The sequence below is a fragment of the Rattus norvegicus genome, chromosome 1 (genome assembly GCF_036323735.1).
Source record: "Rattus norvegicus strain BN/NHsdMcwi chromosome 1, GRCr8, whole genome shotgun sequence".
Classification (NCBI taxonomy): Eukaryota; Metazoa; Chordata; class Mammalia; order Rodentia; family Muridae; genus Rattus; species Rattus norvegicus.
The window spans coordinates 177122602-177227601 of NC_086019.1; the positions used below are offsets into that span (position 1 = coordinate 177122602).

Genomic DNA, 105000 nt, shown 5'->3' on the forward strand with positions numbered 1-105000 from the left:
AAATAAAAGTTAGGTATTTGCCAGTTGTAGTATCTCAGGATTGGAGTAACCCCAGAAATTTTGTGTATATTGAATAGCTTAGAATGTTTCTAACTATATATTCACTATTGAAATAAGGGGGAGTATTTAATAGAACAACTTACAGAACAAACACTTCAGGTTTTCTAGAATGATTTGCAAAAAATAGTTTTGCTATATTGGCATTTTTTATGGCTAAAAATCAGATAAGTTAATGATTCGCTAATGCATATTTATATTAGTAAAGTTGTTATAATTAGGGCAGAAAAGACAATATTGGTTCTAATACATAAAATAGATTTAATACCTTATAGTACCTTACAGAGAAAATGGATTAATTTCTATTAATTAAAAGTTAATTCATTTTTATTAATTCTTTGAGAATTTTTGCACATTAATTAATATATTTTGATCATATTCACCCAAGATCTTTCTGTACCCACCTTTATATTGCTTTTGGGGGGGAAGGAAGGGGTGTTAGGACTTTTTTGAGACAGGGTTTCCCTGTGTAACAGTCCTGACTGTCCTGGAAATCGCTTTTTAGACCAGGCTGGCGTTGAACTCAGGTTTGCTTGCCTCTGCTTCCCAAGAGCTAGGATTAAAGGCATGTGCCACTGCCACCTGGTTTATATTATTTAAATAACCCATTGAGTACAATTTATGTTGTCTTACTTTTACTATAGATGTGGGGCAGTCCACTGGAATATGTTGGATCTACCCAGGGCCACATGCATGAAGAAAACTGATTCTCCCTTCACTGACAGCTGTCAACTATCAATTGACCTGCTTAGCTAGGGGTGGGAACACATGAAACTCTCCCTCTTCTTTTTAGATGTTAACTGGCTTTATCTTGTTCAGTTCTAGTGAAGGCAGCCATGGCTGGGAGCTCAGTAAACTTAAAAATATTTATAATAAAAAGAACAAAAAAGAAAACCCTAGTTACTAAGAGTATAGAAATGATATTGCTATATAGCAAGTCATCTGAGATTTAGTGATTAAAACAGTCATTTCATTCTTTCTCTTTTACTAATCTTGGGATCAGGAGTTTGCAGAGGAATTGGCATGTATGGTTTTAGTTTAAGACTTTTCATGTGAGCAAATGGAGCTGAAAGAGCTGAAGTCTGAAGGGAGGATGGGGTATTTGATCAGCCAGAGGCCAGGTATTATCACTGCCTTATGAGGATCGCTTTTTGTAGGATCTTTTAAGGCCTAGTGGTTGCCTTTCAGAATTAACTTTTGCACAGCAGCTAAAGTTGTTGAGCAAGCAACATGGAAGCTAGAAAATACTGCATTATCACTTTTGCCTTGTTTGTTCTTTGAGACAGGATCTCATTAGCCCAGGCTGGCCTCAGATTGAGAGCCAGAATCATAACCAAATGCCACCATGTCTGACTCACCTTGCCTCTTATTTTTCTCTTCTCCTCTCCCCTCCTCCCCTCCCCTCCCCTCTCCTCCCCTCCCCTCCCCTCCCTCCCTCCCTCCCTCCCTCCCTCCCTCCCTCCCTCCCTCCCTCTCTCCCTTGTCACAAGCAAATCCTTTTAGGTGTAAGGAAAGTGAGTGTTCTGGAGAGCAGTCAGATATCCTGGAAATGAGCAAGTGAGAAGGATGGCTTTCAGCCATTTTTGGAAAGTATAATCTGTAACAGTTAACCTTCTGGCCCACAGAGGTTATGTTCTTCTGCCTGAACAATGAAGTTAATTTTTTCTTCTACAAACCCCTATGGTATCAGCTGGATGTCAGGGTTTTACCACATAAACCTGATCCAGTCAAAGATATAGTTATTGTAGATGATACTCCTCATATGAAAACCTATGAAACCAAGTTAGCAGCTGTGAAAGCAAGTTACAGCTCCCCATATATTCTACATATGTTGAGAGAAGCATAAGATAATGGCTTCAGACAGTGTCTTTAAAACAAGAAAAATGGAAGGTACACAGCAAATACTGTTCTATAAACAGTTTTCAATTGAAGTCCAGGTTTATGTTGACAGCTGGACTCTTTCCTACTCTCTGAACTTTCTCGAACCTTCTCCCCCGACCCCTCATTAAAAAAGGGCCCATGTAAGACTGAAGAGACTACTAATTCTGCTTCCTGCCCATAAAAAGTTAGAGTCCAGGAAAGGGGTCAGTACACTTTTTGTAAACATTTAGACTTTGTAAGCACATAGTTCTGTTGCTGCCTCTCTGCTTTGGTGTTAAAGAAGGAAAGCAATCAGACAGTTTATAAATAATGAACATGATTGCTTCAATAAAACTTTATTCACAAGACAGTAATAGAGTGGACTGGGTATGTGTCCTCTTACTTGCTGACTTATGTTACAGAGACATTTTTATTGGTATACGTTCCCTTTTTATATAAATTCATGTGGCTTTAAAAAGTGTCCACTGTGTCTACTCTAAAGATAATCAGATAGACTAGAGCCCATTCACACATCTCTTTGAGACAAGCCTTTGGGTCTCATTAGGAGGCTGTGGAGCAGTGCCTATAGATGTTAAATCTTTTCTCCTTAAAACCTGTCATCCAAACAGTAGAGAATGTGATAATGTCTTTACAATCTGGAGAAGTTTGTTTGTTTGTTTTGTTTATTTGTTTTTCTCTGTCTGAAAGATATAGTTTTTTTTTTTTTTTAATTCTTTTTTTTGGAGCTGGGGACCGAACCCAGGGCCTTGCGGTTGCTAGGCAAGCACTCTACCACTGAGCTAAATCCCCAACCCCTGAAAGATGTAGTCTTAATCTTACATCTCTACCCTGAATTTGATTTATGTTCAGAAACTGCTCTTTTCCCTTTTCTTTTTATTTATCAAATAATTGATGTGATATAAGCTAGAATTTCTGGACTGCAGGTATAAAATTGTACTCTTCAAACGTTTAACCTGACACTACTCATAGACTTGGTAATAGTCTGACAGCAGGTTACCATCTGTCCTGTCCTGTCCTGTCCAGGCTATGGCTGCTTTTCACTGTCCTAAGGGGTGACCTGCTGTATTGTTTTTCATACATTCTTAGCAAACTGGTTAACTTTTAAGTGAAAGGGTGGTATCACTGGAGTGGTCCATTCAGCTTTCAGTGTAAGACTAAGGAATTTCTAGCTTTCCCACACATATGTTTATCTTGGCCTATGTGTGCAGCAAGCGGTCTGTGCAGTGAAATATGTATGCTGCATGCTTTTCAACTCCCAAGGCTATACAGCTGTTTCCTTTACCTAGACTGTCCTGCCATCTAAGCCTACAGGGCAGGACTTACACATTAGCCATACTAATATACGTGTGCACAAGTGAGAGAGATCCGCTGCAGTAAGAAGTTACTTTTTAAAGAATTCCTGAGTAGCCTTTTACATTTTCTCCAAATTTCATTCAGACAGTTCACTTTCTAAGTTCAGCTTTGTTTTCATTCAAGAAATCTTGGCTAGATTAAACTTTAAGAATATAGGGTCTAACTTTTATTATCTTCCATGTTATATAGCTTCAAGTTCTGTAAAGTTACCTCTGATTTTCTTTTCATGGCCCTTTCAGATTTCAGTAAATGAACTCAAAGGTCATAATAGAATCTTCTACTTAATTCTAAAATGCCACAAACTTTAGTTTGTTTGTTTGTTTTTTAAATTATTATTGCCAGTTCTCCCCAGTATTATGATGTATTTTTCTGCTGCAGGACAAGTCACTACAATCATAATGCCTTAAAACAAGTTATTTTTTTAAATGTGTTAAAATTTCTGTGAGTAAGGAATTCTAGAAAGATTGGTCTAAGTGGCTTTGGCTAAAGGTCTTTAAGCTTGGTTAGATGGATTAAGACATGAACACTAGAGAGAGTTGTTGAGGGAGAGGAAGGGTACAAAGTAGCTAAGCAGCTTTCTCTCTTCATGTAGAATTAGTCTCTACATGTGTAGTCTGCACATGGTCTGGTTTGAGCTTCCTTGCAGAATGACAACCTCAGGGGTCATTGGACAGCATGCAAGGTGACCGAAGTCTTCCGGGTGAGTGTGACAGTGAGCAAGGAAGACTACTCTTAGTACCTCCTTACCTGGCCTGTGTGTGGGGTCACCACCTCATTCCGATGCCTAACAGGTATCCCCTTGTGCTGGGACATTAGTCTAGGCAGCAGTGACCCTACAGGATGGTGATGTATCAGAGCAGGGATAACCCCAGACCTCGGCAGGAATATAGCACAAAAGCAACAAAGAGGAGGGTATGGTGCTGCACACTGTAATTTGGGCACTCAGGAAGCTGAAGCAGAAGGATTTACATGAGTTTGAGGCCAGTCTGGACAGCAAGGTTCCAGGTCAGCATAGAATAATTAAAACCCTGTCTCAAAAAACAAAACAAAACAAAACAAAAAAACTAAAATTAAGTAAATAAAAGCATCAAGAGATATAAAAGTTTACTTAGGCTATATACACATGTTAACTAATGTCTCAGTTTATTCTTTGGATGTTCACTTAGTCAAGTAAATGTTACAACTTATCTAACCTTAATATAATTCCTCATTCAACATTAAATTAATGTAATTCACGGCATCCAGTTTATTCATTTACATGATTTTGAGTGTAAGCTAAATAAAAATCTGACTTGCTGTATACTTTGAAATATCTATTTCATAATATATGGACTCTTACTTTAGAGAGACCAGAGTACATATCTAGAATCATCAAGTTATTCTTCAGTTAACATTACATCATTGTTACAAACAGCATCTTTTGATAGTTGCTTCACGTTGTCGTTGTTTAGTTTAGCATTTCTGAACATCCGTACAATTCTCAGCCTGAGGGCATTTGACGGTATTTGGAGATCATCATCATAATGGGGAAGGGTGTGCTTCCCTTCAACCCCCAGTGTGCTAAGGCCATGGATGGTGCCAAGTATCTTAGAACATAGATGTTTTTAGATAATTATTAAGATCTGGCCTTGCTGTTAACTGTGATTATACTTTAGAAGTTATCGTAGTAAAGAATAAATACATCCTCAGCAGGTACAAGACAGTGCAGTCATAAGCATTTGCTCTGTGGTGTGTTGAACCAGAGCGAAGGTGCAGTTTTAAGTGTACTTTGGTTTCCTGTTAATATTGTCTGCAAGTTTCTCACGTGTATGAATTTTCAAATCTTCCATCCCTTTCCCTCTCTTCTTTTGGAGACAGGGTTGAATTGTAAACCAGGCTATCTCCACATTCATGGCAGTTCTCTGGCCTCACCCTCTCAAGTGTGGGATTATAAGCATGCATGAGTTCCCATGCCTGGGTCCTCGCATTTTTTTTAATAAGTATTTTTGAGTGAATCAAGGCTTGATTTTAGGACAACTACATCACTTGAATGAGTCTACACATGAAAATAGGCAAAACCTGACATTTAAGGAATCAGGGAGAAAAATGTTTCAGTAGACTACTCATTGGAAAAATTATGTGAACTGTGTATGTTTGGGATGAAACTAATGTATATTATACTACCTGTGAGTCTATATTGATTGTTACAGATTTGTTACATCTGTAAAGAAAATTTTATAGAAAAGTCTTGTTTATTAAAGCAACTTTCCCTAATCTATATGGTTTATTTCTAAATAATAGCTTTGGGTATTAGATAATTCTTTTCAGGTTTAATGGAGAATTTGTTTTGGAATTCTTTAGTGAATGAAATAGTTTTTCTGCACATTGTCTGTCTTGCCTCATTTTCTTTAAAAATTTTGGTTTTGGAGTTTCTTTATAAATGTATTGAATGTTTTACCACAGTTTCTTGGTTAATGATGATGCTTTTATTTTCTTCATTATTTTTTGTATTCTAATTTTCTCCCATGTCCCCTATTGTAAAGCCCTTAATTTGGGGTCTTTCTAAACTTCATATACTTTAAGCTAATTCTTGTGGGAATGTAAATGGAATTCTTATATTTCTTGATTATTTTTCTGGTGTTTTGGTGTATATTTGATTCAGAAAGCTCTTAATTACTACTTGGATTAGCGCTTTGATATCAATGACTTGTGGCAAGTGATAATAAATAAAATGTCAGATAAGATTAAGGTTCCTTCCCTTAAAAAGAAACAAAGTAGTATTTTACTAATTTGTTTCTCTAAGGAAGAACATAGGTGAGGCCTGAGGAGAAGAATATTTCTGAAAGTCCTCAGCATTAGTCATTGATTTCATAGCACATCCAGATAATCAGGAGTGGTGCCAATCACAGTTGGAGAGAAAGTTCTTGTATTTTTCTAATAGAGTTGACTAAAAAGCAAAAGAATATTTCTGTATATCTATGTGCTTCAGTGATGCTGAAGCACTGAGATGATAACATAGCTGTAGAAATCCATGTTGTGGATTCTCACTAAGTACAGGGTAGCAAAAAAGCAAAGGGAGACTAAATGGAATCCTTCATGTAGTGTGATATATAGAAAATTTGAATTTAAACTTTAGTGTTGGATATCATTTGAGAATTCTGTGTCAGCAGAACTTTGTGAGGGCAGTATAAAATTTTAAATTCCCTTTGCTGCTGCTTCTAATTTGTTTTTCCATTTTGGAACTATAAATTATTCTCCCATGATGCAGAAATATTCTGATTCTATGCTGGTTTGGTACACTTACTGAATTACAGTTGGGAGTATATTGTTGGGACCTCTGTGGTAATGGGATTTTACCCATTCTATATACTATATGAATCTCTTGATTTTTCTTGAAACACAGGATGATGAAAACAATCACTCGTCTTCACAAAGCCATGGTATTCCTTGAATATTTTACAAGTAACTCTTGGGTTTGGAATACTGATAATGTCAATATGTTAATGAACCAGCTAAACCCTGAAGATAAAAAGGCAAGTATTTTCTATTTTGGAGTTAGAAAATATGACTAGTAGGCACCCTGAAACCTAGGCATTTCTAATAACCATCACATAGGAAAGTCATAGATCTCATTGTATTTCCCAGTGTTTAAATCTTAATTTTTATAAGGAGATAAAATTGGCTTTGTCTTAAAATTGCTACAAAATATTTGAGAATAACAAAGGCTTTTCAGATTAAGTTGTTATTCCTTCCTGTATGGTTGGGTTCAAAGAGAACTTTAACATCTTTATGGGTTTTATGTAAAGAATATCTTGTTTTCTCTAAATTTGGGGAAGGGGTCTAGGGGGAGATGGACTACAATTTCTTTTTTTATATTTCATGCTTTTTGTCATTTCGTTTTGCTTGTTTGAAAGTTAAACTGTGTTCCTTCTGAAGTTAACTCAGATTTTGTTTTGTTTTGTTTTGTTTTGTTTTGTTGAGATACTGTCTTGATATAGCTAAGGCTGTCCTGGAACTCACTATGTAGACTAGGCTGGCTTCAAATTCTCAAAGATCCATCTGTCTCTGCCTCCTGAGTGCTGAATCACAGGCTTGTGCTACTATGACCCAGCTACTTCATATATTTTAGCATATGTATCTGTCTTAAACATTCAGTTACTTTCTTTTAGGGATATAGAAGTACTAGGGACTGAACCTAGAGCCTCATTCTCTTATATTTTTGGTTGTGAGCCTAGCCTTTAACAGCGGAGCCATCTCTCCAGCCCTAGAGCCTCATTCTCAATAGTTTCTTCCTTATGGTAATTGTGGTTTTGTTATTATAATACCTCAAGCCCTCCAGTCATGTGTGGGTACATCTAACTGTAGTTCTCCAGTTTAAGCCCCACCATTATTAGGAGACATTTGCTTGTCTATTTCCATTCGTGGAGCTTCTCTTTATTATCATTTTCTTTCTGTCTGACATGTATTTAGAATACCAGGGTATGGCTAAGTTAGGAGACTGATCATAGTGAACTTTGAGCTTTTGTTGTCTGTCAGCCTTTAGTTGACCTTAGCGTTTTTTGGTTTTGTTTTGTCCTTAACACTAGTGTAGCATATTGAAGATTGTTCTGTGTTCTGTCTTTTTTGTTGCAGGTGAAAAGTCAGTTCTCTGCTTTGCTGTGTCTAGGTTTCCACACTTGGTGTTCTGAAACTCTCTTTGGACTTTGTGAACCTGTAGATGGGTGTTTCTCAGCAGTTTGGGAGTGTCTTAAGCATTTGTTTCTTCTAATGTTGCTACTCCTCTACCGTCTCACAGAATTGTTATATGGTAGACCATGCTGCCCTTAGGTCTATGACTGCAATTAAATATTTTGCTTTTGGACTAAAGTGTAAATAATTTAACTTCTTCAACAGCAAGTTAGCTGGGTTGAAACATGCCATTGAGTTTGTATGCTTTCATTTTCAGAAGGTTCAACTTAGGGGTTGGGGATTTAGCTCAGCCCTGGGTTCGGTCCTCAGTTCTGAAAAAAAGAAAAAAGGCTTAAAAAAAAAAGTTCAACTTAATCTTAGATATTTCTTCATAATTTCTGTAAATTCTTTCTCTCATAGTTCACGTTTAAATGATAGACAGTATCAGATTCTGCTGCTTGAGCCCAGTCTAAATCAGGGGTGCCTTGTTCCCAAGTTGTTGTTTTGCTAATCATTATTTGTTTTTCTTCAATTCTTATTCTTTGAGGATTCCTTTGAATTTCAGGGACATAGATTAAAATTGAAGCTTTATGTAAGAATTTGCTATCAAGGAGGCTGCCATAGGACAGGGCCTCTAAAACATGTGCTGAGGATTTTACCTTTGTGGAGGTGAATGATGCAGTCTATGTAGATCAGAAGACTGGGTCAGGGTTAGTTTTCCAGAAAGACTTTGTTTTTCATCCTGCATTAATTTTTGTAAGTATTTGATTTAACCTGATCTATCAAAAATACTTTGAATATATCAAAACTTTAAAGTAATTTAGACCATTTTGGTTAACTTTCCTATTTTGCATTTGAACCTCAGTGCACCTTTTGCATCCTAGCGTATCAATGTGGATTAAGCCATAGTCAGTACATGTGGCTGGTGAATTCCATACTGAAAGTTGAGAGCCAACCCATTTCACTAGCTTGGTAAATAAGAGGTTTCAATCTAGATGTTTTATTTGATTTTTTTTTACCCTTGCTCTGAAGGTATAGCTCTTTTATTTTACTTAGTTTGTATGTGTGTCTCTGTGTGTATGTGTGTTTGTATCTTGATATCAGCATCTGTTTCCTTCTACAATGCTTATGTAGAAATAGTGGTGTCAGTATTCACTGAATCATTGAATACTGAGACTGAAAAGATGAGCAATTTACAGAAAATGATTTGTAACTATTTAAAAACATTTGTAAGAATGAATGGAAGTCAAAAGTAGACTGAATTTTAAATGTTATTTACCAGATTTTTAAATATGCAGGCTTTGACAGCATACTCTAGTGAGGCCTTGGCCAGCTTCATTTATTACTAGTGGTAATGTCTGTCTTCAACTTTATGTTCAGTTGGTCTGCATTCTTATCTTTTAGTCATTTCTCTTGTAAACAACACAGTTGTTCTTGTTTTTACAGCCTGATAGTTGTTGACCCTTTCTGGAGAGTGTAGCCTGTATATAACCTGTGATTTTGGAGTTAGATGTTTGTTCTAAGACAGACCCTTGTATATGGTGAGTGAGCGAGCAACATCCCAAGCTCAGTTTTAGGGTTAGGTTTAGCGCTTCAGTTTGCTGCACCTATTTTAATTGTCCTTTTCTGCCCTCTTTTTGTCCAGCTTTTAGTTTCTTGGATACAGTCAAAGTAAGACACAAGCTGGCCTTGAGCTTAAACTTCCCGCTTTCTCCAGGCTGAGGTTGTAAGCGTTCTCTGTACACCTGGCCCTTGAGGTTGTTTGTTGTTTTTCACAATTTTAATTCCCCATTTCCTTTAGTTGTATCAAAATGCATTATTTCTCAGTTGTTTTAGTAGCTTACTTTAGAAAACACAGGTATTAGGTGGTAGTATTCAAGACAGGATTTCCCTGGAACTCTCTGTAAACCAGGTTGACCTCGAACTCCCAGAGATCCACCTGCCTCTGTCTCTCAGTGCTGGGATTAAAGGCATAAGCTCACACCACCAGTTTACAGTATCTTTCCTTAAGCCTAACATAAATGGATACTCTGACCTTTTTTGGATTGTGAAAAACCAATGCCTCTATTTTGCTGTTTACAGGTCATTTGTTATTAAGAGTTTCTTAGTCTGTTTTATGCTGGTAAAGGAGAATAGCAAATGGGTAATTTCCATTGGATAGAAGTTAGTTCACAGTTTCTAACTGCTAAGCAGGGACTGACATCTGATAAATGCCTCCTCCTGTGTCATCTCATGGTAAAAGTGCAAGAGAGACTAGGGGATTGTACTCACAACCTTATGTCTTTTAATTGGCATTCATTCATTCATGAGGGTAGACTTCTTATGACATAATCAGTTCCTATTAGTCCCCCTCATTTTCTTCTACCTTCAGACATCCACAGAGACTTCTGTGGACAGTCTGGAACCTGGAGTCATTCTATTTCAGCCCTAAAGAATAGCGTGATTCTTCATTGTGGATGATACCAGTCACTCCAGTTCTTACTCTCCTGGAAATATCTTTATTTCATCTTAATTTTTCAAATATCTTTACATTGGTGTGGATTCTTACATCTGTTACATTAGTTACATCTGTTGAACACTTGGAAAACGTGGTCTTTTGGCTTCTATTGTATCTATTGAAAATAGTTAATGGTCTGGTAGTTGTTTTGTAGGTAATCTATCTGGACTTCTTCCCAGATGCATGGGTGTATACATGGTGGGTATGGTTTTTAAATTAGTGTTTGGTATTTCATCATTTTTGCAGAAAACATGCTCTTAGGTACTGCTTCTGCTTCTTTTTTCTCTTGTGGAACTCCAGTCAATTGTGTACATGCATATATAACTTCTTATAATGGTTCTTTTGTGAAGTCAGGTCTGCATCCATGTTGGTGCCATGATACTATCTTTTCATTTTAGTATAATATTTTCCCCTCTAGAACTTGTTATTTTTGGATGATGGCTTATAGTGAATAATTTCCTTGTCATTTCACAAAAATACCCAACTGCCTGTTTGCTCAAGAGTACTGAACAACTATAACTCTCTTATTTCTCCATAGAGTAGCATTTCTATAATTTCTGCTTTTCAAGATATATCTATACTTTTTATCAAGTTACACAATAACTGTTACTAAAATCCTAAGCCAGAATTTATTCTAGGTTTCGCTTTTTATTGTTTCTTCTGAGAGAGAGAGAGAGAGAGACAGAGACAGAGACAGAGACAGAGACAGAGACAGACAGACAGAGAGACAGACAGAGAGACAGAGAGAAACAGAGACAGACTGTGTGTTGGTGTGCTGCTTGGTTGAGACAGGGCCTCATTGTGTAGCACATTGTCTTAGTCACTGTGAAGAGACACCATGGCCAAGGCAACTCTTTTTTAAAAAGCATTTAATCAAGGTCTTGCTTACATTCTCAGAGTCCATTGTCATCGCGCAGAAGCTCTGAAATAGTTGCTGATTCTTAGGCAGAGAGGTAGAGAGCCTAGGCCTGGTATGACTTTTTGAACCTCAAAGGCCACCCCAGGGACTCTTCATCTAACAAAGCCACACTTTCTAATCCTTTCAAAGAGTTACACTCCCTGGTGACTAAGCATTCAAATAGATGAGCCTGTGTGGCTGATTCTTATTCAAACACCACATAGAGACTGACTTCAACCTGGTGACCCCTGCGTACTGTGCGTTCCTATAATAGTGTTTACCACCGTGCTCTGCTTGGTTTCTCTTAATGTAAAAATTTTTCTCTAGGAAAATTAACCTTTATCCTATAGAAAATATATAAGAAGGGGAGGTTGCAGAGGGAAAGTAACTTGAAATGTATATCAGTTCATATGTAAGTAGTGAGGAAGAACATAGATATGTTGACATTAGAAAAAGTAATACTGAACGTGATTGTTGGGGGGAGGGTGGCAATGGGGGGAGGATGGGGAGGGGAACACCCATAAAGAAGGGGAGGGGTGGGGGAGGGGTTAGGGGGGATGTTGGCCCGTAAACCGGGAAAGGGAATTAACACTCGAAATGTAAATAAGAAATACTCAAGTCAATAAAAAAATATATATATATAAAAGAAAAAATAATACTACATTGAAGTTTAATCTTTCATTTGGGATTATAGTTCAGAAAAATAATTTTTGGCAAATTCTAAAGAATATTAAGAAAGTAATAATTTTTTTCTTACCATAGACCTTTAATATTGATGTACGACAGTTACATTGGGCAGAATATATAGAGAACTACTGCATGGGGACTAAAAAATATGTATTGAATGAAGAGATGTCGGGCCTCCCTGCAGCTAGAAAGCATCTGAACAAGTAAGTGTGGCATAGGCTTGATGAACATTTTCCCTCCTTATGAAATATTACACAGCTTGCTTTGGAGAAGTAATATTCAGAATAAAAATAATGTATTATATTTAAGAAAATGCTTATCCTTGGGTTTGTAACAATGTGGTCTCTATCTAATTTAAGATTATTAAAAGACTGGAGGGGTGACTTAGTGGTTAAGAGCACTGTTCTAAGGGACCGGAGTTTGATTCCCAGTTTGCATGGTGGATCACAACTACCTGTAACTCTAGTTCTAGAGGATCTCACAGCATCTTAATTTTTCAAATATCTTTACATTGGTGTGGATTCTTACAATTGTTACATTAGTTATATCTGTCGAACACTTGGAAAACGTGGTCTTTTGGCTTCTACTGTATCTATTGAAAATAGTTAATGGTCTGGTCGTTGTTTTGTAGGTAATCTATCTGGACTTCTTCCCAGATGCATGTGTTCTGGCTTCTCCAGGCACCAAAACCACATGTGGTGTACAGACACACATGCAGGCAAAAGCCCATATACATTAAATAAATAAAGATTATTAAAACTTTATTTTTATTAAATATTTATTATTTTTATTTATTATTTATTTTTATTAAATATTAAGTATATTTTATTAAAACTATATCTATTAATGTATGTTTATTGCTGGCTATGAACTTTGGGTAGAACTTAGTTTTTGAAATTCACTATTTGGGGTTGGGGATTTAGCTCAGTGGTAGAGCGCTTGCCTAGGAAGCCCAAGGCCCTCGGTTCGGTCCCCAGCTCCGAAAAAAAAGAACCAAAAAAAAAAAAAAAAAAAAAAAGAAATTCACTATTTGTTTCTAATAAAGCTCTATTGAAAAAGTAAAAGTATTAGCAGAAAATGAAAATATTTTTGAACCAGAAGTTACTTATGTAGTCTTTTTTTAACATACAGCACAGAATGATGATTCCTTAGTGTCTTAGTAGAAGTAGTACTTGCTGATTTAAATCAGAATAAACTCAGAAAACGGAGTAAGATGAGCTGTAGTAAGTCATTCAAAGACTGTAGTACTATTGAGGGTTATCTCATTGTAATAGTTCTTATGACTTCTAATATCTATACTATTCACTTGCTGAGGCCACAGCACTATGGAGCTAGTAAAATGCCAGGTTTATTGTTGAGGAAACTGAGGTTTGCAAGACTGCATTTTACTAACTGGAAAGGAAACTTGAATATAAATGTTTTGACTGCTTATTTAAAGCCATAGTGTCTACTTCTGCACCTTCATTTCTCTACCACAGTCCTTCCTGTCTTGGACTGCAATATTAAGTTCCTGGAATTCATAATGTACCTTAACCTGAAGGGTTAAAGTTTTTTCAGACAAACATAAAAATTGTTTAGAAATATGCACATTGTAACATGCTTGCTGATCTTTGAGAGCAGAAAGGTCTTTTAAAATAGAGCTAATGCTGTATTATTCTTAGATGAGGATTTTTCAGTTGGCTCTTGAGTTGGGGACTATTAGATACCAGCAGCTCTTTTAGATTAGATAGAAGCTCCAGAAATTCAAGACATATGAGTGACTGTTTTACTTCATTTGTTTACTTGCTTGCTCACTCTCTTCCTTCTTTCCTCCTTTTCTTCCTCTCCAGATTTCCCCCATTCTTCTTTATTTCTGATAGGATCTCATTCTGTAACCTAGTCTGACCTCAGACTTGGGATCTTCCTGTCTAGATTTAGCCTCCCAAATACTAGGATCACAGGAATGAGGCGACCATGCTTGGCTTAGCCTGTAGTTTGTTGATGTCTACCATAAAATGGATACACAGGATGCTCAGTGAAATTGTTGCTTACTAAGTCTATAGTTCAGGTACACTGATAATACACTTGTACTCCTTGTTGCTAGAGTAATGCATTGATGTGCTACTGTCCAGTTACAGGCAGGTATATTTACATTGTGCTAACTTGAACTTAATAACTTTAATTTCGTTTTTAAATGTTGAAAGTTAAAAAATGATGTAGAATTTTGATTAAATTTATAGCTATTAATTTGCTCCTATCCAAAAATAATTTTAGTCTAGAAAATATTTAGTATATCTTTTGATTTGCTTTTCAGGTTGCGGAATATCCGTTATGGTTTCAATACAATCCTTGTGATACTTATCTGGCGCATTTTTATTGCAAGATCACAAATGGCAAGAAACATCTGGTACTTTGTGGTTAGTCTGTGTTACAAATTTCTGTCATACTTCCGAGCATCCAGCACTATGAGATACTGAAGACCAAGAATTTAGCATTAGAACATCTATGCATATGATGATCTAAATGCATAAAATGTAAAATGTACTTAAGTCATCTCACCTTTCGTTAAGACATTAAACCATCTTAAATTGGAGCGTGGAGTAAATTATGGTCCATTTTATGTAACATTTTAATGTTTATGCTCAAAACCTAGTGAACACACTGTGGTATGCCAGCTCAGATCTGCAATAGTCACTTAAACTATGATTCAACATTTTAATCCTTGGAATGCAAAGGATAGGAAGAGGGAAGAAGTGGGGCTATGGGAATATTGACCAGTATAACTGTGCAGTTCTGGAACATACTAATTAAAATATGCCTTAACATGCAGTCCTAATATTCAGTGCAATGGAAAATTGCAGACAGAAGGCCTAGATAAATTAGTTAAGTATTTGATTTGATTCTTCAATGTTGATTTCTTTTTTTTTTTTTTTTGAAATCCTTTAAGAGGTGGGGTTTAGTTTTGCTAAAGACCACAGCCATGTATTTTTTTTTTCTTATAAGTTACAGGTGTTATCCTATTCAAAGACTTGTTCTAATTTTCTTTCTGAATAAATGTGTGTTGTATATCATTTTCCTATAAGTAATTAGTCGCTCTTATTATCAGAAGGCCAAATATTATTCTAAAGACACTAATAGATCTGAATGGATTTAAGATTCTGTATCAATGTATATACTCTGTGCATTTGAAGCAAAGTGAAAACATGCACAGTAAAACTGTGTTCATATCAAACGAATTGGAAACCATTTTTTCTAGTCCACATTTCGATCAAATGGAACTCTGGTGAGATGTGTTTTCATTTTGAAGAGGATTTCTTGAGACTTGATTAAAGGTGGGATTGGGGAAGGATTCATTATACTTACTCTCCCTTAAAAATTTTCTCATAGGACTTGCCCCATATGAACATGCATTATTATGAAGGAACGTAGTTGCAGCTTTTAACATTAAGAAAATGCCCTCACGTGTTTACCAACACGTACTAATTTTGACCTTGAAAGCTGAATTCCTTTAAAAATGAATAATGCATAAGTATGTGTGTAAAATTAAATAAAAAGTTTTTACCATGTAAAGTAGCAAACTGTTCAATGAGTTTCAAGTCATCATTTCTTTGCATGTTGTTTTAGCTTTAGAAAGACATGCGTTATAGAAACAAGTAATAGCAAGAAACTGATGTATATTTATTAATACATTATAATTCCCTTTAAATCTTACTAGTTTGTTACTATTTTATCATATTTTAATGGCTTGTTCAGCATAACACAGTTATAATTAAGCTGATCAAGTTGTACTACATTTTAAATCATCAGCAGTGTATCTTGAAAGTGCTTAAAAGGTTAGTAAATAGTACAAGAAATAAAATGTAACTTTACATTTTAATTTTTTGTCAATTAAAATATAATGTAGAAGAAGTTTATTTTACTATTGTGGAAAACAAAATGTAAAGGAAACCACCTTTTTCCATACTGGTGTATAATCTTGAAAAGAAAAAAAAAAATGCTTCTGTGTTGAAGCCAAACTTTGTGTAGTAAAACTTTTAAACATTATTTTAAAAGAAATATGTATGTAAATATCTGTGTATTCTTTGGAATGACCCTGAAGTCTCTGGTCTAGGACCATGCCTGTGTAAGGTGTGAGAGACCATGATGGTGTGTGAAAATGGAATAAATGATGCCTTTGATTTAAGGTGGCCCATATAATATACATTGAGTACTCCATGTCTCCAAATGTATTTCCATGATGTAATGAAGACACACTAACCTTTTTATGCTTTTTATACATCTGCCAAAATATACTGCGAATCTGATAAATTGTCTTTGGGTCTCTGAAAAGAATCAAGTGCAATGTGGGCAGGCCTGTAAAGTGAACTGGATGTGTGTCTTCTGTGTTACTGATCTGTGATCTAGTTTAATGAACTGCTAACTCAGGCTGTGCTGAGGTCAAATTAATTGTATGTGTTTAGAATTCTGTTGTCAAAGGGAAGGTAATGAATAAATGATGCTCATCCTGGAATTTGTATTTGAAATTAGTATGGGGTCAAATGTGAGATTGTTGATCTTTATCAGCTAGACTTCGGATTCATATTTAAAGAGTCATGTTTAAAGAGTCTGGAGATGTATTCTGTTTATAATTTGCTAGACAATGTTTTTAGTTCTCATTATATTTTCCATATAGAGTATTCAATAGGACAAGTCTATAAAATTATTTCATTCACCTCATTTATCAAAACTGTATTCTGAACCATTTAGGGTTTTCCCCTTATCTTTCCTTCTCTGAACTCTGGCATACATATTTGTACACTGTTATGTCATTGTAACTATTTAATTGCCTTGGCAATGCTTAATGTATCTTAACACTTAGTTCAGAAAAGCATGACCAGGTCATATGTTGTTTGACTTAAGGATGACATAGAATAAGTTTCTCCAGTCTGCCAGATAAAGCTCAGTAGTGGGAGGGGACTCAGACCTCTCCCCTTTGTGTTTGTCTGTAGAAACTGATAAGAAAACTTTTGTGGGGTTTTTGTTTGTTTGTTTGTTTAAGTGTAAACTGATAATCTTTTATAAGAAGTAAATAGAAACATTATTGGGTGCCTTTGTTTGTAAACCAAAAAGTAATAAATGAATCCCTATATTTCTATTATAGCATCTATTGTATTTTTACATTGTAGAAACCGTCCGTGAGTTAAAATGGCTACAATGACAGGAAGTAGTCCTTGAATCTTTTTTTTCTTAGGTGTCCTCATCTATTCTCACCATCTTTTTATTTATGTCTTGAGTTGTTCACACAGCACTTTAGGGGGAAGCATATAGGCAGAATGAACATTTATTTTAAAGTATTTTTATATAGTAATTAATAATGAGGCAGATTTCTGTTTTGTTTTTTAATGTAAATAGAGCCCGGAGACCACCAGTGTGTTCCTAAGATGAATGGCATTGTGTTAGTTTATAGGTTCTTCGCCAGTAATTGATCTGACTTCATTTAAAGGGTTATTCATTCTCATAGAGATTCAGTGAAGCACTTGGGGGAGTGTGGCAGGATGGGGTTGGAGTGTAATTGGCTTTGTAAGCATTCCTTTCTAGGCTGACTTCCAGCTCTGCCTTGAAACCGTTTGCACTGACTTGCTCTGCTTTAAGAAAAACATTCTAACTTTGCATGAGAAGCTTAGAGAAAAGGATATGTGCTGCGTAACTTATTACAAAAATGAGTTCATCAGTCTGTTTATATATGAAATATTTTCTTAATAAAGAAAATTTGAGCAACATTAAGTTTGACGTACTCCTTTTGAAATTGATGAGTCTAAAATGCATTTACTCGGGAAGGCTGCAAGTGGTCTAAGGAGTTTAATACCTTTTCCATTGGTGTGAGCTGAGGAAGAAAGCTCTCTTCATTCTGTGTGTATTCGTGCTGGGCTGGAAATCATGGACTGTTTGTCAAATTCATTAAAGTATAGAAACATTCCTTTGAAATATTCTCAATATCTTATGATAAATATGCTAATGACTTTGACATGGTAAAATTTTGTATGAATAAACCCTTTAGAAAAGGAAACATGCATGTATACAGACAAATGAGGATAGTTTTATTTGAAATTGTTGTCCAGGGAGATGATGTATTTTGTTTTGTCAGTATTTAGTTTGATATTTAGTACTCAGTTTCCTGCTTTATGTCACATCTTTCTCAGGTTATCTTTTCTTTCAACTTGGTTCTCTGCGTCATGAGGCAAGTTCAGCCTGCACCCTGGATGTTGTGAAGACACCAGCTAACACTTGTTGAGTGCTTCCTGTTTGTTAGGCACAGCTATAAGCACTTCCATGTGTTGTTCTGGTTTTGCTTTACTCTTGTCCTGGTTTTAGAAGTGCGATAACCAGGGCATATGACATAGTACTATCTTGCAGAGCCAGGACTTCTAGCTTTGAAGCCTACAGTCTTGTCCAATAACTATAGCTGATCCTCCATATCCATGTCTGTGAATTTAAGCAGCCATGACTGGAAAATAGTTTTTTAATTACTTACAAACTTTTGTTCTATAAACAATATAGTATAGTTTTAGTCTTATGTCCTTAATTACCTGGGTGTATTTCTCAGGTTATTTTGTTGTGTCAACCAATATGTACTTAAACCTAGATGGTTTTTCTGTTCTATACTTAGGGCGTGTAGTATATACTGTTCCACATGTGGACTGTCATTTGAAATGTTCTGTGCTGTATGACTATTTACATAGTGTTTATATTATTAGGTATAAGTATTTCAGAAGTATTTTTTTGTGTGTATATACAGGTCAGTGTGCACACACTAGACAACTTCGGTAAAGGACTTAGGCATCCAAAGATTTTGGATTTGAAACCGATTACTGTTCAGAAAAGTTCCTTGTCAGGGTTCATTTTTCACTTTTAAAACTCAGCATTCATTCCTTCAACAAATACTGAATTCCTATTATGCTTAGGAATTGTTTTATATCACAAATGTCTAAATGATAAGCTTTAAAGTAATCCATTCTTTGAATGTTACACACATTTGATAAAAGCAAGTTAATATACACCAAGAATAAGGACAAAATACAGTTGAGAGGAGGGAGTGCTTACTAGTTTAAGTAAATCGCATACAAGCATAAGATATTTGGGTTGTGATTTGAAAACCTAGCAGGAGGAGGGTGTGAAGAGATTTCTAGGCTTTAGGAAGTGTGTCTGCAAAGACAAGAATGTGGTGAACCACAAGATTTTGGGGGAGGAGGGTGCTAAAAGACAAGGTAGTCAGGGAAACTTGAAGCTGAGAAGGGAGGAGAAAATTAGGGTCTTTGAACTCATTGTTGTGAACTGCCTATCAAAAATTCAAAATACCACAAGATTTTCCTGGACTGCACATACCTATTAAATATGAATAGATTTAAATAAAACTGTCCAAGAGAGAAAAGCATTGATTTAATGTCACTATATTTTTGAGAGTATAAACCACATCTGTGTTTAAATAAACTTTTGCTTTCAGTTTTCTCTGATTCTTACTCTTCGGGTAGCAGGTATCTCGTAGGAACCCAGAAATGCACATTTGAGTCAGGAGCCCTGGGTTCAGCAGTCTGTTTTTAAGATGCTCCCCATGTAATGCTGATGTTCACCAAAGCTGTTGAGAATTATTGGTTGAGTCAGTCCTGGTGAGGTACAGTGTTCTAGGTAGCCCACTGGGGTTTTGAGAGAAGGTCAAGAAAAATAAAGATGATGGAATATGGACATACATAAAGGTCTAAAATGGCCTGAACTGAAATGAGGCCAAAATACTAGATGCTACTGCCTGTGGGGAGATGGGGTAAGCTAGCTTTTGTTCTACCCTTTCTTATTATGTTCTTTGTTCAACCATGAGCATGAGTTGTTTTTAAACCAAAACAAAATTTTCTGTTTTAAGTTCCAGTTAAGTGCATAACATAATGGGGAGAAACAAACAAACAAAAACCAGTAAAGGTTAAAATGTGGTTTTGCTCCATTAAAGGGCCAGGGTCTGTTCATTTTATAGAGTGTTGGCTTGAGGAAGAATGTCTGGCTCACAGACGAGAATGATTTACAGCAGCTTGTCTGGGTCTTCTGTTTTAGTTTTTCCCAAGTATTCTCGTACTTAACCAGGTTGTGACTCAGCCTGTCTGTGGTTATCTTGTCAGCTAGTAGTCCCTGCCTACAGCTAGTCACAGACAGCTAGTCACAGCTAGCTTTGTTTTCCAATGATAACGCCATGCTGGCATTCTCATTTATAAATCCCTAGACCTTGAATTTATAGAATGGACTAGCCCAGAGGTGGGTGTGGGCTGAGAAGGGATTTCTGGTCCTTAAAGCTGAGTTCTAGAGTCCTGTGTCATGGTAGCCTCTTACCACCAGAGCATGACACAGTCAGTTGAAAATATTGATAATATTAGTTCTAGTTGAGGAAATTGATTTTTTTCTTACCATCTAAGAAAAACAACAATTTCTTACATACCCCCTTAATGGAAAATACCTGTTCATGTTTCCTCTATTCCATCTGTGAGCTATCTTAGCAGGTAGACTTTACTTTGTAAGATAGCTGTCTTAGAAGATACTACTAATTTTAACTTAATTGGTGAAATAAGGGTATGTATGAGGTTTTGCAAGAGACTAATTCAAGTTCATCTTAATAACCTTTGTTGTTTTTTTTTTAATCTAGACAAGTTAATAATACAAGTGGCCCAAATTAGAAACTCTACAGTTGTAGTTCCATTCTTTGTTGTAATAAAACACTCTGACCAAAGCAATTTAGGGGAGAAAAGGATATATCTGGCTTGTACTTTCCAGTCGTAATCCATCACTGAGGGAAGTCAAGGCAGGATTTTGAAGCAGAAACCATGGAGGAACACTGTACTTTACTCATAGGCTCATTCTTAGCCAGCTTTGTTATATAGCCTGTTTAGGGAATGGTGCTGCCCATAGTGGGCTGGGTTTGCCTACATCAATGAACAATCAAGGCACATTCCTATAGACCAACTAGATATAAGCAATTAATTCCTCAACCCAAGCTTACACTTAGAGAAGATTCCAGGTTGTGTCAAGTGACAAACTTAACAGTTGACAGGCTCCATTGAATAAACACTGATAGGCTATTTATTATTCACTAATTTAGAAGCTCTCTTCTCTTACATCATAAAAGCATGGACTTTTTATTTTGTCCTTTTTGGTGGTGGTGTTCTTGTGACATTTCGCCAAAGAAATTTAGTTGTATAGATTAAGGACCCATCTGATTCTTGCTTGACTCAATAATGCCAAGCTGTTTGGGAAGGCACACTGACAGCACAGTAGGGTAGTCTGCCCTCAGCATTAACCTGCCCTCACGTATGTCTTCTCTACATTACCAGAATGCATCTCTAGGCCTGGGCCAGTTGTACTATAAAACACTATTCATCTGCTTAGATGTCCACCCAACATCACACCTCAGTTTTCTCTTCCCCTTATTGTAGGATTATTTGAATCCTACTATGTTAGGGATTACCTCTTAACCTTGAATGTCAGAGACATTCCCTATAAGCAACTTATATCCATATTGGTTATTTTAAGTCTTGTCAGTTCTAGGTCATCATAGAACACATAAGATGGTTTCATGCACCACTAGTTGTTTCTGGGATACTTGTGTGGCACTGAGATATGTTAGCATGGTTTCATAAAGGCATCTTTAAAACCACCCCTTAAAAAGAAAAATGGAGAAGTTTCTTGGGCCAGAAAAGAAATCAGTACTCTTTTCTCAACAACAAGCACAAGGGAGAAATGTGGCCGAGGAGGCTTTTGAAAGCTCCACAAGCCCAGGCATGAGTATACCTAACTGCGTCTCTGAGGGCTGTGTGTTGTCTATCAGCCCTGGTCCCATTGCTGCTCTGCTGCTTGCTACATATTTCTTGGTTAAACCTCCCTCTATCTGGTTTGTGTTCCCAGCTCTCACTTGACTAAGCATCAGACTTCCATTTCCCCATCCATTGGGTAACAGACAAGATAAAGAACAGATTTAAGGTTTGGGACATCGTCACAAGGTTAGATCGGGGTTGACCATTTCTAGCTTGTTGACTTGATTCTACTTGTCAGCCAGTGGGTTCTTTTCTTTTTATTAGGTAACTGAGCAAGTAAGAGTTGTAATCAGAGAAAAGATTTTTTTCACATATGCTTATTTAATTCCTTTTAAGTTGGTTTCTCTGACCCTATACTCTTCACCGCATTTCTAAGGTTCTTGAACAATTGGGTCACAGAAACTCCCAAGTTAAAATGCCTTTCCTCCCTGAGTAAGGCAGCCTGTACACCACACCATTTTTCCTTGCTAATCCTGCAAACCAAAGCCCCACAGCTGACCAGTGACCAAAATAACCAGGATAACACTCCAAACCTGGATGCTCTCCAGACACGCCCTATAGCTTTTAGTTAGTGCTAGAGAGGTTCAGGAGCCTGAATGCTTTACTCTTCTGGTGATTCTGATGGTGAGCCATTTTACCTTTGCATGCCCTGATCTCATCAGCAAGAGCATGCTTTAAAGAAGGCCTCAGCCCGACCTAGGGAACTGTCGTTAGTATTTCTAAAAAGGCTGTGCCTGGGGAGACCAAGAAAGGCTCACATCTTTTTGAAGAGTTGCCTTTAGTACTCCCACAGTGGGGAGAGATCCATCATTTATTTCCCAAATGCAGACCACAGCAATGTGCAAAATTACCATTGTTTAGCATTTCCCAGGAAATCTCATTGACCCTATTCAGTAAAGAGTGTGCAGTTGTTTGTAAATGAACATGGTGCTGTTGTGTTTCTTGGTGACTAAAGAGCAGAAGTTCCCAGTCACTTCTTTTAAAAAAAAAAAAAAAAAGCAAACCCTGTTTTGCATGGACAGAAGCCAACAGACATCTGTACAGAATACAGAAAGTGTTCATAACTTTTCCCTCAGAATCACCCGATTTTTCCTGAACTTGTTATAACCTAATTTATATTCTCTACTGTATACCATGGTTTTCCATTTCTAGTGTTTTCTTTCACAATTCCTCACTTTTAAGGAATACACACTTTTAACATTTTGAGAAAAAAAATTAAAATTCAGTTCTCTTCTAATGTTCATAGCAGTTTGGTTCACTTTTCTGCAACCAACAGCCCTTGCCTGGGAGAGAGTTCTTTCAAAACAACCCCACCCAAGACAGTGTTTCCACTGGCCTCACCCTCACCCAAAGGCAGAGGGATTAACCCATTTCAAAACCAGCTTTCCCCATGAATTCTATTAGGCACACCTTGAGACAACACACCCTGTGTTCTAGTTCCTGTTGTTTGTAGCCTAACCATTGTTTGACAAATAAGTAGGTCTTTCCTTTCTTAAGGGGGACAAGAGTTTGTAGCTGGTGACCTGGGTTCCATTTGTGTGCCAAGAATGTTTTGGAGAATTTCCCTCCTCATGCTTGCCTTTAAAAGACAGAAAGCTAAAATGTGAAATTTCCCCCCTGAGTGTGCACTTGACTCTTCTAACAGAACTTTACATGCCATTAGCCTGATCATCTTGATGCTGAAAGCATGGTACAAACTGTGCCCTGTAATTAGTAAGAACTTCAGACTCGAAAAGCTAACTCGGAGCTAGTCAAAAGGGAGGGGAAGTTATCTTACCCACACAATAAGGAGAGAAAATGTGTTTATTTGGAAGAAGGAAGAGGGAGAAGAGGAAAACATTTCCAATTTGAACTGCACTGCTTTCTCAGAACCCGAGATGTTCCATTTACAACTTTCAAAACTGCTAGATCCCGGCCTTGTTCTGCATTTGGCTCTGGCTACTCTGTGCTCTCCACACAGTGTTTTCATTTATTTTAAAGAATGGGCATAAGTTTGTAGGCTTTCTGTTGTTTCTTCAACAAGTCCAGCATTAATCCATGGTGGTCTGATAAGATCCAGGGGGTTATTTCAGGTTCTTTTTGTCTGTCGAGACTTGCTTTGTGACTAAGTATATGGTCAGTTTTGGAAAATGTTCCATGAGGTGCTGAGAAGGTATATTCCTTTGTGTTTTGGTGAAAAGTAGATGTGTTAGGTCCATTTGAATCATAACGACTGTTAGTTCATTAGTTCTCTTTTTATTTTTTGTCTGCATGGCCTATCCATTGGTAAGAGAAGGGTTGAAGTCTCCCATTGTTAATATGGGGGTTTGATGTGTGATTTAAGCATTAGTAATATTTCTTCAACTTTGTATTTTGAGCATAGATAGTCAGAATTGAAACCTCATCTTGGTGGATTTTTTTTTCCTTTGATAGGTATTAAGTGTCCTTCCCCATCTTTTTTGATTAATTTTAGTTGAAAGTCTGTTAGATATTAGAAGGGCTACACCAGTTCACTTCTTGGATCCATTTGCTTAAAACCTTTTTCCAGCCCTTTACTCCGATGTACTCTGATGTAATATCTGTCTTTGTTGCTGAGGTTTCTTAATTGCAGCATTATGATGGAAACTGTTTTCACATCCATTCCATTATTCTGTGTCTTTTTATTGTAGAATTGAGTCCATTGATGTTGAGAGATATTAATGACTAATGATTATTAATTCCTGATATTTATGTGTGTTTTTTCTTTCAGTTTTGATGGTGTGAAGTTATTTATTTCCTGTGTTTTCTTGGGTGTACTTAACATCCGTGGGTTAGAGTTTTCTTTCTAGTATCTTCTGTAGGGCTGGATTTGTGGATAGATACTGTTTAAGTTTGGTTTTATCATGAAATACCTTGTTTTCTCCAACTACGATCATTGGCAGTTTTGCTGGGTATAGTAGACTGAGCTGGCATCTGTGATCTCTTAGAGTCTAGTTTAGGCCTTTCTGGATTTTAGAGTCTCTGTTGAGAAGTCAGTTGTAATTCTAATAGGTCAGCCTTCTATGTTACTTGGCCCTTTTCCCTTGCAACTTTTTTTTTTTGTTTGTTTGTTTCTTTTTTTGGAGCTGGGGACCGAACCCAGGGCCTTGCGCTTCCTAGGCAAGCGCTCTACCACTGAGCTAAATCCCCAACCCCCCCTTGCAACTTTTAATATTCTTTATTTGTTCTGTGCATTTAATGTTTTGATTACTATTTGCTAAGTAGTTTTCTGATCCAAACTATTTGGTGTTCTGTAAGCTTGGTGTATATTTATAGGCATCTCTTTCTTTAGGTTAGGGACATTTTCTTCTGTGATTCTGTCAAAAATATTTTCTGGTCCTTTGAGGGGGAATCTTCTTTTGTTCTTCTGGATGTTTTGTGTCAGAAATTCTTTAGATTTAACAGTTTCTTTGACTGATGTATCAATGTCATCTATTGTATATTCTGGGCTTAAAATTCTCTATCCATTTCTTGTATTCTCTTGCTGATGCTTAAGTGTGTAGTTCTGTTTGCTTACCTAGATTTTCCATCCCCAGGATTCCCTCAGTTTGTGTTTTCTCTATTGCCTCTACTTCCATTTTCAGGTCCTGACTAGTTTTATTTATTTCCTTTACCTGTTTGTATTTTCCTGGATTTCTTTAAAGGATTTATTAATTTCCTTTTAAAGGCTTGCCTGTATTATCTTCATAAGATTGGATTGGTCAGTTTCATGTGCTTGAGCTGTGTTGGAATGTGCAGTACGTGCTGTAGTAGGACAGCTGGGCTCTGGTGACATCATATGCTCTGACTCTTATTGATTGTGTTTTTACTCTGGATTTAGCCATCTGGGTTTGGGGTTATTATAGGTTTAGGTGCTGATTTCTGAGTTTATCTTTTTTAGATTTCCTCCCCACTACTCCCAGTTTCTGTGTTTTTTCTCTGGTTTTCTGGCCTGAGTGGTTCTGGTGACTGATGAGTCTTCAGAAGACAAATAGGGTGTCTTCACTGGGGCTTTTGTGGTCTGGGTGACCTCTAGGGTTTGGGGTGCCAATGCTACCTCTGGGGTTCCTAGAAATGACATGAACTCCAAGAAAGCAGAAGTCTTCTGCCGAAGTTTTGGGGCAGAATATGGAGCCTAGTGGGTGGGTGCTCCTTAAGACTGTTGGGTATGCTTTAAAGGGGAGTTGGTCGGCAGAGCAAGTAGTACTTACCTGGGCTCTTTGGTGCTTCTGTGGCCTTCCGGAAAGCAACTGGAGTTATGGGCCAGAATTTGGAACCCAAGGGATGGGGTGCAGTTTGTTGAGTTTGCTTTAAGTGGAGTTGGTGGGCAGAGTACGGTGCTTTATCTGGGGTTCCTGGTGCTGGTGTGCCCCTCCTCCCCCAGAAAGCAGCTGGGGCCCAGGAGATAGGGTATAGTTTGGGGCTGTTGGGTGTGCTTTAGGAGGCGACTACCCCATTCTCAGTCCCCTCCACCCCCTTCCCTGAGTGTTTCCTAAGAGTTAAATCCTGATTTGTCCCAGTCTCTTTAGTTAGCTCTGCTGTTTGAGTACTCTTTTATGTTGGTGACTGCAGAGTTCTCCACTCTACGCTCTCCCCTGGGCTCTGGCAACACCTCACCCATAAGCACCCATTCCTCCCTCACCCATAAGCACCCATTCCTCCCTCATGATCTTGAGTTTATATCCTTGGATGGGACACCTCTGAGCTTGGGCTCCGTGTTTTTTTAGGTCTGCTTGCACCTCATAAATATGAACCTTAAAGACTTTCAAAGAAGGACTTGTCACTTTTGTACTCTTCCTTCTGCTGTGATATCTTGGTCAGAGGTCTCTGTATATTGTTAGCCAAGACAGTTTAGGGGTAGTCTCCACCCTGAAACTGAAGTTGCCTCCATCTTCCTGCTCCTCATCCTCACCCTACTTCATTACCATAACCAGCTGAGGTTGGACCTGCTCACCCTGTCACTGAAACTGTATCCCTAGTGGATCTGCCTCCTCTTCTCTGCTACTTCCCAAATTCATTCTGACTGGAGACCTTTCCAAAGCACCCAATTGGTCATTTTCCCAATTAAGCATCATAATTAACAATCCACCCCACCCCAATCATCTTAGAGTAATGTACTATTTGACTCCAACATACTCTATAAACCACCTTCATCCCTGACCTCCATAGTCTCTCTCACTGGGCATTTATACTCCAGCTATGCTGAGCTGATGCCTCTGCATGTGTTAGTGCTGTTCCTTCAGGCTGGCATGTTCTCTTTGTGAATTCTCTTAACTGTCCCTTTATATTAGGCTCAATTCTGCCCTCTCTCCAAACAGCATCAGATTTACATGCAACTGATCACTTTGGTCACCATTGCATTGTAGTTTCTTAAGCAAAAGAATGTTCTAGCTATGGCCTGAATGCATCAGATTTTGGACTTGGAACCCTCTTGGAATCCATTACAGGAGCTAATGTGCATAAAGGTGTTTCTGAGGGAAGTAATAAGAGTTTGGAAGAGTGAGAAAAAGAAGATAGGAGAAAATGACGTTATAGGTGTTTGTTCTGGACAAGCAGGTCACAATCACAGGTGTTGTGAAAATGGGTTTGATATCCCTCTTTGGGGTTTGCAGGTGACCAAGTCCAGAGCAGATGTGAGGAGAAGCCATTATATTATCTTTGCATGGACCACAATGTCACTGTACCAACCTGAGACCTAGAGGCTGGGAAAGTGTCCCCTGAACCCAGTAGTGCCATGAAATATAATTTCAGATTCTGACCTGCATACTGGCACTGGAAAAGGAGTTGGGAATGGGGCTTGTGTCCACAAAAGCAGGATGGTTTTGTCTAGAGTACTTTGGAATCTGTCAGCAGGCACATTTGTCATTTCTGGCTATGCGTGGATCCTCTATGCAGCCATGAGCACAGAAGTCATTGGCCAGGTAAGAAGACCAAAGTGATGCAGAGAGTGAGGACCAAGTATGGGTTAAAAATACAATAGGGGTTGGTTCATAATCATCGTTACATACATATTCCTTGGTAACTAAGTATTTGAGAGCCATAGTACAGGGAATTAAAAGGCTCTGAGGGATTTGATGAGTAGGCCCCACGGGTGTTACAAACTGGGGAACCTGGGTTTTATTTTGTGTCTCCACAACTACTCTCCAAGGTTTGAAGACTGAGACCCTTCATATTTATGTTTTACCACATGGCTGTGAACAGCATCTGCATACTATAGATTAAAAAAAAAAAGGATAGGTAGATGGGTGAAAAGATGCCATGCCTGGAATCAAGGTGGTGAAAGGGGTGGACACAGCAACCCTACACAAACCAGTCCTACAGCCTTTGGTCTCGCAGTTCTTTATGCAGGATTATAGCCCTCCAATACTAAGAGACCCAGTTCTCATCCGGGAAGCTGCTAAGAAAAACAACCACTGTTGAATTTGCCCTGTGCCAGCTGACTGTGAGCTGCTCCTTTGTGGAAGCTCATGTGGGAGGAGTTGCCCTGGGGAAGCACAGTGCCTAAGTGTCATCCCCCCCCCCCCATGGGCAGAGCCACTCTGCCTTTGAAAAAGCCTGTTATCAGTTCACTTCTGTGTAGCCAAAGTATAAGCCCCGAGCAGTCAAGCAGCAGAGACCAGTTTGTTTTTCCTAGAAGGGAACGACATCCTATCAACTCTGTTCTCTGACTACTTCCATAGGCTGCAGTCCCCAACACCAGCTTTCAGGGAACCCATCACAGTCTTCTGTACATCAGAGCCTGCGGTGGGAGCTGGATTAGGGTGACTATTTTCATCATCTGGTGGTGACCTAGGCTTGAGTCTTTTTCCTCACTTCAGGAGACCAAGATTCTCCTATGTGCCAGTCAGCTTTGTTTACCACTGTGACCAAATGCTATCGATGTAAGTGGCTACTTACAAGGAGGAATGTTTATTTAGCTCATGGCTTCAGATAATTTAGTCTGTGGTTTGTTGGTTTTGTTGACTTGGGACTAATGGCAACACACTTCATCATAGTGAAGGTGTATTGTAATAAGTGAAAGTGTTCATCTTATGGTGTCTGGAAAGGGCTAGAATCTCAATAGCCCTTCAAGGGTACACCACCTAATTAGGCTCTACTTCTTAAATGCTCTGTTGTCTTTCAGGAAGACCAGAGGCTGACAGCCAAAGCCCATCCTTTCAACATACTGGGCTTTGGAGCACACTAGACAAACCTTATAGCATGCCATGCCAAAGACAGGTTAAGAAAGGACAAAAGTCTTACAATCAGACAACTCTGCAGTCAAGGGCTGGCTTCGCAACTCACTTCTCTGAACCTGTTTGCTCTCTATGTAAGTTGTCATGAGGATGAAGTGTGATCATGTGTGTAAAGAAGCTAGGACACCGCCTGACTCAAAGTTAATAAATGCCAGCTCTTAGAGTAATTGGCAAGCCTAGCCCAGCAGGTTCTCGGATACTCCTGGAATGAAGACCCTGGCATAGGCTCAGATATTCAGACAATCCAGTGGTACCAACTTCACTGGATGTTAAGAGATGAGCAACACAGCAAGAGCTTGCTTTCTCTGAAGTGATGGTGTGAGTTTGTAGTTAATCCAACTGAGCTAATACTTAACTATCTTCATTTATCTTAGTCAGGAAGCTTAAAGGGGAGAGCCTGTGGGGCCAGGCTATGGGGAAATCTAGGAACCTGTCTGCTAGAGCCCTGGAAATAAAACTAAGCAGGGTGTTACATCCACAAGCCTCCTTCCAGAATTCCTCAGAGAATGCCTGTTGGATTTCTCTACAGACGAGAAGGAATCCGGTAGCCTGAATCACCTGCAGGAGCACCCAAGTTCTACAGTCTCATGGCTTCCTGCTCTACTTGGTTTAGTTTGCCTTCTGTGTTGTCAGGGTTCTCTAAAGGAAGAGGATTGGTGGAATGCACATAACATTAAAAAGGGATTTGTTACATTACATAATGTGGTCCTGGGAGTCCCAACAATGACCTCCTCACACTGGGGAGGCTGGGAATCTTGTACTAGTTCTATGAAGCTGGATGTCTCAGCATTCCTAATCTGGTGCTGAAGTCCTAGAAGATTCCTGGAGCTACTGGTCTGTGTTGGAAGCCCAAAGCTGTTGCTAATATTGGCAAAAGAATGTTGTAGCAACAGGATAGATAAATTTGCCAGATGGAGTGAGGGCAGCAAGCAAAAAGGGAAGTTTCCTCCTTCTGTGACTTTTTATCTGGCTGCACACAGAAGGTGCCATCCACACTTACTTGACCAAGACAAGTCGCTCACAAGAGTGCCAGGGGGCTGGCTTGCATTTTAGTTCACTTCAGATTCAGTCAGGCTACCAACCAAGACGCTATCCCACCTTCCCACCTCCATCCACTCTTTCGTGTCTGTACATTGGTTTCTCGGCAGGCATACCCGGGCAGGACGTGTCTCCACTGTGCAAGCCTGTCTTTCCACACCCACCTCTTGCTGTTCCTTCACCAATGACAGCACCCTTTCACTGGTGTCCCCGGTGTCCTTTTGCACTTGCTCTTCCTGGAATGCTCTTTGCCTTCTCCACCAAGAGAAGACTTCCTTCATGAAAACCCAGCTCAGATGTCACATGTCAGATGTCACAGAAGCTCTTCCCATTTCCCCTGCAGGCCTCTCAAGATGCCCACAGCTGCCACCCTTCCCTCTGACATAGCAGAGAGTTCCTCTCCTAGATTGGGGGTAGGGGAGTGTGTGTTTGCTTGTTTGTTTCTTTTTGAGGAAGAGCAGACTCCTTTCTTCCAGTTCTCAAAAGATAAAATTACAACACATTTCATCTAAATATCAATGACTTTTCCTCAAGGTTGGTGAATCAGGGCTATAAAAATGAACAAAAGCTCTCACCTTTGTTAGACAGCAGCTGACAAAGTTAGAACAGTGGGCTTTGCAGGATGAGACAAAGTAACTGAAGAGGGGAAGTAGGCTGAGGGTTTAGTGTAAAGTTACATCTCTGAGGAAAGAGTGAAAACAGAATGAACTTCCTTTTATTGACTTACATGGACTGGAATCTGTCTCTGGAAAGCTAGTATGTTTTAGGGCTGATTTACTTATATTTCTGGTTGTGAGCCCAGCCTCCAACAACTAAGCCATCTCTCCAGCCCTGATCTTCACATTTACATTTTCTGTTTATGTGGTATTTAGCTCTAATGACTCCATTTTGATTTGGTCTGATCTGTTGGGGCCTGACCAAGAGTTCAGTTCCAAACTGTGATCTCCTGTAGTTGTTGCTTAACACACCAATGCTCCTGAAGAGCTGTTGTGTGGCGTAGAAGCTTTCTGTGTTCTTCACAGTGCCTGGCATCAAACTTGAGATGTGAGAGGCTTTTAACTCAAGGAGTCCTCATGAGGCAAGGGAGGTCCCTCAGGGACATTGCACATTTTCCAGTGCAAGGCAGGCTGTGCTGCTGGGACCCACGCAGAACTTAAGTACAGCCACCTTTCCTGACTGCAGTGCAGTGCAGCACTTTACTGCCACCTAGTGTCAGACTCTGTGTTAGGTTTTGATGTGATTAAATGTAAGAAATGGCTGCTGGGCCTAGGGCCAGGCCATCAGAGTAGTTCTGTTAACCAGTTGCAACATTGCATGCCAAAATGTGAGCGTTGTCTTTATGAATATTAATACCAGGACAACCACTATTTATATAGCGATTTACAGTTTAAGGAGACTTCACTCAAACCATGTTGCAACCTGTGAGGTCAGCAGAATAGCAATGGATTTTATTTACATAGGGTTTAACGGAGATGAGTAATATCAGTAGCATCGCCTGCTACTACTTCTGCTGCTGCTGCTGCTGCTGCTGCTGCTGCTGCTGCTGCTGCTACTACTACTACTACTACTACTACTACTACTACAAAACCAAACAAAGAAATCCAACCCAAGTCCAAAAACTAAAAGCAAAACAAACAGAAAACCCCTCTTCTCTCATTTCTTCCCCCTCATACTGCCCTGTGTTTAGAATGTGCCAGACAGGGGACTGTGAGATCTACAAATACCATGTAGCAGGCCCTTGAACTGGACTTGTCATATGTTGGAGTTTTAGTTCAGGTAAGTCTTTTTTTTTTTAAAGAAATGAAAATATTTAATGAGATTTAAGGAATAAAGTTAAAAGTAACACAAAATAATGAAGCTTAATGAACTGAAACGAAGAACTGATGCTGAAAGGAGATAATGAAAATCGACTAAAGAACGAGATGGGCAATGCTGTAGCCACAAAACATATTTTGGGGTGTAGGGTAAACAGCTCTTGTAGATGAAAACCCATAACTTTTCTTCCAAAGTCCATCCTAAGCTCAAGAATTGTTACAATAGGTAGGTAAGGACACAATAAAGAGTTTAAACGTGTCTGCAAAAGCTTATGGAAGCTAAAACTCACCGACCTGCTGCTGGATCATTTATCAGGAGAGTGAAGACCAGTTTCTAGTGCTGGCCAGGCTCCCCCGTGGGAAACTGGGGCTTTACTGCATTTGATGCTGTTTCTGTTTAAGCCCCATCTTTGCAGCAGCTTTCTTTTTAAAGCTCATTGTCTTATTAAAATAGTGGAATAACTGCCCTGCTGGGTGCTGAGCAGCCAAGCTGGTGAACCTGGGAGGCCGTGAGGAGTGGGGCTGGAGAAGAGGCAACTCTTGTAGACTCTTGGTGGGAATGTAAACCACTCTGGCCTCTATGGAGGAAAAGATGGATGATCCTAAAAAAATAAAAAAAATTAAAAATAAAAAAAACCAACAATAATAACAACAACAACAAAAACCCTTTCATGGGTTCCAGCCTTACCAGTCCTTGGTATTTACCTCAAAACTTCAAGTTCAAGTCAACATGCTCTAAAGAAACTTGCACATCAGTGTTCCTTGCAGTCTGGTCCACAGTGGACTCCTGGTGGCAGCTGCATGGTTTTCTTGGGTGCCTTCTTAGTTTTGTCTCAAGAGTTCAGTCAGGTTCCCTGTGATGCCATTATCTATTGACAGGGTGTGGTAGGATCATTGCTTCCCTGCATTGAGGTCCCTCGATTTTACCAGGTTTCCTTTAGATATGTAGGGATTCCTGTGCATCAGGGCACTCCAGGTACAGGAGTAAAACAAGCTTAAGCCAGACAGGAAATGGTTTAGATGACAGGTTCTGTCCAGCACTTCCTGACTGTGATTCCACAGGACTTAAAATTGATCCATGACCAGTCAGGTATCAATCATATGCAAATAGCTTCTGAGATTGTGGGTTTATAACCCAGCTCTCTGCAATGTAATGGTTGGGAGAAGCCAAGAAGTTGGAGTATAATGTTAAGGTCTAGGTAAAATGTTAAGGCCTAGGCAACTGTCACCTGTTTAGAGTTCCATTTTGTTCTGTTACTAATTTTTTTCCTCCATCTTCATTAAATTGGATATTTATTATTTACATTTCAATTGTTATTACCTTTCCCAGTTTCCAGGCAAACATCTCCCCTCCCCTTCTGTATGGGTGTTCCCCTCCCCATCCTCCTCCCATTACTACCCTCCCCGCAACAGTCCTGTTCACTGGGGGTTCAGTCTTGGCAGGACCAAGGGCTTCCCCTTCCACTGATGATCTTACTAGGCTATTCAATGCTACCTTTGAGGTTGGAGCCCAGGGTCAGTCCATGTATAGTCTTTGGGTAGTGGCTTAGTCCCTGGAAGCTCTGGTTGCTTGGCATTGTTGTTCATATGGGGTCTCGAGACCCTTCAAGCTCTTCCAGTCTTTTCTCTGATTCCTTCAGCGGGGGGGACCCGTTCTCAGTTCAGTGGTTTGCTGCTGGCATTCGCCTATCTGTATTTGCCATAATCTGGCTGTGTCTCTCAGAAGAGATCTACATCCGGTTCCTGTCTGCCTGCACTTCTTTGCTTCATCCATCTTGTCTAATTGGGTGGCTGTATATGTATGGGCCACATGTGGGGCAGGCTCTGAATGGGCGTTCCTTCTGCCTCTGTTTTAATCTTTGCCTCCCTATTCCCTGCCAAGGGTATTCTTGTTCCCCTTTTAAAGAAGGAGTGAAGCATTCGCATTTTGGTCATCCTTCTTGAGTCGCATGTTCATACATTTAAAAGCAGTGCTGTCTAGTAGGGATCTAATACAAGCTGTTTATATGGTTTAACTTTTTCTAATAGCCAGATTTTTTTAAAAAGGAAAGAAATGGGATCAATTGCAATGAACCGTATGTATTGTTAACCCAACATGTTACACGTAGTCCTGCAGCTAGTCATTATAAAGATAATAATGAGATGTTTTATACTGGTTTATTTTTACTAAGTTTATAAAAGATGGTAATGGTTACACACTCAGGGCTATTGCAATTTAGATGGCAACTCTTCAAGTTTTCATTGGCCATCTGTGGCGTGTGGTTGTTGTGTCTGATGGTGCTACTCCAATGGAGAGAGGGTGGCCTTGCATCTAGACTGGCCTCACTGTCTAGAAGTCTGCAGTCAGATTGGGAGCCTCAGCCCCTGTTCAGCCGTTTGTATGAGGTAGTGGGGCTTGAGGATAGCGTCTGAGAGGAATTCCTTTGAGATAGATCTGAGCAGCTTGTGGTTTCCTGAGGAAGGTAGTGGCTTTCATCTCAAGTAAGAGAGCACCAGAGGTTTTCATAGTGCAGACATGGGTACCCGACTTCACATCTGAGAAGATGTGGACGAGACCAGGTGCAGGTGATCATGTCAGGAGAAAGGAACCCAGAAGGAGCAAACTTGGTTATGCTAAAGGCAGAGTAAGGGACATATTCTTGGGATATTGGCAATCTCGAAGAATCCAACCCAGAATTCATGAACAGGGCTAATGGAGTCATATGATTAGCTGGTCAGAGGTTGCTTCAGCAACAGAAGAAGATGGTGTGGTATGAGATTCCCAGGGAAGATGGTTTCTGAGAAGGTTCCAACAGAACTCCATGATAGCTAGAACCAGTGCTCTGTACCTGCTTCCTGGAGCTGAATTCTAGGAACTAATATCTGTGAAAGCCTTGCCTGTTTTCACAAGCCTCCTGTTGCTCTCTCTGTTTGACTTGGGAGAAGACCCCAAATGGCAATTTCTGTGAGAAGGCAGTGACCTTCCCTTCCTTTTGACACATCTGCAGCAGCTGACATTTTACCAAGGACTGAGACAACAAGAACTGATATCTGGAGATGGGTGCAGGGCTGTATCACCTCCACAGGGCCTCATTGCATTTTGAAACAATAATTGTTGTCAGTGCTGTGACAGATATGGGGTAGGGGCAGTTGAAAGAAGGGCAGATTCGTCAGGACTCACTGTTGCATAGGGTTGTGTCAAATGACAGCTACATCCATTTTTTCAGCCTTAAGAAGGGCAGGACATCATGGTGGTAGGAACATGTGGAAGAGGAAGCTGCTCATGTCAGGGAAGCCAGGAAGGAGAGAGAGAAATGGAAGGAGCCAGGATGAGACACTCCTCAGAGGTTATCTCATCTTCTACTATGTCCTCCCTCCTACTGTCTCCTGATGCAGTACCAAGTTGTGAACTTGGCAGTGGATTAATGCTTATTATGTCTACTCACTTGTCTAAGATTGGATCCACCATTTGGAGACCAAGCCTATAACACATAAGCATTGGAGGGAAATTGCACAACTAATGATACTGTTTTACCTCACTAACATTATTGAGGACCCAACAACAGTGGCTGCTATTGTCAGGATGCTAGTGATTTGCACTAAAGCCTATGAAAATCATTGATGTTGGTAGATCCATAATATAGACAGGTTAATTGAATATCCCTACTAGAAGCAGAGGAAATCCTGCTCAAATTGGGAAAAGTAAAACACGGCAATAGAGTGGCTCAGATAAGGAAGAAACATGGATGTCATCAACATGCTTCAGGAACAGGTCAGCTCAGAAACCCATGCAATGTTATTGAGAACATTTATTTTTTCTTTGTCTTTAGATGTTTTCTGATATCTATGAAACATTCTGTTTTCATGAGAACCTCAAATTTTCTTCTTATAAATAATGCTGAACCGGGGATGGTGACTGTCATTGGTTCAGACTTGTACCTTCCCAGCACTGTAATCCAAAGGTAAAAATAGCATCAATGGCTGGGTCCATTGGGGTTGATCCTGGGTCTTTATTTGACCTAGGGAGTTAAGCAGGATGCACATGATGCTATTGAGCACATCCAACACCCAAGGATCTGTGGCGGAGTCTTGGAAATCATGATGGTGTTATTGCCGGAAGAGAGAAGGAGCCTGCCGAAGAGAGAAAACTACTCTACCATCATGCACTGCGTGGTAACTGCAGAAGGCAGCAAGAACACAGGCAAGGGCACGATCGATAGCACTTTCTTAATTTACCAAATTAGAGTCTCTCTCTCTCTCTCTCTCTCTCTCTCTCTCTCTCTCTCTCTCTCTCTCTCCCTCCCTCCCTCCCTCCCTCCCTCCCTCCCTCCGTGTGTGTGTGTGTGTGTGTGTGTGTGTGTGTCTAGCAAGCAAGCAAGCAGTTGGGCACAGTGTGACTCAGTAGCCAGTGTTGGTTCAAATTTCAGTCTCTCCCTGAGTTGCCTATTTCAGATGTATTTAAACGCAACACAATTTGGTGAAAACTATTCTTGTGGTGATTGACTCAATCCTGTGTGCACAACTAAGCATACCTAAGTCTCTCTGAGGAACAAAGTAAGTTAAATACCAATTTGACACCTTCCATAAAGATGGGTCTTATAGAGTGACTGAGAAAAACAGTTTAAAAGGAGGATCTGGTCCAAGAAAGTCTTCAACCACACACATTTTCCAAAGTTCACCAGTCTAGTCTGCCCCAGCCTTCTGGGTGGAAAACTGGTTTTGCATTCCTTCCCTTGAAGGAACAACCCTGTGTTCTTAACAGTCCACCTCCCCCTAGTGCATGTCTGTGAGCACAGAGACCTCAGTGCCCCTTACTATTACATAATAACAAAAACAAGCATGAGAATCCAAATCTGTGCTTTCCTCAAGTCAGCCTGTTGTAAAAGTTTCCACTGATGGATCCCATCAATGACATGTGCTTTGTTTAACCAGCTATGAATCTATCTACTGTTTGTTTCTTTGGCTTTTTCTCATAAAATGATTTCTCTCTCTATTCTACTTCCCCAAAGAACCTCACGACGTAGCCCTACCTGGCCTGGAATTTGCTGTCCATGCTAGGCTGGCCATGACCTCACCGAGGCCTGCCTTCCTCTGGCTCCAGAGTGCTGTGATTAGAGGTATGTGCCTTCATGCCTGTCCCTCAAGCAATCCCTCTGGGCTCTCATTAGTTCCGTACTCATGGGAGCTGGAGAGAAGACTCAACAGTTAAGAGCATCTGTGGCTCTGACAGGGGATCTGGATCCAGTTCTCAGCAACGACTTGATGGTTCACAACTGTAACTCCAGTTCCAGGGGAACAGATGCCTTCTTCTGGCCTCCATAGGAACTAGGTATATCCATTGTGCACTTAAATACAAATAGGTAAAATATTTGTGCATATAAAATAAAATAATCTTTAAAAATACTGCACTTAGGGCTTAAAAACATCTTGAGTCTTTCATTTCCCCTGGGGTCTTCAACTGGCTGTCTTCAATTTGTCCCCTAGATTTAGCGTCCCCACCCTCTGTGTGTCCCTGGAGATTGACAGTTCCTACCACAGCAATGGTTCTTTCACTCTGTAGTTGAATTTCCAGTTGCCTTTGGCTAAGAGGACAAGCAATTGGAAGAAGACAGACTAGCTGGTTGATGTGCTTATCCTCTGGGCTCTCCTGGTACAAGGTCACTTGAGTTTTACACCCACACCTAGCAGCCTCACTGTTACTAATCCAGCATACTGTCCCACTGACCCTCTGCGGTTTCCTTCCTCCCTGCTCAGCTTTGTGCTTAGATCCATTGCAAAAGTCTCCTTGGAAGGTAACCTGACTGAACACACCACCTGTCACCGGCCAAGAGCCCAACATAAAACATGTCCACAAAGTGAGCAAAAATTAGTTAACTGTGACTGTCACTGGGGAACACATCAATTTCTTCCCATGGCTGCCTTCTTTTTCAGGGGCTCAGGGGCCATTCTTTTTACCTCATTTCCTCTGTGCTCCTGTAATCTCACGGCCCTTAGTTTATGAGCATCTTTTGTTATAAATCCCACGGATCTCCTCAGCATTTGCTGGGCTTCGTTCTTCAGGATTCTCTAAAGTGCCCTAGAGGTTAGACCATTCACCCTTTAAGGACTTTCAGGCAAAATAGACCAAATTATGCTGTGATAGGGAACATGTGCCAACATGTTTTGCTCTGGGTGGTGTGGGGCACCGGATTTCTCTGTGTAGCCCAGGCTGGTCTTGATGTCAGAATCCTACCTCTGCCTCTGGAATGGTGAGGTTACCATTATGCACTCCTTTACTTATTACTCATCCTCACCACAGATCCATCATGGCTTGGCAAGAGATTCAAATCACCGTGAGGGACCCAAATGGCAGACCTGCCTCGGCTGAAATGATGTCAACCAGAGTACTAGAGGGAAAGAGAGATCTGAAAGATCCTTCATGGGCAGTTAGATGCTTGGTCCCCAGATGGCACCACTGGTCCTGTGGTCCCTTCACATCTCATGTGGCCAGGAAGGACATTTTCAGGGTGCCTAGGAGGGGTCAGTCCCTTTGGGCAGTATTGTTGTTTCCTGTGCATGCCTTAATGTCCTACTTGCCTTATAAGGTCTCTTGAGGCAGAGACTTTTTGCTCTGTTCCTCTCTGCATTTAGGGGGTGCCTTGTTCAGCTACAGGTTACTTTTTTTCATTTATTTTTAAAAAGTTATTTTATTATATTATTATTATCATTATTACTATTAGTGGTGGTAGTAGTAGTAGTAGTTGTAGTAGTAGTAGTAGTAGTAGTAGTAGTAGTAGTAGTAGTAATAGTTGAAGTAGTATTCGTAGTATTGAGCTAGAGTTACAGGAAGTTGTGAACCGCCTTATGTGAGTGCTAAGCAGGGAACTCCAGTCCTCTGCAAACAGTATATACTGGGCCGTCTCCAGCTTCAGTTACAGTTGTAGAAATGAATAGTGTAGGGAAGCAGGAGAGCATCCTGTGTGATGGTCATCGGAGCCAGAAGTTGCTAAGGTACCAGTGACTGTGTTAAATTTTAGTGTCCATTGCAAATACCAGTTTTTTTCCCCCACAGTAGAATCTCCAGCAAGAGGCAAAAAGATTAACCCAGAAGGAAATATGCCTCTTCCAGATGCACTATTGTTTATTCTGAAATAGCTAAGCAGTTTGTGTTGGAATCACCACAATCAGCTTTTCCTTTGTGGCGAGGCAGCAGCGAACATGTGTTTGCTTTATGCATCGTGTAATATGAAGGTAAGAGGGGGCTGTGTGCAAAGATAATGTGAGGGAGAAATCTTACTAACACAAAAGCAATGGATCCAGACCAGGAGTGGGATGTGGGGCTCATATAGCCCACAGCCACTATTCGCTGCTGATCTCCTCCTCTCTTTCCTCTTTTTCAGTCTCCCTGTATACTCGTGGCTTGCCTTAGGCTCACAGAAATCTTACTGCTTTAGCCTCCTTAGTGCTGGGATTACAGGTGGGTGGCACCACTCTCCTCTTGCCTGGCAACCTTTTGACTAAATTATATACCCTCAAATCTACCCCTTCCCCAACTTTGCTAACCTGAGAGTGTAAGATACAAATGAGGTAACCCAGAGTCTCCTCTCTGGGAGCTGAGAGTACCATCTGTTCACAAGGAGCAGCAGGCACTCTCAAAGTCACCCCATCCCTTCTGCACACCTGCTCTCAGATGTGAGCCTGTCCGTACTTTCCATTCCTCCATGTTGGCTAGCGCCTGCAGCACCCCACCTCGGCTAATAACGCCATGTGTTGTAGTTCACTTTACCACACACAGCTGTGTGGCCTGTGTAGGAAACTCCCAGCTCTCACTGAGGCTCAGTATGGTATACAGATTCTTTAGCTCGATGACTCACCTGGCTCCCGCAATAGCACACAGGACTGCACTGGCGGAGTCCTCAGCTTCTGACACCTTCCCAAACCTCTTCCACCCTTACCCCTCCCAAACTCAAACTCTATTCCGGGCTTCCACTTCAACCATATTCTCCCCTTACTCCCTACCCAATTGGAATGGCTCAAAGGTAGCTCTCAAATGAGTCAGGGCTTGGCGAGCCTTTCCTTTTCCAGCTTTGGTCTTGGTGGTGCTTTGAATGAGAATATTTCCCACAGGCTCTGACATTTGAATTCTTGCACCCCAGTCAGTGGTACCATCTGGAAAGGGTTAGGGGGGTTGATCTTACTGGAGGAAATAGGTTACTGAGAGGTGGGCTTTGAGGTTTCAACGCCTCAGGCCATTCCCGGTTTGCTCTCTCTGTTTTGTTCTTGAGGTTGGAGAGGTGAGCTGTCAGGGTCTGTATCTGCCACCTGTCACCACGGTTCCTGTCATGATGAACTCCTATCCCTCTAGAGCCATATGTCCCCAAACTCGTTCTTCTATGAGCTGTGTTGGTCTTGGTGTTTCATTACAGCTATAGAAAGATAACTGGTACAGTCTGCCTCTCCTTTTATTGCCCTATCAGGGGCCCAAGCACTCCGTCCATACTTCACGTCCTCCCAGGATTCTTCACTACAGCAAATGGATGTTTGAGAACATGTGCAGATGTCACTAGTAGTCCCAGGTCCTGCCAAACCAATACCATTTGCTTTCAATGTCCTACTTAACACTGTAAACGAACTAAGTAGAGTTGATACCGAGAGGGCACTAGTGTTGTCCATGGTCAAACAAGCAGCTGATGGTAGATCCAGGCTCGAAATCTTTACCTGCCTTTGCCCTTTCTGCTTATAGCATGCACCTCTGTTGCAAGGAACAACTGGCCCCTTTGAGATAAGTGTTAGGTACAGACAGACACTGGCTGTTTCAAATCAAGATCTTTTATTCTCCTCTCTCCTCACATCTGTCCCTCCATGTGTCTTCCTTATCTCTGTAAATGCTTCTATCCCCTGCTCAGCTGCCTCATGCCAGAAATGTAAATCATTTCCACCCTCAGCCCTCAGGAGGGCCTCTCTGTTCTACTTAGCACAACTAGCTCAGGTCCGTCCAAGCCCTCTTCAACACCATTCTCCCACCCACGTGTAAACCAAGGTCATGACTCTCCTGGTCTACTGTTAGTGCCTCTGACTGTCTCCATACTTCTAAGCTTAGGACGTTCCCCTTAGTTCTCCATAAACAAACCTGCTATTTTTGTGTTACATATACCATGCCATCCTCCCCCATGTATCTTGATCAAACTGCAGAATATTTATGAGCCTGCCTCTCCCAATCCAGTCTGGGCTTGATGATGTCCTTTGCTGGACTGTGCAGGCTCCAGTTAGCTGGACATCCCCATTGAGGAACTGGACTGGAAACTGCAGATACTCAGTTGTGAGGAGAAAATGTTTCTGGACTATGTAAAGGATAAGACAACAAGTGGAAGCTTGCAGAGTGACTGTTTTTTTGTTTGTTTGTTTGTTTGGTTGGTTGGTTGGTTGGTTTTTTTTTTTTTCTTCAAAAGATTAGGTAAAAAGAGCCAAGTCTTGCCTTGGGAAAAAGAAGTAGTGACAGACAGGAAACCTGTCAATCACTATGAATCCCTCCTCCCAGCCTATGCCCCTACCCCATGCTATTACTTTCAGAATTCGGGGGTGGAGCTGGGGTGGGGTAGTGGTGGTGGTGGTGGTGGTGGTGGTGGTGGTGGTGGTGGTGGAAGTGTGGGATGCCTTCAGGAATTCAGGGGACAGGGAATTCTGTCTAAGGATGGGTTGGCTGGGACTGACTAGTGATTGTTACTGAGGTGGGACAATAGTGAAACAGCCTGGTCACTTCTGCTGGCCTTGACTCACTATGGTGTCAGGCATATGGTAGTTATACATATATTTACTCAATGAGTGAATTGTATGGTCGGTTTTTTTTTTTTGCATTGTATTTTGTATATATATATATATATATATATAATATTACGTATTTATACACATATGCAAATAAGCTTACATAATGCTTAAGTATGTATATTTCTAAGGTTCCTTTTTAATTAGAAGGAATTATGTGTATGGGTGGAGGCCAGAAGAGGGCATTGGATCACCTGGGTCATCTGGAACCAGAGTTATAGATGGCTGTGAGTTGCCACGTGGGTGCTGGGAATCAAACCTGGATTCTCTGGAAGAGCGACCAGTGCTCTAAACCACAGAGCCATTTCCTAGACCCCTGAGGGTTTTTTCCCTTTAAGATTTATTTTTGTCTGTGTGTCTGTTTGGGGGTACGTCCATGTGAGTTCGGTTGCCTGTGGAAGGCAGAAGAGCATCAGATTCTCCCAGAGCTGCTGTTACAGGTACTTGAAAACCACAACAGGGTTCTGGGATCGGACTCAGTCCTCTGCAAGAGCAGTATGTGCTTTGCTGAGTCATCTCTCCAGCCCTTAAGTACACATATTTAAAACATGTGCAACCCATGTATACATACGTATGCATATTTACATGTATGTATTGCTCTGCAGAAAGTTGATTCACTGTTAAAGAGATAATCAGCGATTTGTGTTAAACCACCGGAAGGTAGATTTATTCACAACCTACTAGATAGCTGGAAGGGCCTGTATGATGAGCTTCGCAATGAGGGAAGGAAAGCTGGTCCAGTTCTGAAGCAGTGTGTGTGTGTGTGTGTGGTAGGGTGGGCGATGAATGTTAAAATATCACCATCCTGAGGCCTAGGGATTCCTGCTGAACCAATCTGACGGCATTCTGGCTGGAGCCTCGCCGTGTGAGCAGACATCACCAAGGGCTGGTAGAGGATGAGGAACTTGGTCTGTGAGAACAGCGCTCAGATGCTTATCAGAACATGGGGTTCTGGGGGTCAGGTCTGAATAAGCTGAATTAACAAGAGTGCATTCCACAGGCAGTTTGCATGTGGCCTAGGAGGAGCGTGAAGCTTGACTGAAGTTTGGCCAAGCGAAAGTTCTTTGTCATCACACTCAGTGAGTCACTCGAATGCTAGTGAGTAAGGAGAGAAAGACGTTTTAAAGCTGGCAGACCTGTGAAGCAGCTGGAAGACGTTCTCCCTCCTTTCCTCTGGCCTGGTCAGGAGGGGATTCGAATCAGTGACACACACACTCCCTACCTCCTCTGTGTGTGTGTGTGTGTGTGTGTGTGTGTGTGTGTGTGTGTGTATGTGTGTGTGTGTGTACCCGTGTGTGGTGAGTAAAATAAAAATAACATTTATTTGATTTACTTTTTTAAACAAGATAACTATATTTTTATTTTAAAAAGGGTGTGGGAGGAAATTTTTCTATTTAGCAAAAGAGGATGGGATTAAATTGTTGAGAACCACCACTCTTCTAAAGAAATCAGCAGGTGCCAGGAGGAAAGGCCTACCTTACACATATTGTTATTAAGAGGCTTTCTCCCCAGGGACAGTGTTGGCCAGGAGGCAAATTCTTTCTTTTTCTTTTTTATTTTATTTTTCTTTTAACTTGAGTATTTCTTATTTACATTTCAAGTGTTATTCCCTTTCCCGGTTTACAGGCCAACATCCCCCTCCCCTTCCTTATGGGTGTTCCCCTCCCCATCCTACCCCCATTGCCGCCCTCCCCCCAACAATCACGTTCACTGGGGGTTCAGTCTTAGCAGGACCCAGGGCTTCCCCTTCCACTGGTGCTCTTACTAGGATATTCAATGCTACCTATGAGGTCAGAGTCCAGGGTCAGTCCATGTATAGCTTTAGGTAGTGGCTTAGTCCCTGGAAGCTCTGGTAGCTTGGAATTGCTATACATATGGGGTCTCGAGCCCCTTCAAGCTCTTCAGTTCTTTCTCTGATTCCTTCAACCGGGGTCCTGTTCTCAGTTCAGTGGTTTGCTGCTGGCATTCGCCTCTGTATTTGCTGTATTCTGGCTGTGTCTCTCAGGAGAGATCTAAATCCGGCTCCTGTCTGCCTGCACTTCTTTGCTTCATCCCTCTTGTCTAGTTGGGTGGCTGTATATGTATGGACCACATGTCAGGCAGGCTCTGAATGGGTGTTCCTTCTGTCTCTGTTTTAATCTTTGCCTCTCTATTCCCTACCAAGGGTATTCTTGTTCCCCTTTTAAAGAAGGAGTGAAGCATTCACATTTTGATCATCTGTCTTGAGTTTCATTTGTTCTAGGCATCTAGGGTAATTCAAGCATTTGGGCTATTAGCCACTTATCAATGAGTGCATACCATGTGTGTTTCTCTGTGATTGGGTTACCTCACTCAGGATGATATTTTCCAGTTCCAACCATTTGCCTACGAATTTCATAAACTCGTTGTTTTTGATAGCTGAGTAATATTCCATTGTGTAGATGTACCACATTTTCTGTATCCATTCCTCTGTTGAAGGGCATCTGGGTTCTTTCCAGTTTCTGGCTATTATGAATAAGGCTGCGATGAACATAGTGGAGCACGTGTCTTTTTTATATGTTGGGGCATCTTTTGGGTATATGCCCAAGAGAGGTATAGCTGGATCCTCAGGCAGTTCAATGTCCAATTTTCTGAGGAACCTCCAGACTGATTTCCAGAATGGTTGTACCAGTCTGCAATCCCATCAACAATGGAGAAGTGTTCCTCTTTCTCCACATCCTCGCCAGCATGTGCTGTCACCTGAGTTTTTGATCTTAGCCATTCTCACTGGTGTGAGGTGAAATCTCAGGGTTGTTTTGATTTGCATTTCCCTTATGACTAAAGATGTTGAACATTTCTTTAGGTGTTTCTCAGCCATTCGGCATTCCTCAGCTGTGAATTCTTTGTTTAGCTCTGAACCCCATTTTTTAATAGGGTTATTTGTCTCCCTGCGGTCTAACTTCTTGAGTTCTTTGTATATTTTGGATATAAGGCCTCTATCTGTTGTAGGATTGGTAAAGATCTTTTCCCAATCTGTTGGTTGCTGTTTTGTCCTAACCACAGTGTCCTTTGCCTTACAGAAGCTTTGCAGTTTTATGAGATCCCATTTGTCGATTCTTGATCTTAGAGCATAAGCCATTGGTGTTTTGTTCAGGAAATTTTTTCCAGTGCCCATGTGTTCCAGATGCTTCCCTAGTTTTTCTTCTATTAGTTTGAGTGTATCTGGTTTGATGTGGAGGTCCTTGATCCACTTGGACTTAAGCTTTGTACAGGGTGATAAGCATGGATCGATCTGCATTCTTCTACATGTTGCCCTCCAGTTGAACCAGCACCATTTGCTGAAAATGCTATCTTTTTTCCATTTGATGGTTTTGGCTCCTTTGTCAAAAACCAAGTGCCCATAGGTGTGTGGGTTCGTTTCTAGGTCTTCAATTCTGTTCCATTGGTCTATCTATCTGTCTCTGTACCAATACCATGCAGTTTTTATCACTATTGCTCTGTAATACTGCTTGAGTTCAGGGATAGTGATTCTCCCTGAAGTCCTTTTATTGTTCAGGATAGTTTTAGCTATCCTGGGTTTTTTGTTATTCCAGATGAATTTGCAAATTATTCTGTCTAACTCTTTGAAGAAATGGATTGGTATTTTGATGGGGATTGCATTGAATCTGTAGATTGCTTTTGGTAAAATGGCCATTTTTACTATATTAATCCTGCCAATCCATGAGCATGGGAGATCTTTCCATCTTCTGAGGTCTTCTTCAATTTCTTTCTTCAGAGTCTTGAAGTTCTTATTGTACAGATCTTTTTACTTGCTTGGTTAAAGTCACACCGAGGTACTTTTTATTATTTGGGTCTATTATGAAGGGTGTCGTTTCCCTAATTTCTTTCTCGGCTTGTTTCTCTTTTGTGTAGAGGAAGGCTACTGATTTATTTGAGTTAATTTTATACCCAGCCACTTTGCTGAAGTTGTCTATCAGCTTTAGTAGTTCTCTGGTGGAACTTTTGGTATCACTTAAATATACTATCTATCATCTGCAAAAAGTGATATTTTGACTTCTTCTTTTCCGATCTGTATCCCCTTGACCTCCTTTTGTCTAGTCCCTGATTTTAGTGGGATTGCTTCAAGTTTCTCTCCATTTAGTTTAATGTTAGCAACTGGTTTGCTGTATATGGCTTTTACTATGTTTAAGTATGGGCCTTGAATTCCTATTCTTTCCAGGACTTTTATCATGAAGGGGTGTTGAATTTTGTCAAATGCTTTCTCAGCATCTAAGGAAATGATCATGTGGTTTTATTCTTTCAGTTTGTTTATATAATGGATCACGTTGATGGTTTTCCGTATATTAAACTATCCCTGCATGCCTGGGATGAAGCCTACTTGATCATGGTGGATGATTGTTTTGATGTGCTCTTGGATTCGGTTTTCCAGAATTTTATTGAGTATTTTTGCATCGATATTCATAAGGAAATTGGTCTGAAGTTCCCTTTCTTTGTTGTGTCTTTGTGTGGTTTAGGTATAAGAGTAATTGTGGCTTCGTAGAAGGTATTCGGTAGTGATCCATCTGTTTCAATTTTGTGGAATAGTTTGGATAATATTGGTACGAGGTCTTCTATGAAGGTCTGATAGAATTCTGCACTAAACCCGTCTGGACCTGAGCTCTTTTTGGTTGGGAGACCTTTAATGACTGCTTCTATTTCCTTAGGAGTTATGGGGTTGTTTAACTGGTTTATCTGTCCCTGATTTAACTTCGGTACCTGGTATCTGTCTAGGAAATTGTCCATTTCCTGTAGATTTTCAAGTTTTGTTGAATATAGGCTTTTATAGTAAGATCTGATGATTTTTTGAATTTCCTCTGAATCTGTAGTTATGTCTCCCTTTTCATTTCTGATTTTGTTAATTTGGATACACTCTCTGTGTCCTCTCGTCAGTCTGGCTAAGGATTTATCTATCTTGTTGATTTTCTCAAAGAACCAACTTTTGTTTCTGTTGATTCTTTCTATGGTCCTTTTTGTTTCTACTTGGTTGATTTCAGCTCTGAGTTTGATTATTCCCTGCCTTCTACTCCTCCTGGGTGTATTTGCTTCTTTTTGTTCTAGAGCTTTTAGGTGTGCTGTCAAGCTGGTGACATATGGTCTTTCCTGTTTCTTTCTGCAGGCACTCAGAGCTATGAGTTTTCCTCTTAGCACAGCTTTCATTGTGTCCCATAAGTTTGGGTATGTTGTACCTTCATTTTCATTAAATTCTAAAAAGTCTTTAATTTCTTTCTTTATTTCTTCCTTGACCAGGTTATCATTGAGTAGAGCATTGTTCAATTTCCACGTATATGTGGGCATTCTTCCCTTATTGTTATTGAAGACCAGCTTTAGGCCGTGGTGGTCTGATAGCATGCATGGGATTATTTCTATCTTTCTGTACCTGTTGAGGCCCGTTTTTTGACCAATTATATGGTCAATTTTGGAGAAAGTACCATGAGGAGCTGAGAAGAAGGTATATCCTTTTGCTTTAGGATAAAATGTTCTATAACTATCTGTTAAGTCCATTTGGCTCATGACTTCTCTTAGTCTTTCTACGTCTCTGTTTAATTTCTGTTTCCATGATCTGTCCATTGATGAGAGTGGGGTGTTGAAATCTCCTACTATTATTGTGTGAGGTGCAATGTGTGTTTTGAGCTTTAGTAAGGTTTCTTTTACGTATGTAGGTGCCCTTGTATTTGGGGCACAGATATTTAGGATTGAGAGTTCATCTTGGTGGATTTTTCCTTTGATGAATATGAAGTGTCCTTCCTTATCTTTTTTGATGACTTTTAGTTGGAAATTGATTTTATTTGATATTAGAATGGCTACTCCAGCTTGCTTCTTCTGACCATTTGCTTGGAAAGTTGTTTTCCAGCCTTTCACTCTGAGGTAGTGTCTGTCTTTGTCTCTGAGGTGTGTTTCCTGTAGGCAGCAGAATGCAGGGTCCTCGTTGCGTATCCAGTTTGTTAATCTATGTCTTTTTATTGGGGAGTTGAGGCCATTGATGTTGAGAGATATTAAGGATAGTGATTATTGCTTCCTGTTATATTCATATTTGGATATGAGGTTATGTTTGTGTGCTTTTCTTCTCTTTGTTTTGTTGCCAAGACGATTAGTTTCTTGCTTCTTCTAGGGTGTAGCTTGCCTCCTTATGTTGGGCTTTACCATTTATTATCCTTTGTAGTGCTGGATTTGTAGAAAGATATTGTGTAAATTTGGTTTTGTCATGGAATATCTTGGTTTCTCCATCTACGTTAATTGAGAGTTTTGCAGGATACAGTAACCTGGGCTGGCAGTTGTGTTCTCTTCGGGTCTGTATGACATCTGTTCAGGATCTTTTGGCTTTCATAGTCTGGTGTGATTCTGATAGGTCTGCCTTTATATGTTACTTGACCTTTTTCCCTTACTGCTTTTAAATTCTTTCTTAATTTTGTGCATTTGGTGTTTTCACTGTTATGTGACGGGAGGAGTTTCTTTTCTGGTCCAATCTATTTGGAGTCCTGTAGGCTTCTTGTATGCTTATGGGTATCTCTTTCTTTAGATTAGGGAAGTTTTCTTCTACGATTTTGTTGAAGATATTTACTGGTCCTCTGAGCTGGGAGTCTTCACTCTCTTCTATACCTATTATCCTTAGGTTTGATCTCCTCATTCAGTCCTGGATTTCCTGTATGTTTTGGACCAGTAGCTTTTTCTGCTTTACATTGTCTTTGACAGTTGAGTCGATGATTTCTATGGAATCTTCTGCTCCAGAGATTCTCTCTTCTATCTCTTGTATTCTGTTGGTGAAGCTTGTATCTACGTCTCCTTGTCTCTTCTTTTGGTTTTCTATATCCAGGGTTGTTTCCATGTGTTCTTTCTTGATTGCTTCTATTTCCATTTTTTAATTCCTTCAACTGTTTGTGTTTTCCTGGAATTCTTTCAGGGATTTTTGTGATTCCTCTCTGTAGGCTTCTACTTGTTTATTAATGTTTTCCTGTGTTTCTCTAAGGGAGTTCTTCACGTCTTTCTTGAAGTTCTCCAGCATCATGATCATATATGATTTTGAAACTAGATCTTACTTTTCTGGTGTTTGGATATTCAGTGTCTGCTTTGGTGGGAGAATTGGGCTCTGATAATGCCATGTAGTCTTGGTTTCTGTTGCTTGGATTCCTGCGTTTGCCTCTCACCATCAGATTATCTCTAGTGTTACTTTGTTCTTCTATTTCTGACCGTGGCTAGACTGTCCTATAAGCCTGTGTGTCAGGGGTGCTGTAGACCTGTTTTCCTGTTTTCTTTCAGCCAGTTATGGGAACAGAGTGTTCTGCTTTCGGGCGTGTAGTTTTTCCTATCTACATGTCTTCAGCTGTTCCTTTGGGCCTGTGTCCTGAGTTCACTCGGCAGGTCGCTTGGAGTAGGAAGGTTTGTCTTACCTGTGGTCCCGAGACTCAAGTTTGCTCGTGGGGTGTTGCTTATGAGCTCTCCGTGGGGGCAGCAACCAGGAAGATCTGTGCCGCCCTTTCCAGGAGCTTCTGTGCACCAGGGTTCCAGATGGCGTTTGGTGTTTTCCTCTGGAATCAGTAATGTGTGCAGAGTGCAATCTCTTCTGGTTTCCCAGGCATGTCTGCCTCTCTGAAGGTTTAGCTCTCCCTCCCATGGGATTTGGGTGCAGAGAACTGTTTATCTGGTTGGTCCCTTCAGGTTCAGGCGGTGTCTGAGACGCAGCGGACCTGCTGCTCCTGGGCCCTCCTCTACCCAAATTCTTTCTTAAATGAGTGGAAGTAGTATCTCCTTGGTGTAGAGCAGGGTCCACCGAGGTACCAGCACAGTGTAAAGAGGCAGCTTTACAGAAGAAAGCTGGGGTGGGTCCCTGCTGAGGTGACAAAGAGCACAGGTAGGAAGGTGGTAAGGGAAACAGGATCCCTGTAATACAGCACCCAGAAACCACAGCAAAGGGACAGAGAAGAAAAGCAGGAAGTTTCTTTGAGAAAACAATCTACCGTGGTAATTTTAGTGTTTGGAGGATCCTACCCTGAAACAGATCTGTACCTACCTGTATTTGCCAGGATTGGAAAGGACGTGGATGGATCACTGTATATGCCCGTGTGTGTTTGTGTGAATGTGAGCATGACTGTGGGCAAGTCTACATGCATGAGTGTACACATTCATGTGTGTGTGTGTGTGTGTGTGTGTGTGTGTGTGTGTATCTATATTTCTATATCTATATCATCTATATATCATCTATATCTATATCTATATACATATGTGCATGCGTGTGTGTGCATAAGCTACATGTGTCTGCATATGTGTGATTATGACAATATGAGTACCTGAGTGTTCCAGTGGGGGTATGTGTGTATGTGTTACGTGTATGTGTCATGCATCTATTTGTGTACCTTTGTGTGTGTGTTCATGTGCACAGGTTCAAGCCTTCCTGTTTGTAGATCATTTAAGAGCCCTGGAGCTAACACACAGTATGTCAGTGTGGCTCCTGTGGGCTTTCCCGCGTACTATGTTTTGTATCTGAAATGTCTATCAAAAGCCGACAAGCCTCTAGTTCAGCAGAGCTCAGAGTGGGGCTTTGAGAGGTGACTGGCTTGTGAGGACTCTGACCTTCTCATTCTGTGACAATGTAATAGATTCTTAATTTAATGGACTGTTAGAAGGTTTGGAAACTTCGGAAGGTGGGGTCTAGTTGGAGAAGGTTACTAGAACATTCCTTGAAGGGTATATTTTTCTGTCTGCTTCTCTCCTCCCTCCTTCCCTTCCTTTCTCTCCTGCCTCTCTCTTCTCTCTTTCTCTTTCTTCCTCTCCTGGTTTTTCTTCTTGCTTCCAGGTCACCGTAGGTGGTCAGCTTTGCTCCGTCATGTGGTACCTGTCATAATGCTGTGTCTCCCTTCAGGCTGAGAAGCAGCAAAGTCTATTGACCGTGGGTGAAACCTCAGAGACAGTGAGCCAAAAATAATCTTTCCTTTTAAAATATTTTTTACTTTTATTTTATGTGTATGAGTATTTTGTCTGCATGCTTACATTCAGACCATTGTGTACAGTGCCCGAGGAAACCAGATGGGAGTGGTAGATGCCCTGGAACTGGAGTTACAGGTGTTTTTGAGCTGCCACATAAGTGCTAGGAATTGAACCTGGGTCCTCTGGAAGAGTAGCCAGTGCTCTGAACTGCCAAGTCATCTCTCCAGTTCCCTTGTCTTTCCTTTTACAGCTGATTTTCTCAGGTAATTTTGTTGCAGTGATGGGAAGCTAACTGGTTAGTGAGGAGTCTGGGCAGGTAACTGGTTAGTGAGGAGTCTGGGCAGTGTACTCCATGTATGTTATAAGATGCCCAAATGGCTGGGAGTGCTGCTGTTCATTGGTAAAGGTTTGCCTCCCATGCATGAAGCCCTGGGTTTGAGTGTCATTGCAGCAAACAGCAAACAACTCTGAGCACAAAGACTTTGTGCAGACTCTTGAGTTCATTTCTGGCTCCTAGGTTCCAGTGACCTTATTCTGTTTGGAACGTCTAATAGTTTTTGTGCTCCATATGTGTCCCTGTCTTACCTCAGTATTTGCCTTCTAATCCAGTTTCAGGGAAGAAGCATGTGACTGGCTAGTTAGAATACTACATCTCATGAATTTGGTGATTGGCACACTGATCAACATATATTCTACTGAGAAGTCAATAAAGTTTTTGGTGATTGGTTGGTTGAGACGCTGTCATGTGAAGAAAATTAGGGGTGTGTCCCTGAAGGGGTCATTGGACCTTGAGCCCCCCTTTTGTTCTGTTTGCTTCCAAGCCTCTTCAGAAAGTGAACAGCCTGTGCTACCGTGTAGCTCCTGGTATTTGGTTCTGCTTTAGAGCTGACCCACCAAGAAATGACACCCTTGAAACCGTGAGCCAAAATAAATCCTTACCCCCCCCCCCTTTTAAATACCTTCTCAGGTATTTCAGCCTAGTGATGGAAATCCAACTCCAACACATATGAATACATGAAGTCTGATGATAGAGCCAGAGAGGAAACACAATAATAGAGAAAATTCATTTTAAAAAATTTGTCATTTAAACCACTCATTGAGCCATACCTGAATTTTAGACTGTTTAGATAAGTCAGTAAATCACTCAACTCACTTGGCTTCTATATCTTTAAAGACTTTTGGATATATATTCTATTATTTATAATAGAAGAAACCCTAACAGACAGTTCATCCTGCCCATCCTGGGGTAGTTACACAAAGGAAGCCTATGGATTTAGTGACTCCTGATTATTCACATCTCAAGGAATGTGACTTCTAGAGTCAGATGTGTTCCCTCTGGGTCACAAGGTCCCTGTGATTTTCTTCTGGATCAGGAATTTTCTCTTAATGGCAAATCTTGCAATGTTTTCTACTTTGGATCAATCAAGTCTGGAGGTTCAATGTGACTGTCTTTGAAACAAAAGCATGGGCTGGAGAAATGGCTCAGTGGTTAAGAGCACCGACTGCTCTTCCAGAGGTCCTGAGTTCAAGTCCCAGCAACCACATGGTGGCTCACAACCATCTGTAATGAGATCTGATGCCCTCCTCTGGTGTGTCTGAAGACAGCTACAGTGTACTTACATATAATAAATGAATAAAATCTTTAAAAAAAAAAAGAAACAAAAGCATGATATTTCTCCCATAAGGCAAAGGTCACTTAGCTCTCTGGGACACGAGTATTTGACTGTCCTTGAGATGAAGGGAGAGAGAATTTTGCCTTTGCAATTGCCTACCCTTTGGGAAGCAAGCACATTAAGTCACCTGTTAGGTAAAGCTATAAGTGAAGTCAGCCAAGTCTATAATTGTCTATCCTTTTTGTCAGCAAAGCATATCTGCTTGTAAGTTAATGAGTAGTGAACTGAGGCCATCTTTTTCCTTTCTTTCATTTAAGTCCAAGGTAATGTTCATGAGAAAGACTCCTGGATGGGTACCTGTTTCAGAGCATCTCAGAGGATGGGTATCTCTTTCTCCTTTGCTTTGAAGAGAAATATCTCCTGTTTTTGTACACATGACTTGGGTGGGACCAAACACCAGCTCACTCTGGCTTGTCCAGAGACTTCATCCTTAGACCACCATAGAATTCAAAGTCAGTGAGCATGCCCAAAAGCATGTCAATGAAGGAATCATGGTTTTGCTTTTATTTTTAACTAAAACTATTGGGAGAGAGAAGGTCATTCTCCTCTAGGATTACTGCCTATGAGGGTTTTAAAACTGGAGGGTCCAGGCACCATCAGTGGGAAAAGATGTAGAAAAGAAGGAGCTGCCAACAGAAGCAAAGAATTGGGGAGAATGGAGATGGCTGAGAAATACACATACCAAGGGACCAAATCTGTGTCCCCAACTTGGAGCCTGAAACCCCATTTACATGTGGGCATGTTAGTTAGCGAAAGAGTTGTCCTTTTTAGACAGATTCTCCCAAAGGCAGCCGAAATACCCTTGTGAATACACACGGCCTCAATAGCTTACCACAGTACATCACATTAGACACGGAGAAGGCTCAAAGGCTAGGAGTTACAATAGGGTTCCTAGGGTCCTGCTGGGAGATGGGGACATCTGTGACTCTCATGTTGAAGTGGGGCTGACTGGACTGATCCTGCCAGCGTGGGGTGGTGGTGGTGTTAATGTCAATGTGTACTGGGGAAGCTGCCCACACTCAGCCTGTTTTGCTGTCACATTTGCGTGTTTGTGTGTGATTTTTAACATAAATTAGCTCAAATGTGCTTGATAAGTGGAACAACGCCAATAGAATGTGGGTTCATCTGTGGTACTCCCGGCATGCCAACATTTTGCACTGGCAAGCATTAGAAGATGCAGGCAAAGAGCAGAAACCCAGCTGAATACAGCATGGTGGGGGAGAGACAGCATTTCCTGTAACTCCCAGAGACTCCAGTCCTTTCGCTTCAGGGGAGTCTCCAAGGCCATGTTAGGAGTACTTGTCAGTCAGGTCTCATTGATCTTGTGTGGGTTTTTCCTTCTCTGTGTAACTCAGAAGACCATAATTTCTCTTACACTGACATCCATCAAGTTGTCCTTTCTTCCGGTCTTAAAGGCAAAGTCCCCTATTTTCTGCAGGCTGTGACTGCCGGCATTTTTGTCACCGAGGTTATTATCTATTTGGGGTTGCCTGCCACCATCCTATTTTTCCCATAAGTCTTAATTATTTTTAGTTTGCAACTTTGCAGAAAGTGTGCTTCTTTCCTTCCCCTTAGGAACACGTACCACTCATTACTGCAAGGACACCTGTCTTTTTTTCTTAAGAAAGAAAGAAAAAAAGGAAGGAAGGAATGAAAGAAGAAAGAAAGAAAGAAAGAAAGAAAGAAAGAAAGAAAGAAAGAAAGGAAGGAAGAAAGGAAGAAAGAAAGAGAGAGAAAGAAAAGATTGGAACGATAGCTAGGGATGTGCTGACCACATCTGTTTGGCCACAGATCATGTAGATTTGTCTTGCTATTTCAGAGTATCTCCAGAACTCAAACTTTTTTTTTTAAATCCTATTCTTGACTACTTGGAAATGTAAAGAACTTGTAAGCAACTTACAGAAACCAACTGGGTTGAGACTGGATGGTTGCCGGGGTTTCTGAATGTGGGTTTTCAACCCTGGAGACCCAGCACATGCTCTGTCCCTTAGTCTCCAGGAGGAGCCTTCAGGCAAAGCCATATCCATGAACCATGCTGTATAAGCAGATGCTAACACTGTAAAGCACGCAGGATGCAGGCAGCTGGAAAATTGTGCTACAAAAATAAACACCCTGTTTCTGCAAATTGGGCAACTCTCATTAGCCCCAGGAAGCTCGTTTTCATGGTTAAGTAGTTAAGCAGCTGATTAAAGGCACAAGACCATGTAGGCACCTGCTTATTTGTTCCTTTTCTTTTCTGTTCTGAACTTTGGCCAGAAGATGGTGCTGGTGAACACACTTTGGCTAACTATTTCTCTCTCTCTCTCTCTCTCTCTCTCTCTCTCTCTCTCTCTCTCTCTCTCTCTCTCTCTCTCTGGTGCTAGAGATTCTCACCTGCAGATGCTCATTCGGCTGAGAACATAACTTGAAATCTTGCAAGTCCAGGAGAAAGGCCATGTGAAAACCAGCTAGAAGTTGAGTGACTAAGAACACAGCACCACCTGCTTTTTTTTTTTTTTCACTTAAATTTAAAAATCCAGTTGAAGGGCACATACAGCCCCAGTGCTGCCACATCACAGCACAAAGTTAAAGTCTTAAAGCCAAGGAAAAGGCATTGGAAGAGACTCTAGCTTACGTTTGGAGAACAGAGAAAGCTTGCCACACCAAAGTGGAGTAGACCTAGATTTAAGTCTTGACGGCAAGCATCACTCACAGTGGTTTACCACCCTCTAGATGTGTCCTCACATGCTCTCAAGACTCTCTGAGCCATTATGCACCATGCTTGCCTCCATGGTACAGGAGGAGGTTTCAGAGCCAAAGAATCCATCTATGCGTCATCAAACATGGCTTTTAAGGTGGCTTCTGCTGCTGTTTGAAGAGCCTTTATGAGAGTGTTGGCCAGATTTTACACAGAGAGGTAGGCCAAAGTGAGTAGAATAACTAAACTGTAATCCTCCCAGCCATTTATCCATAGCTCGCCCTGTGCCAAGCTTCTCGGGTGTTCTCCAAATGGGTTACCTCATTAAATCTTTAGAACATTGGGAGGCTGTTATTCTTATTACGGTGCTTTACAGGTGAGGAAGCAGAGACTTATGGAGTTGAAATAATTTGCTCAAGGTCAAACTAGAACTAATGATTACAGATAAAACAAGATCCAGCTGGCTTCCAAGCCCACAGGGTCAATCGCTAGGCTGTCAACCTCTGATCAGCCTGGTTTCTAGAGTCTACCTGCTCATTTCTGCTCAAAGCCTTCTCAAGGGCTTTTCCAGCCCCTGGGATAAAGGTCACGTTACTTAGCCTGACATTTAGGGAGTTTTATGAATCACTTTCCCATGTGGGCAGATTAGAGAAATAGCATCAATATTTTCAAAGGCTGTGTCTAAGACAGTGGCCCCCAATGGGCATTACTTTATTTGTTGGGGAACTTGTACTTGTCCCCCCCAAGTGAATATTTATTTGCAAATTATTTTCAGATTCTAATTTCAACCTATGCATTGCAAATTATTAACTATTAGGTTATTTCTGATTTGAACACATCCCAAACAGCTTCACACTTTCCTGCCCATACCTCAGTGGAGGGTCTTGTTCAGTGGAAAATTCCTTTGACACAGAGTCCAGGGGCATAGCTTTTCTTTCAAGTTGCAAGGTCCTTTTTTATCATTTGCCCTCTGAGAGGCCTGGGGACAGCATCATCTGCTTCTCTGGCTTAATTGTCTCCTAAAAACCCAAAGACAGTGTGTAATTGTTCCAGGAGGAATTACTACTGGGCTTTGATTCTTATAGTGGCATAAAAGTGGCATCAGCATTTGTAACACAATTCCACAAAGCACGCTTTGCTGCTTGCTTCTCGTTAATACTTCATGGTGTTTGCTAAGAAATGTGCTTTTTCCCCCTCATAGTCTAAGTTTCTTTCCTGAGCCAGTGGATTTTCTGTTCTGCTTGCCTGCTCTGTTCAGCACTGGTAAACTAGAAACTGAAACCACTGGACCCTGAGATCCGGCTAATGTGGATCTAGTCACCACGGATTTGGAGGCAGATTCTAGATCTTTGGATGTTCCTAATGGGGAAAGGACAAGCAATTAAAAAAAAAAAATCTAAGACCAGTTAAAGGCTCTTTACGGTGGCGAACAAACAGAATGAACTTAGATATGGAGGAAGGAGTGTGGATTAGCAATGCCTCGAATTCACTTTTCCTTGCACTTTTTATGAAGGTCGGAAGTTAATGTTTATCATCCTTTGGGTGAGAAAACGGGCTGCTTTTACAGAGGTGCATTTCTTGGCTTCTTATTTGTGAAACTTGCTGAAGCCATCTTCCCTTAGCAAGCTGGGCCCTGGGATGAAGAGCTCTGCCTGTTTCCAGGCAGAAGGGCCAACATGTCAGGGATGAGTCTGCACTTATGGCTAGGTGTTTGTTGCCTTGGAGCCTCCTGGGCCAAGAGGAATGCAGGATACAGTGGCATGTGTGGTTACAACTTCCTTGTTAAGCATAGACTAATAACCATTGGGTTTGACAATTAATTTCATTTTGATATAGTTTAAATATGAAATGTTTGAACACGGGGGTTGGGGATTTAGCTCAGTGGTAGAGCACTTGCCTAGCATGCGCAAGGCCCTGAGTTCGGTCCCCAGCTCCGAAAAAAAAAAAAAAAAAAAAAAAAAAGAAATGTTTGAACACTTTGTTCCTATCTGGTAGCAGCTGCTTTGGACAGTTGTGGACCTTTCATGAGCCAGAGCCTCTAAGGAGGAAGTGGGGCTTGAGGTTTGAAGCCGGGCCCTGCTTCTTCTCTCCCTGAGTGTATTCCTAGTGTATCCACCCCCGTCATGCTCCTGCTGCCATACTTCCCATCATGAGGGTCATATCCCTTCTCAAACCATGAGCTAAGATAAGCCTTCTTAAGATCATTCACCAGGGATTTTGTCACATCACACACACTTGACCTATGGCCTCCTAAATTGGAAGCAAGATCTCCCAAAGGTGTGTGTTCTGCTCAAAGCACTACTCACAACAGCCCCGAGGTGGAAGCAGCACAAGAGCTCATCGATGGACGGTGAACGACGGTGAACGCAGTTTTTCTGTATCCACTGTGGACTAACCTTTCCCAGACAGGAAAGACATTCTGATGCCCAGTGCAGCAAGGGCAAACCCTGAGAGCATTGCACTAAGTTGAGTAAAACCCATCTCTAGAGGACAAGCTCTCGTTTACATCTAGAGTGGCCAGATACATAGGCAGAATACTAAGTGCTGATCACCTGGTGTGGCTGGGGGTGGGGAGTTGAATTTCAATCTGAGGCCCACTCTGGTAGCCAGTAGCCACATTTGCCCAACAGCATACTTACACTCGGGGCCACTGAGCTGTTTGTTCAATAATGGTTAAGACGACAAATTTTATGTAATGTGTAATTCATCGTAGTTTTAAGAGACATTGACACCCACTCGTCCCAGGGCAGAACACTTTGCTCCAGTCTGTTGAGGAGTGCCTGCCACCAAATAGGTTGACTCCAAGGCCATATCCTAGAAGTCTGCATGGCTACAGGGAGGAGCCAAGATGAGTGCTTCTTGAACTGCTAAGCAAGGCCACATGCTTCCTCTCCAGGTGCATTGTCTTCCTCCAAGAAGCCCTCCTTCCTGGTGGAGTCCCTTGTTGATCCCTACGGACAAAAATGGAGGACTGGGGAGAGCCGAGCCCTCCTGAGCAGGGCAGGGTAAAAATCAGTTTTGCTTGTATTTCTGCATATCTATTGTATGTTTCTAGGTACTGGGATGCAGTGACATCCAAGGCGAGCCTGGAGAAAGCCATACACAGGGCTGAGAAGATTGAGATGGACCTTCAGCACATGCAGGCCGAGGTGAGTGCATAAGTCAGGCAAGGCCTGGCTGGAGGCATCCACATGGTCTTCGTGCTATCCATATTGATCTCACTTGTCCTAAGTCAGGCCTGGTAGTATGTGATTTTGCATGTAAAAATTTCCTGCTGTCCTCCTAAGAACTGTATGTGGTTGATACTCCCACCCTCCCTGTTTTAGAAGTGAGAAAAAAATGACCCAGGTTGGGAAAGGAAGTTGCTGATGGCCACACAATGAGGAAGTTACAGAGTCAGGATCTCAGCCCAGACCTTCCTGTTTCCCATTCAGGGCCTTGGCAGGGTATCTGTAGCAGACAGAGGTTTCTGGAACCCATGATGGAACGTGGAGAAGGAGGAAACTAATGTCACTCCGATAACTGCCCAGGTTGAAGTCCCCTCCAGTCACCATTTCACCACTGTGGTGGCCTTTTCATACACGGTAGGTATCTTTGCAGGGCTATGAAGCTAGCTGTGAGCTCACACTCACTTCCTGGAGAAGAGTAACAGTCCCTCCCTCTGTCACAGCCCGGCCAGCTCTCCAGTGAGCACATCCTCTGATGGGGTTTCCTATGCTGAGATTAAATGGTGCTCTTTGATCTGCTTTGGAAAGCTGCTCCGAGGACAGCTTCCTTTGGTGTCAGGATACCTCCCAACACATATGCTTCCTTCATCACTGGTCTTTTTATGGAATGGGCTTCAGCTTTATTCTAACTAACCGTGGATGTTTGCCTGAAGGTGGATTCTTTTCCCTTTTATTTTACTTGAGGGATGGGAAGGGGTGAGAAATAGCTGATCCACCATGATTATAGAAGAACTTGAGACTCACAGACAGGAGGATGTGAGCCTCAGCTCTGAGTGACCCTGGGCTTTTGCTTTATTTCTCTGAGCCTCCATGCTCTGAATTAGACCCATATTAGGCATGACAAACATTTAAGAAACAGCTTTTAAGACCTGTTCATCAGAAGGAGCTGCTGAATGTTCACAGGGAAATCTCTGCCTCGACCACTCAAAATCATCTGGATCCAACACAGAGGAACTTTCTGGTCTTCCAGGACACATAGTGAGTGAGACCCCCCCCCCTCCCCCAGGCTGCGGACAGAGCACATCCCCCTGTCAGTGATGCTTTAGAGGTCAGGACAATGGGTCAGACATGGACAAAGGCTTTGTATCAGGGAATGAAGCAGACTCACTTCTTCCATTGGAGCCAGGCAGGGAGAAGAGAGAAAGTCAGTGAATCAACTGTAGTGTGGTTAGGGCTAGTGGAGGACTGCAGAGAGCTTCACTGATTCTGCTTTTCTGGAAACTTCCCTCTCAGAGGAGATGACATTTGAGTTGGGGCTTAGAGCATGAGCCAGGGGTCTCTAGAGAGACGGGGTTATTAAAAACATTGCTGGTGGTAGAAAGCAAAGCGGAGAGGCGTAGTGGAAGAACCGCTGTGGTCTGAATTTAGACTGCCCCCTCAGTGCACGTGTTAAAGGCTTGAGCCTTAGCACACCGCTGTTGAGGAGTGGTAGAGCCAGTGGGGCCTGTGGGACCTTGAAGGAGATTGGGTAGCACTTGTCTCCTTCTTTGACTTCCCAGTTACAGTGTGATGAACAGGTTCCTCTAACCGCAGGACCCCATTGTGATGTGCAGTCTCTCCACAGGCGCCAAGAAATGAATAGGCAGTATCCTCTGAAAATGTGAGCCACAGCCAACACTCTCCTCCTCACAGATTGTTCGTCCAAGGTATTTGTGAGGGAAACTGAATGCTGAAGCAAAGGGTTGCTCTCTGCGTTCTATGGCTGGACTACTGAGTCAGAATCGTCACGGCTAAGGGCAGGGTACAGCCAATGCTTACTGGACTTTTAACTTGGGCCAGGTGTTGTACAAAGAGACCACTGCATGTGTCATCTAATCCAGTCCTCTCTGTGCTATTACTAACCGTACTTTGCAGAGAGGTGAGACTGAAGTAGAAAGGTTAAGGAATTTGTCATCACCGATCTATATGACAAAACCAGAGGGAGATCTGGTTCTAGCCAACTTCAAAGCTGACTTTAGCCTCTTTCCAAGAGCCTGGAACAAAGTACTGAGTGGTTTGTGTGCTGCTGATCTGGGATTTCCACTTCCTCCTTGATGTGGGGATAACCAGGGGGCCACACAGTGGAAGGAGCGGAGATGAGAGCATGGGGACAACAGTCACAGATCCACTCTGTCCCACCTGTAGTACACACCAGAGCCTTCCACAGGGACGCATGCACAACCCACTGTCCTGCTGCTGCCAAGGCTAAACTTCTCAGGAGCTGCAGGTATGATATAGGGCAGAGGAGTTTTGATTTTTCATAGTGGAGCATTTTTGCCTTAGGATCCAGCATGAATCCACTGGGACCAGGACAACCTGCCAAACAGATCTGTACTGTACATGGTCTCTGCTTGCTTGTCCCATAGGACCTGTCTCAGAACTGAATTTTTGTCCTCCTTCCAACTCCCCTCTTGATGCCTATAAAACCACTATATGTATTTTCTTGTTTGTAAAAGTAACACATGTCAATACTGGAGAAAGCTCAAAGAGCATGAATACCGATGTGTATCAGTTACCCATCCCTATGTCACAGATTATCTGAAACCTTGCACTGTGAAGCAAACTTAAGTTCTCACATGGCTTGAGAATGAGAAATCTGGGAATGGCCTAGCTGCTGGTGTCATGAAGGGCAGCCAGGGGGTAGGTGGAGGCTCTAGTGATAGGGCGTGGAGAATTTGCTTTCAGAGGGATGCTGGCTGGGCCCTTCATTCTTACACGTAGACTTCTCCCAAGCGCTGCTCAGAACATGACTTTTCTAATACCACGCACCAGAGAGTGAACAAAAACAGAACTCACAAGCTCATTTCAAATTGACAGTTCATCACATATGCAGCATTCTGTTGGCCAAACACTGGTCTGAGAATGATATCTTAGGGGTGGGAGTGTTTCTAGCACAGTTCATCATCAGTGATCGCTACTGCTTCTTGTGAAGGTTGCCAACCACAGTGGACACATTATAACGTTATAATTAACTTAAGTTTGTACCTGGAGTCCCCCTCTTCCTCTCAAAGCATTGCAAACTGTAAAAGACCACTTGGAGGTCACAGTGATGGGAGTGTAGTGGTAAGTGGTCGGGACCCCAACAAACTGCCTTCTGATTGCCTTCCGAGCCCAGGGCACACTGTGTGTGGAGTAGGGAAGGGAAGAGTAATGGCAATAGAGTGAATGTTGTTCTTTTCTCTTATGGGGAATTCATTCCCAGAACACTCTTGGGCTCCTCATCCCAATAGTCTGTCAACAGACTCATAACTGAGAATGGCCTCAGCTTAAGTCATCAGATTCCTGTGGTACCCACACTGACTTCAAGCTTTTTATACTAAAAAAAAAAAAATTGTGTGTGTGTGTGTCTGTGTGTGTGTGTGTGTCTGTGTGTGTGTGTGCATGCACATGAGTACAGGTGTCTACAGAGGCCAGGGATACCAGATACCCCTGGAGCTGGAATTACAGATGGTTGTGAGCTAGCTATCTGATGTAGGTCCTCTAGCCTGGGCTCCAACCGTTTACCTGGGACAGGCCCTCTGTGCATATTTCCATCAGCTTTATGGTGAAAACCATTAGATGCTCCATATCAACCGTCTGAGAGCTGTGACTTCTCATGAAGCGCCCCTAAGGGATGAATGTTGGTTCTTGACTCTATACGTCATGCAGAAAGCAGAGACACAAACCATTTATAAGCAGCTGCATATTGTGTCTGTGGTATTACAGGTTCACAGGGAAGGTGATTAGGAGGAGAATGGCTTAAAGGCTATTTGGGAAAGCAGTGGTGGAAAAACAGGTTGAAAAACACTTAAGGTCCCGAGAGGCGAAGAGTAATTACATAAATTACAAAAATATGGTTTTTGTTCTATCCACACTTTTTAATAGAAGACTTCCGTTTAACAGAAATATCAGGGAAAATCAAATGAATCTTGAGACTCTGAATTCAGAACAAGTCACAGATGTTAAACACAGCAAGGGAGCCCCTTAAATAGACTGCATTTGGGGCACTTCATCCATCTGATACTCTGTGGGGATTTTTAAATGAAGATACAGAAATTCCCCAAATGGTTTTATTCGTACTGGTAATATTCACTGAATTTGAATTGATATTAGACATCTGTGATCAATTAGATTTGGTCATTGGCTAATTACATACATTTAAAACATATCCAAGGCAAAGATATTATAGTCGAGCATAGTAATTCAACTAATATTATGATTGAAAATATTCTAATCTTTTATCAGTGCAGGGTAGACACATGAAGGAATATTATTTTATTTGCACAGTTTATAAAGAGCTTTGATATAAATTCCTTTTGATGATTTGTTCTTCTGAAGAGCCCTGCCGTGTGGAAATTGTTTCCCTATTTTCATTTTAGGCAGAAGGAAGATGAGGTTCAGCCCTTGACTGATCCATCCAATATGACTTTACCCCAGACTGGCCAGCCAGGTTCTAGCACCGTTTTCATCGTCCCCTTCTCTGAAGAAGTAAGCCTAACTGTACTTTTTTTTTTTATTAACTTGAGTGTTTCTTATTTACATTTCGAGTGTTATCCCCTTTCCCGGTTGTTTCCGGGCAAACATCCCCCTAATCCCTCCCCGTCCCCTTCTTTATGGGTGTTCCCCTCCCCATCCTACCCCCATTGCCGCCCTCCCCCCAACAATCACGTTCACTGGGGGTTCAGTCTTAGCAGGACCAAGGGCTTCCCCTTCCACTGGTGATCTTACTAGAATGTTCATTGCTACCTATGAGGTCAGAGTCCAGGGTCAATCCATGTATAGTCCTTAGGTAGTGGCTTAGTCCCTGGAAGCTCTGGTTGCTTGGCATTGTTGTTCATAAGGGGTCTCGAGCTCCTTCAAGCTCTTCGAGTTCTTTCTCTGATTCCTTCAACGGGGGTCCTGTTCTCAGTTCAGTGGTTTGCTGCTGGCATTCGCCTCTGTATTTGCTGTATTCTGGCTGTGTCTCTCAGGAGAGATCTAAATCCGGCTCCTGTCTGCCTGCACTTTTTTGCTTCATCCATCTTGTCTAATTGGGTGGCTGTATATGTATGGGCCACATGTCAGGCAGGCTCTGAATGGGTGTTCCTTCTGTGTCTGTTTTAATCTTTGCCTCTCTATTCCCTGCCAAGGGTATTCTTGTTCCCCTTTTAAAGAAGGAGTGAAGCATTCACATTTTGATCATCTGTCTTGAGTTTCATTTGTTCTAGGTATCTAGGGTAATTCAAGCATTTGGGCTAATAGCCACTTATCAATGAGTGCATACCATGTGTGTTTTTCTGTGATTGGGTTACCTCACTCAGGATGATATTTTCCAGTTCCAACCATTTGCCTACGAATTTCATAAAGTCATTGTTTTTGATAGCTGAGTAATATTCCATTGTGTAGATGTACCACATTTTCTGTATCCATTCCTCTGTTGAAGGGCATCTGGGTTCTTTCCAGCTTCTGGCTATTATAAATAAGGCTGCTATGAACATAGTGGAACATGTGTCTTTTTTTATATGTTGGGGCATCTTTTGGGTATATGCCCAAGAGAGGTATAGCTGGATCCTCAGGCAGTTCAATGTCCAATTTTCTGAGGAACCTCCAGACTGATTTCCAGAATGGTTGTACCAGTCTGCAATCCCACCAACAATGGAGGAGTGTTCCTCTTTCTCCACATCCTCGCCAGCATTTGCTGTTACCTTAGTTTTGGATCTTAGCCATTCTCACTGGTGTGAGGTGAAATCTCAGGGTTGTTTTGATTTGCATTTCCCTTATGACTAAAGATGTTGAACATTTCTTTAGGTGTTTCTCAGCCATTCGGCATTTCTCAGCTGTGAATTCTTTGTTTAGCTCTGAACCCCATTTTTTAATAGGGTTATTTGTCTTCCTGCGGTCTAACTTCTTGAGTTCTTTGTATATTTTGGATATAAGGCCTCTATCTGTTGTAGGATTGGTAAAGATCTTTTCCAAATCTGTTGGTTGCTGTTTTGTCCTAACCACAGTGTCCTTTGCCTTACAGAAGCTTTGCAGTTTTATGAGATCCCATTTGTCGATTCTTGATCTTAGAGCATAAGCCATTGGTGTTTTGTTCAGGAAATTTTTTCCAGTGCCCATGTGTTCCAGATGCTTCCCTAGTTTTTCTTCTATTAGTTTGAGTGTATCTGGTTTGATGTGGAGGTCCTTGATCCACTTGGACTTAAGCTTTGTACAGGGTGATAAGAATAGATCAATCTGCATTCTTCTATATGCTGACCTCCAGTTGAACCAGCACCATTTGCTGAAAATGCTATCTTTTTTCCATTGGATGGTTTTGGCTCCTTTGTCAAAAACCAAGTGCCCATAGGTGTGTGGGTTCATTTCTGGGATTTCAATTCTGTTCCATTGGTCTATCTGTCTGTCTCTGTACCAATACCATGCAGTTTTTATCACTATTGCTCTGTAATACTGACTGCTTGAGTTCAGGGATAGTGATTCCCCCTGAAGTCCTTTTATTGTTCAGGATAGTTTTAGCTATCCTGGGTTTTTTGTTATTCCAGATGAATTTGCAAATTGTTCTGTCTAACTCTTTGAAGAATTGGATTGGTATTTTGATGGGGATTGCATTGAATCTGTAGATCGCTTTTGGTAAAATGGCCATTTTTACTATATTAATCCTGCCAATCCATGAGCATGGGAGATCTTTCCATCTTCTGAGGTCTTCTTCAATTTCCTTCTTCAGAGTCTTGAAGTTCTTATTGTACAGATCTTTTACTTGCTTGGTTAAAGTCACTCCGAGGTACTTTATATTATTTGGATCTATAATGAAGGGTGTCGTTTCCCTAATTTCCTTCTAGGCTTGTTTCTCTTCTGTGTAGAGGAAGGCTACTGATTTATTTGAGTTAATTTTATACCCAGCCATTTTGCTGAAGTTGTTTATCAGCTTTAGTAGTTCTCTGGTGGAACTTTTGGGATCACTTAAATATACTATCATATCATCTGCAAATAGTGATATTTTGACTTCTTCTTTTCCGATCTGTATCCCCTTGACCTCCTTTTGTCTAGTCCCTGATTTTAGTGGGATTGCTTCAAGTTTCTCTCCATTTAGTTTAATGTTAGCAACTGGTTTGCTGTATATGGCTTTTACTATGTTTAGGTATGGGCCTTGAATTCCTATTCTTTCCAGGACTTTTATCATGAAGGGGTGTTGAATTTTGTCAAATGCTTTCTCAGCATCTAAGGAAATGATCATGTGGTTTTATTCTTTCAGTTTGTTTATATAATGGATCATGTTGATGGTTTTCCGTATATTAAACTATCCCTGCATGCCTGGGATGAAGCCTACTTGATCATGGTGGATGATTGTTTTGATGTGCTCTTGGATTTGGTTTGCCAGAATTTTATTGAGTATTTTTGCGTCGATATTCATAAGGGAAATTGGTCTGAAGTTCTCTTTCTTTGTTGGGTCTTTGTGTGGTTTAGGTATAAGAGTAATTGTGGCTTCGTAGAAGGAATTCGGGAGTGATCCATCTGTTTCAATTTTGTGGAATAGTTTGGATAATATTGGTATGAGGTCTTCTCTGAAGGTTTGGTAGAATTCTGCACTAAACCCGTCTGGACCTGGGCTCTTTTTGGTTGGGAGACCTTTAATGACTGCTTCTATTTCCTTAGGAGTTATGGGGTTGTTTAACTGGTTTATCTGTCCCTGATTTAACTTCGGTACCTGGTATCTGTCTAGGAAATTGTCCATTTCCTGTAGATTTTCAAGTTTTGTTGAATATAGGCTTTTATAATAAGATCTGATGATTTTTTGAATTTCCTCTGAATCTGTAGTTATGTCTCCCTTTTCATTTCTGATTTTGTTAATTTGGACACACTCTCTGTGTCCTCTCATTAGTCTGGCTACGGGTTTATCTATCTTGTTGATTTTCTCAAAGAACCAACTTTTGGTTCTGTTGATTCTTTCTATGGTCCTTTTTGTTTCTACTTGGTTGATTTCAGCTCTGAGTTTGATTATTTCCTGCCTTCTACTCCTCCTGGGTGTATTTGCTTCTTTTTGCTCTAGAGCTTTTAGGTGTGCTGTCAAGCTGGTGACATATGGTCTTTCCTGTTTCTTTCTGCAGGCACTCAGAGCTGTGAATTTTCCTCTTAGCACAGCTTTCATTGTGTCCCATAAGTTTGGGTATGTTGTACCTTCATTTTCATTAAATTCTAAAAAGTCTTTAATTTCTTTATTTCTTCCTTAACCAGGTTATCATTGAGTAGAGCATTGTTCAACTTCCACGTATATGTGGGCATTCTTCTCTATTGTTATTGAAGACCAGTTTTAGGCCGTGGTGGTCCGATAGCACGCATGGGATTATTTCTATCTTTCTGTACCTGTTGAGGCCCGTTTTTTGACCAATTATATGGTCAATTTTGGAGAAAGTACCATGAGGAGCTGAGAAGAAGGTATATCCTTTTGCTTTAGGATAGAATGTTCTATAACTATCTGTTAAGTCCATTTGGCTCATGACTTCTCTTAGTCTGTCTACGTCTCTGTTTAATTTCTGTTTCCATGATCTCTCCATTGATGAGAGTGGGGTGTTGAAATCTCCTACTATTATTGTGTGAGGTGCAATGTGTGTTTTGAGCTTTAGTAAGGTTTCTTTTACGTATGTAGGTGCCCTTGTATTTGGGGTACAGATATTTAGGATTGAGAGTTCATCTTGGTGGATTTTTCCTTGTTGAATATGAAGTGTCCTTCCTTATCTTTTTTGATGACTTTTAGTTGAAAATTGATTTTATTTGATATTAGAATGGCTACTCCAGCTTGCTTCTTCTGACCATTTGCTTGGAAAGTTGTTTTCCAGCCTTTCACTCTGAGATAGTGTCTGTCTTTGTCTCTGAGGTGTGTTTCCTGTAGGCAGCAGAATGCAGGGTCCTCGTTGTGTATCCAGTTTGTTAATCTATGTCTTTTTATTGGGGAGTTGAGGCCATTGATGTTGAGAGATATTAAGGATAGTGATTATTGCTTCCTGTTATATTCATATTTGGATATGAGGTTATGTTTGTGTGCTTTTCTTCTCTTTGTTTTGTTGCCAAGACGATTAGTTTCTTGCTTCTTCTAGGGTGTAGCTTGCCTCCTTATGTTGGGCTTTACCATTTATTATCCTTTGTAGTGCTGGATTTGTAGAAAGATATTGTGTAAATTTGGTTTTGTCATGGAATATCTTGGTTTCTCCATCTACGTTAATTGAGAGTTTTGCAGGATACAGTAACCTGGGCTGGCAGTTGTGTTCTCTTCGGGTCTGTATGACATCTGTTCAGGATCTTCTGGCTTTCATAGTCTCTGGCGAAAAGTCTGGTGTGATTCTGATAGGTCTGCCTTTATATGTTACTTGACCTTTTTCCCTTACTGCTTTTAATATTCTTTCTTTATTTTGTGCGTTTGGTGTTTTGACTATTATGTGACAGGAGGAGTTTCTTTTCTGGTCCAATCTATTTGGAGTTCTGTAGGCATCTTGTATGCTTATGGGTATCTCTTTCTTTAGGTTAGGGAAGTTTTCTTCTATGATTTTGTTGAAGATATTTACTGGTCCTTTGAGCTGAGAGTCTTCACTCTCTTCTATACCCATTATCCTTAGATTTGATCTCCTCATTGAGTCCTGGATTTCCTGTATGTTTTGGACCAGTAGCTTTTTCCCCTTTACATTATCTTTGACAGTTGAGTCGATGATTTCTATGGAATCTTCTGCTCCTGAGATTCTCTCTTCCATCTCTTGTATTCTGTTGGTGAAGCTCGTATCTACAGCTCCTTGTCTCTTCTTTTGGTTTTCTATATCCAGGGTTGTTTCCATGTGTTCTTTCTTGATTGCTTCTATTTCCATTTTTAATTCCTTCAACTGTTTGATTGTGTTTTCCTGGAATTCTTTCAGGGATTTTTGTGACTCCTCTCTATGGGCTTCTACTTGTTTATTTATGTTTTCCTGGAATTCTTTTAGGGATTTTTGCGATTCCTCTCTGTAGGCTTCTACTTGTTCTCTAAGGGAGTTCTTCACGTCTTTCTTGTCGTCCTCCAGCATCATGATCAAATATGATTTTGAAACTAGATCTTGCTTTTCTCGTGTGTTTGGATATTCCGTGTTTGCTTTGGTGGGAGAATTGGGCTCCGATGATGCCATGTAATCTTGGTTTCTGTTGCTTGGGTTCCTGCGCTTGCCTCTCGCCATCAGATTATCTCTAGTGTTACTTTGTTCTACTATTTCTGACAGTGGCTAGACTGTCCTATAAGCCTGTGTTTCAGGAGTGCTGTAGACCTGGTTTCCTGTTCTCTTTCAGCCAGTTATGGGACAGAGTGTTCTGCTTTCGGGCGTGTAGTTTTTCCTATCTACAGGTCTTCAGCTGTTCCTGTGGGCCTATGTCTTGAGTTCACCAGGCAGGTCGCTTGCAGCAGAAATGTTGGTCTTACCTGTGGTCCTGAGGCTCAAGTTTGCTCATGGGGTGTTGCTTATGAGCTCTTCTCGGCGGCAGCCACCAGGTAGATCTGTGCCTCCCTTTCCGGGAGCTTATGTGCACTAGGGTTCCAGATGGCGTTTGGTGTTTTCCTCTGGAATCAGTAAGGTGTGCAGAGTGCAGTCTCTTCTGGTTTCCCATGCATGTCTGCCTCTCTGAAGATTTAGCTCTCCCTCCCACGGGATTTGGGTGCAGAGAACTGTTTATCTGGTCGGTCCCTTCAGGTTCAGGTGGTGTCTCAGATGCAGCGGACCTGCTGCTCCTCAGCCCTCCTCTATGGGAACCCAGAGGCCGTATACAGTTTCCTCTTGGGCCTGGGATGTGGGCAGGGGTGGGCAGTGTTGGTGGTCTCTTTTGCTCTGCAGCCTCAGGAGTGCCCACCTGTCCAGGCGGTGAGGTCTCTCTCCCACGGGGTTTGGGAGCAGAGAGCTGCTGCGGGCAGGGATCTGCTGGTTTGGGACTCCCGCTAAATCAAGCCTAACTGTTCTTAGGCAGTTCAGGTAGTGTGGCTTCTTCAGGCTGAATAGGGATATGGAGTCTCTAATCTTGATCTCCAAAAGGAGGCAGGTAACTCAGTTGATAAATCTACCCTCTGGAACTTTCTGCAGTAGCCCCAAATACCTCCTCCAAATGGAATTTCTCTCTGTGCTTGGTAAACACAGCTTCCTCTGCATTATGTGGCCATCTAGTCCTATACAGCAGTGGCTCTCAACCTTCCTAATGCTGCGACCCTTTAACACAGTTCCTCTTGTTGTGGTTACCCTCCAACCATAGCATTATTTTCACTGCTATTTCATAACTGTAGTTTTACTACTGCAAAACTTTACTACTGTTAGGAGTTATAATGCAAATATTCGTGTTTCCTGGCGGTTTTAGGCAACCTCTTTGAAAGGGTTATTTGACTCGCAAGGGAGTGGCAACGTACAGGTAACCTGTTGCCATACAGCATTTAGAATTTTAGTCCCCAAAGAAGACAATTCTCCAGAGCTCCGCCCCCACTCATAAGTGCCAGCCAAGTAAAGGTGAAAGCACTGGACGGGGCAAGGTTAAGCGCTGACTTTACTTCCCGCAGCCCGTGCTGGCCACACAGCAAGTCAGTGGCCTATCAGTTCCATCCTGCTTGATACATGCTGAGCCTCCCACATGGGCGAACTGGTTCAAATCCCGCCCTTCACCCTGTATATTCCCAGCCCCAACCCCTGCACTCTCCTGGAGCAAAATCACCTTCAGAATTGACTCAATAGGAGAAATAAATTTAAGTTCAACCTTAAAATTATTTTCAAAAATTAAAATAAATTGAAAGACACAGCTCAGGCTCAACTATCTCTAAACTTTTAAAACTTACATTTATTTATTTATCTATCTACTATCTATCTATCTATCTATCTATCATCTATCGATCTATCTAGGATATGTAAGCGGGCACATGTGTGCCACAGTGTGAGTGTGGACGTCAGAGGAAAATTTCTACGAATCCATTCTCTTCATCTACTGCGTGGGTCTGTGATGTTGAACCTAGGTCATTGGACCTGGAACCAAGCACTTTTTCTCACTGAGCCATCTTGTTAGTCCTACCCTTAAAATTCTGGTGCTGGTTTCAGCTATTCTGGTTGAAGCTATTGCAGTCTTATCTTTTGTGATGCATGAACACAATGCTGAAGATTGTTAAAAAGTTACCTGAATGTGGAGATGTTGAGGGGGAGAAGCAGAGATGAGAAAATTAAGAAGCCAGAAGTGGAATCCGGAGGTCTGCTTGGGCTGATGAACTACACCAGGAAGTTGATTAAGAAGTATGGCACCTTACATACTATTACAGGGGGAAAGGGGACAGAGTTGGCAGAAAACCATACAGCGGGACATAGACAGCAGAAACCTAAGCAAGCAGTGTTGCACAAAGAGAACAGACGATTTAAGTCCACCGCAGACCAAGCACACAGGGACCCAGGACAGATAACCATAGCCCCTTAGGAGGGAAGAGTTGGGTTCTCAGGATCCCAAATCACAGCTGCCTCGAGGCGCTGGCCCCATGCCATCACCGGCTTTGCCAAGTGTGTTCCTGGTTTAGAGAAGAAACTATGTTCCTCCTCCATACTTGACAGTCTGAGGGAAAGCCTTGGAGTATCCTTAGCTCTCCCCAAAATGTTCTTCATTCAGGAACAAGACATCTAGTTTTCCTTAAACCATAAGGTTTAAGGTTCATGAGGTTCATAAGGTGAAGGTTCATGAGTGAATTCTGTGTTCTGCTTGGCTTGTCCCAACCATCTCTCACTGACAGCTATTTCCCATTGACAACCATCTCGATGACAAGCACCTCTCAATGTCTCCCATTGACAAGCTGCCTCTCCTTGACAACCAGCCCTGATGCACTGACAACCAACCCTCATTCACTGACAACCAACCCTCATTCACTGACAACCAACCCTTATTCACTGACAACCAACCCTCATGCACTGACAACCAACCCTCATGCACTGACAACAAACCCTCATTCACTGACAACAAACCCTCATTCACTGACAACCAACCCTTATTCATTGACAACTAACCCTTATTCACTGACAACCAACCCTCACTCATTGACAACCAGCCCTCATGCACTGACAACCAGCCCTCATGCACTGACAACCAACCCTCATGCACTGACAACCAGCCCTCATGCACTGACAACCAGCCCTCATGCACTGACAACCAACCCTCATGCACTGACAACCAACCCTCATGCACTGACAACCAGCCCTCATGCACTGACAACCAGTCCTCATGCACTGACAACCAACCCTCATTCACTGACAACCAACCCTCATTCACTGACAACCAACCCTTATTCACTGACAACCAACCCTTATTCACTGACAACCAACCCTCATGCACTGACAACAAACCCTCATTCACTGACAACAAACCCTCATTCACTGACAACCAACCCTTATTCATTGACAACTAGCCCTTATTCACTGACAACCAACCCTCACTCATTGACAACCAGCCCTCATGCACTGACAACCAGCCCTCATGCACTGACAACCAACCCTCATGCACTGACAACCAGCCCTCATGCACTGACAACCAGCCCTCATGCACTGACAACCAACCCTCATGCACTGACAACCAACCCTCATGCACTGACAACCAGCCCTCATGCACTGACAACCAGCCCTCATGCACTGACAACCAACCCTCATGCACTGACAACCAGCCCTCATGCACTGACAACCAGCCCTCATTCACTGACAACCAACCCTCATGCACTGACAACCAGCCCTCATGCACTGACAACCAACCCTCATTCACTGACAACCAACCCTCATGCACTGGCAACCAGCCCTCATTGACAGAATCTCCCAGCATCTTGATACCAGGTTCCCATAGGTCTTCTTTTCCTTCGTCTCCTCTGCACTAGTTTTTGAGATAGTCTCATGTCGTGTAGGCTGGCCTTGAACTCTGGGTAGCTGAGTAGGAACTTGAACTCTTGATCTGCCTGCCTCTGCCTCTCAAACACTGGGATTGCAGGCATGGACCTTTTCTCCTTTATATTTTTTAATCTTGATTTTATTCTGCTTAGTATTATACTGTAAAAAATTTTCATTTTTTAATAATTATTACAAACATGTATTTTATCAGGTTTATATGGCTATCATTTTAATTGTTCTTTTACAAACGTATGATGTCATTTTTCACACTTGCATATAACATTGAACAAGTGTCTTTACAGATGGAGTTTTTAAAAATTCTTTGCACCTTGGAGTCATTATCAGTCGTGGAGTGACCAGGTCAAAGGGGACAGTCATCGTCCCCTCCTTGCCCTCTCTTACACTGGTGTCTACCATCTTTCCTGACCATGCCTCAGCTCTGCCCACGTGAGTCAAGTCTAAGTCGAATTCGTCCCCCAGAACCATGTTTTGACTCTTTGTTCCAAATGCTCAGGATTGTGGTTCTGTTCCAATAACGCTGTCAGAGCCCAGAATAGTGTGGAGATTTTTCTTCGGGAAATTGCTGTCAAAACCATTGGCATGTTCTTTTGAATATCCTTATTGGTAACAAAATTTGGCATTTAGAAGCTGGATTTTAATTTCTGGAAGGAATTAGTATCTTTGACATACCTTTCTGTTTCTAAGAGGGTTCTCTTAGAAGTCAGAACTAGGTAGAGTTTAAATGTGAAGTGAATTGTTTACCTAGCTGAGGGCTAAGGCCACAAAAGAGAACTAGACATTGCAACCAGAGTGGCTGCCTAAGAGTTGCCTCCCTTAAGGATGGCGTGCCCTAGGAAGATGCGGTGTAACCACATGCTATTGGTTTGGAGGCCTGCCCCACTAGGCCCCTCTGGCTGGGGTACACTGGGTGCTGGGGTCTGCAGCCTTGGCTCTGTAGAACTGGGAGTCTGACTTGAACGGCAGTGCCTGCAGCGGGGACTGTGTTTGTGAGAGGACCCACGGAAGGTGGCTGTGAGCCCGTGGAGTGACTGAGACCCGGATGCACCTGTGTTGGTGGGCTCAGTTACCGCCACACGGCTGAGGTACTGTTGCTGAGCAACGCAGAAAGGAACAGCGTGTTAACAGAGGGATCTCTTTCTGGTCCTCCAGCCTTCCAGCAACCCTGGCATCCCTGATGCTCAGGAACCCAAGAAAGAGCTGGCTGTGGAAGGAAAGTGTTGTTTACAGAGGGTGGCCTCAGCCTCAGCCTCAGCCAGTAGAGCCTGGCAGAGAGGCGCGCTGCCTGGCTGAAGCCGGCGTGCATCTGCTACTTTGCTAAGTTTTTCCAAAGTGCTTCACCTGTGTTGAAGATGTGTGCCTTATTTGGACAAGGACATAGAGAAAGGATGTAACAGGCGGGACCTTTAGAATGAGGACACACATCTTACTCTCTTCATTCCTTGTCCCTACATCTGCTGAGGCTGAGCTTCCTTTCTGATGACAAAGGGAGGAGGTGTCTTGTTCCTGAGACGGTCTGTGATATAAGATGGCAGGAAGACCCAGAGGTCAGGCCATAGGCTAAAAGCCCTCCTGCAACCCGCTCAGGTCTATGCAGCTCACAGACATGTTTGGAGGAGGTGGATGTCTTGTGGGAACTGTAAGTGAAAATAGGTTCAACTTAGCATCAGGAAGATGAGGGGAGGAGAGGAGAGGAGAGGAGAGGAGAGGGGATGCCAGGAGGGAAAAGGGACGAGCCAACACTGGCCCAGGAGCAAGGGCCACAGAAACCTGTGACTGCAGAAAGCTCAAGACCCTCTGTGACCTGTGTAATTGGTCTGTACCTTATGGCTTTGTGGGAGAGGGGAGTGGAAACCTTGCTAAGTGACCTTTAAATTGTACTTACACACAAGGAGAAGCTGAGGCTCAGAAAGGCTAAGTAGCATGACCAAGATCACACACTTAGAAAACTTGGTTTTGAACTCAGTTCTGTATGATTTCCTAAACCTCCCTCTCCAAGGTGGAATGGGCAGGGGAGGCCACAAGAACACCATTACCACTGATTCAAATAGAACCCTACTCCCAGAGTTGGGCTAAGTGCTGGTTCAGTCCTCAGAATTCCATGCAGCAGACATCGCTCTGAACAAACAGATGCATGACAGGCTGAGAAAGGCTGGAAGCACGCACCGTTCAACACTTGTGTTCTCACTCAGTGAGTCTTAAACGTTAGTGTGCCTGGGGATCCCCGGGGATCTTGTTAAAGGCAGATGCCTATTTCGTAGGCCTTAAGGAGGGATGCTGATGATGAGTTCGCTAAGGCTCTTAACAGCGATGCTATTGCTTCTCTCCTGTTAAGCACACCATCTTTTCCATGTGACTTACTGTCACCTATAAGCCAGGAAGCCTCTTGCTCAAGCCCAGTTGTCATGTGATACCTGAGCCGTGCCCTTCCCTCTCTTTGCTCCCGTTGAACATTTTCAGAGGAAGTTAAGTAACCAAACAAATCCATCATCCGGCAGGCCATTAGGCAAAAACACGTGGTTTTTGCCCCCATGTGTCTACATTCAATTAATGAAGCTGTCATTAAAGCCTGGGAAATGTGTCAAGAAAATTAGTTTTGGGTGTTGGATTGTTTAGTTCTAGAATAATTTCCATCCTTTTTAATGAGCAGTGTTTGAAATGCCATCACCCTTACCCTTCTCCATCAGGGGTGTATAGCACAGGATACACAGAAGCCTAACTAACATCTTGGGGGTCAGTGGAATCTTCACAGGAAGTCGTTAATATCCTCTCTGCCCTGTCCCTTCATTACCACAGGACCTCTGTTTGAGAGTGTTTTCAGAGCCATGCATTCCTTTAAGGGAAAGAGAATCAGACACAGCTTGGGAAAGCTGTGGCTGACTTCAGAAACGGACAGACAGAATATTAACCAGGCATCCACCACCAGTGGTATCTGCCCATATCAGAAAGCCTTAAGGAAGAGTTATTTTCATCCCCTAAAAAGAGACGTTTATTTTCTAAACGTCCGACTTAAAGGAATATTTTATTTCAAGAAACAAATGAGGTGGGTTAATATTTTAAACGGCTATGCTTTCCCTGTGGTGTTTCTGTCTCTGTATCTGCATTTCCTCCTGCAGCCTGTCTCACGCTGACCTCGGCATTCTCAACGCTCACTGTGAGGTTGTTATAGCAGTAATGCAAAGAAAATCAAAATAAGTCACTGTGGAGGGTTGTTGGCACTTGGAAGCTGAGTCTGGGCTTTGACAATAACTCTGTAAAAATACTTGCAAAGTAATTTGTGTCCCCACCCAGACAAGCTAAAACTCTCCAGGCTGACTGTTGAGGAAGCCACCCAGGAAGGAAACAAAGTTAACTGGTGATGGAGGTGTTTGCAAAGGGTCTTTGTTTTGCATCTTGCTTCATGGGCTGATTGCACAGAGTGGGTGTGGGGACAACACGTAGATACTGAGTGAGGGATGGTCCTGCTTGTTGTTCATTGTCTGTGTGCTCTTGAGACAGTATGTGCTGAGAGGGGTTGTGTCGTTGTTTTGTTTTCCCTGTAATACCTTCAGGCATTATGTCATGTCAAAAATTTGATCATTAAAAAGAAAAAGAATGATTTATTCATTTTGACTTTGCGTTCATCGGTGTTTTGCCTACATGTACGTCTAGGGCATTGGATCCCCTGGAGCCTGAGTTACAGATAGATGCAAGCTGCCTTGTGGGGTCTGGGAATTGAACCCAGATCCTCAGGAAAAGCAGCCAGTTCACTTAACAACTCAGCCCTCTCTTTAGCCTTGAATCTGGCCATTTTTGTTGAGGAGTAACATGACAGTGTGAAGCATGCTTTGGAGGCTGGAGGGATTTAAGAACTCATACTGCTCTTACCGAGGACCTGAATTCTGTTCCCACGTCTGGTGGCTCACAACAGCTTTAATTCCAGCTCCAGGGGATCTGGTGTCCTATTCTTGTCTCCGCAGGCACCTATACTCACCCACAAATTAATCTCCCATAATTAAAAATTAAAAAGTAAATCTTAAGAAAGCTGCTTTTACTTGAGACTATCCATTCTTTCTTTGGGCTCAGAAGGTTACTAAGAATCAGGATGGAAGCCTGGGATCTCTGTCTTCATTTTGGGTGTCTCCAGTATAAGTCTTTGTCCTACACATGCAGCGACCTTGGATTTCACAAGGCATGAAATCTCTCAGGTCGGGCCATCCCCAGATGAAGCAATTACCCATGAGTGTGAGGCTGCACCCTGAAGCCATGTGACCTTCTCCTGAGAACCAACCCCTCTTCTCAGGTATAAGGAGCTGCAGAGCACCTTACAGGGTCTGAATTGAGACAGCAGTCGGTGAGACTGCACACAGGTCAGGACTGTAATGCATCCTTACCCCAATTATTTAAACCTATACATACTTCATGGCAGCCTGTAAAATACAGACTCGGGGCTCCTGGATACTTTAGCTGTCCCTCTTCCAATGTGGCCACGTTGACTGAATCTCCTTTCAAAGCTTGTCCCTTTAATTGGTGCACTGGGGTGGGCAGCTGAGCTTAGCTTGTTGGAACAAACAGGTTTAGCCATCTACCAGGAACACTCCAATCAGCACAGCACACGTATGTGAATGTTCGTTCAGGCATTCGCCGAGTAGATGTTTGGGTAACTTCCATTCTGACCACTTATTTGGCCGCTGGGATAAGAGGTGATGTTTCCAGAAGCCCAGACAACAGACCTCCACACAGTCAGCCTTCTGGGTTCTCAGGTTCCACACCTTTGGAGTCAACCCACTGCAGATGAAGAGTACTTGGCAAAAGCAACTGGACTGCTAAATATGCACAACTGTTTTCCTTGTCATTGTGCCCTAAACCAGTCAGGATAATGACCGTTTGCACAGCATCACATGGTCTTGGGTGTTACAAGAAATCTCGGGTAGATTTAAAGTATACAAAGTACACAGGGGACAGGGGAGGCCCGTGGAGATACCATGCTATTTCCAGGAAGTGATTTATGCAGCTGTGGGTTTCGGCATCCATGGAGGATCCCTGTAGCTGCTGAGGGATGCCTGCCTCCTTTTCTTACTGGTTTCAGGAGGTTTTGCCTTCTCCCTGAAAAAAAAAAAAACTTGCCAAACTGACTTTGTTGGAAGAGGAGAGATGGGAGTCAGTATCCACAGTCAGAAATTCAGCATCGCTTTAGCAAACTGACTTTTGGGGATGGTTTGTTATGAAACAGTTAACTCATAGAGCCTCCTCCTCCACAAGAGATTCCATGGACATCCATTCCAGTGGCTTCTCTGCACCTTTAGTTGTTGTTTATTATAAAAATGTTCTGGAACACTGACAACTTAGAGAAATTAGTGTATCAGTTTGATGAGGGTACTCATTGATTTTCCCTACATTACCCATCAGTAATATGGTCAGAAGCACCTATCTTTTTGTATAATATTAAGGTATGTTAATTGAGTATATTAATGGGGTGGATTTTCCCCTAGAAACAATGGGCACCGATCAAATCTAGTGCTATGGTAACTACCTTTTAGATCAACATAGTTTAGCTTCCACATATGAGAGAGAACATTCTAGATCAACTATACAGTATTCTTCTATATCTGGCTGATTTAATAATAATGCCCACCTGTTTCAAATATTTGCTAAAATGGTATGATTTATTCTTTTCTTTACAGATAAAAATATTTCATTTTATAAATATAAATATGGCATTTTTTGTAGCTCCCAGATCTGAAAATGTCTTTATTTTTTAGAAAATGGATTCCAGGAGGTTAAAAAGCAATACCAGAGGGCATAGGTGCAGAACTGGATGTATGTAGTCATTCAAGCATCCAAGTAAGAATACGGCAATATAAATATCCAAAAAGCATCTCTTAGGTCTTCAAAACAAAATGTATAAGTAATTCCTAAGTAGTGAGCAGTACAACATTTCCTAGATGGGAGAAACAGCTAACAGTAAAGTCTTGAAAGCCTTTCCCTTGGTTAATTACATGTAGACAGTTTGGCTTTGATCAAACTCCTTTAAACATGGATAACAGTATTACACAGGTCCACCGTTAAAACAGACAACATGTTGCAACTTATTTGTGGTATAATGTGTTCCAACAAAGCTTAGGAAATAAAGACGTTGAGTTGACTTTGGACTAAGTTTAATAGTCATCTCTATACAGGTTGGGCGCAGCAGTATGGTATGTTCAAACTGTGCTGTGTATGATCCTTTAATGTCACAGAGTGGTGGATATGGATCTACAATGCCCAAGTCACACACAGATTCTTCAGAGCCACTAAGGATTTACTTTCTCCCAAGCAATCCAGCCACATTCGGCAGAAGGCTAGGGCACCAGTGTTTTCGTTGATGGCATTTAACAAGTGTTTTGTTCTTGGAAGCCTTTTTGGCACATGTCCCACATCAAAATTTTTCATGTAGTGTGAACATTCCATGTCATCATGAACCACACACTTCCCTGTGCTACCCAAGGTCTCAATGGCATACACCTCTCCTTTCTCCATTCTTGTAGCTTCCCTCCTTTCACAATGGGCACTGTTTTTCCAGTGTGAATTCTATATGGCCCAATTGAATGTCCACTTAAGTTACATATGGGTTTTACTTGATGTCTTCCCATCTATTTCTACTTCATAGGACTCCAAAACTTCTTGAATGGCCTCACTGACATCATAGAGACGAACATCAATCCCAGCACACTTCATTCCAGTATTAGTGGCATCTTTTACAGCTTTTAATAATATGTCATACTTGGGATTAAAAGTAACAGTAAAAGTACAGTCGATTATTCTACCACTTATATACATTCCAAAGTTGGTCTTACAGATGTCATCGTATGGTAAGACTGTCGTGTCACCAGCATTGGTGTAGTGCGCGGCGCGGCGAAGTAAAGATGGCGCCGACAGCCAGTCCCGTTCGAATGTGAATAGCTTACCGCGCATGCGCAGACTTGTCCCCTTCTCAGGGCAGCTGTATGATAATGAGGTGACCCGGTACCCTCCTGTGGTGAACAACAGTACTGCGCATGCGTGGGGTTTTGCACCTGCCTCAGTCTGGCTGGGGCGGTACTATGCTAATAGGGTTCATGCCGCGCCAATCTCTGGAGGACAAGTAGCTGGGATGACAGTGGGGTGACTTGTGCCCCACCAATCCCTGAAAGAATATTAGCATACTGTTGTGTATATAAGGCGAGCGCTCTTGCTGCTTGCGTCCCCGTGTCAACAATGAAGGTGTCCTGCAGGAAAGGCTGTTGAGAAGAATCCAACCGTGTTGCGTCTTCCTTGCCGGCCGAGGTGGGCGTGACACATTGGGAGTATAATGTGCAGCACAGTTGTTGAGAGAACATCTAGTGGAAAAGGCCAGGCCTGCATTTAACCCATTTTTCTTTATTAGTTTTCAGGAACAGTCTTACAACTTCTCACACATTTCTACCATTGTCACTCCAGGCTTGATCCAGCTCATAACATATTTCCTAACTTGCTGGTGTGCTTCCGCAGCTTCTCGGAAGTTGTCACAAATCTCCTCACTAGCCTGGTCTAGTGCCTTTTTCTTTTCACTTGTGCTTCTCCAAGCAGTTGTCCACCTATCTTGGGTGGGTGGGTATTCCTACTCTTGTCCTTTGGGAAATGCACCATTAGGACACAGGTCTACAGTTCACATATTGGAACTGAGGGAGGGTCTGTTTGAACTCTTGGTCGTCGTCGTCTTCTTCTTCTTCTTCTTCTTCTTCTTCTTCTTCTTCTTCTTCTTCTTCTTCTTCTTCTTCTTCTTCCTCCTCCTCCTCCTCCTCCTCCTCCTCCTCCTCCTCCTCCTCCTCTTCCTCCTCCTCCTCCTCCTCCTCCTCTTCCTCCTCCTCCTCTTCTTCTTCTTCTTCTTCTTCTTCTTCTTCTTCTTCTTCTTCTTCTTCCTCCTCCTCCTCCTCCTCCTCCTCCTCCTCCTCTTCCTCTTCCTCCTCCTCCTCCTCCTCCTCTTCCTCCTCCTCTTCTTCTTCTTCTTCTGCTTCTGCTTCTGCTTCTGCTTCTGCTTCTGCTTCTTCTTCTTCTTCTTCTTCTTCTTCTTCTTCTTCTTCTTCTTCTTCTTCTTCTTCTTCTTCTTCTTCTTCTTCTTCTTGTTTCCAGTTGCAACATCAACATCACCATCTCCATCTTCGTCATCATCATCTCTCTTTTTCCTCCAGTGCTTGTCTCTCCAACTGTTTTGCTACATTGTCCACCAAGGTTCCTGATTCTTTATCAAGTTCTTGTTGCCCTGCTGACACAGCCCCTTTGCCCTTCTAATTCTTCTGTCTTTTCTTCGGTAGCTTCCTCTGCCATACTGGAGGTTCCCTCTTCCCTGCTGTCTGAATCCAGGTCGCCAATCAGGTGGCCCCGGAAGGATGCTGCTTCCTTCACACCTGCCATGTTCCCCGAGAGGGAGAGAGAGATAAAGAGGGAGAGAGAATGAGTGGCGGGGCCCCACTTCTTCTTCCGTGGCATTTTCTTTACCCATTCATCTTAATACAAAGTAGAGAGATACCTAGGAAGAAAGAATTGCCACTAGCAGAGAGGCCTGTGGGCATGGCTGTGGACCATTTTCTTGGCTAATGTTTAATATGGGAGGGCCCAGGCCACTGTGGATAGTTCCACCCTTGGTCAGGTGGTCCTGGATTATGTAAGATAGCTAAAGAAGCCATGAAGAGCAAGCCAGAAAGCAGTGTTGTTCCACAGCCTCTGCTTGGATTCCTGCCTCCAGGTTCCTGCTTGAGTTTCTGTCTTGATGTCCCTCAGTGTTGGACATTGATGTGAAAGTCTAAGCCAAAGAAACCACTTGTTAAGTTGCTTTTGGTCAGTGTTTTATTCCAGCAACAGAGAAGCAAACTAGAACAAACAGTAGGTACACAGATCAGTTCTATTTAGATACTGTGGCCAGTACAGGCAATAAGCACAGGCAAGCAGGAAGCTGTTCAGGGTAATGGCATCATTCTGTACCTTACCCAAGGTGGGACAGACGGACTGTGTGGAAGACCTTGTTTTAGTTTCTTGAGGATTGTCACGCTAGTATCCATGGTGGTTATGCCATTTTACTTTCCTACAATGTTTCTCTCTCTCCTCCCACCAGCTGCTCTCCCTTCCTCCCTCTCTCTCTTTCTCTCCATCTCTCCGTCCATCCTTCCTTCCCTCCTTCCTCTTTCTCCTGTGTACTCAAGGCTAGCATTGAATTGACTGTGTAGTCTAGGGTAGCTCTGATTGTACCATCCTTTTGACTTGGACACTTGACTGCTGGGATTACAGATACATGCCACGAAACCTGACTCTTCTTTTAGACATGTGGTGCTGGCTAGTTTTATGTTAACTTGACAGAAGCTACATTATCTGAAAGAGTACCTCAAATGATAAAATGCTTCCATGAGGTCTGGCTGTGGGACATTTTATTAATTAGTAATAGTGGGGGAGGGCCCAGCCCATTGTGGATGGTACCACCCTGGTGACTGGTGGTCTTTGGTTCTATAAGAAAGCAGGCTGAGCGAGCCATCGGTAACAAGTCAGTAAGCATCATTCCTCCATCATGATGACCTCTGCATCAGCTTCTCCAGCCTCCAGGTTCCTGCCCTGTTTGAGTTGTGCCTTCAGTGACTGACTACAATGTAGAAACCTAAGCCAAATAAATTCTTTCCTCCCCAGCTTGCTTTTGGTCCTAGTGTTTATTACAGCAGTAGAAACCCTAACTAAGATACATGTCTATTCAGGTCATTTACCCATTTTAAAATCAGGTAACTTCCATTTTATGGTTACTGTTAGGATTTCTGAGTTCATTATATATTCTGGGTATCAGACCTCTGTCACATGATTAGCTGGCTAATAGTTCTTTTCATTCTGTAACTAGTTTCTTTTTTCTGTTGTTTCCTTTACTGCAAAGAAGCTTTTTAGTTTGATTCAATCCCATCTGTCTAATTTTGCTTCTCGCCCAAGTTGCTGGAATCCTGTCCTGACACTACTATTTGTGCTAAATAGCTTTCTTTTAGTAGTGTCAGAGTTGGGGTATTAAATTTAAGTCTTTGATTCATTTTAAATTGATTTTTTGTAGAGGATGAGAAATGGGGGACAACTTTAAATCTACTGTATGTGAACGTCCAGTTTCCTCAGCACCATTTACTGAAAAGGCTGTCATTTCTTCAAGAGTGGGCAGCATATGGTTTTGGTATCTAAGTGAGAATTACTTGGCTGCAGAAAAATGGGAGTTTCTGGGATCTCCATTCTGTCCAAGTAGTCTGTGTGTCCTTTTAAAATGTCAATACCATGCTATTCAGATTACTATAAGCCTTCATCTTTATGCTTGCCCCAGACCCTACAGATATTAAGAATGAGTTAGCCTACTTTTTCCAGATTTGGTCGAGGTAAAACAAAAAACACTAACACTAAGCTAATAAATATAGTATGGTACATACCTGTGTGTATATATTCATATATATTTATCCATGTATGCACACAGAACAGAAACCAGAACATAGAAACAGAACCAGTGCTGTGAATCAGCTAGTGAGCTATTAAATACAAGATGTACTGTCTTCCTATCTGGGTGATTCTAGCTTTATGATAACCTGAAAGGCTGGGTCTAAAATTTAAACTCTTGCCTACCTCAGAGTGTTATAGCATAAGTTCTGACAGAGGAAAAGCTAGTATCTGGCCCATGGTCTGATCCCTGTCTCTTTCTATCTGCTATGAATGGAGTGCTGTGTGTGCTCAGGCTTCAAGTATGAAATCTTGTCCTCAGAGATAATGATAGTTGGAGGTGGGCTTTGAAAAATACATAGGTCACTAGGATAAGGTCATTAGGAAGGGTATGGATGCCTTAAATGAGACCCAGAGAGCTTCCTGGTCCTTCCCATCATTGGAGGAGACACCAAATAAGCACTGTCTGTGAACCAGGAAGTACTCACTGGATGTCAAGTCTGCCAGTGCTTTTGTGTTGGATACTCTAGCTTTAGGACGGTGAGATGTAGATTTGTGTTGTTTCTAAGCCACTCGGTTTTTGGTCCCTTGTCATAGCAGTCTGCACTGACTAAGAAGACATCACCTTGACTGCTCTATACGCCCATATACTCAAGTTCCATCTAAATGTCACACAAATAATTGCCTTTGACTATACTTTGGGCCAAGTCGTAAGCATTCTAATAACACAGCCCTCTCTTGGGAGAATTAGTGGGGTTAGAAGCCTATATAGGCCAGACAGGGAGTACCAAGGACATTTGAGCTAGGAATCCAGGGTCTTAGGTGAACATCACGTAGACTATAGATTGGGGGTGGCAGTGGAATAGGATGTTGAGGGACACCAAATAGGCACGTCTTTGACTCCACAGACATATCAATCCACGAAGGAGAGGAGAATCCACGGAGGGCAGACAATTCATAGACTGTTAGCATAGACTGCAGTGACTCACTTAAGGAAGGTAAGTTCCTCGATGGTTAAGTTGCTGCAGGGTAAGCACAATGTATTGTTCTTTATATTTATGATTTTAAAGTGCTCCACGGACAAGCTCCCCAGTTCTTTCTGTGGCCATTGATATGTCTAGGGAGTCGCAGTGATTTCAATGCGAATGGCTCCTGTATGTTGGAATATTTGGTTGGTCTCCATTTGGTGGAACTACTTGAGAAGGATTAGGAGGCATGGCATTGTTGGGGAAGGTGTGTCACAGGGGGTGGACTTTGGGGCTTCAAAGGATTCATGCCACTCCGAGTATGGCTTTCTTCCTGCCTCCTGGCTGTGGATGAAGACCTGAGCCCTTAGCTGCTGCCCCAGCTGCCTACCTGCGTGCCTTGTTTTGCCATCATAGACTGTCTGGAACCTTAAGCTCTTCCTTTATAAGTTGCCTTGGTCACAGTGTTTCATCCCAGCAACAGATAAAGCTCTAAGACAGTAGTCAACAAATTGAACCAACTTGGGAGATTTTCATTGTACTTGAAATGTCACCTATTTCATCTAGACCTGAAATTTTATTAATAGTGCTTTACATGACAGAATTAGTTGCACTCCTTCCATCACTATGATTTTTATCTTTTTATTTTCTGATGTGTATTTGGGCTGATTTTTCCCCCTGAGACTCGCTGGAGTGAGAGGCTCATTGGTCATTTCTCTTTGTGTTTTATTGTTTTGCAGCTTTTTCTCTTCACTAATTCTCTCATCATTCTTTCAGTGTATATTGGTGCTGATATTTTACATTGAATGCTTAGCTTACTTGTGCTCAAAATTTTTTATTAAAAAAGATTGTGTGTGTGTGTGTGTGTGTGTGTGTGTGTGTGTGTGTGTGTGTGTGAATGTAGGCCATGTGCTTCAGTCCTCATGGAGCCCAGAGAGGGTATTGCACCCTATCAGTTGTGAGTTGCCCAATGTGGGTGCTGGTTCTTTGGAAGAGCAGTAAATGTTTTTAACCACCTCTCCAGCCCACTGTGTTCAGATTTTCAAATTCAGTCACCAGGGAAAGAACAGAGATGGGTCTGTGACTAGGACTTGAAGCTGAGGGACAGAGGGAGGATAGCAAATGGGGTAGAAAGAAGAGATAGGAGCTACACAGGAGGGACCAGTGGTTATGGACGCTGCACACACTGTTGAGGCTCCATTGTTAGGTCCACTTATTACAGAGCCCTGGCATCAGGACACTTTGATTCTGCTATAAGCTCTGCAGCCAACTTTTTCTTCACTTTGGCCATGAATGCACCATGAAGAAGCTGCCAAACACCCAATTGGCACCCAGATCTACAATGTCTATGTATGTTGGAGCAAAGACTTCTAGTTTTTTACTGAGTTCTGGAGACACTTCAAAGGGTCACGGAAAGCAGCTAAGGCCTAAGCTGTGTGGCCTGAGTCTCTGAGGAGAGCCTAGGAAAGGCTACTGGTGAAAGTGCAGCCCAGCGGCACCAAGAGACCCTAACATTTTGGCAATATCATTACCATGGAGCAACTACCAAGAGTAGCAGCAGCCATGGAGTGGAGCTGGCCTGAGCCTAGGTGACAGTATGTGCAGACTGCAGTGAATAGAGCCAGAGAAGTGTCCCAGGCTCTTTGGAGGATCCTAGAAGATCATAAATGAATCCCAGATGTTGGACACTGAATTATTTAGACAGTTGGAATTTGGTTTTCTTTCCTTTTTAAAAAAATTTTTTATTGGATATATATTTACATTTCAAATGTTATCCCCTTCTCCATTTCCCCTTTGAAAACCCTCCATACCATACCCCCACTCTGTGCCTCCATGAAGGTGCTTCCCCACCCACCCACTCCCTCCCACCTCCCCACCTTGGCATTCCTCTACACTGGGGCATTGAGCCTTCACAGGACCAAGGACTTCTCCTCCCATTAATGCCCGACAAGACCATCCACTGCTACATATGCAGCTGGAGCCATGGGTCCCTCCATGTGTACTCTTTGGTTTATGGTTTAGTCCCTGGCAGCTCTTGGGGTGTCTGGTTGGTTGATATTGTTGTTCTTCCTATGGGGTTGCAAACCCCCTTGTTACCTCAGTCCTTTCTCTAACTCCTCCACTGGGGACCCTGCTCTCAGTTCAGTGGCTGGCTGTGAGCATCTGCATCTGTATTTGTCAGGCTCTGGCAGAGCATCTCAGAAGACAGCTATATCAGGCTCCTGTCAGCATGCCTCTCTTGGAATTTCTGATAGTGACTGGGTTTGGTGACTGTATGTAGGATGGATCCCTGTGTGGGACAGTCTTCTTTAGTCTCTGCTCCACACTTTGTCTCCGTATTTCCTCCTGTGAGTATTTTGTTCCCTCTTCTAAGAAGGACTGAAGCATCCACACTTTTGTCTTTCTTCTTGAGCTTCATGTGGTCTATTAATTGTATCTTGGGTATTCGGAGCTTTGGGCTAATATCCACCTATGTACATGTCATGTGTGTTCTTTTGTGATTGGGTTACTCACTCAGGATGATATTTTCTAGTTCCATCCATTTGTCTATAAATTTCATGTAGTCATTGTTATTAATAGCTAAGTAGTACTCCATTGTGTAGATGTACCACATTTTCTGTATCCATTCCTCTGTTGAAGGACATCTGGGTTCTTTCCAGCTTCTGGCTATTATAAATAAGGCTGCTATGAACATAGTGGAGGATGTGTCCTTGTTATATATTGGAGCATCTTTTTGGGTATATGCCCAGGAGTGGTATAGCTGGGTCCTCAGGTAGTACTATGTCCAATTTTCTGAAGAACCACTAGACTTATTTTCAGAGTGTTGTACCAGCTTGCAATCTCACCAACAATGGAGGAGTGTTCTTCTTTCTCCACATCCTTGCCAGCATCTGTTGTCACCTGAGTTTTTTATTTTAGTCATTCTGACTGGTGTGAGGTGAAATCTCAGGGTTGTTTTGATTTGCATTTCCCTGATGACTAAGGATGTTGAACATTTCTTTAGGTGCTTCTCGGCCATTCGATATTCCTTAGCTGAGACTTCTTGGTTTAGCTCTGTACCCCATTTTTTAAAGGGTTATTTGATTCTCTGGAGTCTAACTTCTTGAGTTCATTGTATATATTGGATGTTAGCCCTCTATCAAATGTAGAATTGGTAAAGATCTTTCCCCAATCTGTTGGTTGCCATTTTGTCCTATTGATGGTGTCCTTTGCAATTTGATGAAGTCCCATTTGTCAATTCTTAATCTTAGAGCATAAGCCATTGTTCTGTTCAGGAAATTTCCCCCTGTGCCCATGTGTTCGAGGCTCTTGCCCACTTTCTCTTCAATTGGTTTCAGTGTATCTGGTTTTACGTGGAGGTCCTTGATCCACTTGGACTTGAGCTTTGTACATGGTGATAAGAATGGATCGATAAGCATTCTTCTATATGCTGATTGCCAGTTGAACTAGAACCATTTGTTGAAAATGCTATCCCCCCGCCCTTATAGTTTTAGCTCCTTTGTCAAAGATCTGGTGACCATAGGTCTATGGGTTCATTTCTGGGTCTTCAATTCTATTCCATTGATCTACCTGACTGTCTCTGTTACCAATACCATACAGGGATTTTTTTTTTTATTTTATGACTATTGCTCTGTAATACAGCTTGAGGTCAGGGATGGTGATTCTCCCAGAAGTTCTTTTATTGTTGAGAATAGTTTTTGGTATCCTGGGTTTTTGTTATTCCAAATGAATTTATAAATTGCTCTTCTAACTCTATGAAGAATTGAGTTGGAATTTTGATGGGATGTAGATTACTTTCACCAAGAAGACCATTTTTACACTATTAATCCTGCTAATTCATAAGCATGGGAGATCTCTCCATCTTCTGAGATCTTCAATTTCTTTCTTCAGAGACTTGAAGTTTTTGTCATACAGATCTTTCACTTGCATGGTTAGAGTCACACCAAGGTATTTTATATTGTTTGTGACTATTGTGAATGGTGTTGTTACCCTCATCTCTTTCTGAGCCTGTTTATACTTTGTGTAGAGGAAGGCTACTGATTTGTTTGAGTTAATTTTATACCCAGCCACTTTGCTGAAGTTGTTTATCAGGCTTAGTAGTTCTCTGGTGGAACTTTTGGGGTCATTTAAGTACACTATCATATCATCTGCAAATAGTGATATTTTGACTTCTTCCTTTCCAATTTGTACCCCTTTGACCTCCTTTTGTTGTCTAATTGCTCTGGCTAGGGGATTTGGTTTTCCTTCAGTTAATTAAGACTATGCCCTGGTTCTTCCCCCTAAAGTAAAAATGTATTTAGCTTATTTTTCACAGGGGTCCACAGTTGAGAAACTTTAAACTTTCAAAAGGGTTTTGTAGTTTTGCAGAGAATCTTACTTCAAAAGAGACTGGATTTTTTTTTTAAAAAAGAGACTGAACTTTTAATTTGTTGAATTTGTAGTGACTGTGGGAGTTTTAACGCTTTATTTTATATTGCAATATTAATATTAATATGCCAGCTTGGGGTCAAAAGAGAAAGGACAGGTTGTGGCTTAACAGTGATTTGTTTGTGTATCAAGTTGACAAGAGGCCAATTGTACTGGCTAGTTTCATGTCAACTGAATGCAAGCTGTCGTAATCTGAGAGGAGAGAACCTCAGCTGAGAAAAAGCCTTCATAAGATCAGGTTGCAAGCAGGCCTACAGGACATGTAGAAGGACCTAGTGGTTGGGGTCACCCCTGGGCTGGTAGTCTTGGGCTCCATGAGAAAGCAGGCTGAGCAAGCCAGCAAGCAGCACATTCTGGGGCCTCTACATCAGCTCCTGCTTTAGGTTCCTGCCCCGTTTGAGTTTTTATCCTGATGCCCTCCGATGATAGTCTACAATATGGAAGTATACACCAAAAAATGAACAAAACAAAGTAAGCTTTTTCCCTGGACTTGCTCCTGGTCTTTAATCACAGCGATAGAAAAGTAACTAAGACGCAGTGATACATTTTTTTTCCCTGAAAATGTCCCTTGGCTCCGATAAGGCTGAACTTTTGCTGGACCTCACAGTCCAGTTAATAATGCCCCTTGAGAGCATCTGAGACTGCGAATGTATCCTGCCCTCCTACTGTTTACTCAGCTTGTTTAGATCGAGCCTGCTTTAAGAGAACCATGCCTTGGGTTTTCAAATACAACCAGCTTTTACATCTTAAGCTAAATGCATAGTTTTAATCTTCAACTATGCACAGTTCCATACCCCTGACCCAGAATAATGTATATGTGTATGTGTGTGCTGTGATAATATTTTGGAGAAAGCAGCCAACAGGTTGAAAGCAACATTAAGGCAAATGGCCATCATAAATGTTGGAAGCAACATGTAAATATAAGTTGATAACGGGGTTGGGGATTTAGCTCAGTGGTAGAGCGCTTGCCTAGGAAGCGCAAGGCCCTGGGTTCGGTCCCCAGCTCCAAAAAAAAGAGAAAAAGAAAGTTGATAACATGTCTGTGTGGTTATGAGTGTTATTCTGGGTCAATAAAGTAATACTTCCCTTGTAAAACTGTTAAAGGACCCCTGTAAAGAATTTCTCACCTCTTTCCCATTCTTCATTTTCTGTGTTGTTCAGCAAATACAAAAGAGCAAAGCCCTTTGTTGTAGTCAGACAGAAGACATAGGGGAGAAGCAGAGAATTCAAATTTTGCTTGTCCTTGGTTGGATTACTCTGGGAGAAACTTCCTTAATGTCATTCCCTACTGCAGGGGTTCTCAACCTAGGGGTCATGCCCCTTTGGCAAACCTCTATCTTCAAAATTGTTTACATTATGATTCATAACACTAGCAAAGTACAGTCATGAAGTAGCAACAAAAGTAATATTACAGTTGGGGGTCACCCCAACATGAGGAACTGTGTTAAAGGGTCCCCGCATTAGGAAGGTTGAGAACCACTGCTCTAAGGTGTTGTATATGCAATCGGGGCTGGAGAGATGATTAGTAAGAGTTTGCTGTGCAGGGCTGGAGAGATGGCTCAGCGGTTAAGAGCACCCGACTGCTCTTCCAGAGGTCCTGAGTTCAATTCCCAGCAACCACATGGTGGCTCACAACCATCTGTAAGGAGATCCGATGCCCTCTTCTGGTGTGTCTGAAGACAGCTACAGTGTACTTATATATAATAAATGAATAAATAAATCTTTAAAAAAAAGGAGTTTGCTGTGCAAATGGAGGACCTGAGTTCAGATTCATGTAAAAAGCTTTGCATAGGAACACACATGTCTGAACACACACAAGTACTGTAGTTCACCACATGGTGTGGCCTCTGTTGATGTAATCACTGACCTCTTGGTATTTGGAGGCGATGCTTTGGGAGGTGATGGCAGAGCCCTTATAAATGGGACTGGGATCCTTGTAAAGGAAGACCGACCCAATAGTGCTTCACCCGTTTATCATTCAAGGTTACAGGGGGTGGATGACCAGGGAAGCTGGTCCTTGCCAGACCCCCAAATTACTCAGCTGGATCCTCTGTCTCCCAGGCCCTAGAACTACAGGAAATATATCTCTGTTGTTTTTATGTTGCCTTGCCTATGGTCTTCTGTTATGGCCATCTGAAAAAACTGAAACATGACACTAATAGATAATGAAATCATCTCTGTAAATGTAGCAGGACCAACCCCTAAGAGTCAACTCCTATTTGTGATAAAACCTCTAAACAAAATATGATTAAGGGGGTGTTGATCAAATAACTACCTAGAAAGTTCCGCAAATGTACTTGATGTAAAATACTGAAAATCTGGGCATGAAAATCAAGAGTAAGACATGGGAGACAATTATCATTTGTGTCTGACGCTGAGGTGAAGGATCTGGAGATCCAGTCTGTGCATTAGACTGAGATAGAAATTAAAGTATAGGAATTGTATAAAACTCCCAGTCACAGATAATGTAAGTATATTCCTATAAAATTTAAAGAATTTTAAAAGAATTTGGGCACTGTATTCCAATAACCTCTCTGATTACGTTTTAAACAGATTTATTATATATGTTTATATTTATATGCATGCTTGTGAATCTGAATGAATTTATGCAGCATAATGCATGCAGAAGGGCGCTAGATCTCCAGAACTAGAACTACATATGCTTATGAACCACCCTGTGGGCTCTAGAAACTGAAGGCAGGTCCTTTTGAAGAGCAGCAAGTGCAGATGAGCCGTCTCTCTATCCCTGATTATCTTTATAACATAGAGTTTACGCTATTAATTGGGTTTAGCAAAGTGCCCTTAGGTCCATAAAAGCTATCAGTTGCATTTTACATATCTGTATATGTGCATATAATTTATCTATCAAAAGTGAAAGTTAATATATAAATTAGAACAATATCATACTATTAACTATGATTTAAAAATATTTAAGACCCCGAATAGGTTACTTTAAGTCATTATAGAGACAAAGACATAAATATATTGTAAGTATGGGTTTTCTTTATTGATAAATCACATGGGAGTGCCAGCCCACTGTGGGTGTGTCACCTCCTGGTAGGTGGTCCTGGACTGAATAGTAAAGCAAAGCTGAGCAAGTCAATAAGCAGCGTTCCTCCATTCCTCTAGTTCCTGCCTCTGCTTCTGCTTGGGCTCCTCCCCTGACTTTCTCTCAGTGATGGACTGTGATCAGCATTCGTAAGCCAAATAAACTCCTCCCCAGGTAGGTTTCAGTAACAGCTGTTTTCACGGCAGTAGAAATCAAACTAGGGTGCATGTCATCTCAGTTACTTGAGGGTGAGATAGGAAGGTAGACATTCAAGTCCAGCCTAGACTGATAGTGAGTTCAACTCATGACTTATTTTGAGCAACTCAAAATAAAGAAAGGCCAGGGGTATATCTCGGTGGTAAAGTGCTAGTCTAGCCATCCCAGCGTGCACACATGCATGCATGCACACACACACACACAGAGAGAGAGAGAGAGAGAGAGAGAGAGAGAGAGAGAGAAGGTTCAGCTGTTTAGAGAAATATATATTGTTGATCAAACTAAAATTCAAGAAAATGTCTACCATAAAACGACTACTTTGAGGGCTAGAGAGATGATCGAGCAGTTCAAAGTCCTTGTTCTTGCAGAGGACCTGGGTTCAGTTCCTAGCACACACATGGAAGCCCACAACGCAACCATAATTCCAATTCTAGGGTTCTGATACCCTCTTTCAACCTCTGTTGGGGCCAGGCACACACAGGTATGTATACATACAAAACACTTCTATACACAAGTCAATGTAAAAACAAACAAATTACTTTAAATGATTCCTCGGTGGGAAAGGAAAGGCTTGAAGCTGAAGGGCTGAAAGGGGCTTCTGGATGTCCTCAGAATTCTGTTTTTTTGACCAGGGTGTTGGCTTCAAAGCCCTTACGTTATGATAACTGGTTGGATGGAGCTCTCTAATTTGTTTGCTTTTCAGTATGTGTTTTAGTTCTTAGCTGTGTGTGCACAAGAAGGAAGAAGAGAGCAGGAGGGAGGAGTAACTCCAGGAGCTTCATGGAGTTAAGGCCATCTGGGTTATTTACAATCAAATGAGCCAAACCAAAGCAAACATAATTAAATTAGTCTGAAGCAGCACGTTGCTTGCGATTCTAGTAACTAGCTTGCATGGGTATGGCTCTGCCTGTGGTATCTCCTGAGTACAATTTGAAACGGTTCATTTTCTTCGTTCTGTGGTTTGAATATGGTTTGTCCCTTTGGAGACTCTTGCTGGGGATTAATCCCATTGGGAAGTACTAAGAGGGTGGAATCCACTGGACCTTGGCCTTTGAAAGGTGATCTGGACTACTAGATAATACCACCAAGCCGGAGCCCCAGGTATGAATATTGTTGATTTCCTAAGCAGGGTGAAGAGAGACCAGAGGTAATATGCAGCCCCCTCCCCATTTCTTGTAGTGCGGTACCCACACCACCTGATACTGCCTGCAAGAAGGGTATCTCCAGACTCAGCACCTTGTGTTTCCAGAACTCTGCTGGTTAGTTTTGGCTGTAAACTTCACACATCCCTCACCTGGAAAGAGAGTCTTGGTGGAGAGTGGTCTAGATGGAGTCAGCTTGTGGGCACATTTGTGGGGTACTGTCTTAATTGTTGTTGTAGTACGGAGACTAACCCTGAATGTGGGCAGGAATATTCCACAGTCTGGGTCCTGAATTATATAGGACAGGAGAAAGCTGGATCAGACTGAACAAACAGAAGGGTATGACCTCTCTTTGCTTTAGACCGTGGATGTGATAGGACTAGCTGCTTGACTTCCTGCCCTGATTTCCCCGAAAAGAGAGATGATGACTCCAAATTGTAAGCTGAACAAGCCCTATTCTCCCCTAAGTTGCTTGCAGTCAGAGTATCTGGCATAGCAACAGAAATGAAATTAGAAAAAGAACTATGCACCCAAAGAGACCTCTTTTCTTTATAACTTCCTCAGCCTGTGGCGTTGTGTTATGAACTAAGGAAGACAAGCTGATACACTCAGTCATATGCTTTTGAGAACCCACAATGTGCCAGGCAGTAGGATGTGTTTTTCTTCTGAGCTGTGTTTCATGGAATCAGAGGAAACACAGATGATTTGGGTTTGAATATTGACAGCTCTCCAATTTCTGCATCGTGAGACTCTCCTCCCTCACACCACCCACACCTTTGCCCACGCCTCTAGTGGGAATGATTAAAACCTGTGAAATACTACATATCAAAACAGACAGGATGCACATACTCAAGAAAATACCGTGGCCATCTGAGAACAGGGTGAAAAGGCTGTTGAAGTCTCTGGCAGTCTAGAATTATGCGCATGTTCTTTGGCTACTTAAATCTAGATAAAGAGCCGGAAATTTAGGGCTTAAAATCTATCGAAAGCTCAGAATGCCAGTCCCGTTGGCTTCTTTCTTTAGGACAGCAGATGTCTTCAATAATCACAGACATGAACACAGAGCACAAGGCTAGACAAAACTTAAGGAGACATGTATGAGTTCTAATTCTTCCATACCTGTCTGAACTACATTGCACATGATGTTGTCTTCTCTAAGTATGTATTTGGGATCTATGCATCTGTAGAATATGCTAGAAGTGAATTTCCAGGAGTTGGGATTGCCCACTCCTATGCAAATTCATGCAAACATGCTGGCTCTAGTCCACTTTCTTTCTTCATAGCTTCAGAAGAGCTGGAACTGTGTCCCTCCTTCAGCAGTGTGTGCCCACGACATAGCAGTGTTGAACACTTTATTTAGTTCACCAGAACTTTATTGAATGAGGAGCAGAATAAGCAAATACTTGACAAACACACATTTCCCTAGAATGAGCAACACAATTCTAGAATGAGTCCATCTAAAGTTATATTTAAAAAAGCACTAAGTCTCTGACTTTTTGACTTTCATTCTTTCAGTCAATTAACTTTCTTTGACTGTTTAAGTGAGCCCCAGGATAAATACTAGATCTAGTAGCTTTGATGATATGAGATAGATGTAATAGAGAAATAGGGTAGGTCGTTCAGGGAGGCCAATGTGCAAGAGAGTCAACTGAGGAAGTTGTCAGTGACAGGTGATGCTTCAGCAAAGATCCAACATGGGTGAGGGAGTGAGCCTCGTTTTATTTGGCAGAATGATGTTTTAAGCAAAGGGGATGGCACTTGCAAAGGCCCTAACTAGTCCTGGAAGAAAGGAATCTGTATAACGGAAGCAGAGAAGGGGAGAATGGTGGCAATCTGGTGAAGTCAAGTCATCAGTCCAGACTATGCAGGGACTAGACCTACAGGGGGGTAAAGTCCGTTTGGTGCTTTGGAACAAAGGATTGACAGGTTCCAACCTATTTTTGACAAGATCAATCTGGCAGCTATGTTGGAACTAGAAGGTTCAAGAATAGAAGTGGTTTTATCATCAGTCATAAGCAAAGAATTCAGTTTTCCCTGAGACAAAGTCAAAATGGTGGTCCTCTCCTTTCGGGGATATATTTAATGAAGGGGTAGATATAGCTAAAATTACTCAGTAGGATTTTTGTGAGAGTGTGTAAGAATAGGTACTTGGTAATCAGTGGTTATGCTACTATAATCCCATTTTGGAAATTAGGAACGTTTAAGTAAAATGAGTGAAGAACTATAGATCATTGTTCTGAATGTTTCCTAGAAGTGCCATTCATCTTTAAATTATTTTAATCTTAAAAACTGACAGAATATTCTTTAAAAAGCTGACATAAAAATCACTCAGGAGGCCAAGGCAGGAGGATTGTGGGTTCAATGATAACCTGTGCTTTATGTGAGACTCTGTTTCAAAAACAAAACAAAACAAACAAAAACACTCCCCATAAAACCCAAAACACCACCAACAATGAAAACATAAACTTGAAAAATTAAATTAGTGGAATACAAAACAAAACCAGTAAGAATGAAAATAAGATCCAAAGAAATTACTTTGCATACACAAATAATAGAAATTTCAGATTATCCTGGGTTTGGTAACTCATTCTGAAAGGATGTAAATTTAATGTGGAAGCTGTAAGCTTGATAATCCAGGAAATTGGATCATCTGGTTAATGAAGAGAAGGAACTAAAGACGTTGTTATACCAAAGCCACACTACAACCCTGCAGTAAGATATTGGCAGAAGTTGGATAATGAGCCCATCAGTTCAAAAAGTCAGTTCCATCACCAAATAGGAAACCCTTCAATGTTCAGAAGTCCTTTAGCTCCTATAGAAAAGGCACTCATGAGAGCCTTTGGGAGCCCAGAAACAGTCCTGAGAGAGGATGGAAATTACCAACAACGACTTACGATGCTGAAAGAACCCTCACTATACTGTCAATACTGAAAACCTGCTTTCTATCAACTATGCTAGTGGGAAGATCCATGGCCTTCTTATTCTTGATGTAAAAGGGAAGAGATGTTCAGAGGACGTACATCCAGGTTGGCAGGAAAACACTTACATGAAAGCTTCTCAGACAACAATGAAGATGCTGTATTTCCCCTCTGGATTTGGTGGCATTTGAAATGTTATTGCTTTTTTAAATTGAGGGCTCGTGATTCTTATTCTCTGTCTCTCTTTGTCTCATGTAGACTAGGCTGGCCTCAAACTCACTATGTAGCCAGAGATGACCTTGAATGGCTGATCCTCCTGCCTCCACCTAAGTGCATACAGGTATGTGTGAGTGACATTGTACCTGGTTTTATATGGTGCTGAGTATTGAATAGGGGCATTGTGTCTGCTAGGCAAGCACACAACGAATGAGGTAACATTCCAGCTTTCTTATACCAAATAAATACTTATTTTGTGCCTCACTTGTATGCATGTAATACTGCAGACTCTGTGATTCCATATTTTGGGACAGATACCTGAGTTTACCCTACAGTAGGTCAGTTTGTGTTCATATGATATGGACATGCAAATCAGGGTTCAAATCAGGGACATGCAGTTCAGGGTTAAAGTCTGTGCTGGAGAGGTGAATTTCAGAGCAACATGACTGTGTCTACATAGTATTTAAACCATAAATCTTAGGGCCACTTCATCACCTCATGACATTCATGGTCCTTATCTTTTTTTTTTGTCTTTATGATATTTCTCCATTAAAAGTAAAAATATGTAGATGAATACAATCTAAAATGGGTTCATGATTATGATACTCATTTTTTAAAGCCTAATTTTGAAGGAAGTCAAAGCATATTCTTGAGTCCCTGAAATTATTGTGGTTCTTAGAAATTGCACCCTCTGTGCTTGATGGATAAATCAGCTGATAGTTGAGATGGAGTCTCCATGGGAACAGATGTAATCAAAAAGATGAAAAAGTCAGAGAAAGGGTCCTGAGTCACCCTAACATGTGGAGACCACAAAGAGTTGAGATCATGACAAGGTTTTATCCTCTGAGATGACATAACACTCAGTGTTCATTGGTCATTCCAGCAGAATGAGTTTCAAACCACCTAATCCAACTGCAACGATTCTCCTGTAAGGGGTTAGTACATCTACAGTCTACACCAAAGGTCCACAGCCGTCCATCACTACCAGTGCCTAGACTATACAGACCCTGTGCACCATGGTCTTATGACCAACTTAAAAAAATTAAAATTATGTGCATGCATATGTCTCTGTGTAGGTGTGTGCATCTGAGCACAGACACTTACATAGATGACGAGAAAATGACATCGGAGACCCTAGATCTAGAGCAAGTAGTTGGGAGCTGCTCAATATGGTGGCTGGGAATTGAACTTGGGTCCCCTGCAAGAACAATATGAGCTTTTATCCACTGACCTATCTCTCCAGTCCACCTCTTCCTTCCTTCCTTTCTCTCTCTCTCTCTTTCTCTCTTTCCTTCCTTCCTTCCTTCTTTCTTTCTTTCTTTCTTTCTTTCTTTCTTTCTTTCTTTCTTTCTTTCTTTCTGTTGTTGCTCCCTTGAACCAACGGAGTCAACCATTGGTTATCTATTAGGATTGCAGCCAGGGAAAACACATATTTAAACAGTCCTGAAAGTGTACCCCATGGTTTTACCAAATGGTGGCTGTGTTTATATCTCTAAATTCTGTGGTGGAGTTCTGGGGGATTATGATGAGTCCCTCTGAAAGTTAAGCTGTTCTATAAGATAGGGTTGGGGTGTATCCCCAGGTCAAGATAAGGTAGTGAATCTTTTTTTTCCGGGAATTTGCATTTTGTCTTAGTATGAATGCTCTCTTGCATAGGGCAGGTGGCCCGGCTCAAGGGTCTGGCTTGGACTGCGTTTGAGTTCAGAGTGGTGCCGTCTCCTGCTTGCATCTTAAGAACCTCAAACCAATGCCACTCCATCTTGGTGATTTACCTCATCAGGATATAATGGATTCTTCAATAATTTCTGTGAAGACAGGGTCACTGGGGATGAGGGAGTAGAGAAAGGAGAGGTCGGGGTATTTAAAAGATCGAATATAACGGATGTTAAGCTAACTTAGGACTTTGAAAGAGGGTGTTGTTGTAAAAATATAAAAATAAAAAAGTATTGATTGTCTTTTACCCTGCCAGGTCCTGCACTGCGGTGCCCCAAGACATCTGCTGGATATCTTGGCGGAAACACATCCCAACTTCGCCGCAGCGACCCAGTGTCTCCAGCTGCTGCACACTTTCCTACACTCAAACCGTCACATAAAAGAACACACAACACAATAATCTTAGATCCAATTGATAAGATATGATTGCCCACTTAAACATACAAGTCCTGGTACCATCCATCCCTTAGGAACATTGAGAACGGGGGCTGGGGATTTAGCTCAGTGGTAGAGCGCTTACCTAGGAAGCGCAAGGCCCTGGGCTCGGTCCCCAGCTCCGAAAAAAAAGAACCAAAAAAAAAAAAAAAAAAAAAAAAGAACATTGAGAACAACCTGCAAATACACAGAGTGAGATCTTTACGTCAGCCTCCATTGTCCTGCCAAGGCTTCTCTGCCTCTCCTCCTCCTCTCTTCCTTCCAGTCTCCTCCTCTTCCTTCAAACTTTTCTCCCGCCCATCCTTTCTTCTCATCCAATGACAGGCCTCCTTCTATCTTGTACCTGCCTCGGCTGTGACATCATCCCACAAGAGGGCTTAGTGAAACAATGACGAGACACTCGGTGCTGAAGAAAGAAGAGACATCATGCAGTATGGAGGCTCTTCACTTTGCTGGGCTGTAACAATGGACAGAGATTAGCAAAGGCCTGGCTGCCGTAGCTACAGATCCGGGGGGGGGGGGTGGGAGTGAGAGGGATTGAGGCTGGGAAGCAGCAGTGAGAGACAGGAAAGATTAGTCCCCTGATGTGCCTCAGACAGGAGTGGGTGTGCGAGTGAGGAACCACCAGTGAGAAGGCTGAGGAAAAGTAGCCCCAGGAAAGATGGAGGTTTGGGGTCAGAAGCTAGAGTTGGTCTTCAGAGAAAGCTCTAGGGCTTAGGGGATGCTGTGACATAAAGCTTGAGATCTGGTGCTTTTACAAACTGAAAAAGGTTATAAGATGGATCGCATTGTAATATTCTGGGTTACATTTTGTTTTGCAGTTTGCAGGGTTTTGATTTGTTTATACAGGAACCCAAGGCCCGGAGTCACCTCAGCCCTAATGGCCTCCTAATTAATTATTTGAGTATGTTTAATCCATACCAATCCAGGACAAGTTGAAATGCTGGTAACCAAACACACTTAATGAGAATAAATGTTATTTTATTTGTATTTGTTCTCCACTTGTGGGATCAAGCAGCCTTGCCTAGATCTCCCTTGGTGGTGGCAGCTGGGGCGTGACTCCCTCAGAGATGAGAGGCATCCCTGGTACCTAGGCTTTCTCCAGATGCTAAGCTCTGCTGAAACTTCTGGAGGATTCCATATCCTGGTTCTCAGCTATAGTGTACACCCCTCATGGCCACCCTCATAAAGTGGCAGATTAAAGGTACCTAAAAGTCATTTTCGTGTAATTCCCCACCTGACACACGAGGCCCTTCAGAAAATGCCATTCCACTTCAGAGCGACACGGCATTTGCACCCCAGAGGCAGCCCATTCCATTTTGGTCCTTTTCAATGAATAAAATGTTCAGGCTCGTTGAACCGAAATCCCCACAGCTTCCTTAGCAGTATGCCCGCCAAGCTTCCGTAATCAGTCTAATAAGATCAGGGGCTGCCTCTTAGGTGCCCTAGGACAGCACTCTTGTGACTTGGAATTCAAAGTCTCTCACTTGGAAACAGCTGATTTGACCCTGATCCAGTCCTACTGATCAGTTCTTTTTCTACATGGATTATACACAAATACTTTTCTATTATATCATTCTTTCTTTCTTTCTTTCTTTCTTTCTTTCTTTCTTTCTTTCTTTCTTTCTTTCTTTTACCCAATTCAACAAACATTAGCTAAACTGTGTAATCCCTACCATATGTCAGGCAAAGGTTTATGTGGACTGGAAAGAGAAAGACCTAAGAAATAAGCTGTCATTCTGGAAGGAGTCAAGTGCTGGGCATTAGAGAGTGCATTGGAAGGTCATGGCTAAGGCACTTAATCTCATTTGGATCGTAATACCAGAAATCAAGTAGATGATTTGTGTGTCCAGTGTTGTCTGTGTGGTGCCTGTGTGTGAGTGTGCTGGTGCAGTTACCTGTGCGCGCGTGCATGTGAGAGCTAGAGCGGGATATTGAGTGTCCTCTTTCATGGTTCTTTTCCTTATGGCCTTGAGGCGGGGGTCTTCCACTGAACTAGAAGCTCACTGTTTCAGCTGTGCTCATGGACCTGTGAGCTCTTGGGATCTCCTTGTCCTTGTCTCTGTTCCCCATTGCCAGATTTACTGGCACACGTAGCCACGCATCTCTGTGTGCATGTGCATGTTGTATGCATGAGGGAGAGGGCGCGGGAGAGGGAGGGAAAGGGAGAGATGGGGATTTGAACTCAGGTTCTCATGCTTGTAGTACTCATTGAATCGTCTCCCCAGTCCCTAAATGGATTTTTAAAAAAGCACCTGTATAACTTGGTTTCAAACTTCATTCACCCTGGATAAACTTAACTAGATCCCCCATTCCTCATAGCAAGTAAACCCAGGATTGGGCGGCAGCCTTGAAGCCGGGAATGACTGATGAGGGTGGAGAGGTGGCAGGAAGGCCTTGGCTCCACATACCTTCTGCCGCTATCGAATGCCAGATCCATCATTGTTTTTCTCCTAATGGGATAAGTCGCTCTTGTCCTTCTCAGAGTGACTCAGTCTTGGCCTCTGTGGCTAAAACAAAGATCTTTTTGATTGGTCAGTTGCGCTCATTGGCTTTTTATTTTTATTGTGGTTAACTTGACACAAGTTAGGGTCATCTAGATAGAGGCAACTTCAGTTAAGGGAATGTTTCTATTAGATTGGCCTATAGGAAGTTTTCTTGACTAATGATTAATGCGAGAGGGACGAGCCCATTGAGCAGTGCCACCATGGGCAGGTGGTGTCCGGGATTGTATAGGAAAGCACACTGAGGGGTGTTGGAGAGATGGCTCAGTGGTTAAGAGCACTGGCTACTCTTCCAGAGGTCCTGAGTTCAATTCCAGCAACTACATAGTGGTCCTCAACCCTCTGTAATGAGGTCTGATGGCTTTGTCTGTCATGCAGGCACACACGCAAATAGAGCACTCATATACATACACAAGTAAATGTATTTTTTAAAAAGCAGGTTGTGGTGGTGCACACTTTTAATTCCAGCACCTAGGAGGCAGAGGCAAGGCACATGCTGTGAGTTTGAGGCCAGCCTGGTCTATAGAGTGAGTTCCAGGGGCTACACAGAGAAAATCTGTCTCCAAAAACCAAGGGGGTTGGGGAGGCAAAGCATGGGGAGCAAAGCTAGTAATGAGAGCCCCTCCATGTCTCTGCTTCTGTTCCTGCCTCCGGGTTCCTGTTGAGCTTCTGCCTTGCTTCTCCTCAGTGATTGAGATGCAGAAGTCAAACAAACCCTCTCTTCCTCAGGATGATTTTTGCTTTTGGTCATGGTGTTTTATCAAAGAAAATTAAATTAAAAAAATTAAGACATCAACAAAAGAGCAAGGTCAGACATATTAAGTACAAATATTACAAAACTATTATATTCAGGAATTACAGCAATTGTTCATTTGGGGGGAGGGGCACAGACCCAGGAGGCCCCAGGTGAAAATGGTAGCAATCAGGAGGCAGATGCTTCCTTAGGACCCTGCTATAGATTTCAAGATGAAAGTGATTACTGTGTCTACCTCCCCGATGTGAAATCACACGTTCGAAATCTCACTTCTCTGTGGCATTCATTGCCTCAAGCCATAGTCATAAGTTTTACATTTTCTTTAACTTAATGAAATCTGCTCAGATATGCAGATCTCTGTAATTATATTCCAACTTACGTACATCTGGGGGAAGGGCAGCCGGGGAGCAGCAGGCAGATTTGCTGACTAGATCCTAGTCGCTGTACTCCAGAAGACTGAGGGTCTTGGATACTCCGGGCCAACCTCTTTGCTCACCTCTGTGCCACCTCTAAGTCAGGGCATGTGGATTACTCAGTGTCTGAATCATGCCTAAACTTTGTGATTTAAAAGAATTGGAAGTTAATGGTTCATAAAGTCTGTTTGGATAAGAAATTTAGGAATGGTTTACCAGGATGGTTATAACACGGGGTAGGCCTCTGCTCATCGGAACATTTGTCTAGGACTGGAGGAGTGCGCATGTATGTCTTTGTGCATGGGGGTGTGTCTGTGTCTCTGCCTGTGTGTGCATGTGGGGTGTGTGTGTGTGTGTGTGTGTGTGTCTGTGTGTGTGTGTGTCTGTGTGTGTGTCTGTGTGTGTGTGTGTGTCTGTGTGTGTGTGTCTGTGTGTGTGTGTCTGTGTGTGTGTGTCTGTGTGTGTGTGTGTCTGTGTGTGTGTGTCTGTGTGTGTGTGTCTGTGTGTGTGTCTGTGTGTGTGTGTCTGTGTGTGTGTGTCTGTGTGTCTGTGTGTGTGTCTGTGTGTGTGTCTGTGTGTGTGTCTGTGTGTGTGTCTGTGTGTGTGTGTCTGTGTGTGTGTCTGTGTGTGTGTGTGTCTGTATGTGTGTGTGTCTGTGTGTGTGTGTGTGTGTGTGTGTGTGTGTACCGTAGCATGCATTTCTGGGTTAGAGGACAACCTCAGGTGTTGGTCCTCACTTCCCACCTTGTTATGGTGTAGTCCTGTGTTGTTCTATGTGGCGAGTGCCAGGATGGCTGGCTGGGAACTTCTGGGAATTCTCCTGTCTCTGCCTTCCATCTGGAAGTAGGAGTCCTGGGGTTAGAGACACATTCTACCCTATCCTGATTCTTAGACTTTGAGTGATCTGAACCCAGACCTTCACACTTGCACAGGAAGCATTTGCCCAAGAAGCCATCTCTTCAGCCTTAGAGGACCAGTCGCAGAGGTGGCAGGTCTGAGGTGACATGTCTGTGATGGCTGTGGATGGAAGGTCTAGGGCCTCCGCCATGGACTGCTGGAGCATTGTGTCACAGGGACGGTTTGCTCAGAGTAAATGATCCCAGAGAGAGGAAGGAGGGGTACATTTCAATGTCTTTTATGTTGCCCACATCCCTGTCAATAGATGTAAGACAGAGTCTGTATTCAAGTCTGTGTTTGGACCTCAGATTTTGAAGAGATCAAAGAATTAATAGAAATATTTTAAGCCATCATCTGTGGGCCTAGTATTCTTACGTAACTATTCCTGAAGCCTCTGCTGCAAGTAAGCGGGTTAGTGACATTAAGGCCATTCTGAGGGGTAGAGAGGTGGCCCAGTGAATGCTTGTTGGTCTTGTAGAGGACCCAGGTACAGTTCCCAGCATCCACATTAGGTGGCTCACAACTATCTGTAGCTCCAGTTCCAGATTCGATACCATCTCTTGGCCCCTATGTGTGCTGACATACGTACGGCACATACAGTATGCATGCACACATAAATGCACACAATAAACATGTTTTTTTTTTAAGTTAAGGGTTTTGGGTTTGTGTGGTGGTTTGAATAGGTTTGGCCCCCATAGGCTTGAGCGTTTGATTTCTTTTTTTTTTTTTTTTTTTTTTTTTTGGTTCTTTTTTTCGGAGCTGGGGACCGAACCCAGGGCCTTGCGCTTCCTAGGTAAGCGCTCTACCACTGAGCTAAATCCCCAGCCCCGAGCGAGCGTTTGAATTCTTGACCCATGGAGAGAGGCATTATAGGCAGTGTGGCCTCATTGGAGAATGTGTCACTGTATGGGTGGGCTTTGAGGCTCTGCTCAGGCTCTGCCCAGTACAGAAGAGAGCCTCTTCCTGGCTGCCTGCTGGTTCCTCCAGTACTAAGTCTGCCTACACAATGCTTCCCACCATAATGATAATGGACTGAACCCCTGAAACTGTAAACCAGGCTCGATGAAACGTTTTTGTTTATTTGAGTTGCCTTGGTCATGGTGTCTCTTGACAGCAATATGACTGTTTTTTTCAAGAACAGTAGTATTTTTTATCCATTCTTTTTTTCTCTTTTCCTTCACTTTATATCCTGATTGCAGCTCCCCTTCCTGGTTACCCCCTCACATAAACCTCCCCCATTCCTCATCCCCATTCCCTTCTCCTCTGAGAAGGGGGAGGTCCCCTGGGTATCAGTCCACTCTGGCACATCCAGTCATTGCTGCGTTAGGTGCATCCTCTCCCACTGAGTCCAGACAAGGTGGCCTAGTTAGGAGAATGAGGTCCACAAGCAAGCAACAGAGTCAGGGACAGCCCCTGCTCCGGGTGTTGGGGGACCCACATGAAAACCAAACTGCTCATCTGCTTTTGTGCAAGAAGCCTAGTATAGCTCATGCTTGCTCTTTGGCTGGTGGTTCAATCTCTGAGAGCCCTCAAGACTCTGTTGGTCTTCCTGTGGAGCCCTTGACCCCTCTGACTCCCTCAATCCTTCTCCCAACTCTTCCCAACAAGACTCCCCAAGCTCTGTCTAATGTTTGACTGTGGGTCTCTGCATCTGTTTTGCTGAGGTACTGGGTAGCTGAGGAGAATTATGCTGGCTCCTGCCTGCAAGCATACCAGAGTATAATTAATAGTGTCAGGGATTTGTTCTTGCCCATAGGCTGGGTCTCACGCTGGGCCAATCATTGGTTAGCCACTCTCTTAGTCTCTGCTCCATCCTTGCCCCTGCACATCTTGTAGACAGGACTCATTTTGAGTCGAAGGTTTTCTGGATGGGTTGCTACCCTTATCCCTCCACTGGAAGTCCTGCCTGGGTACAGGAGGTGTCCATTTCAGACTCCATATCTCCCACTGCTAGGAGTCTCAGCTACCGTCACCCCCATAGGTTCCCTGGAGCCTCCTCTGTCTCAGGTCTGGTATATCTTAGAGATGCCCCCCATCTCAGATTTCTGTTCTCTCTTCTCCTCTCCCTATACCTCAAATGTTCAGAGTCCTTAGACATCAAGGAAATGTAAATCAAAATGACTCTGAGATTCCACCTCACACCAGTCAGAATGGCTAAGATCAAAAGTAAAGCAACAGCAGATGCTGGTGAGGATGTGGAGGCAGGGGAACATTCCACCATTGCTGGGGCGAGTACAATTTGTCAACCACTCTGAAAATCAATTTGGCAGCTTCTTAGAAAATTGGGAATAGTTTTCTACCTCAAAACCCAGCTATACCACTCTTGAGCATATACCCAAAAGAGGCTCCACCATACCACAAGGACACTTACTCAACTATGCTCATGGCAGCTTTCTTCATAATAGCCAGAAACTAGAAACAATCCAGATGTCCCTCAACAGAAGAATAGATAAAGAAGATGTGGTTCATTTACCCAAGGAACACTACTCAGTTATTAAGAACAAGGACATCATAAAATTTGCAGACAAATGTATGGAACTAGAAAATATCATCCTGAGTGAGGTAACACAGACCCCAAAGGACATACATGGTATGTAGTCATTGATAAGTGGATATTAGCCATAAGGTACAGGATACCCATGCTATACAGTACTCAGACCCAAAGATGCTAAATACAAGGAGGGCCCAAGGCAGGGTGGTTGAATCTTTCTCAGAAGGAGAAACAAAATAGACATTGGAAGTGGAGGAAGGGAAGGAGCAGGATGGGAGAGGGGATGGGGAGGGGAGTGGGAGGGAGGTGTAAGTTTGGTTTTTACTGACTGAAAAAGACATTCCAGTTGGTACAGAAGGATGTTTGATGAAACAGCTCGTCTAGGGAGGGTAGATGTCCTTAAAGCACGGAAGAAGGTGAATTCCTGGAAAGTGATTGGC

General features: G+C 42.1%; 2 protein-coding genes and 1 pseudogene across 13 annotated transcripts in view; 2 read left to right on the forward strand and 1 right to left on the reverse strand.

Moving 5' to 3' along the window:
- The window catches only part of Far1 (fatty acyl CoA reductase 1), a 61391-nt gene extending 43629 nt beyond the window's left edge, over positions 1-17762 (forward strand). For 4 of the 5 annotated variants that reach the window (XM_006230017.5, XM_039106452.2, XM_006230020.5 and 1 more), the window contains 3 exons: positions 6674-6803; positions 12096-12223; positions 14314-17762. In XM_006230017.5, coding sequence (XP_006230079.1) covers positions 6674-6803; positions 12096-12223; positions 14314-14476 — 421 coding nt within the window. In that variant the 3' untranslated portion in view covers positions 14477-17762. The remainder of the gene's footprint in view (positions 1-6673; positions 6804-12095; positions 12224-14313) is intronic. The other variant, NM_001011933.1, reaches the window with a different exon arrangement.
- An 18426-nt stretch (positions 17763-36188) lies between these two features.
- Positions 36189-78915, forward strand: LOC102548137 (uncharacterized). 8 transcript variants are annotated; one of them, XM_063280986.1, is made up of 5 exons: positions 36189-39321; positions 57988-58081; positions 58367-59137; positions 59724-59805; positions 62497-78915. In XM_063280986.1, the coding sequence occupies exon 5, from the start codon at positions 70795-70797 to the stop codon at positions 71902-71904; it is 1110 nt and encodes a 369-aa protein (XP_063137056.1). In that variant the 5' UTR covers positions 36189-39321; positions 57988-58081; positions 58367-59137; positions 59724-59805; positions 62497-70794; the 3' UTR covers positions 71905-78915. The 8 variants fall into 8 exon arrangements, with proteins under 8 accessions (XP_063137056.1, XP_063137058.1, XP_063137050.1 ...); XM_063280988.1 differs by having other exon boundaries at positions 58367-58516; positions 59063-59137; positions 59724-78915; XM_063280980.1 differs by having other exon boundaries at positions 59724-78915.
- Metap2-ps3 (methionyl aminopeptidase 2, pseudogene 3) lies at positions 78029-80391 on the reverse strand (annotated as a pseudogene).
- Between the last annotated feature and the right edge of the window lie 24609 nt (positions 80392-105000).

Coding starts and splice junctions, on each gene's coding strand:
- LOC102548137 (XM_063280981.1), top strand. CDS start 70,795: ATGAGTGAATTCTGTGTTCTGCTTGGCTTGTCCCAACCATCTCTCACT.